Source organism: Anolis sagrei, chromosome 2, assembly GCF_037176765.1.
Source record: "Anolis sagrei isolate rAnoSag1 chromosome 2, rAnoSag1.mat, whole genome shotgun sequence".
NCBI classification, from domain to species: Eukaryota; Metazoa; Chordata; class Lepidosauria; order Squamata; family Dactyloidae; genus Anolis; species Anolis sagrei.
The window spans coordinates 231,553,257-231,697,435 of NC_090022.1; the positions used below are offsets into that span (position 1 = coordinate 231,553,257).

The 144,179-nt window shown below is 39.6% G+C and overlaps 1 protein-coding gene and 1 pseudogene across 3 annotated transcripts; both read left to right on the top strand.

Annotated features, from left to right (window-relative positions):
- Positions 1 to 40,593: 40,593 nt before the first annotated feature.
- On the top strand, positions 40,594 to 107,761 carry LRRC2 (leucine rich repeat containing 2). 3 transcript variants are annotated; one of them, XM_060762049.2, is made up of 9 exons: positions 40,595 to 40,776; positions 50,920 to 51,065; positions 65,419 to 65,626; positions 70,794 to 70,950; positions 78,019 to 78,155; positions 104,540 to 104,685; positions 105,004 to 105,159; positions 106,292 to 106,428; positions 107,339 to 107,761. In XM_060762049.2, exons 2-9 carry the CDS (start codon positions 50,941 to 50,943, stop codon positions 107,386 to 107,388), a joined length of 1,116 nt encoding a protein of 371 aa, XP_060618032.2. In that variant the 5' UTR covers positions 40,595 to 40,776; positions 50,920 to 50,940; the 3' UTR covers positions 107,389 to 107,761. The 3 variants fall into 3 exon arrangements, with proteins under 3 accessions (XP_060618034.2, XP_060618032.2, XP_060618033.2); XM_060762050.2 differs by having other exon boundaries at positions 40,595 to 40,772; XM_060762051.2 differs by lacking the exon at positions 50,920 to 51,065 and having other exon boundaries at positions 40,594 to 40,776.
- LOC132766446 (cholinephosphotransferase 1 pseudogene) lies at positions 82,689 to 84,437 on the top strand (annotated as a pseudogene).
- Positions 107,762 to 144,179: the final 36,418 nt, after the last annotated feature.

Below are 144,179 nucleotides of genomic sequence, written 5' to 3' on the forward strand. Positions count from 1 at the left end.
CATTAGTTCCAAAAAGGTTACAAATCAGTTTTTGGTCAACTTTAGATTTGGCTTGGTTATTTGAGGTGTTGATTCAGAATATTGTATTGGATAGACCACATCACCTCTAGTTTCTAATCCAGAACATATACCATCTAGTAGTCGCCATCTGCTCGCCCAAAGAAAAACATATTTAATAATCTAAAGCTGATGTGATAGTAGTAATCTTTCATGGGTAGTCAGCCTCTCCCCTCCCATGTCCTTGACGCCTTGGCATTATAAGAGGGTTTCATGAGACCAGTGACTCTCGTTGCCGTGTTTTGAGGCAACAGTGTAATAATGGTGAGGCCACAGACTATATTTTCATTCTTGCAGACCACTGGTAATCCATGGGCCACAGGTTGGGAACCACTGGTTTATAACTTTTGCTATCTTCATCTTGACTAGACTATACTCCGATATTGCTTGGCCCCAGGTGTCCTGGTTTTCATCTGTGAAATGTTGAATGAGCAGGAGGAACAGCAAGAGATTCAACTGTGGCTGCATCTACACTACCATATAATTTAGTTTCTTAATCCAGATTATCTGATTTGAACTGGATTATATAAATCTACATTGCCATCTAATCCAATTAGAAGCAGATAATCTGGAGTCAGAAACTGGATTATATGAGTCTACACTGCCATATAATTCAGTTTAAAGCAAAAATGTATTTAGAAACTGGATTATATGGTAGTGAAGATGCGGCTGTAGATTGGTGTTATTTTTATTTTTAATTCTGAGTATAGTCAACCTTCTACTTTCACTAAGGCTAGGGACACAGGCCTGCCATTAAGGTGAAAAATCACAAATAAAGTAATTGCTATTGTTTTTTTTACCTATGGAAAGATAGTGGGGAAAGTGCCAGTGTTGCCTCTCTCCAGAATCAATGAGCAGACACTGAGGCTGGATCTACACTGCCATATAATTCAGTTTCTGAATCCAGATTATCTTCTTTGAACTTGGTCATATGAGTCTACACTGCCTTATAATCCAGTTCAAATCAGATAATCTGGTTTCAGAAACTGAATTATATGTCAGTGTAGATGTGGCCTGGGAATGCTCTCCCCTCATGTTTCAACCAGATACAACTGTGGGACACAGAGAAGGGCCTCTCCGGGAGATCTTAAATCACAAGGAAGTTTTGTAGTCATTCAGAGAACCTGGAAAAGAAATCCCATATAGAACTGCAAAGGTCATAACCATCACTTTGAACTGTGCCAGGACAGGAATTGGCAGTCAGTCAGATTTATTGAGGCTGAGAAAGCGTGACTTGCCCAAGGTCACCCACTGGGTTTCATGGCTGAGGGAGCATTCACACTGCTCTCTAGAGTTGCAGTCTAATGTTCAAACCATTATGTCATGCTAGTGAATTCACAACAGGACAAAAAGCAGCTATGGTATTTACTAATAGGAGAATCTTCATTTTAAAAAAATTGGAATTGTGCTTTTCTTCACAATAAACATTTTCATTTACAACTCCTCTCATTTCCCAAAACATTCCAGAATATTACATTTGAGTGAAAAATAAACAACGAGGGTGGGGTCAATGCACATTTTGTTCCCTCTTGCACAATTCTAACAATTCTAAACTAGCACTTTGTAAAATAACAAGAAAACTTATAAAACAGTTCAAAACAGTTTGAACCGAGGAAAGGGAATGGCTGGAAAAGATTGCCCTTGGCTTTTACAAATATCAATTGGATCGAAGCAGCTGGCACACATTAAATGCCCCTCATGAGGCTGTATCTGCAGGTTGCCTATTGGAAGCATTGCTTTCGCAAAGAAATTACAACCCTCCCAGAATGTTTGTCTTTTACTTTTTAAAAGCAAGTCTGCAGTTCTTTCAGTTCTGGATCTATGAATAAAATCAGGGAAGCAATATTTTTACTCAATATCTCAGTAGGACACAAACTGCATAGTCTGGGAAAAAATTACTTTTTTTCTTTGAATGACAACTCCCATAATTTCCCAGACAGCATGGTTGCTGGTCATGCTAGCTGGAGAAGGACTTGCAGTTCAAAATATATTATTTCCAACCTCTGTTTCTTTTAAAGGTTTGTAAAAATTATATTGAATCTTAGTCATGCTTCATGTAAGAAAATTATTGATCTAGAAAATAAACTTATTTTTCTGCCTTTTTCTTATTGCATTCACCAGAAAATGATTGGATAGATCTTCAGTTTTGGATGTTATATATGGAATGATTTGACTTAACAAATAGGATACATGGAATACATGAAATATATTGATGGGTTCTTTTGCGTAGCCCACTTCTTTTTTCATTGTGATTACTTTCTTTATAGAGGAATCAATCTCAGGTCTGGAAGGAAGAAATGTAACCCATTGACAGATTTATGTGTGCTCTTATAACCTCCAACTGGCCTGATTTGGTAGGAATAGTCTTAGGCCCCATCTACACTGCTATATAAAATTTAGATTATCTTCTTTGAACTGGATTATATGGTAGCGTAGATTTATATAATCCAATTCAAATCAAATAATTTGAATTTTATATGGCAGTGCAGATGGAGCTTTAGTTAATCCTCTGCAATCCTACTTTGAAAATGTCCCAGTTTCTCTCTCCTCCTCACACTTTCTCCTACTTCATTCACAACTTACTTCAATTTATTAAAAATATTGCAAAATAAATGGGAAAATAATTTGCACACCATTATCTGGGGGAAGTGAAAGGAGTCTTACTTTTTCTGTGAAATACTGGTAGATATTCGCTTTGATACCTTGGCATCAGCAGGTGGCATAATAGGGAAAAAACCCTACTTCTTTTAAAGTGTAATTTAAAGCATTTTCTTAGGATGCAGGGTGCATCTACATTGTAGAATTAATGCAGTTTGACACCACTAATGATCATGGCTCAGTGCTATAGAATCATGGAAGTTGTACTTTTACAAGTTTATTTATTTATTTATTTACTTCATTTATATGCCGCTTTTCCCAGCCCTCAGGCGACTCAAAGCGGTTAACAACAACAATACAAAACATCACAAAGTGAATATGGGACAGTTAAAAACAGTAGCATCATCAACAATTAAACATCAATATAACAATCATTAGCATCTCATCAGTAAAATCAGAATCTAATCTCATCATCCATTATTCCGTATTCCTATGTTCAATTACACTCCTTAATTGAATGCTTGTTCGAACAGCCAGGTCTTCACTTTCCTCCGAAACGCCAGAGAAAGTACTTTCTCTGTTAAAGTGTGCTGGTGGCTTACTAAACAAATCCAAGGATTCCATAGCAATGAACTATGGCAGTTAAAGTGATGCCAAAGTGTATTAATTCTACAGTGTAGATACATATGTAGTCATCTGGATAGAAAAGCTGACTGAGGTGATTGCAGCCACTGTCCTGCAAATGTTTCCTGTGTGTCTTTGTGACCTATTGTAGGAACAACCAGGCAATGTGGGACGTGGGGTGATGAGTCCCTCCGCTGGGCTCCATTCAGGCAGTCCATATGATGAGTACAATATGAATGGGTTCCTGAGTTAATACATACAACACAATAGCCCACTTGTACACAGAAAGAAAAATAAATCAATTCAGCCAATAATGTGACTGGTGAAACTTATTATACAGTTCCAAATTATAGCATTCACAAAACAATATTATATGCGTTTGGTTGTTGTTGTTGTTCATTCGTTCAGTCATCTCCGACTCTTCATGACCTCATGGACCAGCCCACGCCAGAGCTCCCTGTCGGCCGTCACCACCCCCAGCTCCTTCAAGGTTGGTCCAGTCACTTCAAGGATGCCATTCATCCATCTTGCCCTTGGTCGGCCCCTCTTCCTTTTACCTTCCACTTTCCCCAGCATAATTGTCTTCTCTAAGCTTTGCTGTCTCCTCATGATGTGGCCAAAGTACTTCAACTTTGTCTCTAGTATCCTTCCCTCCAATGAGCAGCCGGGCTTTATTTCCTGGAGGATGGACTGGTTGGATCTTCTCGCAGTCCAAGGCACTCTCAGAACTTTCCTCCAACACCACAGTTTGGTATAGTTACTCAAAACTGCGTTTGGTACAGTTACTCAAAAAAGTATCAACGCTGTATGTTCTTGCATCGAGTTGAACTTAAATCCGTAGTCCACGACTGGTTTTGGCCTCACTCCAGGCCTTCCTCTGGTGGACTAAAATTATTTACTACAATATTTATTACCAATAAATTCATAAACAATCATGTACATAAACACATATGAAGATACATATAAGCATACTAACAGATTTATGAACTTAATATTTATCATATACATCAATGTTTGTTGTAAATACATCCATTCAGCATCATATATTTCAACATGTTTAAAGATACTCACAAGATTATCAACTTGGTACTTGTTCCCCTTAGAAATTAGACTTTTATGTTTAGTGGGATCTAAATCAAAGGAACAAAATGTGGCTGTAAACATTTAAAAGTTACATATTCAGAAACAAAAATGTAAAATGTAGAAACCAGATGGCGCTGTGAATGCTCTCAATATGCTCAAACAGAGGTACATACTGTAGCACTACCAATTTGGATAAAACTTCAGAATTATATATAACAACTGTACAGATTTGGTTCATTTAAACAATGTGGATATTCCGTGCGTAGTCTGAAAATCCAATATGTTTCTCTTTCTAAGAGTTTGTTATTGAAGTCAATGTGTTTGGCATGTGTAACCACTTCCAGTATATGGTATTTAAATGAATCCGGGCCATATTGCAAATCATCAGCAGATGCTTCTCTCTGTGGGGTGAGGTGGGGGGAAGCCAGGCAATGTGGGACATGGAGTGATGTGTCCCTCCGCTGGGCTCCATTCTGGCGGTCCATATGATGAGGTCATAAGGCAGCCTAGAACTTTTTTTCTAGTCTTTTCTGAAGTTGGTGCTCAATGACTAAACATGGGCTGGAGCACTCTTTCTTAAACTGTGGGTCCTGACCCTAAATGGGGTCCCCTTAGCTCAGTGTTAGGGTCACCAAAATGGCAACAGTAAATCAGTACATTGACTGTTTGGACATTACACGAGTCTGTTAGCAACAACATGCAGTCTTTACAGTGGACTCTGCAGAAAATGCTTCAGTTATATTTCATAAACACAGAAAACCAGCCTGTTTACAAGCCTTGCAAATGCTGATTGAGCATCACTATGCGTTTGGTTTGTATACCTAGTTTATATGTCTATATACCTAGGACTACATAAAATTTCTTTGCTGGAAAGGGACTGTCAGCAGAAAACCCCAAGAAGCCCTTAGCTAAAGCATATTAGCAGTCTGACTTTGTGATAGTGCAGGAAGTAAAAAAATTCTTCTTTTCAGCCACCATTGTATCTTCAAGGAGCTTTCCAGCAAAGCAATTTCAAGTAGTCAGAAGTTTATTACATTCTGGCCCTCGAGTAGAAATTGTAGACCACTTGGCAGCTTGCTGTGAAGAATTTGTACAGTACTTTGCAGATAAAATCACTCAGATCTACACTGACTTGGATGTTGCAATTGATTCAACAAAGAGCTTCGGCCAGAATGTTAACAGTGTGTGCGTGGTTTGCAGGGACCATACAGCTGTCCTTTTATAACAGCATCACTGGCTGCCAATCTGTTTCTGGGCCTAATTCAAAGGGCTCCTTATGACCCATAAAGCTTTATATGGTTAAGATTTGACTATCTGTATTTTCCCATATAAGCCTGGCCAGCTGCAGATGCCCAGAACACACCCCTCTCTCATTCACAGAACATGGTTTGAGGAAGCACAAGACAGAACCTTTTGAGTAGTTGCTACTAGACTCTTGAACTCCTTTCTTTGGGATGATAGAATGATGATTTCCTTGCTTTCCTTCCACTGTCAGGTTTTTAAATGAAGGTGCAGCATTGCTTGCATTGAACTGTTTTAAACTAATTTTTAACACTTGACCCAGGCCTGTAGCCGGGGGGGGGGGGGGGGGGGGGGGCAAAGAAGGCCTTACTGGTACATTATTTAAAATGTTACGTTTATTCATATAATGATCTGATCACCATGCTCAATATATCCCATATGCATGGGGGTATTGGGATAAGGATACAAAAGCTTTGCTAGGGTAGATCCTGAGCACCCTCCCCCCCGACTATGGCCCTGCCTTGACCTGTTCTAAATCTTGTAGGCTTTTAGCTATACAGATATAAAATGCCTCACTTGGTGAAATAAATTAGTTTCAGAACATTATTTTTTAACTGAAAAATTAATACCAGTAGAAAAATCATGGAAAGAACAGAGGTAGGTTTCTGCATAACAAAAAAGATGATCAGTTCAACAAGTTCAGCAAGCTTTTTAATATGAACTAAAAATGTAGGTGAAATGAAACAACCAAGCCTTGGAGTAGTTAATAAAAAACATTTGAACCACTTTTATTATGATTTCAATTTTTGGAAGACAAATTTTTAGATCTATGCTAGGAGTAGCTGGTGGGGCAGGTGTATCTGTTCTCTCCTTCTCTCCCTGTTTTTTGCTCATGCTGAGTAAGGGGTTTTGGAGGCAGCTGCTGTTTGCCTTGCCTGTTGTAAGGAAGCACACATGGCTATAGTACGATGGATTAGAATAGATCCTATTCTTTTCAAAGTTATGTTTTATTGCATTGTTTGATACATAATGCTACTGCAGCTAAACATCAAAAATTTATGGTTCGTTACCATCTTCCTAATGCCAATAGTACAAAAAAAAAATCAAGATAGACAAAGAAAAAAGAGGAAAGTGGATTGGATGAGGATAAACTGAGCTATACCTGCATTGTACTTGTTTTACATCAGTGATTCCCAAACCTAGGTCCTCCAGGTGATTTGGATTCCCAGAATTCCTGGCTGTTGGACAAGCTGGGAGTTGCAGTCCAAAACATCTGGAGGACCAAAGTTTGGGAACTTCTATTTTACATGGTGTCCCAATATTCGAGAAAAGATGGGGTATAAATCCTACTAATACTACTACTAATAATAATAATAAACTTTATTTGTACCCTGCTACCATCTCCCCAAGGGACTCGGTGCGGCTTACATGAGGCCAAGCCCACAGCACATCAATAAAGAAAAGCGATAACAAACAATCAATACAGAACAGTTAAAATAAAACTCAAAAACAAAAAATACACGATAAGCAATAAACAATAACAATAACATCCAGCATTTAAAAACCTATGGCTGGGCCAAAAGTAATAATTAAAATTTTAAATGCTGGACAAGGTAGGGTAAACTAGGATAGGGTTTTTAAGGAAATAATAACTAGAATAAAGACAAAACTGGATGTTGATTACAGAGGGAAAGTGAATAATCAGAACTAGAATCATGATTGATAGCTGTTGTATGTTCAATTTCTTATTTTTAGGAACACGAAAAGTCCTTTTTGGTACCACAAGTTATTCAGAGGGGGATGCTGGGAACTTGACATTTCTGCATAAGTTCTCCATAGAGTTTGATGCCCATAATGACATGCAACATTAATTCTAACATGGCCTAGTAGTTTTGAGCATTGGACTATGACTCTGGAGACCAGTGATCAAATCCCTGCTTGGATGGAAACCCATTGGGTGGCCATGGGCAAGTCACATTCTTTCAGCCTCAGAGGAAGGTAAAAGTAGCCCTCCTCTTAATAAACCTTTTCACAAAACCCCAGTGATAGAATCAGCGTAGGGTTGCCATATGTCAGAAACAACTTGAAGGCACACAACAGTAACAGCAACAAGATTTGCTGAAAACACCTTACAAACTCCCAAAGAACCTAGATTTTAAACACTGGAGATTATTCCTTCCCTCTGCTTCATACTCAAGATGGTAAACACTTGTTCAACAAATACATTAGAAGTAGAAGATTGCTTCCACTAGGAGGCTGGAATTTATATTTGTGTGTCTGCATTCATTTTGCTGCTGCTTTGCCAAATAAAATGATGTTGTACTAAATAGCATTTGGGATTCTGCACCTGGCCACTTTTCCTGCTGAGGTCATAGCTTGCTTGCCTTTCCCCCTTTCTCCCAGCTTTTATAAATGCTATTAACTTTTAACAAGCCAAACACTCTTCTGGTGCATATAGAGAGCCTGCTTAACCCCACATGGCTGTTTGTAAACCTTTTCCTCCACATTACTAACTGCAGGTACCTGATGATGACCCATAAGCTTTCAGAATCAGACCACATTTCTCCATAGTCCAATTACCAGAACAAAGTGAAGAATTATGTTTCCAGTCTAAATGCTGAGATAGAACAAGAGCAGAAACAGAAAGCAAATAATGTGCCTCAGTGAACTGTTCACGTTTGTTGTGATATCTTTGCTGACATCCCATTCTATTTTTTAAAAACCCATTATAACCATTTTAACTTGCTTCAGAAGTTAAAATACAAAACCTCAGAAAAACAATAGAAGTTGAAAGTTGTCAGAAGTGAGGAAAGGGGGACAAGTTTTTGTCTTATAGCATAAGATTTGAAATTGGAATCTGATATTTCTCTCTCAGCAGGTTTACGAGACTGAAATGTAATTGCTATTGTTGTGGTAATATTTTCTTTCTAACATGGTAGATTTATTTGTGTTTTTACTGGTCATTACTTATAATTAATTGTGTTTTAGTCATTTTTTTCCTGCACATGCAGGGAAGATGTCAGAAATTAAATTAAATGTCTCATTTTTTTTTTGTAGAGGTTAGAAGAAAACACGATGAAATGCAGTTTGCATACGTAATATTTAAAAACACTAAATATGTAATTTATGTAACAAAGAATGGCTGTGACATTTTTCAGCACATTAAAAATTCAGAATTAGGATGGTGAATGGGAGAATCTTATAAATGTTTTCTTAGAACTTCACAAGGCATTTTGCCTTGTATAAAAACCCTACTGGATTGTACTTTCTTTTCTTGGAAATTCAATGTAACTAACATTTCTTGTTTGTTGTTTTTGTCTTCAACCTGTGTCAGTCCAGTATTGACCTAATTATATGATTTCTGGGTCTGAGAGTATGTGAATCACCCAAGGTCACAAAATAGGTTTCCATGACTGAGTAGGGATGCAAAAGCTAGTCTCTAGAATTGTAATCCAATGTTCAAACAATTACAATATGTATCCTTAAAAGGGCATTTTCTAGCCTCCACCCATTTGCATGGAAACATTTCACTTCTGTAACTCAAGGGTGGGCAACTTGTGGCCCTCCAGATATTGCGGGTCTGGCTATTTTGGCCAGGTTTGATGGAAATTGTGGGTAACTATTGGAGGGCAACAAGTTGCTGTCCTCTGCTTTATATGTTATAACCAGAGTGGCCACTTATGCGTTGCCAAAAAGAGAGGATATCTGCAGAAATTGGCATATGCTAAACTGTAGTGATGCCACAATGGAAATAATATTTAGTTTTTTAAAAGTGTACTATAGTATACTATAATGTGGCTATGCTATTCTATGGTACATACTGATGGGACATGTCAACGCTTCTTTTCTCTGATATTTAGGTTTTTACCTGGATCAAACAAGACTAATCATCATCATCATCACCACCACCATCATCATCCTTACCTGCCTCTCCTCATGGCTTGATAATATCTTCACTTATAGGACTATGCTATGGTAGACCTTGACTGAGCAAATGTGAAAAACTCAGACTTATCAGATCTACTTAATGTCTCACTGACCAGCCAGAATCAGGTGGAAAATATTTGCAATTAAAAACTGAGAGTCCTCTAGATACATCATGAGCCTACATTTTTTTTCAGTGCTAGACATTGTAAGTTATTTTCTGTATAGCTCAGAACATGGTAACTCTTGTCCTTAAAGATATTTTGTGTGTGTGTCAGGAGTGACCTGAGTAACTGCAAGTTGCCTCTGGTGTGAGAGAGCTGGCCATCTGCAAGGACATTGCCCAGGTGACACCCAGAAGTTTGATGTTTTACCATCCTTGTGGGAGGCTTCTCTCTTTCCCTCTCATGGGGAGCTGGAATTGACAGAGGGAGCTCAACCCACTCTCCTCGGATTTGAACCGCTTACCTGTTAGTCAGCAGTGCTGCTGGCATAAGGGTTTAACCCATTGCACTACTAGGGACTCCTTCTTAAACAATGATAGGAGACTTTTTAAAAAGAAGCAAGATTCTGAATAAACTCACAACTCCACAGAGTTCCTAAACTTGTGACTATCCTTTTGGTTGGAGTTCAGCTATTATTTAACTTTGATGGCCTTGTAAATGCAGATAACGAAAGATGTCCTTGCTATCATGAACATTTTATTTCGGTTTCCCACTATAGCAAGTCTACCTGCCAAAATAAACTTGTCGATTTTGAGCTAATAAAGCTGATTTGACAATTAAAGCTTTCCATGCTGTGCATTTGGTGTATTTTTATCCATAATGATGTTAATCTATTCATGGTTAGAAAAGCATCTATCAGTTTTTGTATATACTTGCCTATACAGTCAGCCTTCCATATCCATGAATTTTGCATCTGTGTATTCAACCATTAATGATTTGAAAATATTCCAATAGACAAATACAGAAATAGTGGAACATAGCAAATTTGGATTTTGCCATTTTATACAAGGGACACTATTTTACTATATGCATACATATTGTATATAATGAGACCTCAATATTCACTGATTTTGGTATCTGTTGGGATGCTGGAACCAAATACCAGTAGATACCAATGACTTAGTATATCTGCAATACATCAAGAATTCAAAGTTTATGTTAATTGACTATTGAATGCACTGGCTCTCTGAAATAAAACTATTCTTGCTTAGGAGAAAGAGGCAAACACCAGAGCATTAAAATAAGACTGTAGCTCCCTGGGGTGTCATCACCTTCTTAAATTTGTGGGAGGAAACAAGGAAAGAAACTGCTTCACACCTATTGTGTTGCCCTCTTGATACATAGAAGTTATTCATTTCCCTGCAACAGCTTGAGTAGATAGCATACCATTCTTAGAACTTTCACAAGCTGATGTATGTGGGTCAAGGTTTTGGCCCTTATTTTATGATTGCCATTTTCCACTCATTCAGAGCCACCAGTTTCCTCTAGCAGCTGAAGTTCCTCGCTAATAATAGAAATGTTTCATGCAAGAGCTCTTTCTGAAGAAGATCCTACCTTGACAGATAATCAATGGTTTCCCTTAGTAGGTCAAGCCATTTACAGTGACATGCCAAAGCCTGCTTAAGGAAGTCATCCTGGGAGTTCTAAAGCCGCATTTTCAACATCTATTTTCTCAGGAAAAGGCAGTATACATAGGTAGAATGAAAAGCTTGAGCTTTGGAGTAATATATTAGAAGTATGACCTTGGAGACCAAAGTCTGAATGTGTGCTTGGCCATGAAACCCATGTGGAAAAGTCACATTCTCTCAGCCTCAGAGGAAAGTGTAGACCAACGTTTCTCAACCTGGGTGTCGGGACCCCTGGGAGGGTTGTGAGGGGGTGTCAGAGGGATCGCCAAAGACCATCAAGAAAACAAAGTGTTTTCTGTTGGTCATGGGGGTTCTGTGTGGGAAGTTTGGCCGAATTCTATCATTGGTGGGGTTCAGATTGCTCTTTGAGTGTAGGTGAACTATAAATCCTGGCAATTACAACTCCCAAATGTCAAAGTCTATTTTCTCCAAACCCCACCAGTGTTCACATTTGAGCATATTGAGTATTTGTGCCAAGTTTGGTCCAGATCCATCATTGTTTGAGTCCACAGTGCTCTCTGGATGTAGATAAACTACAACTCCAAAACACAGCCCTTCCGGAATTTTATGTTGGTCTAGGGAGTTTTGTGTGCCAAGTTTGGTTCAATTCCATCATTGGTGGAGTTCAGAATGTTCTTTGATTGTAGCTGAACTATAAATCCCAGCAACTACCACTCCCATATGACAAAATCAACCCCTCCCAACTCTACCAATATTCAAAATTTTGGTGGATCAGGTATTTGTGCCAAATTTGGTCCAGTAGATGAAAATACATCCTGCATATCAGATATTTACATTATGATTCATGACAGTAACAAAATTACAGTTTTGCATGGTTGAGGGTCACCACAACATGACGAACCGTATTAAGGGGTTGTGGCATTAGGAAGGTTGAGAACAACTGGTGTAGATGGAGCCTCAGACATGTTTGTGCCCTGAACCTTAAAGCAGAAACCTGAGCTTTATCCATGACGCCAGTGGAATAATTTTACCCTTGCTTGCTGCATTACTTTTAAAATGTTACATTTAACTCTTCTAACTTGCAAAAACATAACCCTCACAAAATAACAATGTTACTTGTAACTTGTTGCTTCTGAGCTCTGAATAGCAAATGAATGAAAAACTTTCTGAATGGTCCCTACATTTAAAAAAGGTTTTCCGGTATTACTGTAGTTAAAATCTCCCTCCCCTCATCCACTGGGCAAGGAATCAATGCTGAAGTTTAGTCTATACTTTTAAAGAGCTATTCAAATTGCTCACTCTAACAAGACTCACCACTTTGGATAATCCCAAACAAGGACTGGATCATTCCTCCACCAATATGAAATCCATCAACCACTACTGTTTTCTTTATAGGTTTTAGGAGCAAAACAAAACCATTCCACTATGTATCAAACAATCAAGATGACATGATAAAAATGAAAAGATAAACATTCCTTACTCAAGGGCACTGAAACTGATAGAAGGATAATAAAGGGGTTACTCTGTACAGTCCCAGATAGGATAAACAGGAAACAGTAAAGATAGCTGAATGCTTAAATACTTTTTTGCTTATCCACATTGGACTGGTTGCTATTGGAGAAATGTTTCACAGTTCAAAAAAACAATCAAAACATCAACTCCCCTCCAAAATAACTCAGATGTAAAGAAAGTTATATGTATAAGTGAAGTATGCTGTGCTGTTTCAATTATCTAGGCCCCCAACAAAAGGCAAGCAAATGAAGGGTGACAGTTCTAAGGCTAGTACCTAATGGGCTAGAGAAAAAGAAAAGAAAAAAGTATCCCTATCAGATGTCTATGTTTGATATTTTATTCCACATGATTACATTTCACTTTAAAAAACATTGAGAATGTGCATCCTTTTTTATTTTTCTTAGTCTCAAAAATTCTTGTATAACCAGAAATAGCAGCTGGTAAATCACAGACTTCTCCAGGTAGCTGCTATCACTATGAGCAAATGTGGTTACCACTGATTAAATTATATTAAAAGGTCTTTATCCATTGTAAACACAGTTGCCAATTAATCTCCCAAGCATACTGCTGGCCATCTCCCCAGGAAGTCATTCAGTTACAAGAAAAATGCGACATCACAAAAGCCATGGGGTTTGCAAGCAAAAACCAAAACCAACTAAACATATAGAAGAAACACCCATAGCTTGTCAAACACTCATTCTTCTTCCCAGGGACTGTAAGTTTGGCTCCATTTCCTGCTGTGCACAGCAGGCATTTCCACTCAGAAGAAGAGCGTGGGCACAAGGCTGCAAAAGAGGATGAATGTTTCCCTTGAGCCATCTCTAAGAAGTTCATTTACTACTGGAGGCATTTTCCAAGAGGCTCTAGTATGATCTGAAAATCACATTATGGGATTAAAATTAAAAGTTTCCCAAACCCATAGGAAACAATTAAACAAACAGCAGGTGTTTGATTATGTGGTCCACATCACTATCCCCTGACTTGTTAACACAACAGTAGAGTAGATCAGAAGATTAAAGCAAGCAACCAAATCTCCTCACTCTTGTATCTTTCTTCCTCTTTCAAAAACACACACAGTCCTTTTATTCTGCTGGTTGCCCATATTACCCTGTGAATAACAGCTTACAAACCTAACTGCCATCAGCTTGATGAGTGCTTCTTGGCTTTGAGGAATCAAAGCTGTATCTTTTTCTTTGCTTTCCTTTTTTGCCTGCTTGAAGAAGCTGAAAGGAATCAAAGAAGAAAGAACCTTCTGGGAGCTGTAGTTCAAAAAGGGAACTTTTCCAAACTCTTGCTTGGACGATGTCCAACTGCAAAAGCTTGCAATAGCCTCTCCTTGAGGAAAAGGAAGCAAATGCATGGAATTCTCAATGAAGTAGGCTGCAGTCTGTGATAATTCATGGGAACAAAAAGATACTTCTTTTTAAAAAATGTGCCTGACCTTTATAGTCATTATATGAAATAGAAAGTGGCTGTAAGTAAGCACATGATTCATCTCAAAAGGAAGAATATATTATAGTGAGATCTGAAATGTATTGGAAAGACTGGAGTTGTTGGGAGGACGATGGGAGCAGCAAACTGTTTTTCCTTCAAGATCCAGCTACTATAGCTATCAGTAATTTCCTCAGAATAGTTTTGAAAAAGTGAGACATTTGCAAAATTTCAAAGAAAAGGCACTGAAGACCACATCTTTGTGTTGTCCTACAGAAGTTCTCAGTTCTCAGGTTAACTATGGGAACTTCCAGACAGCAATAAATCATGGGTTTTAAACAGGGGCAAAATATCCCACTTCAGAAGAGGTTCATATACAGACCTGTTGGTCCTGGGATTTCTGCTTCAGTTGTCTAGACTTGATGCTTTGTTGTGAGATTTAGAGGCTCCCAAGATGGCTGCCATAGGACTTCCACCAGAAACTTTTATTTATTTATTATTTATCTTGAGCTTTATTAAAAAAGCTCAAGATGTGGGTATGCGGTTATGTGGAGAATCAGTGCAGTGAATCACTGCAAAAGTTCTGTTCTTTGTCCTGGCCAGAGAAAATGTGCTCTCCATATATTTCATGAAGTTTCTGGCACACAAACAAAGTTTTTGCCTTTTACTCAAGTGTCACCTTCTTTTTAGGAATCAGCCAATCAGGAATACCTAAAACCCGGGAACAAACCCAGATTTTAAAAAATCCAATGATTTCCGATTGCAGGGACATACAGACATGCAAAGATCTGCAAACTCAGCTCAAAACTGCAATATTCGTGCATCTGGAAATCTCATGTTTTTTTGCCTTTTGTAGCGATTACTTCAGTGTTTACAGGGAATGGCATCAGGCCACCCTCTTGTCTGCTGCAGAAACTCCTGGGTTAAAGGTATTGCCTGGATGGGCCCAAAGAGGCTTCATAAAGAATACCTCTTTCCCTTCCAGAATATCTAGCTTTCTTCTCTTTTGACCCACTTTCCCCACTTATCACCTAGCTGAGGAAGAGTGCTTGTGCTTTCACTCTGGCAAAAGTGTATCTTGATATCTCTAATAATAGTCTTTTCTCAATGCTCCAGCATTAGCATTCTAAAGAACAACCATGTTGGGATGTTTTGTGGTTTCCAGCTGTATGACCATGTTCTAACAACATTTTCTCCTGACGTTTCACCTTCATTTGTGGCTGGCACAACCATGTTGGATTAAACAACCAGCTAGCTCAGCATCCAGCCCAGTCCATGGCCAACACATTGGGACCCACTGCCTTTTGAACAGTGGGTCACAACTCCAAATGGGCTCTCCTTAACTTAATGTTAAGGTCACAAAATTGGCAACAGTAAAAGGTTTCTGAATGCCATCCATTTACATGAATATGTGAGCAACAACATGCCATATTTACAGTGGACTCTGTAGAAAATGCTTCAGTTGTACTTCATAAAAAGGAAAATCAGTTTCTTTAGCAAGTCTTACAACTGCTGGTTTCTTAGCAGTAAATGTTTGCTTTGCATACCAATTTTATATGCCTATGTACCTGGGGTCATGTATACTTTTCTTGGGTGGAAAGGGGTTGTGGGAGAAAAAAAAAAGAAACCCCAATAAGGGAAGTCTTCCAGCAGAAGAGATGAGTGCAAAAGCACCCATTCCCTATTTATGTTCACTGGCAACTAGGCATAAAGATGCTGACTGTGGTACTGAACAGGTTATATACAGTATGACCCTCAGATCTATGGGATTGGTAGCTGTGATTTCACTTATCTGCAGGAAAAAATGTTTTAGGCATTTTCTAGGTGCAGCATGATTCTGTGGCATGTCTCTGCTGGAAGTTGTCCACAGAGTTGCATTGGAAGAGTTCTCTAGGTATTTTCTTGGTTCTCCAACATGTCTATGATCAAATTTCACTGGAGGTCATTCATTTCAACAGAATTTACTATTCTCTGCAATTTAACATTTCCGAGGTAGATCCAGGAACTTATCCCCTGTTGATTTCAGGGTCACGCTATGTATCAAGTGTGGCTAGTAGCTCTTCATAGATATCCTCCATAAATCTGTCTAATGTCTTGTCTATAAATAACCATTATATATCAATAGATAATATGTTTTTATTTGCATATGCTTCAACAGTGTTGGGAGAAAGGTACGCTATAAATAAAATCAATAACCCATCATTAGGTTTCAGTGGATCACTCCAGGTTCTAGTGTTATAACTATTCTCTTCTTTCTCCATACTGTGAATAATACCTGTTCTTACTGTAGTTGTCATTAAATGTCATCAGGGGATAGCAGAAGCTTGTCAGAAATGTGTCAGCTCTAAAGCTGACATTTGTTGTGATGTAAGCCATTATTCAGACCCATAAGCCAAACATGTGACAAGAATCAAACCCAGCCTTACTGCTAGGCAGAATGAGACATCTGCTTCAAGTAGCAGATTTGGGGCGACATAAAAAGGTGGACAGTTTTTAGTTATCCCCTTATTGTGTATGTATGTGCCTACTAGTTGCCTGACAACCCATGACAACTTTATGGATTTCATGGAGTTTTCTCAGGCAACAAATACTCAGAGGTTGTTTTGCCAATTTCTCCCTCTGAAATTTAGCATACAGTGCCTGGTATTCATTAGTCATATATTTTCTGCCAAAAATAAGTTGTCAACCTTTGGTATCAGTTTTTCTTGAGGGAGCGATATTGTGCCCCAGGCAGCAGAATATATTGTACCTGAACAAAAATAAAGGTAGTTGTTGCTATCCCTAGCTCTGCTCCCCCAGTTAGGGTGATACAAGGAACCCTACTTTGGATAGAAGGCTGTTGTTGTTGCTGTTTTATGTACAACATCATCTAGCATTAAGGAATAAGAATAATTGAATTTTGAACACATTTGCAAGCAGAACCAAAGCACTGAAGTGATTATGGTTTCTGTCTGTGGGGGAAAAAACCCACATCCAAACACTTGTGTGTTGAGATGCGAATATTATGCAAAATTGCTTGCAACTAACTCAGTATTAAGCAAGCGTGCTTTGAGAGATAAAAATAGTAGTTTGTGCAAACTTTGCTTTGGGCAGAAACATGGATGTCTTTTTGTTCCCTTATCTTGATTAGAGAAAAATACACAAAATTATTTCTTCTAGAATGCAAACAATACCCTTTAGCGAGATGTAAGTTGCTATGTACTGGTTTCGCTTCTATCTTGCATTCGCCTTGCTGCTAAACGGAGCTGACAGCATTAGAGCCCATTTGAAATCGAGGCTCTTAGAACTACAAAAAGTGTGAAGCTATCAGCATGGAGTCACTGAAGAAGTTGTGATAACTCTTCTTAGTTCCGTTGCAGAAATACCCTGAGAATTAGTGCTTTGTTAACCCTTCCAAGGTCAATTGCAAAAGGATGGTCCCAACTGTGTGGGTTAGCAGACCTTTAAAGTTCAGAGAGATTTTGCATTTGAAAAGCTCCATTTTCCCCTGGGGTTGAAACCTTCCTCAAACTGTATTTTCTAGGTTCTTTCTAATGCTTAAGCCATTCTATAGAACTTGTTTTGCTCAAGCCAGGAAGTGGCCTTTAGTTCTGGCGAAACTTTGGAAGTAAGAGTTGCTTTTTGCAAACCAAGAAAGTTTATACCAGGTTAGTCTTTGACAGTATCACTGTGAATAAATTGGAGAGGTCTTGTTTATAATTTTAAAAAAGCTTTGCCCCAGCCAAATGATCAAATCTTTGGAAAACAAGTCTTATGAGGAATGGCTTAGGGAGCTGGGCATGTTTAACTTGGAGAAAAGAAGACAGAGAGAACATTTGATTGATTTGATTGATGTCACATTGAGGAGAGGACAAGCTTCTTTCTGCTGCTCTGAAGACTAGGACATGGAGCAATGGATTCAAATTGCAGGAAAAAAGATTCCACCTAAATATTAGGAAGAACTTGCTGTTCTACAATAGAATATGCTGCCTTGGAGTGTTTTGGAGTCTCCTTCTCTGATGTTAAGCAAAGGCCGAGTGGCCATTTGTCGAGGGTGGTTTATAGTCCTATATGGTAGGGGGTTGGACTACATGGCTTTTGTGGTCTCTTCCAACTCTATAATTCTCTTATTCTTAGAGTTTTTGAAGAACTACCTTCTTTTTCTAACAGGGATTTTCTCTCCTTAACAATACTAGTAGAAAAGGTGTGGTTTCGATAGGATCTCTCCTTGCACAAAGCAGTGTCTTACAATCTCCAGAAGAGCTTTATGATGGAATCTGATTCTTGGCACGGAGCGTTTATATGTATATGAGGTAACGTGTATGTACTTGGGTAGAGTCGCTGCCACCACCTAAATTACTTTAGGATATTACCAGGCATGTAACCGGGGGGGGGGGGGGGGGGACGACGACTTTGGGCGCTTCAGACCCCCCTGAAATTCTCATGGTGGTCTGCGAAAAGTACATTATTTAAACTGTTATGTTTATTCATATCATGATCTGATCACCATACTCAATATATCTCATATGTATGGGGGTATTGGGGTAACGATACAAAAGGTTTGCTAGGGTAGACCCTCTTTCACTCAGACTCAGCCCCCCCGAATCAAACTCAGCTCCCCCCCCCCCGAATCAAAATCCTGGCTATGGGCCTGGATATTACAGATGTTTTCCTGAGGTAATCTTCTTCCTGCCCCACCAGCTCTCCCTGGGCTCCCTGAGATATCTGTGTTGTTACGATGTTAGAAACAGATAGAACTAAACCCACAGGAATGAATCACTGCTGAGGCTTCTTTGAAAATTGAACTAGAGAAAATGTTTCTTTAAAATATTGAACAAACAACTATCTTCTTTAATGAGGCACACAAGCTTGAATGGTTACTGAGGCACAATAATCTTGATGGTTACTTTAAACAGGTTCTTAGACTTAGATATGAGAAAAACTCCTCACTCTACAATAACACAGTAGCAGTGAGTTCCCCAGACTAACCTAAACAGGTTGTCCCTAGAGCAATTAGCTACACTCTAAGCAGAGTCCTCTGTAAGCTAATCTACTCTAACCCAGAGAGTAAACCACTTGTGTAAAAACCCACACAAGCACCCAGGCGACTACTTTGACCTCCCTGGCCAAATAATGCAGCCTTGCCTGTCACAAATGCTCTCTGACAGAAAAATCTAAGCTCCCAAAAATACCTCACCTCTCTTCTGTACCCAAAACCCATCTCCCTCCTCTCTCTCAAGCTGACACTTTTCCCTCTCAGCAATCAACGTCTCCCATTTGTCCTAACCAATCAAAAGAGAGCTTCAGCTCCTCCCCTCTTCTCCTTTTACACTCCCAAGATGTCTGCTTCCTTTGCTGACACTCCCAAAATGGAGTCCTGCCTACTGATACTCCAGGCTTCTCCTTCGGCCTACGAGGTAAGAATCATTACAAGCTTCTTCTTAGAGTTCTTTTATTAGGAGAAAATCAATGATTGAGAACTAGGTAGATTAGGTCTATATTTATATAGACCTTGTGCAGCCAAACTAGTACAGACGGAGCATCCCTTACTTGAAATTCTAAAGTACTCAGAAATCCAAAATTGTCCTCATAGATGGCTGAGATAGTGGCATATTTGGAGCTGCTTATGATCCATGGGCCACTGTTTCCTAACCTGTGGCTTACAGAGTGTCTTTGAATCAATCATGATCCTCACTCAAGCCTATTTTATTGGTTTTTGTGAGGGGAAATGCTGTTGCCAGTGTGGTATAGTGGACTACAACTCCTGAGGCTACAGTTTAATTCACCTCTCAGCCATTGGTGGCCTTAGGCAAATAACACATTCTCAGCCACTGAAAACCCAATGATATTTTGCGACGCTCTCTACGTGGGGCTGCCTCTGAAGGCTGCAGCTAGTCCAACGCTCGGCAGCCAGATTTCTAATGGGGGCTGGGTACAGGGAGCATACAACCCCTCTGTTACGCCAGCTCCACTGGCTGCCGATTAGCTTCCGAGCACAATTCAAAGTGCTGGTTTTGACCTACAAAGCCCTAAACGACTCTGACCCTGTTTACCTGTCCGAACGGATTCTCCCCTATGAGCCATCAAGGCTATTAAGATCTTCCGGGGGGCCCTGCTCTCGGTCCCACCACCCTCACAGTCGCGCTTGGTGGGGACGAGAGACAGGGCCTTCTCAGTGGTGGCTCCCCGGCTCTGGAACTCCCTTCCACTAGAGATCCGATCTGCCCCCTCCCTCCTGACTTTCAGGAAATTACTGGCTCTGGAATGTGGCTTTTGAGGACTGAATCTTTAATGAACTGTGACTACGACTACGACTGCGATTGTATTGACGTTTTGGCCTGGGTAATTGTAATGATGATGTTTTATTGTATTTTATTGTGTTGTTTTTAATTCTTAATGATGTTGCACCCGGTTGTACTTGTATACTTTGTAATTGCATATATGCTGTAAACCGACCTGAGTCCCTCGGTTGAGGTGAGAAGGCCGGTATAGAAATCTTCCAAATAAAATAAATAAATAAATTAGGGTTGCCATAATTCAGAAATGACTTTAAGAATAACAAATGCTGTTGCAGTACAGATAATAATGTCATTTTGACAGACACAGGAATTTCCAATGATAGCATTTTGTATTTTTGCCATCAAGGTGGGGTTTTTTTTGGGGGGAGGGGAGGGGGGAGTTTGTTCAAAACTAATACATATTTTTGACAATATTGAACAGTATTTTTTGAAGACATATTGTCTTTCACTGTAAGGGATACTGTTAACTGTATTGCCTGGTTTCATTTTTCTTTGCACTGAATCACTTGATCAACTAATAATGGGCTAGAAATTTAGAAAAACTACAACATTTTAATGACCACAGTGGAGGCAACGATCAGTAGCTTGTGCTTTTTATAGGTTAATTCCATCCCACCTTAGGGATCTCAGTCTCTTAACATACTTATAAATGATCTGTCAATTGAGACAGCATTGCCTGCACTTGATCAAGTGGTTGGCAGCCCACAAACAGGGCTACCTCTTTCATTGAGCTCTGTAAGACAACAGCCTCAAGAAGCAAGACGCCAGAACTGGGGATCTCTGCCACTAAGTGTGACCCCATGGAGAGGGTCCTGTTGCTATAGCTCTCTTGGGTCAGTTCCTTCACTGAAGTGTTTGTCCACCATTCCTCTATCACTCTCCTTTCTCTGAAATGTTTACACACACTGCCTGATGAGTTTCGCCTTCTCCCTCTCCCCCATGCCATCCGTCATGCTCTGGCTCTCCATCACCTTCCCCAATGGCTTGCACACAGCAACTGTTGCCTTTGCTCTTCTTTGGGCTGTGCCTGCCTACCATTTCTCGTTTTCTCATTTGCATAGCAGTGGCAACATCTTCCCCTTTACACCTGTGGGTTTGTGTGGCAATCACTGCTCCTTCTAGCCAGCAGTATCTGCTCAGAAGCAGAAGGGGCAGAACAATGTTTTTCCCAAGGAAGAGGGATGCAATAGGCAGATGAATGAAAAAATGGGAGCAGTAGTTAGCAAATCTACCTCCAAGGAATGGGAGAGTCTGGGCTCTCCTGTCAATTATGCCACCCACACTACAGAATTATAGCTGTTCAATATCACTGTAATGGCCATGGCTCCTATCCCGGGTAATCCTGGGATTTGTAGTTTGTTGTGGGCCCAGGACTCTCTGACAGAAAATGTCAGATTTCAGAATTCCATAAACATCGAGTCATGACAACATGATGTCAAACTATTACAGTTCTGCACTGTGGATGCCACCAGTCATGCATATTACTGGAAGTAAATTGCATGGCACTCAGTGGGCTTTATTTTTCAGTATATTGTTAATTAATTAATTCATTTCTAATTCAATCCAATTTAAATGAATTCCCATTCAAAACGAAAACTTGCAAAAATGTTTGATTGCATGATTATGTTCTATTTAAGCAATTTGGCTGCTTTATTTAGATTTTATTCATAATTTTATTCATAATTTTATTGTAACATGCTTAGGTTAATTCCACAATTTTGATCCACAGTTAATCTTGCCATATTTTGATATGCCTCCCATATTCACCAATTTCTGGTTCTAAACAACTTTATAAGATGTTTTGAAAAGATAAATGAACTTTGTTTTGTATCAATTAATTATGAAAACAACAGCAACAACCCCCCCCCCCACTGTAATACAATTTACAAACTATGAAGAGATGCAACATAAAACAAAAAGAACACTATATTAAGTGAGCAAAATCTATGAACTCTATTATTTATATTTTATGGATCTCTTAATGTAATCTATTCAAAAGATCTTTAAAGTAACTATGAACTACAATATATCAAAAGTGGTGCTTCTTAAACTTGTTTATAAATGATTTGCAGCCAGGAATTATCTGAGAGAGGGACACCAAGTTAATTGAGATAGTTGCATTAAAGAGATACAGTGAAAATCTTCAAAATTATCTCTCCAAGCTTGGCGAACAGTAACCAAAATGACAAACTCAGTGGAAGCATTGAGGTCAAAGGACCCAGCATGTTTGTTGCTCAGCAAATGTCTTGCATAATAAGGTTTTTTATTGTCAAAGGGTTCTACAGCTGGAATCAATGGAGTATTATGTGGTTTCCGGAATGTGTGGCCATGTTTTAGCAGCATTTTCTCCTGACATTTCACCTGCATCTGTGGCTGGCATGTTCAGAATGCTTGATATTGTTAATAGTACTTTGCAATGCAATTTACAAAAGTAAATTTGTGAACAGAGCCAGTGTGGTGTACTGGTTTGAATGCTGGACTACGATTTGGAGACCAGGCTTCAAATTCCTGCTTAGCCATGGGGGGGGGGGGGGTGAAAGAGGGTCTACCCTAGCAAACCTTTTATATCGTTACCCCAATACCCCCATGCATATGGGATATATTGAGCATGGTGATCAGATCATTATATGAATGAACATAACAGTTTAAATAATGTACCAGTAAGGCCTTCTCACAGACCACCATGAGAATTTTGGAGGGGGGGGGGGCTGAAGCCCCCCAAGCGCCCCCCCCCCCGGCTATATGCCTGGAAGGAAGGAGAAAGAGGGAGAGAGGGAAGGAAGGATGAAAGGTTGGAAGAGAAGGAAGGAGGGAGGGAGAAAGAGAGAGGTAAGGAAGGGAGGGAGGGAGGGAGGGAGGGAAGGAGGAAGGAAAGAGAGAAGGAAGTTAGGATAAGATGGTGTGAGAGGAGGGCCTGAGAAAAGATCCCAAGGGACTGTATCTGGCCCCCCATGTCTGAATTTGCCCATACCTGTCTTAGGATCTTTATAAGGCACACAAGAATAACAAAGCAGAATGAGCAGGCACCCAAAAAATAAGATATACTGCATGGCTATTTAAATTCCAGTAATTATTTTAAAATAACTATTCCTAGTCCAAATTATCACATACACTTTGAATGTAAAGCACAGCCTCTGTTTTGTGTCATACAATTCCTTCCACTTTTTTGGCTATGCATGAATGGCCATCTTGCCCTTTTCTCTTCCTTAATAGCAGATTGAATGACCTTGCCTTCCAGCACTATCTCATACTTCATTTTGGATTGTCTCATCATCTCAGGGGTTTTGAAGTAAAAGGCATTTAGAAGTGATTTACCTGTGCACTCTTCCATGCAATACTAACTAGAGTGAGTGCACCGAAGTGCCACTGTCATTGTTTTGAGATCACTCCTGCCAGTCTCACCTCTCATCTATTGCTGCTGGCCAAGAACTTCCCTTCTTGAACTCTGACATCTTAAGAATGGTCAGTTTTCCGCTGATGTATAAAGTACAAATAGCACTGTGTTTTTGTGACAGGAGTAGACTTAGGCTGAAATGATGTCTATCTACTGATACATTAAGATGTGAAAGTCTCAAGATGTGTAACTCATACTAATAGGAATATGGAATGTGAGAGGTGTGAATCGATGGAGGCTAGAAATTATAAAGTAAGAAATGGAACATATTACTTACTTGGGTGTGTGTGTGAATGAATCAAAGCAGACAGAAGTGGGATGATGTCAACCAGATAATTACATTTGATGGCATTCTGTAAATCAGTTATAAGATTGTAAAGTTTGCGTTAACAATCTCATAACTTTAGGGTATTCAGATTTACAGGTATGAACAATTGAATGGGGTGTTGGTGAATAACATCTGCAGTGCTCTCCTGTACCAGAATGTGTCAGGACAAGCAGTTATGAAAGGATCTTGAGGGGCCATTCCAGACTCCTATTCTCAATCTGTCCTGAAATGGGAAAGTGCTTTGGAGTTGTTTTCTGGCTCCCCATTCCACAGTGCCTCAGAATTGCTTTGGATGAGGTGCTTCCAGGTTGCAATGGCCAAGCATTTTGGGGGATGGCATCATTAGATGTAACAATGACACCAAAGTGCAATCACTGTTATTACTTTGACAATGCAGGTTCTCAGCTATTGCGTTTTAATCTGGAAAATGACAACGGTATTTTCTGATGGAAATAAAAGCAACAAAGTGGCCAAAGTAATGTCATGTATGGATAATTTCATACAGAAGGAAGAGAGATGCACACAGTGTGCCTATGTCATAGAATTCATGAAGTTTGACACCGCTTTAACTAGATTCATAGATTCATAGAATTGGAAAAGACCTTGTGAGCCATCCAGTCCAACTTCCTATCAAGAAGCAGGAAAATTGCATTCAAAGCACCCCTGACAGATGGTCATCCAACCTCTGTTTAAAAGCCTCCAAAGAAGGAGCTTCCACCAAACTCCAGGGCAGAGAGTTCCACTGCTGAACAGCTCTCACAGTCAGGAAGTTCTTCCTCATGTTCAGGTGGAATCTCCTTTCTTGTAGTTGAAGGCATTGTTCTGCATCTTAGTCTCCAGGGCATCAGAAAAATAGCTTGCTCCCTCCTCCCTATGACTTCCTCTCGCATATTTATTTAAGTTCTTTTGTGTGTGTGTGTGTGTGTGTTGCTGGTTAGGATCATAGGAAGGGGGCCCGATCATAGGAAGGGGGCCCGATGATTGGGGAGGGGGAGTATAATTATAGGAAGAGGGACAAGATAAGAGATAGAGGTGAGGTGAGGTGAGGTGAAAGCAAGTACCCATAAGAAATTCCTAAGAGTTCAGATGGTTTGATGGTCAGAGGGTTAAGGAAATGTTGTATGATGGTTGAAGAATGTTATACTGCTGTTTGCGTAGAGTCAGAGATGGCTTTGAGTAGAAAATTGGATGGAAATTTGAGTGAGTTAGAGAAGGAACTTTGAAGGTTGTGAAGCTGCTTGTTGGAATTTTGGGTGGTTACCAGAAGAAGGTTGTGGAACTGGAATTGTAAGAAATGGAGGTGCTGGAATCTCATAGGAATGATGAACTTTCACATTTGTGTGACCTTATGGGGAAATCATTCAACCTCCTTTTGCATCAACTTGAAACATTGAATGAGAAAATGGATCACCTCTTTAAAGGAATTTCCCTCATCATAAAAAACTCTATGCAATATGACCCCCGAGGGATATTAATTCTGCACCTTTTGACTCAGCTGAGGACTTTTGGTCATTGGGAGGGAGAAAGGCCACTGGACTTAAAATTGGAAGAAATGGCAGGACTTGAGTCTGTTGGTGGTGTGGGAGGGTTTCATTCTAATTATTGGAATCAGGAGGGTGCTGAGTCACAGGAGACAGCCTTGGACGGACAGAGGAAAACAACTACTACGGTGGCGCCAGACTTCGTTGTTCGTTCTTCAGAAGCCTCTTTGTATTCCCGACATCTTTTACAAATGAACAATTTGGCGCTTGAAATTGCAGACTTAATGACTAATAGAGGCAGATGGACCTCAAGGAGAGCGATTCAGAGGTTCCTGGCTCAAATTCTATCCAAGAGCCTGTTGGAAGTCAGAGTGAAGACCATTACCTGGCTATGTAGAGACTATCAATCATGTGATCGCTCTACCTGTCTTCTTATCACACTTGAAGACAACTCTTTGCATGGAGAGCTATTAGCACTCCGGCCCCGGTTGAAAGGATGGGGCGTTACCATCAGGAAAGTGCTTGTGGATCCCCAAGTCCGTCCTCTTTTTAATGGTCTGGAGCCTTTTCTCATGATCCATTGCGTTCCAGCAATAAGCCCACAGATAACTCTCCAGTTAGGACTTCTCCACCCTTAGCCTTCCAAATTGAGACTCCAACTGTATTCGTTACCCCTGCCCAATCTGCACCCCTCTCTCACCCAAGGACGCTCCCTCTGTTTAGCCCTCCCAGCATCCTTGATTATTCTCTTTTCTCAGTGTCATTGGAAATATCCCCAAATGTCAGGCAAAATAGATAATAATAATAATAATAATAATAATAATAATACTTTATTTATACCCCGCTCCATCTCCCCCGGGGGACTTGGTGCGGCTTACATGAGGCCACGCCCATCGATACAATACAAGCAATCTAACACAAAACACAATAAAATGAGCAAAATACATAAAATGCAAAATCAAAATAATATACAACACAACAATATAAAATCAAACATTAAAAACACAGGGAATTTCACTAGGCAGGGCCAGATGCATGGATAAAATTATATATTTTTTTTAAAAAACATTGGGAGATAGGGCAGTGTAACTTATAAGGAGGAGGCTCCAAGAATGAGGAAGGATTTCATTGCACAACCCATAAAATAAAGTGCGTCTAAGGACATTTTGTGCAAAGTGTGGTCAGGGAGAATCTTACATTTAATCACTGAAGGTACATTGGAATAACCAGGTTTTCAAATTCCTCCTAAAGATTGCCAGTGTGGGGGCTTGTCTAATGTCTCTGGGGAGTGAGTTCCAGAGCCAGGGGGCCACCACAGAGTAGGCCCTCTCTCTTGTCCCCACAAGTCGCACCTGCGATGCGGGCGGAAGCAAAAGAAGGGCCTCTCTGAAGGATTGAAGGGATCACGTGGGTTTATAGATGGAAATATGGTCATGCATGTAGGAGGGTCCCAAACCGTTCAGGGCTTTGTAGGTGAAGACCTGCACCTTGAATTGGGCCCGGTAGATAAACGGCAGCCAGTGGAGCTCCTTAAACAGGAGAGTTGACTGCTCTCTGTAATTCGCTCCAGTTAATACTCTGGCTGCTGCCCGTTGGACCAGTTGGAGTTTCCAGGCCATTTTCAAGGGCAGCCCCACATTGAGAGCATTGCAATAGTCCAATCTAGAAGTAACTAAGGCGTGGACCACCATGGCCAAATTCAACTTCACAAGGTCGCAGCTGGCACATGAGCTTCAATTGTGCGAATGCCTTCCCAGCCATCGCTGATGCCTGAGCTTCAAGCATCAGTGCTGAATCTAGGAGGACACCCAAGCTGCAGACCTGCAATTTCAGGGGGAGTGCAACCCCGTCAAGCACAGGTTGCCACCCTATACATCAATCAGGCCTACGATTGACCTGGAGGACCTCTGTCTTGTCAGGATTGATCCTCAGCTTATTCGTCCTCATCCAGACCGTCACAGCGGTCAGGCACTCGTCTAGCACTCGAGGGGCTTCCTTGGAATTAGATGGAAAAGAGTAGTAGAGTTGGGTGTCATCTACATAGAGATGGCACCCAACTCCAAAACTCTGGATGACCTCTCCCAGCGGTTTCATGTAGATATTAAAAAGCATGGGGGACAGAAGGGAACCTTGCGGGACCCCACAGGTCAAAGGCCAGGTGTCTGAGCAGGTGTTCCCCAGCTTCACAATCTGGGAACGACCATCCAGGAAGGACTGGAGCCACGACAGAACCGTGCCCCCGAGACCCATCCCAGAGAGCTGGCCCAGAAGGATACCATGGTGGATGGTATTGAAAGCCACTGAGATATCCAAGAGAACCAGCAGGGTGACACTCCCCCTGTCCAGCTCCCTGCGGAGGTCATCCACCATGGCGACCAAAGCCATCTTGGTGCCGTGACCAGGCCTGAGCCCAGATTGCGACTGGTCTAGAAAATCAGTGTCCTCAAGGAATCCCTGAAGCTGCGAGGTGACCACCCACTCCAGCACCTTGCCCTAAAAGGGGAGGTTAGAGATTGGCCTGTAGTTGTTCAAAACTGTAGAGTTAAGGGAGGTCTTCTTCAGGATTGGTCTCACCACAGCCTGCTTCAGAGTAGATGGAAATTTCCCTTGAGCCAATGATGCATTAATAATCGGGACAAACCAATCTAATTAACCCTGGCTGATTTAAATAGCCAAGAAGGGCAAGGATCTAGGGCCAATGTGGTCACCCTCACAGCTCCTAGGACCCCATCCACGTCATCAGGACAAACAAGCTGGAAAGAATCCCACAAGATCTGACTAACAGATGCCTTAGGTTCTTGTGGGTTTTTTCGGGCTCTAGAGCCATGTTCTAGAGGCATTTCTCCTGATGTTTCGCCTGCATCTATGGCAAGCATCCTCAGATGCAGGCGAAACGTCAGGAGAAATGCCTCTAGAACATGGCTCTATAGCCTGAAAAAACCCCACAAGAACCTAGTGATTCCAGCCATGAAAGCCTTCGACAATACATTGAACAGATGCCTTGGTTACCTCTTCTGACATTGCATTTAAACTGGAGTCCAGCTCGAGGCAAATCTGAGTGACTTTATCTGCAAAATGGTGCGCGAACTCGCAGCACCGAATTGCCGAGTCCTCAAGGAGCCCCCCCCCCACCTAAGCAGGGTGGAGGTGCTCTCCGACAACCCGAAACAACTCCTTAGGTCTATTGGATGCAGACGCTATGCAGGCAGTCGAGAGGGTCTTCCTGGCTGCCCGCAAAGCCGCGGCATAGGCCCTAGTGGAGGCTCTAGCCCGCGCTCGGTCAGAGACACCCCGAGATTTCTTTCAGATGCCCTCTAGACTCCTTTTCGTGCACTTCATCTTGTCCAAATCCTCAGTGAACCAAGGAGTTGGCCTGACTCTATGCAACAAGAGGGGACGTTCGGGGGTGATTGTGTCAATTGTCCTAGCCATCTCGCTATTATAGCAGTCGACCAGGGCGTCAACAGGATCGTCAGGCTACATGACAGAAAGAACCCCAAGAGTCCTTAGAAGTCCATCCGGAGCCATCAGTCTCCTGGGACGGACCATCTTAGTGGGTCCACCACCCCCGCGGAGGTTAGAGGTTGCTGTGAGCCTAAAACCGATCAGGTGATGGTCAGCCCATGACAATGGAAGGATATTTTGCTCTTCCACTCTGACCTCATGTAAGCCGCCCCGAGTCCCCTTGGGGAGATGGTGGCAGGATATAAATAAATTATTATTATTATTATTATTATTATTATTATTATTATTATACATGGCCATCATGTCTCCTCTCAGCCTTCTCTTCTGCACGCTAAACATGCCCAGTTCTTTGAACCATTACTCATAGGGCTTGTTCTTCAGGCCCTCCACTCATCAGTTCTTTCCAGGATGAAGAAGAAGCATTGGTGAGCACCCTTTGGGTTCATTCGCTCAACCAATTACAGATCCTCCTAACCGTAGTTATGCCTAACTACTATGACTCAATGCTATGGAATTGTGGGATTTGTAGTTTTACAAGTTCTTTAGTCTTCTCTGCCAAAGAGTGCTCGTGTCTTACCAAACTACAACCCCAGGATTCTATAGCACTGAACCATGGAAGTAAAAGTGGTGCCAAATGGTATTAATGGTGTAGATGCACACAGAGAGAAAAAAAATCTTTCTGGACAGAGGAGGAGAGGATTTATGGGTGAGCACTCCTTACAGGTGGGCACTTCATTTCATTCTCCATCAGCCCAAACTTCCTGCCATCTGTCAGAGATGAAATATACAAATATCAGATTGCATTTAAAACCTTTTTAGGAGAGGCAGCTTCCAATTCAGAACTGCTTGTGTTTTCTAATGCACAGAGTGAGTTCTAACATTTATTCCTGTTAATTTCATTGGACATATCATCCTCCTACATAGTTATTAACACTGGTGAACTGCCCCCTTCTTTGAAGAGAGTTTGGGCAATTCTGAGACCAGCTCTATTCATGCAAGAAACCCTTGGATTGAAACAAATCAAAACAAAATGACAAATAAAAACATCAGACTGTAGTAATTGCATTTCACAACGGGGGAAATGTCAGGTTTCAAAGACAGGGTTGATCTCAGAGAGCTGTTTTGTTCACATTTTACAACTTGAGTTCACAAGCCACCATAGCATCGTAAAGATTATCTTCTTCTGAAGTTCCTAACAGATAATTAATTTTCCAGGGCACTCTGTAAATGCCTTATGACACTGTTAAACTTTTCTAGTTATGGCCGGAAGCATTAAAAACCTCATTTATAGGACCACCATGATTAATATAGGCTGCAGTGGGATAACTCCTTGCAAGAAATTAAGTGCTCAGTGCCATTTGAACTGGCCTTCTTCCCATCATTACCTTCTCGCTTGTTAATTATTTTAAAGTTATTGTTTCATCTCTGTGTAAGTCATGGGCAGAAGTCATTAATTCTTTGTGGAGGGGTTCTTTGCTCTTTCACGTCATTTGTCATTCTCTATGAAGGAATACATTGCTGCCACCTGTAATTACCTTTTGTAATTATCAATACATGTCCTTCCCTTCCCTTTACTGCAATATTTATCTGTCATACAGGAAAAGTAAAAAAAGGGGGAGGAATTTTACATAGGCCTTGTTATTAGTACAGTGTGTGCTCTAGTACAATTGTGGGCATGTCGCTTTTCTCAATCTCCCTTTCTTCCCATTCTTTGCCCCATTTCACTTACCCTTCTATATAGCAGTATATTTCTTATTCATTACTACATGTCTTCTCTTCCCCCCAACTTCTCATTTTTTGAGTTTGAGTTTGCTTTCATCTGATGGTGAAAACTTCTCAAGTTGTAACTGGATTCCATGTAACTGGATTCCATGTTCACTCAAACTTCCAAAAATAGTAGGAAATGTTTAGTTTCGTCCTTACCCTGAAACTGAATGGGTAAGGAGTATTTGGGTGATAGACTTAACAGATTTGGCTGTTCAAAATAATATAAGATAGCTTATGTTCAACTGAAGCTACCATTCCATGCCATCTACTTAAAATTTAGATTTAGAAGGGGTTCTGAAGGAGATTCATGTTGAGAAATGTGAAAAATAGTAAGATCCAGCAGAAGGTGAGCAACAACCAGTCCCACCTCAGAGTATCTAGCAGTAGAAGGAAAAAGGCCAGGGCAGTCTTCTTGGTCAAACATATGAAGTAGCTTTACTCAAAACTATATATGTATAATACTGTATATAATCGAGTATAAGCCAACCTTAATATAAGCTGAGGCACCTAATTTTATCACAAAAAAACCTAGGAAAACATATTGTCTCGAATATGAGCTGAGGGTGGGAAATGCAGCAGTTACTGGTAAATTTCAAAATAAAAATAGATACCAATAAAATTACATTAATTGAGGCTTCAGTAGGTTAAATGTTTTTGAATATTTACATAAAACTATAATTTAAGATAAGACTATCCAACTCTGAATAAGCCATTATTCTAACTTTCTTCAATGTAAATATATCCTTCCAATAATTATAGAGTAAAATACTAAATGTAATAATAACAATAATAGAGAATAATAAATGCATTAACAATAATAAATAAAGTTAAATAATAAATGTAATAAAATAATACTAGTAACAGAGTAAAATAATAAATAAACTTGACTTGAGTATAAGCCAAGGGGAGCTTTTCAGCCTAAAACGGGCTGAAAAACTAGGCTTATACTCAAGTATATACAGTAATGGGTCAAGTTGACGACAGCATCATGAAAGATGAATTATATTTGGCTACACTGCATATGATAATGGTATCATACAGCTTTCTACGTCATCTCCCCCCTCTCCAAAAACTATTTTTCATGTACTGATAAAGGTTTGGCAAAGCTGGAATGGATATGAAAGTGACATGAAGTTGCACCAACCAGCAATAAGTAAGGAGTTTTATTGTGAGATCTCTTGCTTCTCTCTACTAGTCTAGAAGAGCCCATAGTCTCATCAACAGTGCCATTCTTTTGTAGAAATCACTCACCGACAGAAATAAAAAAGAGCTGAGTTTCAAAAAGTGGGGACCTTACAGCAATGCTAATTTTAATTCATTAAATTTTGCTAATGTGGCTTGCCCTCTGAGCAATTCTCCCATCCGCCCCCCCCCCCAATAATTCTTCATTTCACTGTTATTATCACAGACAGCTAAAAGAATTAAAGATCTGGATTGAGCTTTTCCACATTTCACATGACAGAGTATGCCCAGGGTGGAACAATAAAGATTCCGATTTCCTTGATATCCTAAGAGATGAGACTTCAGTTTTGCTGGAAAAAGTTATTTTGCTGTTCTCAATAGATCCCTGAATGGCAGTTTTGCAGTTTGAAAATTTGGGTGGTTCAATGCAAAAACAAACAACAAATCACTACGAGAAACCAAACTTAACTCATAAAAGCTGTGCTCATAAAAAGCACAGCTTTTATATAAAAATGGCTAGGTGTGTGTCCCAGAGGGTCCTAGAATTGAAAAAAAAAAACCAAACCTCCAGACATTCTGTCTCTAATGTAGTTACTGATTTGGGCTGTTCCCAAATATAAAGTGAGGAATGAATGCAATTCAATGTCACTTTAAATGCTATGGTTCAATGCTATGGAATCATAGGAACTGTAGTTTGGTCAGGCACCAGCACTTTTTGGCAGAAAAGGCCAAAGACTCCACACTTCTGGATCTCTAAACTGACATCCTACCTATAAAAGAACCTTACCTTTCCTGATAGGAGCCGTGGTGGCACAATGGGTTAAACCCTTGTGCTGGCAGGACTGGTGACCTGAAGGTCAATGGTTTGAATCTGCAAGACAGGGTGAGTTCCCATATGTCAACTCCAGATTGTTGGCGTGTAGCAGAGTATCGCAGAAGCTCAGAATAATGGACTCTGGAGTCTCCCGGGAAAAGCAGGTTTCAGCTTTACAATCACAATCCTACCACATAAAATTGCATTTAAACATACATCATATATGAATCATACACTGACACAGCTTCCCATGCGGGGACATGAGAAAAGCCTCCCAGAGGATGGTATCTCCTAGGCAACATCCTTGCAGCAGACGACTAATTCTCTCACACCAGAAGCAACTTTCAGTTTCTCAAGTCTCTCCTGATACATACAAAAAAAAAAATTGACTCCACACTTCTGGATCTCTAGTTTGACATCCAATTCAAGAACCTTAACTTTTCTGATTGAGGCAGCAATCTTATGCATATATACTTGGGAATAAATCCCAGTGATTATGGCGAGATTGAGGAGTCAGTGTGTTCAGAACCATTCTTCACACTGTTCTGAAAACAAAATGCATGGAACACATAATACAAAAGAAGGTAAAATTTGTATAAGATTTATTTATGTTGTAGGATATATCATGATTGCAACCTATATAAATGATACCTTCTGCTTTCTGGATAAAAATCCTTTTTTTTCCATGTAGTGCCAATTAGTGTTTCCCAATCTCTGGCCTTCCAGGTGTTTTTCGGATTCATCTCCTGGAATCCCTGGTTTGGCCAAAGCAGCTGAGGATTCTGTGAGTTGAAGTCCAAAAATACCTGGAGGAATAGAGTTTGGGAATCATTCAGGAGGAATGGTCTCAGTGTTTATAGCCTTCCGTCAATAGGTGGTGCTGTTAGTTTCACTGATGATATTTCACTAACATAAGCAACACATTTCTTCATGGGGAAAGGTTCAAAATGTGGATATATTAAACAGTCTTGAGAAGAAAATTCTATGTATTTCCCAAATTCTAAAATGGGTTGTTCAAGGGGGATAAAAATCTCATGATTTTGGGGATCAATAGTAACTAGAAGTCATTTTGGATCCTGTACAAGAAGAAAGATTTGATATAAATGCATAAATAAATAGGTAGATAGATAAATCAATTAAAAACTGTTAGTCAATATTTCAAATGTTTACCAACTACAAAACATTTAAAATAAAGCAAATGAGGCAAAACATTTGCTGGGAAACAAGTTTAATATGTTTGTTGATTTCTGCTTAAAACCCACAAAAGCTAGATGTGTTCTTGTGGCCTTCCAATGCTTTGTACTACAAAACCCATCTTTTCAAGAAGCATGAACAATGGTAGGCAACAATGGAACCAAATGTTTGGGGAAGGCTGTTAGTATTCATCATTTGAACTGTGCTTTACAACAGAATTTAGAAAAGTTAGGGTTTTTTTTTAAGTATAGCTTCCAGGATTTTCATGTTTGTTGGCTTTGTCTTCATCTAAGCTTTGTCTTCAATTAGTTAATTTTGCCCTGAAAAAAAAATCTGCACATGATAAATTCCTGCTTATTGAATTATTATTCAAGGCAATCCTTAGAGATTGACTGAGGCCCCTTCCACATAGCTGAATAAAATCCACCATTTTCTGCTTTGAACTGGAATATATGGCAGTGTGGACTCAGATAACCTAGTTCAAAGCAGATATTGTGAGATTTTCTGCATTGATATTCTGGGTTATATGGCTGTGTGAAAGGGCCCTCTAATGTCATTCACTTCCTCTGTCATTTGACCTAAGTATGTAAAAAGAGTTGAATGTTAAAAAAAAGTTGAACTTGAAAAAGTTATGAGTGAATAAAAGTAATATACTAAAGAATGTATAACTACAATGCAATCTTTAATGAAAACACAGTGGACAGCTTGAAAAGTTATTTTCTTTTTGAATGACAACTCATAGGAACTCCCATCTAGGGTAACTACAGTCCAAAAAAGTAACTGAAGTTCTGAAACAGCAAAGTTTTGTTAGAGCTAAAACTCTCAGGCTGAACATTTGGCTCCCACGTAGTAGAAGGGCCCTCGGAACAGCAGGGCTAATATATATTTTGAATATTGGAATATATTTATATATATTACCCCCTGATTTGAAGCGAGGGACACATGCGTTCATTACCTCACTGCCTCTAACAAAAATAAACATAAATATGACTTTAAATTTATTGATGACAAGAAATAAGTGGCCCTAGGATGCTGCTTGGAATTTCTGGTGTTAGAATTGTGTTAGTTATTTTGGGTATTATCATTAGTCTTAGTTTACAGGGGAAATGTTTGTTCCCAAATACGATGAATGTGGAGAGAAGCTAATTTAAGCCAGTCTGACCTTAGTATTTTTCAGATTGAGCCAAAAGTCACTACAAACCCAGCTTGGTCCCAAAAACGAATGTTCAAAATAATAAATGAAGTTCTAGAAATCAAGAAAGAAACACAAAAATAATGAGGTCTGCAAATAAGCGTTCCCTTCATGCCTCTAGGGTTTCTGAATCCTTTAGATGCACATCCATCAAGCTTTACCTCTGTAACCATGACTCACATTGCTTCTAACTAGCGTTCCAGTAAAAACCGGAGTGCCCTTTTAACCTTGTTTTCGGGTTCCTATCGATTCATCTAACTGTAGTAGAGATGAGTTTACAAATGCCATGATCTTTGGGAAGGAGTTTTAGCTTATTTACAGAGTTGACTTGGGCTTGAATCAGAGGTGAAACTAGAGGTGCCGTAATCAGTTTGGTTCATTGCACAATAAAAATAGCCAAAGGTTAGCGGATGATAACAATCCCATTACGCTTCTCATAGAACAAGATTCAGAGGCAAGATTGGCCAGTCAAAAGCTCAATAAACACTGTCACTCCACAAGGTCTAATTTCTGAATATCTGTTCTTACATGACTGTTATCTTTTTTTCTTCAGTTGCTCCATTCTCAGTGTCTGGATCCTGTCTTCCTCCTACCTAAAAATTAGCAAAAATTCCAGAAAGGAAGAAAAGTACATTTCAGAAAAAACTATCTGAGTGCAGGCTCAAATTGGTCATAATTTGTATTTTTGATTATTTTCTTGTGGCTTAGATTCTACTTTATCAGAAAGAACGAATCTGTTTTTTATTACTTTTTCAGTGAATGAATGCAGAGTTTCTTGAATTGCAGGAGAGATGTGATGTTTGTTTCTGCAGTTCTCTCCCTCTCTTTTAAAAAAAACCAAAACAAAATGTTTCTGTTATCTCAGGGTGTATTTACACTGTAGGATTAATACAGCTTGACACCACTTTAATTTCCATGGCTCCATATTATGGAATCTTGGGAGTTGTAGTTGTGCAAGACCGTTAGCTTTCTCTGCCAAAGAGTGCTGATTCCTCATCAAACTGCAAATTCTCAAACTGCCTTAATTCTAAAGTGAAGGCTCCCCTAGTCCATTTTGTAACAGTCAACAATTTTCTGCAACATTTTACTCCCACGTTCACACATATTTATTTTTAATTTCAAAACAAATTGAACCAAAACGTTTCCATCTGTTTTCCTTTTGCATTCTTTTTATTGAATCAGTGGGATATACTATGTATACTTTTGCACTATAACATTGTAACACTAAGATTTTTTACTTCATAGGATCACTCTAGCAAATTTGTCCTGTGACAATCTACAGAGAGATTTTTTATTAAAAAAACTTTGTAAAGAATCCTATTATAAATGGTGAAGATTTTCCTTTGACATTAAGTCTAGTTGTGTCTGATTCTGAGGGGTGGTTCTCATCTCCCTTTCTAAGCCAAAGAGCTGACACTGTCCATAGACACCACCTAGATCATGTGGCTGCATTACTTCATGGAGCACCATTATCTTCCTGCCAAAGCAGTACCTATTGATCTACTCACATTTGCATGTTTTTGAACTGCTAGGTTGACAGAAATTGGAGCTAATAATGGGAGCTCTCCCTATCTGCAGATTCGAACCACTGACCTTCCAGTCAGCAAGTTCTGCAGCTTAGCGGTTTAACCCGTTGCACCACCGCAGCCCTACACCGTATTATAGATACAAGAAATAGCAACAAAGTCACTCAAAATAATGCAATGAGTGCACATAGAAGCAACATTGATTAGTAAAGCTCAGGGAATGAGCTTGCAAGAAATAATACATTTTTAGACCAAACTGGAAGAGTATTTGCTCTGGAGACCAGCATTTTCTTAGAATCATACAGTTGGAAAAGACTGCAAAGTCCAACCAGTCAAATCCCCTTTGGCCATGCAAAAACATGGGTCAAACCCCCACTCCCCCAACAGATGGCAGTCCAGCCTCTGCTTTAAAACCTTCAAAGATGGAGACTCCACCACACTTTGTTTTTGCATTTTGGATTGCACCTCTGCTCTCATAATGCCTTTCCATTGGCTATATAGGCTGAGGATGATGGAAGTTGTAGGTAAAAAAGATAAGAGATAATATTTGGAGGGCTCAAGTTGCTAACTCCTAAATAGTGGGAATCATGCCCCATCTGTTTTAATTTTTGTGTGTGCTATAGATGGAGTATATGGTGAATCACTATGGCCTGATATGATTAAGGGCCTCATCACAATGGCCAGGCAAAGAATCCTGGTTTGCCTGGCTTTGTGGTGAAAAGAGAGGAGAAGCAGGGTGCACACAGCTCTCTCTTGGTAATTCTTTCCCTATCATATGTGGGAAACGTCACTACATTTCTCTCATGTTGTGGGGGAAGAATCCAATTATGCTTTCACCCTGGATGGGAGTGGGGCCTCAGCTGGAAGTCATACAATGTTGTGTGATGGCCGGCATGGGGCTATGTCCCCAAGACAGGGTGAAAGCATCACAGGATGCTGATTTAGATTAGCATGATTAGTACAGTCTATGGATCTGAGATTCTGATTGCCAGTGTGAATAAATCATTAGCAGTAAAGGTGATAACATGCCATCCATAGAAATGTAGGCAGTGGGCCTGAACCTCAGATATGGATTAGATCTATAGCACCAAGGTAAGCTTTTCAAAACTTGCTTCCCAGCATGGGCCCATCCCTCAGCATTTGCTATTTTCATTGGTGAAAACTTCCAAGGATAAAATTGAGACCTACAAGCTTTTCGCCTCCTCCTGCCAATTTGGACTGTTGTCCATGTGCTTGCTATTTACTTTTTAAAAGCCATTTATGCAATTACTAATTGCATGATGCTGTCTTGCTTGCTTTGCCAGGAGAGACTAGCCCTTAATTAAATCAATATGAAGCAGAAATCATTTTCCTACTTTGAGTGAAGCTTTTCTTGCTTTGAGTTGTCATCCTTATCATTAAGGAGAAGAAGATCTTTGCCTCAAGAAGCAGATTTAGGTCATCCTAAATGAACAGGGATTTTTTAGATAACTGGTTTCCTTTCATTATGCTTATAAAGCTAATATTGCTTGATCTGCAGGTGCTAAAATCATACAAGTGATCCCTTTTAAGGAAATCTTTGTAGTGATTTATTACACTCTTCCAAAGTTTTTTTTTCCAAAACTGCAGCATAGTTTGCCAAAGTAGTCTTAATGTTACATTACTATTGCAAAATGATATTTTATTTAAAAAAACCCTGAATCAAATATGTAATTTAGTTTGGAATTTCTCAACAGACTGTATTTCTCAATGTTTGTGTTATTAAATAAATACATTAGGAAGAAAAAAGAAATGAGAAAAAGATAAATGGGCCTTTCATATCTGCTGGGTTTTGTTCCAGGACCCTCTATGGTTCTAAAACTGGTGGATACTCAAGTATTATATATACTCAAGTACAGTGCAATGGTTTCTCAGATACAAAATGGGAAAACCAAAAATTTCTTTTGGAGGGGAAACATTACCAAGCTATTGTCAGAACCCCCGAACGGACTCCAAAACCCATGGTGCCAAGGGTGTCCAGAAACGGAGTCTGCAATGATCTTTCCCCCCATTTCAAGCAACTTAATGATGAACTCACCAAAGTTGGTACAAGCACCACACCCCCCAGGAAATATCCCACCACTTAGTGCAGGAAAAGACACCCCCTCACAATACCCCAAGAGTCTCAAAATGGGCTTAAGCAGAGCTGATCCCAATTGCCAAATCAGACCCCTTTCCTGTAGACTCCATTGAGGCCGTGCCAACATCCCTGCCACCTATTGTGTGGCCAGCTGAAACCCATTGTTCTGTTCCAGATGGACAGGAACAGAGCTATCAACCTCATTAACACCAACCCAGCCCACATTCATTTCCTCCTGCATCCCTTCCATGGTCAGACCAGGAAAGCCCTCAGACTTCAAATTGTTCAATGATCTTTAACTAAATTTCCTGCCACACCTGCAAGCCATTCAACAGTGACAACAGATGGCATATCTGCACCAATCAACAAGCAGATTGTAGCCAGCTCTGGTTTGGGCCAATCAGTGGTCGGAGTGGCAAAGTCCTTTGTTTTAAATAGCTGTTAAAGTGCTGTAAATAAATCTGTATGTTTGCAGTTGCACTCATGTCAGTTTTTGCAGTGCATCCACGTTTTGCAGTGCTGACATCCACGTTGGCCAAGGGGACTAAACACCTCTGATTTTTCCTTTCAACTGTCCATGGTTTAGTCGGTCCTTTGGGAGCTTGTTATGCTAGACCCCTGAACCTATGGTTCTTGTGGAGCTGAAATCACTTGACAAAGCCATGGATAGCTGACTTTATGAATACAGAACTCATGGAGATAGAATCCATGGATAGCCTGTGGATAACAAAATTGATGGTTGCTCAAGTCCCATTATATATAATGGCACAAGAAAACTGTGCCCCCTTTATGAAAAGGCAAAATCAAAACTTGCTTTTTGGGTGGCATATTTTCAAATCATGGCCTGTTGAATTTGTGAATATAGACTCTGTGGATACAGATGGCCAACTGTGCTTTGTTCGGAGAGGTCGCAGAAATAAAAACGAGCCTGCTTGAGTAAAAATAAAATTTTGCAGATGATGCCAAAATGTATGGCAGGACAATGCAAATCTACATAATCTTGAGAACTACAGCAACAAATGTTACAACTAGCTGACATGTTTTCTTTTGTCTGGAGGAGTCTGTCATCAAAGGTAGAAACCCTCCCCAACTGTGTGCCATGGCAGCTTCCATAAACTGCTTATCTGTAGAGATTTCTTGAGCATGGCAGATTTCTGTCACGGTTACTCTACTGACTTTTCAAAGTGTCTGGTTCAGAGATGGAACCTTGCCAAGAATAAAGGCTGCATCTATTCCTTAGAGAGCCATGTTTGAGACTATATCAGGAAATGCTGGACTTGCCAAGGTCAGAAGGGCAGCAACACCCTTCTCTTCAGACAGGTGTTTGTCTTGCTGGAGTTGTTTGGGGCTGAAGGTTTTGGCACTGCAGTATCTCTCCTGTCACGCTGAAGTCCAGACAGCTGCTGTTATTATTTTTCTCATTTCTTTATACTGCCTCAATTTTCAACTCTGGAAAAAGCTACTTTTGGAGACTACAGTCTCCTGCAAACAATATAGTACTCAGAAAGTTTTCATTAGAAAAGAAATTAATTTCCAATCTCTGCTGATTTTAGGAAATCTCCAAAAATATTATCTTAAACCCCAAACAGGAACAAGACCTCTTGACTTCTCTTTCCTCCTGGGGAAAGTTTTTTGGCATCTCTGTGCACTTTTCGGTTATAGGTCAAAGTAATGTTGTCTTTATCGCTCTTGTGACTTTGAATCAGATGCTTATCTTATTAAAAGTGCTTTTCTTTCCTCCAAGTGGAGCCTTGCAATGTTGACATTCTATCATGCCCGGAGCTGCCTTTAGACCACAGATCATGTTAGCACATTACAAATATAGAACATTAGCAAACCTGGAAGGACGAGCATCCTGGCAAGTCTATACAAACAGAGATATGGGGCTGACCAACAAGCTTTGCTTTTGCTGTAAACAACCTCAGAGTTTTCACTTTTCTTACTGCTCAGGTACACCAAAGAACTCAGAATAGAAGTACTCTTTAGATGTAGGTAAGTAGAAATTTTGCTAACTGTTAAGATTGAAGTTCTTGGGAATCAAATGTGCAAATAGATAATTGTGCATTGATGCTGGTTGGAATGCTTTAGTGCCTGGAAAATTGTATGTGTGTGTATGACTGAGAGAGAAGACTGATGTTGTTTATTTTCTCATGCTTATTTTAAAATACCTGCTGTTTGAAAAATAATGTAAAGACAAGTTCAGTGCATTCATTCTACTGAGCTGAATTGCTTCACTCCACAGAGAAGTTAGTGTAGGAAGTACAGCGAGAGTATTTTCTTTTAATTTATTTATTTAAAGTGTATCTTTTCTGCTGATCTGCATTATGAAACACAAAAGGAAAAAAGCCCAAACATTTTGCAACTCAAGGGAATAGGCTGCAGTGAAAATTATTTACTTTACAGGGAAAACCTGTTTGAGAGGTTGGTTGTTTATTGTCTTAGTTGAATGTCAGGAGCCTAACTGAAGCTTTATCTGTTTACTTTGTATCCTGCATTTATTCCACCATGAGATCCAAGGTGGTGTTCAACCTTTTAAAAACCTTTTAAAAAAGAGTGCAACTCACAAGTTCTTAGTACAAAAGTTTAAACACAAGTAACAGAACCTATATTTTAAAAACTAGTTAAAATCCCAGTTATAAGCAGTTTTAACAACATATATAAATATAACAAAAGAGAAAGATAACACTGTCATTAAAAGTTCTATCTGACATAACATATTAAAAACCAAGTGCTTCCTTAAATAGAAAGGCCTTTACATGCCAACAGAAAGACATCAGAGACATGGACAAGCAGACCTCCTGAGGAAATGAGTTCCACAACTTATTTATTTATTTATTTATTTACTTTGCTTATATACCGCTGTATCTCAAGCCCAAAGGCGACTCACAGCGGTTCACAAACAGTAAAAACAGTAGAAACAGCAGTGGTTCCATGCAACATATAACAATTGACTTAACACATTATCCATAAATTACTAATAAGCAATTACAATGCACAATTATTACGAAAAACAACCGTACTCAATCTTCTCATCATCCAAGCGTAGTCCAGGTTCGTCGTCCATTGTTCCATTCCTATATTCCATTACCAGATTGCACTAAATTACTCAAATGCCTGCACAAACATCCAGGTCTTCACCTTTTTGCGGAATACCATTAGAGATGGTGCTAGTCTAATGTCCGTAGGAAGGGTGTTCCACAGCCGAGGAGCCACCACCGAGAAGGCCCTATCTCTCGTCCCCGCCAGCCGAGCTTGAGAAGCAGGCGGGATCGAGAGCAGGGTCTTCCCAGAAGATCTCAAAGTCCTGGTGGGTTCATAGGCAGAGATGCGGTCAGATAGGTAGCTTGGGCCAGAACCGTTTAGGGCTTTAAAGGCCAATGCCAGCACTTTGAATTCAGCCCGGTAGCAGATCGGTAGCCAGTGGAGTTGGCGCAACAGGGGGGTTGTATGCTCCCTGCGCTCCGCTCCTGTTAAAATCATGGCTGCCAAGCGTTGGACTAGTTGGAGCTTCTGAGCTGTCTTCATAGGCAACCCTACATAGAGAGCGTTGCAGTAGTCTAAACGGGATGTAATCAGAGCGTGGACTACCGTGGCCAAGTCAGACTTCCCAAGGTACGGGCGCAGCTGGCGCACAAGCTTTAGCTGTGCAAATGCTCCCCTGGTCACCGCCGAAACCTGGGGTTCCAGGCTCAGCGATGAGTCCAGGGCCACACCCAAGCTGCGAACCTGCGTCTTCAGGGGGAGTGTGGCCCCATCCAACACAGGCTGTAACCCTATGCCCTGTTCGGCCTTGCGACTGACCAGGAGGACCTCTGTCTTGTCTGGATTCAATTTCAATTTGTTCGCCCTCAACTTGGGATGCATTTACACTGAAGAATTATTTCAATTTGGTGACACTTTAACAGCTCTGTCTCACTGCTGTGGAATCATGGGAGTTGTAGTTTGGTGAAGAAACATCATTCTTTAGCAGAAAAGACTGATGAAGGCTTATAAAAGTACATCTCCCATGACTTTTTAGTATTGAGCTATGACAGTTAAAATGAAATCAAATTGCAGGAATTCTACAGTGGAGATGCCGACCTAGAAATTGCTTCTGAGAAGGCTCTCTGCCATGCCTTCACCAGTTGGAATATATTCAGGTAGGTATGAATGTAAACCAGGAATTACACATTCATGATATCTACATATTAGTTTAGGGAATATGAAAGTATGCCCTATACTCCAAGCCCTCATGTTCCTGGCAGCTGCTGCAGCAATCTATAGTGGTCTGTTCCCTTGTCAATCAGAAAATAGCTCTTCCTCTCATCTTTGGAGTGAGGGAAAATTGCATTGGTACTTATATGGTTGCACCAGAGATTGCTCATGAGAGTGAGTGGGAACACCAATAAACTGCTTCCTGATTGACAAGAAAATAAACCTCTGTCATTTGCAGCAGCAGCTGCCTAGCATATGAGAATTGCAGCGATTGTGCTGAGAGACCATACTTAGCTAAATAATCAAGACAGTTATATAGCAAAGCAAGGACCTTATCACATTGCCTAATGCATTTCCCACGCATTGTGGTGAATCCTTGGCATCCCATCGGGGGCCATAAGGAAACAGTCACCTCATGCCCCACATCACCCAACTTACCCGGGAACCCATCCGATGGGGGGGGGGGGGAGTGTCTGCTGCTCCACTTCCCATCATTGTTGCAAAGGCAACATGGGAAGCCTGCTGTGTTGCCACAGCAGCAATGTATGCCATTTGCTCTCCCCTTTTTCAACACGTGTGTCGTGTAATGGGGTCTATACTGATAAAGTAGAATAAGTAATGTACGTTGGGCAAAGTAGCCCATGTAATGAGGTTGTAAGTAATGCTGAATTGTGGTCATAGGTTTTTTTTGGTTAAATTTAACTGGAATTGCTTTGTAACTATGTATGTATTATTAATGACAATATGTGATTTATAATCTGGTAAATTAATTATAATGTGTTAAAATAAATAATTATGAAATACTGGTCATCAAAATTTTGTCAGTAAAATAAAGATGAAAACCAAGAAAGAAAACCAACAAATATGTTAAGCATCTTTTTAAACCAGGTGAAAAAAGAAGAAGTAGAAACAAGTTATTTATAGAATGGGCTTACTAGCTGATTGAAGAGCTGGGGAATACATCTGCAAGACATTCTGCTGAATGTGATACATCCATCATGCTTGATGGCAAACACATTAGTGCTGTGAGAGCAAGGGTAATACAAGAAATACTCCCCAATGAGCCACTAGTTAATTCATAATTAAAAACTTAATTAATGAACATCCTGATGAGGAGCTTAAATTTGGTGGCAAAAATAACATAAAATGCAGAAATATGAGAGAACCTTGTTGATTAAATTATTTGTTTGGTGACGTCTAGACGACTATTAAAAAGCCGAACAAGAAAACTCAGGGGAGTCTGCAGCAGTTTGGCTTTGGTAAGGGCAAGATTCTGCCCCTTCCTCTCCACCCTGCTGACTTAATTGAGTACAAACTACTTTTCTACTTTGAAAACTGGGGTACATTTGGCCAAGCAACATTAGAGTTGGTCATGATGACAAAAAATACTAACGAGGAACAACACACAATCTAACTTGCTTTTGCATCAGCCTACAAGGAAAAGCAAGATTCTGGCCCTTCTCCTCCCAGTTGAGTTGAGTGCAAACAATTTTTACCACTTTGACTACAGTTTGCAGCAACTGAAGTAAGCTGAAAACAAGGGGAGAGAGTAGGAGAGACATTTTTAAAACAGCTGAAAAAATGGGATGACAGAGGTTTAACTGGAACTGTCCATGACAAATTGGGAGAGCTGGAGGATATGAAATCAGGTTTCCATGGTTTTAGGAAGGAGTTGGCAACTGCAACCATTCACAGGTTTTTGCAATACAGCTTTTTTAAAAGTTTTAGAATACAGAATATAGTAATATATTATTCATATTATGTTTAGTTCACAAATCCTGTTATGATAATCTATTATGGACTTTGTAGGAGCCCCTGGTGGCGCAATAGGTTAAGCCTGTGCCAGGTCAGCGGTTCAAATTTGAGGAGATTGTGTTGAGCTCCCTCTGTCAGATCTAGCTCCCCATGCGGGGACATGAGAGAAGCCTCTCACAAGGATAGTAAAACATCAAATATCCAGGCACCCCCTGAGCAATGTCCTTGCAGACGGCCAATTCTCTCACACCAGAAGCAACTTGCAGTTTCTCAAGTTGTTCCTGACATGAAAAAATGACTATGTAAAACACCAGAAGAAAGCAACGCAGCTTTTTAATAACTTATCATTAACTATGTCAGCTGGGAGTGATGGGAGCTGCAACACTTGAAGGGCCACAGTTGCCTACTCTTGGTTTTGGGGTTCAGTGGGAGGACTTCCATCATGAGTGTCTTACAAGAAGAGCAGAACAACCATAGAAGCATAAACCCAAAAAACCAATATTTTTTATTGTCCAGCATGTAATAAAATGTTTCTTGGAAGGAGAAAAGAATAAGTAGCACTGTGGCCCATTCACTGAGCCAGTGAATATTACATGACGACTAACATTTCAATAGCCCTACATTTAAACCAAGTTTCACCCAGAAGATACATCTTTAAAAAGTTAACAGTGCTCAAAAGTATAATTAGAACTTCATTTAAGCTAACTGTCAACTATCCAGTGACTGAGGTTGTAGAATTAGTACTGTAGCCATGCTTGTTAAAAATGAAATAGACAAAAACGGGTAATCTACCTTTAATTTGTGCAAAATGAGTGCAAAAATAATAAAAATCAGGCTCAATGGTGATGAGATGATAATTCCATTGCTGAAACTATTATCAATATATAATGTTAGGCGCCTAAATATGTTTTTAATGTTGCAGTTAGCAGGTGTTGAGTAAAGCAAAATCAATAGTAAAGAAGATAGTAGTTATTTCAGAGACATGTCTTTACACTGGTATCCATGTGACCTGAAAAGCAGAAACGTTTTTACAGTAGCTATGAATTACTCAGCAGATGCATTGACTCTTTCCTTGTGTAAATCTGATGAAGCCATCAGAGGGACGCTGGGGACAAATCTAGTTCAGTGTGTTAAACATGAGCATATTGATTGAACCCCAGTAAATTCTCCTGCTGTAAATAGAAATGGCTAAAGCTATGATTCCCAGCTAGTAGAGACTTCAGTTCAGAGAGCTTCTTTGTTGCAGATTATAAATAAAAAAACATACCATAATAAATCACTCGACAAATTTCCCTTTTAATGGCCTTGAACCCTTTCTTCTCAATCTGAGATCCTGCTCTTATTATAGTATATTGCTGGAGACCAGCCTTCATGATCTCCCCAACTAATGGATCATAAAGCTGAGTGTTACTATAACAATGTGTCATCCAAGAAAGGTGTACCATGGCCTAAGGAATAATTCAAAAGCACATGTCATCTAGGAAAGATGAAATTTGGGAGCAAATTCTGCAACGCTGTATGAAAACCATAGTTAAACGCTCATCCATCTAAGATTCGTGAGCTGCAGTTGGGAAAAGCCCATCCAAGAGTTGAGGCATCATAAATTACCCATAGCTTACTGACAGCTTACTTCATAATGAAAGAAGCTAGGCAAAGAGGATTTATCCAAATGTGCCATATCCAGATATGAGTAATACAAGCCATGCATTTGCTAATACAGAGCTGGGTATTTATGGGAGATGATGCTGGTGATAAATAGTACATGAGTCAAAGACTGAAAGCAAAGATGGCAGAATATAAAATAAAAGGCTTGTGAGAGGATGGTAGCACACAACTAGATTTGTACCTACCACTCTCCATTCTCATCTAACAAGAACATAAACGCACAAGGGACATGGGGTTTGGTCTATGCTACAGTTTACCTTCATCAGTATTTGAAATTTTTTTTATTACATCTTCTTAAACTCTCATTCTGGCAGGTGGATTCTGGGAGATATCGTCCAAAAATGATAACTCCTAAATTGCAGATCTCATGTTCCTTTGATGGCTGGAAATATATGGCCTTCCAGAATTATGTTGGACTACAACTCCTAACAGTCCTAATAAGGTGATGATTGGCATTATAGTTCATCAAAACCTAGGGGGTCACATACTTCCATCCTTCTTTCAGAATATCCTTACTAGAAACATGCCCTCATTACTTTCTAAAACTTTGTTATAACAAATCTAAAAGAACTAGCAATGCAACACAAAAACAAAAAAGTCAATATTAAAATTCAGGAGTCCTTCTGTGGCACAGTGGTATCTAAGATAATCTATAAAACAGCAATCCCTCTTTGAGGTTCCCATTAAAAGCATAATTCAGTAAGATGAGCTTTATTTATGACACTGGTGATTTGGCTAGCAGGTAATGACACAAATAAAAGGATTGTCCAGTAATTGAACAGGTGTATTGAGCAATAGGACAACTGTTCAAACTCTACTGGAGGCTCCTTCCCATTTAATTGCAATCTATATTAGGACCATTCAGTACCATCTTTAGAAGTGGCTGCTTCTGGAGGCAAATGCTGGTGAATAAACAGCACCAGCAAGGTATTGCTAAGGGCAGTTGTGTGTGCTGCACAATCTGCCATGTACCTTCTGCTGCGTACCTTCAAGTGTGATGGAAACATTCTCCCATACAGCAGTGTCATCTTATCCTTTGTCTCAGGCAGCAAAATTTCTTGGCTTCCTCTAGACTAGGTAGTCAACTAATTGATAATAATGATCTAAAACTATAAAATATTAATTAATACTGTGATTAAGGTCAGCAAAGGAAGACCACTCCCTCCAAATCCAACAGCATGGCTTAATTAATTGAATTATATTTCTATCCTCATTTTCTCCCAAAGGACTCGATGTTGCATGGTTCTTTTCCCACTTGGATCCACATAATAACCATCTGAGGAAGGTTAGGTGGAGGAGTAGGGAAGATTTTAAACTCAGTCTCCTAAGTTCTAATATGCCACAAGCTTGTGGCCCTAAAGGTGTTTTGGACTTCCGCTCCCAGAATTCCTGGCCACTGGGCAAGCTGGCTAGAGCTTTTGGGAGTTGGAGGCCCAAAGATCCGAAGGGCCACAAGTTTGACACCTCTGCTTTAGGGTATCTAATCCCCCCTCCCCAAAGCTTCCAAGTTCTGGAATTAACTATGGCTGAAAGAGAATTTAAGAATCCCTGAAGAGACCTTCCCAGTGAGAGGAAATGCTCATCTTCTCATCCAGTAATTCTATTTCCTAGAATGCACGTTAGCTAGATGGTCCCAGGAACCCTACAATGATGGTACCATGTAAACAGAAACTCTTTCCCTGTTTCATGACCTGCCCCCATGACCTGCAGCAAACAAGAGTTTCATTTCAGCCAAAATAACTAACTGCCAGTGTCCATGAATTTGTCTAACCTTTAAAGAGAACAGAAAAGAAAACAAGAAGGGGTTATTTCTCTTACGTTGAATTGAGAACCCCCAGCTCTCTTTTATTAAGTGTAATAAAATTGGCAGCTAAAGAAATCTCAAGTGAAGTTTAAAAAGAAAAAGAAAAAAAGGGGGACGGGGGAAGGAGAAACAGCCATTTTATCCAGTCAGTAGTAATTATTTTGAAAAGGTTTTCTGATTTCTATTACATAGAATTCCCCTAGTGTGGATCTGTCAACAACGTTATCAACAAGTGAGCATGACAAAAGCCCTGGGTAGATAAGAGTCATTTCACAATTGAAATAAAGTTGAAATGATAATGTCTTCAGGCAGCCATGATTCTGACCAAGTGAGAGACATTTTACTTGTTTTCTAGCTACATTGGTAACAGAATTTATATTTTACTGGCTTATCATTATGTCAGTTTTAAGGCAGTATCCTGAAACACTGGGGTGAGGTCCTGTTAAAGATCTTGTCTGCTAATAAAAGCAGGTCAGCCTGTGGGAACTATTTAGAGCAGTGGTTCTCAACCTGGGGGTCGGGACCCCTGTGGGGGTCACGAGGGGGTGTTAGAGGGGTCACCAAAGCCCATCAGAAAACATAGTATTTTCTCCTTGTCATGGGTGTTCTGCGTGGGAAGTTTGGTCCAATTCTATCATTGGTGGGTTTCAGAATGCTATTTCATTGTGGGTGAACTATGAATCCCAGCAACTACAACTCCCAAATGACAAGGTCTATTTTCTCCAAACTCTACCTGTGTTCACATTTGGGCATATTGATTATCTGTGCCAAGTTTGATCCAGATCCATCACTGTTTGAGTCCACAGTGTTCTATGGATGTAGGTGAACTACAACTCCAAAAACTCAAGTTCAGTGTCCACCAGACTCTCCCAGTATTTCTCTTGGCCATGGGAATTCTGTGTGCCAAGTTTGATTCAATTCCATCATTGGTGGAGTTCAAAAGGCTCTTTGATTTTAGGTGAACTATAAATCCCAGCAACTCCAACATTCCCAAATGACAAAATCAATCCCCTTCAACCCCACCAGTATTCAAATCTGGGTGTATCAGCTATTTGTGCCAAATTTGGTCCAGTGAATGAAAATACATCCTGCATATCAGATATTTATATTACGATTCATAACAGCAGCAAAATTAAAGAAGTAGCAACGAAAATAACATTATGGTTGGGGGTCACCACAACGTGAGAACCTGTACTAAGGGGTCACGGCATTAGGAAGGTTGAGAACCACCGATTTAGAGCTACAATGAAGAGTAGTTTTAGTTAAACAATTGTAAAAAAATGTTTTCTTTCTTCATAGAAGTAGATTGTTTTTGCCACTCATAGCACAATCTGTGGGTTTCCAATGAATATAATGATATACACAATGTCATATAACATTACCCTCATAACAAAAGAACCCATATCTGTGGTTATACTTCTCCACACCTGGAGTAGTGTGCCTCTAGGCATCTGCTTAATCCTCCAATTGTGATTCTATTGAATACTTCCCCCAGAAGTTACCATAGAGCCATGCTGGAGGAAAAGCAAATGCCTAGAGAGGATAACTCTCAAGGAATCTCTAGATCTTCCAACACAACTCTGTGGCATGCTGGGACTGGTAGTCATTTATTTTAAATTGTGCATTGTTTTGATGATATGTAATTCTGTTTTATGTGTGACACCTTGAGTGTTTTGTTAACTGCCCCGGGTCCCTTCAGAGAGATGGTGGAGGGATACAAATAAAGATGATGGTGGTGGTGATGATTAAATGTGTTCCAAATCTGGAACAAATGTATCCCCCATGGATATGGAGTTCTTACTATATTAACAATTTTTAGCCAGTCTGCCTTGTTGCAGGAGAGATCAGGGTCAGGATCCAAGATAGGGAAAAAAAACTATGGGCAAGCAGTGAGAAACAGTAGTGCAGTCGTGGGAGGAAGGGAATGAGAGGAGAGGGTGGAAAGGTGGCATCAGAAGAACCCATGAGTAAAACAAAAGTTTTCTAGTAGTGGTGGCATTAGTAATTTTAATTTTTGCCATTAGTATGTTGTAAATCGCCTTGAGTCTCCCCAGGGGTGAGAAAGGTGGTATATAAATACAACCAACAAAACAACAATGTATGTGTGTGACTCGCAAACTCTGTCTCAGAGTACATTACTTCATGCTGTAATACTAAATAAATAAAAAATAAAAGACCCTGTTGTTTAAATGAGAATAGATGGTTAACACATGCATGTTCTTTGCCTGTATTTTCAGATCTTACATGGGAATGGTCTTCACAATCACCAGTCTGATATAAACTCCTTTTCATATTATAACTAAGACTAGCAAAGTTATTTTGACAACTAAGAAATGATTCAAGATACAATTTAAAATAATTACATACATAATAACGCTCATGATGTCCAAAATCAGCTGCTTAAGTTGGCCATCTCGCCATGTAATGGTAGGGCTTGCATGAAATATAATCTGTTCCTAAATTCAGCTTTCTGTCCTCAAGTAGAAATTAATTATGGTGCATGTATGCTTGTGGGAGTTTAGTCTAATTCAAGTGCTGCAGGAAATGTGAGAATGGAAGAAGTTATAGTGATGCATTTAAAAATGTGACACAAACTGGATTATCTTTCCAACAACATGGGGCAAAACGTCATTATTTTTTAAAGCTAGTTGCTTATAACTGCATAAGTATATATTTTGAAAAACATGAATATTATCATGACAAAATTGTTCTTACAGGAGAATCTTAATGTCGGCAATATGGGGCATCAGGTGATAATATTCGACTTTTCTACTGTAAGAGGTTTGTGGGAGATTCGTGTTAAGAAACACAAGGAACGGCAAAAGAAGGAAAAGGAAAGAATAGCCAAAAGTGCATTGGAGAAGTAAGGAAATGTTTTATTTATTTTGAGGTTATTTTGATTAATTGTCTGATGACTGAATTATAAAATCAAACTGTGGGTCAGTTGTAATCAACAGCAGTTGGTTGGCATTAAATTATTAGATAATCTTTGCAGGATGGATTTATATTATTTCCCTATGCATTTGACAGATTGTTGATTTTCTCTTGTAGTGCAAGTTAAAAAGTGGTTCCCTTAACCATATTTAAGCTGAGATACTTCAAAATCTAGTCTAAACCCACTTCCTATTATTAAATTTACTTTGCACAGGGACAACCCAAGACTTTCTATTGCTTGAGACAGCATAGCCAATGGTGACCATAATGCATGTACACAGTACACAAATCCCACTACTATTTTGGAACAAGATATAGGAAAACCTTCAAGTACCTTGTTTCAATTTAAAAAGCAATGTGATGGCTCAAACTAGGGTTTAATTAAGATAGTTTCATAACAACATCCATATTTTTGTTTTAAAAAGTGTTAACCACGCTAGATATCAGAAAAGGAAAGGTTAACTATTAAATAAGAAAAAAAGCAAACTTGCTTCACACTAGAATATGAAGACAACAGACTTCTCCAACTGTTCCCCAGTAATTGCTGCTGAGAAGCAGACCGCCTCTGGATCCATTTAGCTGCTAGTATTTCTATTGATTATTATTATTTCTTTATTATTACTTATTTATACCTCACTTTTTCTCTCCACAAGGAGACTCAAAGCAGTTGATGGAGGCAGCACCTTCATCACAGGTAAAAGGGCAAAAATATGATACCTGGGACCCTACATTGGTTGTGCACCGTGTGTCAGAATTCATGAAGGGAACATGTGTGGGAGACAGCTCTGCGAGTGAGAGATGCAACTGTGAGGGAGGAGGAGGGGGTCTACGCTCACACTACCTGCCCTCCCAGAGCCCCGGCCCCTCCACTGTCAGAAAGCGGGCAGGGGAAAGCACAAGAAGAGGGGAAGGGGGAGGAATCCAGTTCCTGTCACTCTGTTCACACTAGGGCCTTGTAAAAACCTTCCCCGGCCACCAGCACATTTTCCACTTTTTGAAGAAAGCAGCCCCAGCAGCTGGGGGAGCTGTCCAAGCGGACTTCCTTTCATTCATTCTGATGTGTGTTGCACAACCAGCGTACGGGTTTCAGCTATGTGTAGGGTCCCAACTATCATACTTTTGCCGGTAAAAGTTCCTTGTATATCTAAAAAAAAACAAAGCCTAATTGGGCGTGTAAAGGTAAACAACACTACCACTTCTTGCAGAAATAAAATCTATAGGAACTTGGAGTCAGACCTTTGATCAGTCTAGCTTAATACTGTCACAATTCATGACAGTGACTATGTGGGTTTCCAGGCATGATTGTTTCCTTGCCCAACCTGGAGGTGACAGGGATTGCCTTATCATTGCACTATGACATATTGCTTCCTTCGTGGGATTAGGTATAGGTACTAGCTTCAGTGACATGGCTAGTGGCCATGATGGCTTGGATTCTAGGGAAAAACGACTTTTTCAGGGTAGCTTACTATCAGCCAAAATCATAGTATCATCATAAACTCTAGTGTAATGAACAAAAGGTGGATAAGAGTTGTTTTGGTCCACTTTCTTTCCCCAAAGCATGCATGCATTTGGTAAACCTTTAAAATGTCCACCTTTTGATAAATAAACAGCCTGAATTGCTTTATTGTTTCCGCACAAAGTGTTCCATTCACTTTATCATGTTAGATACTGTTTTTCTGTAGCTTTTCCAGCTCTGTGATGCAAGAAATTTGGAGACCCAAAGGCTTTCCATGCTATTTTCATTTTTCTCTAGAATTGTAAACAGATTTTCAGATGGGCTTAGGTCACAGGACAGTGTTTTTGATGTGAAAGAAGCAAGCTCAGTAAAGATCATTTGTAAATGTTGAAGTCATAAAATGCTTTTACAGTGCTATTGTAGTTATGTCTTCTCAGAAGTAGATGGCACTAAATTCAATGAAACTTTGCAGTATCAGTGCAATTTAATGCCACTTTAACTGTCATGACACAGTACTATGGAATCATGAGAGTTGTCATTTTTCAAGATCTTTATCCTTCTCTGTCAAAGAGTGCCAATGCATCTCCAAACTACAAATCTCATGATTCCATAGCATTGGGTCATTGCAGATAAAGTGGAATCAAATTGCATTCATTTTACAGCGTTGGCAGAATCCCATATATGTTAACATGAGCTTGCAGCTTATGGCTGAATAAAAAACTATAGTTGTGTTCAATCTATTCCTATTTAATTGAATGTGTCATGGCTGATAGCAACTAAAAAGAAACGATTAGGAAGTAAGTTGAGATGAATTGAGAATTCTGTAAATGGTTATAAGTATGTTTTGTCATATTTTTTAATCATCTGATTGTAAGTACATAATAACTCTATTCCTTCTCAAGTATAGGGAAACGTTGGTTCTCCTAAGATTTTGGATTTCAACTACAGATTGATTATCCCTTATTTGAAATGCTAGAAATCTTTCAGATTTTAGATTTTGTTTGGTATTTTGGAATATCTATATTTGAATATATATATTACATACATAAATCTTGGAGATGGAAACTAAGTCTAAACACAAAATTCATTTATGTTTCTTATGGATTTTATACACAGAGCTTGAACATAATTTCAAACAATACTTACAATAATTTTGTGTGTGTAACAAAGTTTGTGTGCATCAAACCATCAGAAAATAAATATGTCACTGTCTCATGTGTCATTCATGTGAACGCTTCTGGAGTCTATTGGGCTTCCAGATAACTGATGCTCATAATGTACCAGAAATCTCAGCAAAATATAGACATTGGTAAAAGGTTGTGAGAATTTTGTCTCTAAACATTTGAGGGACAAAAGATTCATGGTTCCTGTGATAATAGTTTCATAGCATACAAGGTTTTTGAGTTCTCTGAACAGAAATTGTTAAGCTATGTCAAGTGATTTTGTTGATGAAGACATTAAATGGTAAAACTGTCTCCAGCTAAACTAGAAGTTTATGGGATGGTAGTCCTCATATAAAGGACATCAGGCCAGGAGGCTTTTAAAAGACTCACCTGAATAAACTTAGTTTGTTAAAATCATGTAATTGTTTTTAAAATTGATGAAATATGTTGAAAAGTACTGCCTGGTTAGCAAGAATCCAGTTAACTTATTAATAAATGATCGATCTCATCCACTCATTTCTGGTTCATTTTATGTTATATATTGTAGAGATCCGATGGGACTTGAGAACATATAAACTTGTAATGGGATTGTTCAGTGAAAGCAAGTTCATCACTAGTATTTAATGGCCCTGGAAGAGCAAATTTATCTTCTGATATTCAGAGAAAAGGTTTTGTGTTTGAAATTTTGGCCAGTAACCTTTATTTGTCCATCAAAGATTACTACTGCTTAGGGACATTTTTTTTCTTTCCAAAAGCTTGCTTCTCTTCTGAGCCATGCCATTTCAATAGTGATCTGGATTCAACTGTGGTAGTAAAGGACACAAGCCAGGAAGTATGAGAGACATCAGTGGCAGCATTTAATAACTTTTATATCCACTGTCTGTACTTCCTTAGCAGTTTTCTGTACCACAGGAATGATGAAAAATTGGATGTTTTTTATATTAGTAGAATGTGAATCATAAAGTGTAACCTACATTTCAAACTTTGTTAAGAGAAAATTTTCAATTGACAGAATCAATCTCCTTGCTCTCCCAAAAACTCTCCTATTCCTTACAAATGATCAGCAGGGGAAGGGTTGCCAATTAGCTGTTAGCTTTCTGCTTTATAATTTTCGAAAGAGCTATCCCCTAATTTTGCTATTTGCATTACAAACAAATCTCACTCTTCAAAGTAAAGCAGTGATTATTTTTATTTAAAAATATATTTAAATCATGGGCCTGTGCATTTCAAATGAACCTTGATCTGCTTCTTCTGGCCAAATTCCGGTAGACCCCTGTATCTGTTTTTGCGTGCCTCCCGAAAATGGGCAGGTAGCCAGATAGCTGTTTTTGGTCCACAGCTGGAATATGAGGCTAAATCCAGCCCATTGGCGGCAATGGGGAACTTATGAGACCCCCTTTCACATTCTTGGGATTCTTTCCTTTTTTCTCTTTAGGGGAGCTTGGGTTTCAGCAACAGTGTTAAGAAAGCACATTTCCTGGGATCCTTTCCTTTCTTCCCTTCAAGGGAGCCTGTGTTTCAGCAACAGGGTTAAGGAAGCAGACACAGCTTGTGTAAGACATGTTGTGGCATTCTTCCCTTCTGATTGGGTCAACAGCCAGGGCTCAAAGGGAAACCCTCTGTGAGCAGGCCATTGTATGATACTGAATAGGGGAGGAGGAGCTGTGATCAGCTGCCCATGGTCCCATAATGGATGAAAAAATGTGATGGCCGAACCCTTGCTGTTATGGCCATCCAGCCAAGCCAAACAAGCTGGATTGGCTGAAAGGAACTGACCACTCCGAATCCATGCACAAGCCTAAAAGTGGGCCCTTAGTACCAAGACAACCCCTTTGCCCCCATGGATACCAACCCACATGCTCAAGCCTCATTATACACAAGGGTGTGATAAAATGGTGTACCTTATATAAAATAACAAAATCAGAATTTGCCTTTAGGATTTTTTTAAAAAAACTGTTCAAGCCATAAATAGTTGAATCTATGTATGCAGAATCTGTAGGTACAGAGTACCAATTTTGGGCCCATCATACTATTTTGGCCTCTGAGGAAAGCAAGTACAAACTTTCTCTGACTAAAACTTGCCAAGAAAGCCATGAGTAAAATAGTCTTGAAAGCACATGATAGCAACAAATTTTGAGAGTTTGATTCATCAGTTTGAATACCCTGAGGTCAACCTTCAAGTCAAAATACAGTGGACTGTTTAGATCTGCAGGCACTGGATTCATGATTTCCACTGACCATGAATTGTTGCATCCTATACAGTGAGTTCTGATAATCCAAAACTGAACAGTCTAAATTTTTTTAAAAGGAAATAGTCTTTCTGGGTCTATGCTGCTGAGTTTTCCTCCATTTAAAGATTCAGCTAATGAAAAAACCTCAAAAAAAGGGTGCCTCTTGCCTTAATATGTTCTGTTCTTAACAAATTGCTTCAAAGTTTTGATTAACTATCTGTTATTCTTAACAATTTAGCTCCAACCTCAGATTATCAGTAACTAGTTACTTTTGAGAAATGGAAAAGTACAGTTATTATAATAGTAACTACTTTGGGGGATCTTGAAACTTTAATGTCGACTAGAAATGTTTGAGAAAATAATTTCTGAGCTTTAAATAAAAATAGGACAATAATAAATATTAATTGGAATTGGCCATCTTTCTATAAACCAAATCATGCTTGCTGAGGGCATTGCCTTACTTTATCTAATGATAGAGCTGACTATGCATTTGATTATACACACAGTTTCACTTCAGGCATCTAGAGATATAAAAGAAATATCATGAGCTAGATCACAATAACCATGGATTGCCACTTACCCTCAGCTGTAAACTTAACATTCACTGCCTTTGTTTAAGTATTCATGAAGAGTGACAACAGTATTTCCATTCATTTAACACAGACTAACTAGAGTTGTAGCAATAAACTCTGGCTTCCACAGAAAGCTTTTATGTGCTGACTGGTCACACTTGTGGCATACCAATTTCTGAGCCATCTCTTGGGTTAATCAGACACATCAATATTCTAATCACAGCACTTGAGCTTTCCCTGGTTGGCTATGGATTAGAAGAACATTGTAAGTGAAATGTCCAGGAATTGATTTGGATACTAGTTTTCTGGGTCAAGAGAGGCAATTTATTTGGCTAGTGATGCTACTGCAATGGTTACTAATGATTAGTTTATCTGAACTTGAAGTCCATATCAACTTATTCAGGAGGAAAAGTGTCTATGTGATTTTCTGGACAATCCAAATCTTCCAGTCCCCCTCCCATTCACCCACAATGGTTTGCTGACCCCATCTCAGCAAAGCATTGTGAGGCATAGAAAGTACCCTGGCCAAATAGGGAGTATTTTGCTGGCCACCTTATTTTTTAATTCATGGAGTTGACTAATGTCCAAGTCTGGGCACATTTTCAACCTGAAAACTTAAACTGGAGGAATACCTCCACTTTTACAGGAGCATAACTTACATACATGTTATGTTAAATGGGACTAGGGTGCACTGATAGGGACATGAACAGAAAAAGCCTTAAATATAGTATGTTGGTGCTTGTGAAACCATTTCTATGTCCTGCTGAGAGATAAACTCACCCAGGTAAAGAGAGTAAGCAGGAAAGACCTTATTTAGAAACACATAGAAGATCAGATTCCTGAGCCTATCCAGGTGGTGAGAGATGTCACACCCAAACAGTGCCTTGATGAAATCTGTATTGTTCTATATGTTTTTAAATTGAATTGTTTGCATAAGCCTCCTTATTGTCTCAGAGGCTTACAATTTTTGTGTAGAGACCTCACTTATATTCCCATCACAAACTCTTTACATTGCCTTAACCATATTTAGACCAACCTGGACAGAGTCTCTGAATGGCTCTAACTTCAAATGGATGAATGACAGCTCTCAATTCTTCCTGCCATGAGGGAAAACTTTGTTCATCTCTGATGTCAACAAGAATCCTCAACTAACAAAAGCCCAGATCCCAACTTGACTGATTTTCAGCCATTCAGGGGAGGGAACAGGTATTTTGAATGGCTGTCAAAGGAGATAAAATGTATTGCACTGCATTGCAAGAGTATGTCCGGTTGTTTCAAAGTGGAGACTCTATCTGTATCAGATATGCTTTCAGGCCTGAAAGCTAATAAACCTCTGTTTGTTGCCTTCAAATCTGGTCTGTTTATTCATTCTTAGCTGCCATAGTAGCAAGGCGTTGGGTGATAGACCCACACCACTCCTTCGTGGTTAACTGAATTTCGGCTTCAGATTCTATCATTGTAGTGAAAGTGCTCCTTGTGGATACTTGTTGAGAAATTACCAAGAACTATAACTTTTAACTTTTTGTCCTATATGTTTTTATTGCAGATAATCTGCCCAAAATAATTTTGAAAATTTGTTAGATATATCTGTTAAGGCAACTCAGTCATCTATGTATATAAAATGCATCAAAATATATTAAACTGGCTAAACAAGAATACTACTGATAACTATGACACCAAATAATAAAACGACAAGATCAAAAAATAAGCTAAAATTAGTTCTTGAGAAGTACTAATATTTCGTTAGAGGAGAGAAGAGGAACATAAAATATCCTCAAAGCACACTTTTAAAGGCATTTGACCTGACCAAAATGCTCAAGCTTATTTAACAGCACCATAAGATCATGTGTGCTAAAATTAATTTTGACAAACTGTTTCACCAAGACCATTAAGAATAAAATATCTCTAATCCCCTGTCTTCTTTAACCATTTTCAACTCTACGTATATAAAGGTTGTGGTAATAATGTCATATATGGCGGTTTATGAAGATTAACAACCATGATATTCCTTTTCAATGTCAGGAAACCATAGTGCTAAAACTATGAACATGTGAAAACATCTGAGCTACAGTTTGGAGTGCAATTTGTGGATAATAAGGTGTTATCATATTCTATGTGTGTAAGACCCTCCACTTGGTCCTTAAATGTATGGTTGAGAGGGGACTTGGCTGGTGCATAAGGTTACAGGATGAACCTATAGCATCATAAATCTCTCACTTATTGTTCCTTTACATGAAATGGTTTGAATAAACTTTTCTTACTGTCACATATGGATGTGTCTAAAGGCTTGTCCTACTTTTCTGCCTTGTTGCCCAACTGAAAAATCCAAGCACTTGTATTGGATTTGTTGTATTTCACATCCTCCTCGAGCAGTTCATCACTCAATTGTGTTTAGTAAAGGCATACACTGAAGACTTGCATTTGCTTCTGAACTGGATAAATCAGACTCTGCCAGAAGGCATTGCAGCATAAAACTTGCTAACTTCAGTATTTTCAGTGTTAAATATGGTAGAGTGGAAACTGTATGTTATAAGACAAGGCATAACTCACAGAGGCAGCTTCTAGTTGGCAGAATCTTTGCATTAAGCTACAAAAACCAATTTTATGAGGAATTATTGTACAATCAAGCACATATTAATGCAAAATTGGAAATGAAGAGAACTGCAGACAAACCATGAGAAAAATGTATAAGGACAGCTGTACTGTGTTGGGACAGCAGCACATTAAGTAATAGATAATGATGATGATCATCATTATCTTTTTTTATAGAAAGGATGGGTGGCTTTTTCTGTGTCAAATTCAGGGGAACAATAAGATAGGAAGATGTATGGAAAAGGATTAGGAATGAAGGTCATGCATAACATGGCTCTGTTTGTAGGCAGGCCAATCCAGCAGTAGAACTACTTGAAGCAATTAAAGAGCCTGGATTGAGAAGCAATTCAAGAAGAATGGAATGGGATGGAGAAAAAGCAAATGCTGCTCTGGAGAAGGTTGGGATTTTATTTTTGCTTAACCCAGAAGCTTCCACAGCCCTTTGGGAAGGCAATCTCCTTAGACCTGATAAGTTAGCACCCCCTACCTGGGTATCTTTTTCGTAGAAAATGCATTACAATTCTCTTTAACTTTCATCCTCTATTGATTTTATTCTGGTTTCTATTATATTTGAGGTGAGCCGCAATACATCCCTTTGTAATTCTTTAGTGTATTTATTGTTGCTTGCCCAGCACTAGGAACATAGATAATTGAATTAATCATTTTTCTCAGTTCTACACAACCATATCTCTTTTTTCCCTTTCTCCATGTTGTTTTCTACCTCCCCAGTACTTGACTTTATCTTTAGGCCCCATCTACATTTCCATGTAATGCGTTTAACTGCATTGGACTGCATTTTATGAGTATACACAAGAGGTGTGCAATTTCGTTAGTCATCCTAAGTTGGATCAATACCTGATGTATGGGCATGACCTGCACCAAAAACTTAAGAATTGAAATTTACCCAAAACATTTTTGTTTGAAATCTCTGAAGCCTCCCAAAAGTCAGTTTCATTTTCAGTGCAATGAAGCCAAGCCAAGCCAAAAAAGCTACCTTTTCTCTTTAAATTCCTGGACTATCATCATTAGGAGAGGGAAGCAGCAGGGAGAAAGCAGTTTTCACTGGGAAAGAGACTGAGGAAGCATGGAATTCTGGGAAGTGTAGTTTGGGAAGATGAGGAGTCCTATGCCAGAGAATTCAAAAGGCCCTACATTTCCCAGAATTCTGCTCAGCATCAGAATACCCCAATCAGGATAAGGGAGAGATTTGTCCCTCTGTGGCAGCAGCCAGCCAGAGTTCCAATAAATTGTTGAATCTTCAAAGAGGAGGACTGACTGATACTTCTAGTAAGTAAATCTCTGTGTTGGGCTGGGAAGACATCCCTAAATGGAAGTTCTATTGGTTAATATGAGAGACATTCAATGAGATAGCTTTTGTGCCTATATATATGTCAGCTCACGTCAGTTGGGCTCAATGATGGCACGAGACTTCCATCGTACTCAAACAAAGAACTTTACTATCAGATACTCAGACACAGAAAAGCCGGGATTGCCTGGTCGCAGCAGGCAATCCCTTATATACACTCCCACCAGTTCAAAACGTGAACTCCCGCCAAACCCAAAACCCCGCGCAAAAGCTTCCCGCCACCAGACAACTGCTTCCCTCCAAGGCCACCAGCTGCAGATTCCTTATCGGGGTGAAACGTCAGGAGTCTAGTTTTCGGCGCCAAAGTCTGGGCTCCGGAAACTGGATTCTGACATATATATGTGTGTGTGTTTTGTCAAAACTTGAAAACAATCCTAAAATCATTAGATGTATGCATATTTTTGAAAGTTGGGGGGAATTATCCCCTATTATCTTATGTCATTGTATAGAAAATCCAAGGAAATTGCTCTTGTAGTTTGTTTTAAAAGAAATGTTCTTTATAAAAACATTTTTTCATAGGTTAGTGGAACATTTGGAAACTTGTTGGGATAATAGTGGTAAATGTGTTCTACCATTGTAGGAAGTTTCACCCCAATAGCTGTTGAGGGAGAAAAGAGCCCCTGAAGATTCCCCACTTGCACAATTACTATTATGAAAAAGGAATGAAATTTCGTTACTCATGTTATAGTAACAAAAAAATTCACTAAGGGCACTTTAGAAGCACTTCAGAAACAAAATGTCAATGTCCACTAATTTTGTAATGAGTTTTGAAACATTTGTTTCATTGATCACACAGTGCTAGCGTACACTGTCCATATAATGAAGTTTGAAATTCCATTATATGGCAGTTTAGATAAGGCCTTGGTGAGGTTGCAGCTTCATTTAGCTAAACTCATGCTACCTCTATGCTTACTCAGATCCTATTGGACATCTTTGTAGTCCTTTGGTATGTTTATTGCTCACATAGTGCTGACTATCTGCATAATTCAGACGGAAGTTTTTTTACTATTTCTTTTTCTTGTGGTTTTATCTCTCCCCTCACCCCCTCTTTTCTATTCCATCTTATTTTGTTTTTCCCTTACCCCTTGTTCATTGGGTCACACAGTTACTGGGCAATGTACAAAGTATTGGTTGTTACCTTTAAAGCCCTACATGGTTTGGACACAGGTTGCCTATGGGTTAGGGTTAGGGTTCTTCTGTATTTTCCACCCCATACACTCAGGTCTTGTGGAGTGGAGGAGGGGAAAGCATCAGCCTATTCTGATGGTTTTTGAATTACAAGCTGCATATCCCTTATGCAGAATTCTGGAATCCAATGCACTCTAAAATCTGGAATTATATACATGTGTGGATGAGATAGTATTTATTTATTTATCATGTCAGGAGCGAACCAAGACAGTTGTATTGCAGTTGAGATAGTGACACCTTTGCTTTCTGATACAAGTACACAAACTTTGTTTCATGCTCAAAATAATGGACAAAATTATCACCAAGTTCTCTGTATGATTTTTTAAAACAAATGTTAATGCTTTTTCTTGAAGAGGCAACTTCAAAAAACAAAAACAAAAAAAAAACAACTAAAGAAAAGATAACAATAACAAAATGAGCCACTAAAGTCAATGATGACAACTTCACCTTTATTCCCCATAAAATTCACAGTCTACCTTGAAAATTAAAAAAAAACCATGAAACTAATGTTTTAATAGCAATTTGATAATGACAACTCATTCAATTAAATGATTTTAAATAGTAGAAGTAGTAGTAGCTGTTGTTATTTCTTATCTACCTCTCCCCATGAATTGAGTGGGGGAACAATAATATTTTACATAATACCACATATTCAATCAGTTAAACACACCTAACATATATTCTGTCTAGTTTTTTTATCATGTCAGAAGCGAATTGAGAATATACTGCTGGTGTGAGAGAATTTGTCATCTGCAAGGATGTTGTCCAGGGGATACCAGTGGGAGGGTTTTCTCATGTCTGCGATTGGGAAGCTGGGGTTGACAGACGGGAGCTCATTCCGTCTTACAGATTTGAACCACTGACCTTCAAGTCTTCAGGTCAGCAGTTCAGCTGGCACAAGGGTAATTACACCACCACGGCTTCTATCTACCTAGTTGAAATAGCAATTTAAAAGAACTTATACAATCAACACATATTAAAACAAACAGTACATAATTTAAAATACATGATTGAAAAATCATAATCTAAAAATAACTTGAATAGACTTGCTAAAAAAGACTGGTCCTTAATACTACTTTAAATTCAAACAACATTCTCAGCTGTCAAATCTCTTCCAGGAGGTCATTCAATAATCTAGGAGCAATGGAAGAAAGAGTCTTCTAGGTGACCATTCCTAATGTTATTAGTATTAGTGGCAGTTAATTATTTTTCCATTTTAATGCTTATCATTTTTCAAATTAATTTTTAAACCTAATGTTTTGGGCTTGATTTTGTATGGAGTTCTTTCTGGTTTTAGTTCTTTCTCTATCAGTCTCACCATATGTTTAAAGTTTCTGTGTGTATTTCACCTCCTAGCTACTTTCCCTCTTTTGTATCTCTTCAAAAGTGTTTGCATCTCATTAGCAGCTCTGGCTTACTGAAGGCTTATAGAGAACTTGCAGTGCACGATTCTCTTGGGCCTATTTGTATTTGGTGATATTAGGGTGACATTTTGTTGCTTTTCACAGTAATGCCTGCATGACCTCTCCAAATAGCCATTGTCTTGCTCATATGAATTCCCTGCTGTGCTGGTGATCTTTTCCTGTTTACATTAGAAACTCCACCAGCAAAGTCACTCTCAACAAGAGGCATTGAGTAGATGACCTTTGGCTTATGTCTATTTAAAACTGTATTACTACTATGCAACATTTCTTTAGTGCCAAAACGGTGTGTCAAAAAACAGAAGATCCCTGGTTGCTATACTAGTGGCTCAGCTGTATGACCTGTTAATGGCACAGAGGCTTGTAGCTATTAAATCTGCATTCTATGCAAGGAAATGGAAGTACTTTTTAATATATGTCTATATTGTTTTTAAAATTTATTTTAGAAATATTCCATACCATTTGTGATATACAACATATCCATGTAGCAGACAAGGGTAAAAAATTACAACAGAAATATACAGCATAGCTAAATCAAAGTACAGTTATACCACACAATCACATATACTCCTTTATATCACAGATAAAAGAACAAACAAGACAGATGTAGATAAACAACATCCATATGTTGTCGAATAGGACCACCCCCACCCCTAATAAAAGAAAGACACTGGTCTATCCCAAGGAAGACATAGTTTTCCAAGGATGGAGGGCCCAAATGAACTACAATGGCCACCAACCCTGCAGCTTCCTTTGAGCCTCCCAGGACCAACAGCAACCTCAACTCCACAGTCCACAACTTCCCACACATACACACATCCTGGCTCAGCTATTCAGCATGAGCTGGTCCGCAGCAGTGAACCTCCAGAGCTTTGATGGAGATTGCCCTCATGATCCCACCCCAAACTGCTACAACTGCTCTTCATATACTTCCATTTCCAGACCCTCTACTTCACAAAGTATCTTTCTATATTTATTTTTCTTTTTCTCCTTACGTGAATGTGTGTATGAGTGCAGAGGAATGAATTAAAACAAATAAGGTAAATAACCTTTCATGCCCTGCATGCAGCCCCAGTGGGCCCCCTCTTCTTTCACCCCCTTTTCTATCTGGAAAGCTATATTAAGACATCACATGAACTCTTTTATATTTCTATATTTTTATAGCAAATTGCTCCTGGCCCCCTTTGATTACACTCTCATTGGCTGTAGAAGAGATCCCAAACTGCATAATCACCACCTCCACCAATCAGGGCATGCACTGCCTCTAAACCAATTAGAGGCCTGGAAAAGTGCCGGCTAGCTTTTCAGCAGTGGCTCATTGGGGGAAGGGAGGGAGGTTCAAAATGTATCAGTGTTAACGTATGAGATCTCTAGTGTATAAAGATGTCTGTTTTACTATTATACTTTGCGCTTGTGCCCTTTGAGCACCCATTCATGTACAAGTGCCCCTTCTGAATAAACAACCCTGTCTTTTGCCTTCAACCTGGTAAGATTCCTGATTTCCATCCTGAAACATCCACAGTTAGCGAGGCTTGCAAGGAGTCCCTTGGTACCTACGGGACTTTGAAAAACCTCAAATTTCTGGCATCACATGTGTGAACAGAAGACCAAAGGTTATTAATGTGGAAGAGTCTAGGAGAGGCTGCAGCGATTTACTTATGCCTGAGTCTGCTGAGTTGAGTGCAAACTTTTTTTTCACTTTGAAATATGTTTGAACCAACTGAAGTAAGGTAAGGATGAAGGAGGAAAATGGAAAAAGGAGAGAGAAAACGGGGTATTTTAAAAGTAACTGAAAAGGTGAGGTATGATGCTTCCACTCCAGTTGTGGGCGGGACCTCTGTTGGCAGTGTGCCCACCCATAGCTGGGGTGGCAGCAAAGCATCCTTGGATGCTTAAAAAGTTCCATGTGATAAGGTAATGAAAGACAGTAACAGGACTATCTCTTGTAAACACTTTGAGGGAATAGTCCATGCATTTTGACCTTTATCTTGGTTTCTATGCAGGACCTCCTAATGTTTTCATTGACTTTACCTTGGCTATGGAACTCATGGCATGGAGGTGTTCTGGTGTTTCGAATACATCAGATACTGATCCAGGACAATGGCCAAAACCCAAATGTTCCATACATTACTATGATTTTTTTTACTTCTGACTATTGCATAGATAGCCACAACTTCTTGTTGTGTTATTAAAAGTACTGCCTATAAAGGCGAAAGCAATGAGTGATGTAACTACATGTATTTTTTGTTGAGGAGAGGTAGAAAGAAACATGTTTTCATTTGTCCTGTTTCAGGATAAGGCAAGAATGGGACGTTATGCTAGAATGCAGAAGAAAAGGCATTCCACAAGCTGCATATCTGAATAACGGTTTTGTAGATGCTAACAGAATTTTGGATAAGCTTGAAAAGAACTCACCACTTGCAACAAAGATTGCCTTGTTGAATGAGACAGAGAAAAAAAGAAACAAGTTTGTTTTTCAACTGTCAGGGGAGCAGTGGACAGTAAGTACAGTGATTGAATGGGTACAACATTTGGGCAGTTATGAAACTTTTTCACATTATGACACATTCATCACATTGGCCAGAGTATTTCAGTATTAGATGTTCAATTGAAAGCAGGCTTAGTACACCTAAATTCTTTTGGCTAGTTGTTTTATTTCATAGTACAGAGGTGGGCAACTTGTGGCTCTAGGGATGATGTTGGACTTCAACCTCAGCTGTACATAGCAGGCATTGTCAATAGTGAAGGATGATGATAGCTCTAGTCCAGTAGCATAGGGAGAGAGACGCATTGCCCACCTTTTCCCTAACAGCTCATAACTGCATTGGATATGACACTATTTTTGTTGTTGTTGCTGTAAATAGCAAGTTTGTGTCTGAAAGCTTCCAGAAACCAAAACAGAAAGAATAAACTTCAGACAATTTCATGTTCATGTTTTTCTGTCCACGTTGCTGCTGATGTGGAATGGCCTGAACTAATGCAATCCAAATTCTCTTGGGCTTATGAATGTATTTTTATTGTCTGTTCAGGACAATAGAAGATGATAGAAGATGATACACAGACTTTCTCATTTTACCTTTAGCAACATTGTGGCTGTTGTCTATGGTTTCTTCCAATATTGCTAAGTTCATGCCATGGCTTCTTTTCACAATGTGGCACTCATATCAGTAATACAGCTAAGAAGCATGGGAAGGAATCATATTACAGTAGCATCCATGCTGCAAATTAATAGGCATTAGCATCTGGTGCCCACTGATTTATTTATTTTTATTTATTTAAAATATTTGTATCCCACCTTTCTCTGCAAGTGAACCAAAGGTGGCTTACAATGCTAATGCTTGCCCAGGCTCCTCAGTCTTCTTGGTTGTTGTGCTTTTCTTAAGGGAATGTTCTCCCCAGCAAGACCCATCTGTCCCCAGTATTATTCTTTGATAACAAGTTAAGATGGCCCTTCCACAGCCATCTTAACTTGACGGGATGGAATTAGCCAATGCTTAAATATTGGCATGATGCTAGTTCATTGTATCTGACAATTTGTTCTTCTTGGGAGAATATGTTGTTTTATATTGTTTGTATTGTTTTACTATGTGCATCACCATATGCATCACAGTTATAGTAGTTTAATACTGTGTTTAACACTGAGCTCCAGGTGGTGCAGTGGGTTAAACTGCCACCTCAACCTGGCAGTTTGAAAACATGCAAATGTGAGTAGGTCAATAGATACCGCTCCGGTGGGAAGGTAACGGTGCTCAATGTAGTCATGCCGGCCACATGACCTTGGAGGTGTCTACAGACAACGCTGGCTCTTCGGCTTAGAAATGGAGATGAGCACCACCCCCAGAGTCAGACACAACTGAATTTAATGTCAGGGGAAAACCTTTTGCTTTACCTTAATACCCTGTTAGGTATCATAACTCTTTCCTAGGGAGTCCTGGGATTTGTAGGCTGGTGAAGCATTTAGAATTCTCTGCTATAGCTGGAACAGCGCACTAGAACTCTCTAGTAGAGAAGTCTAATTTATAAACAACACATTCCAGGACACTGTAGGATAGAATCATGACAGTTATTGTAGAAAGATACTGTTATAACTGTATCTGGTGTATTCAGTACTCTTTGATTGGCATTCTGTGAGGGAATTACGATATCATGAGCTGGACTTGTGATACCTGGTGAATCAAATTTATGTTCATGAACTGCAGGACTCTGCAAAATGTGGCAGTTCCATAACCGATTTCTTTCCAGGATTCTGTAAACCAGGGAACTGGGAAACGACATCCGCAGCACACTTCCAATCATGGGGTGCCTTGGAACAAGCAGTTCTGATAGGACCCCAAGTGTTCTCTCCATCTGCTTGTTCTCAAGGCATGTCACAGTGGGAGCATCCTGCCAACATCATTTCCTAGCTCAGTGGTCTCCAGAGTCTTGGAAAGCTTCAGCAGGGCAGTGCCGGGCTTTGAAGGTAGATAAGTGTGGAACGCTTGTCTGATATAGCTATGATGACCATATCTCAGATACTGGAGTTACAATAATGACACAGGATTTTGGGGTTAAGCATTAACATTTGTATAGGATAACTGTTGTGACTACTTTAAATCACTTCTCACAAAGACTATCAAAGAAATCAAATAAGTCTATACATATGTCTTGTCTATATCCTTCTTTTGGAGATAGGCAAACTTAACTTTGGATGCTGCTTATATCAGGAAAGAGCCAGTGTGGTGTATTGGAGCATTAGACTATGACTGGAGATTTGAATCCCTGCTTAGCTATGGAAACCCATTGGGTGACCTTGGGCAAGTCACACCCCAGCTTCCAAGAAAGATAAAGGCAAATTCCCTCTGAACAAATTTTGCCCCATGATATGTTCTCTTTAGGATTGCCATGATTCAGAAATGACTTGAAGACACACAACAGCAACAAAAATTGCATTAGGGAATTGTTTCCCCTCTGACAATAGAGACCGCACATAATATATTTACTGCTAGAAGAACTACCCAGTATAGCTTGTTTCCAAATGCTACTGTAAATATAGTGGGTTTCCACATTGTCCTTTCATTAAAGATGAAGACTGGACTTTTTAGGGGTTCTCTTTGAGGAGTAATTTATCAGCTTCCTGCTGGCTTCTATGTAGTGATTGAAGATTATTGAAGAACACGAGGGAACTGGAGAGCAGAGCCAAAAGGAAGTCTGTGTAAATTTCAGTTCCTTTCATTTGTAAACCAAATACTAAAATGCCATATAAGCTTGGGCTCAGGGAAAGCAAAGGCATATATGTGACAGTAAGCATCATTCTGAAAAGCCATTTATAATAGGTTTTCCAGTGTCCTTTACATATTGGTATTTTTCTGCTTTTTTCTATTTTCCATTTATTGTTTTTTACACTATAAAACTTATTTTAGTTCCTTCTAGGAAGGATATGTTAACTTTAATATAAAGTTATTTCAGTTAATCTTTTAAAGACAACAGTACAGCCATCACACCAGCTTCCTAGAATGTACCACAAACTGCATTCTGTTTACCTTCCTTTCTTCATTTAATTCTTTAAAATTATTTCATTATTGTTTATACTCAAATATAAGCCAAGGACAGGTTGCAGGACCAAAATTATGGATTTTTAATGTGACCCATGGATAAGTCAAGGATTATTCTTTGTATAGGGAAAAATATCCATATCACCACACAATCATTTTAACAGGTCAGAAGTAGAGACATTTCAGAGAGAATAGAGCAGTGGTTCTCAACCTGTGGGTCCCCAGGTGTTTTGGCCTACAACTCCCAGAAATCTCAGCCAGTTTACCAGCTGTTAGGATTTCTGGGAGTTGAAGGCCAAAACATCTGGGGACCCACAGGTTGAGAACCACTGGAATAGAGGGAGGTCAGTACTTCTTTTATGTTCTCCCGTATAGATTAAGCTCTTGCCTTGTGCCACTCTACTTATGATCTTATTATACAGATTGCTGGAATTGCTATGGATCATGGTGAATCTAGCAGTGTTTGTTGGGGGCATGGGGAACCCATTGCCCCAGTCCCCACATCACCTGACTCACCAATAACCCCATCCCATGGAGGCAAGTGTTGGCCACCTGGCTTCTCCTGATTGTGCTAATGCACCATAGGAGGCCTCCTGTGTTACTGAGGTGGCGACAGATGCTGGTTCCATGATAATTAAGCCATGGAGTCACCCTGGAAGTAGTACCATGTCATGGGATGGGAGCTGGTGAGCTCTGTGGTTAAACTATCATAGCACTGGTGCATGCTGCCAAGAAAAGCCTCAACTGATGAGGTTGTTGGAAAAGGAGATTATTTCTTTTTAAAGAAGAGATAAGCTACAGAACTCACATTGATCCATAGATAAGTTGACTTAGGTTTTGTCTCCATTGCTCCGGGGAGTTGATTGTTTGACCAAAATTTCTAGACTTATACATGAGTATGTTGAGCATTTCTAGAATTCTCACAGAGGGTGTTTCAGGGTTTTTAGAAAACATTATCTTACAGAGTCTCCTCTTGTCTCCATTGCTCCGGTGAAAAACCTCTGCCAGAGGTTTTCACTGCCCCCCTCCCCCCTGCACATACATACAGCTGCAGAGATGCCCAAGGCTTTAAATGCAGTTATGCACTGGTGTCATTCATACCAGTGCACCGCATGGAAAACTGGTAAAGTCTCATATCTTTTTAAACATGGGTTTCCCCTATTTAGAGCAGTTCTACACAGATTATTGGCACGTGTTATTTGGCCACCTTCTCATTTATAATCCCATAAATATGGATTATAGGGTCTATGTAGATGAGGCTTGAGTTAACCTACAATTATTATTGGAATAGGAAGGGATACAGTCATTCTGTTGCATTATTCTGATAGCAAGAAACAGGAACTCATTTAAAAAGGCTGGCTATTATATTTCTTTACACTTTACAGTTTCCATATTTCCCAGGAATATTATTATTTGAAATACGTACATACATGTTGAAGTGAGCTTTTTCCTGTGAAAAATACTAGAATCTTATGGCATTTAGACCATGGCTCTCATCTGTGACTAGATCGCTTCTTTCTGTAAATTTCACTTAAGAGCAATTTGAGGGGTCCAAAATTGGATTGGAATGAAGATAGGTAACATTTTGCTGGGTTCTGTCTTTGCGATGTGTATCAATTTCATCAACAGCTATTTGGCCCATGCGTAAAATCTCACTGGCTCTTTCAGATAGGACAAATGTGTCACGAAGTTGTATTTGTTGTTGATGGTTCTATTTTTTGTTAGCAAAGAAACCAAATAACATTTCTACAGTGCATTTGTGAATGTACTTTTGAACTATCACTCCACAACTCTAAAAAAAAAAGTTTAAAGATTGTTTAAATTTATTCACCAGACCATAGGACCATCTCAGCAAACCACCTTTTTTTCTATTAAAAAGAAAACCTTAGGAAAAATTAGAGTGCATTTTGTCCAGGAACAGTGAATGTTGTAAAAAATATGGGCGAAACCTTTATGACAAACTTTCTGCAACCTTTGGACAGGTGTGAATCAGATAATGAAACATAGTTTAGATATAGGCCAACATTTTGGATAATGTTGGCCTATATCTAAACATCCCAACAAATTTCTAAATAAAGACCATTGATTTTTTTTCCAAAAAAGGAAGACTTTACCATCTGAAATCTTTTCTGTCTAGGAATTCCCAGATTCACTGAAAGAACAAACACATCTACAAGAATGGCATATAAACAATACCATGATCTCAATCATTCCAGCCTACATCGCCTTATTTCAGGAACTGAAAATACTAGAGTTATCCAGTAATCAGATCACAGATCTTCCAACTGAAATTGGTAAGTTGTCCACCCAGATATCTCTATTGTTTTTCTCATGTAGTGTTAAACGGAACTTGCCTAAGAAGCAAAGCTTATGGGATCAAGCTTTAATGCTCCTTTTCAACTCACTTTTCAACTCATTTTTCACATATCTCTGTGAGGAGATACAAAAGTATTAATAAGATTGAAAAATAATGGATACATTGTGGATCTGGGTCCTTTCGAATGTACACTTACATGTGTATGCCATTGCAAGTGGCAGAAATAATTACTGTATTCATATATGTTTTTGGATGTATTGTCCACTTTCAACAAGATGTTTATCCAAATGTCAGACATCCCATTGAAAATAACATAGAGCAGATGAACAGCTAGTTCCGTAAATAGTATACATAAATTACACATGATCAAGTGAGTGCATCAGTTGAGTGTCTAGCTTCATTGCATCATATTTCAATGGGTTGGCTGTCTGGTAGGCCTATGCAATCAATTAAAAAATGTTTCAATACTCATTACAAAATTGGGGAAAAATCATTTCTAAAATGTTTAAGAAATTGGATGGGGTCCATATCGTAACTATAATAAGTTAACTACTTTTCTGTTACTTTTTGTTAAGTAATTGTACCCATGGGGAAACTTCAGGGGCTCCTTCCTCATTGTTAGAGCTATTGTCATGAAACTTGCTACGATTATAGAACAAAATAATCACTGTTAGCCCATCAAGTTTCAGAACATGTCACTCATCCACTGATTTTTGGGAAATTTTCAAAGTGTTTACAAACAACTTTTAAAAAACCTACAAGATAATTTGTAGTTGAGAATTTGAATTTTCTATACAATGACACAAGATAACGGGGGATCATTACTCCCAAGTTTCAGAAATATTCATACATCTACTAATTTTTGGATTTTAAAAAACGTTTTGACAAAACCTTTTTTTTAAAAAAGCCATAACAGCTGTATCATTGAATGTCTTTAATCACTAGAGCATCAATTTAGGGATTTCTTCCCAGCCCAGCATAGCTTTACTTACTAGTACTGAAGTATCAGTCAGTCCTCTTTGTAGAATTGTAAATTGCATGGCTGGCTGGCTGTTGCTATGGAGGGAAAATAGCTCTCCCCTATCCTCATTGGGGCTTTCTGATGTTGAGCAGAATTTTGGGAAATGTAGCTTACGAAAGTGCCTTTTGAATTCTCTGACATAGGGCTCCTTGCCTTCCCAAACTATATTTCCCACAATTCTCTCTCGGTTTCTTTCCCAGCTCACTCAGCCAATCCCGCCCTGCTGCTATCCTCTCTTCATGGTGAGAGGCAGCCTATCTCTTCTTAATTTCAAGAGGAATGGCCAACTTTTTGGCTTCGCCTCACTTTCACTGAAAATGAAACTGACTTCCGAGCATTATAGAATTCAAATGAAAAAGTACTGGGTGAGTTCTGATTCTTAAGTTTTTGTGTGGGTCCCCCCGCCCCTTTCTTAACATCTGTTCATATATACAAAACTTACTGTCTGGTCCTGTTTGAGAATAAATTTTCCTGAAAGTTTTACTTGAGCTTTTGAACCTTTGAACCCCCTTTGAACCTTTTTATAAGACAGCTAGCTCCCATTTCAGTACAGGAAGTCTGTGAAATATTGCCTGCATCTCAATATAAAGTTCAAAGCACATTACAACAAATATTGAAGTATTCATCTCACTGAGATTCTGCTCAAAACAATCAATGTTTGAATGCATATGTGGTTGCCAATATGCTTTTAAAATAATTAGTGGTAGGCTTTCCTTTTTCTAGACTAAATGGTACAGGAGAGGAAGAGTGGTGTAATGATTTGAGTGGTGGTGGGCTAGGACTCAGTGAGACCAGGGCTCAAATCCCCACTCAGCAATGGAAATCCACTGGATGAGTTTGAACAAATCACACATTTTCAACCTCAGAAGAAGAAAACTCTAAGATAGGTTTCCTCTGTGTGGTTGTGTGTGCGCCACACACACCTCCAAGTCAGTAATCACCTTATGGTGATCCTATGAATTGCATGGTGTTTTCTTAGCAAGGACTACTCACAGGTGATTTTGCCAGTTCCTTCCTCTGAATTATAACCTACATGGCATATTCATTAGCAGTTTCCCATCCAAGTTCCGGGGAGCCATAAGTCAGAAACAACTTGAAAGCACAAAACAACAACAACAACAACAACAACAACAACAACAACAAATGGCACAATGTGACTAAAATTGTGTGTTTTTCAAGTCTTTCAGATGACTTTTAACAACCAATAGTTTCAAAGTTACAGACATCAAGCATTCTCTAAAAACTTTCCAAAGGGGTATCCAAATCAACATACATAAGACACTAGATGATAGTCACACTGATTTTTCAAAAAGCTCATAAATGATGGTATTTTACTAAGGTGCAAATGCAAAAGATTCTAATATAGTTACAAAGGATTTTTTCTTTGTTTGAAGGAAGACAGTTATGCATTTATTTCCATTTAAGAAGCTTGTTTTTATTATAGAATCCTTTCAGAAACAAGAGAAGTTAATTCACTTAAGTCAGGAATGAAATACAATCAAAGTATGCTTTTCTTTGCACATCTAAAACATTTGCACTTAGCTTCCAGATTTTTTAATAGCCCAGATCATGGGGGAGATTTACTCTTCATTTTCTCAGCTAATTATTTTTTTAGAATGTACTGCCAGGTTAGATTTCCCATTTATTTATTTATGAACACTATATTTTGTAAATATAATTGCCAGCTGAAAGCAAGATGTGTTTTATGAGTAATCTGGAAGCTAAATGCAGTCAAAACTATAAACAAGGGAGAAGAATTAATTTATGGAGATGAAACAAAACAAAAATCAAGCTTTTTTCACAGTATTTTGATCTTTAGGATGAAACCAACCAACAGGCTTAATGGGTCTAAGTGTTCCACAAGGTGGCAGTGGAGAATTGAATAAAAATCAAATCCTTTTCCCAAATTAGATGCTATCTGAAGTTCTCTCTTTTTTAAAGGTAGCCTTGTTTCCTGAGGTGATACATACACAATTTCTTGAGATATTTGTTATATAAAAATGGGGAGGGAAGTTATCAGCATAAAAAGTATTTCAGTCTTGTGTTCTTCATACTCTTCAAGAAAGACCTCTTGAAAAATAGGTAGCTTACATACTCTAACTAGCACAATATACCATGATGAACTGCTTATTTCTAATCAAGTGGGTGTATTTTTCAGAAATGAATGAGTGGTATGGTTCTAAAAGCCACAAGTACTTTAAGCACATCTGGTCTTTTCAACATCTTTATGCTATTAGAACAGCCAGAATTCAGATCGCATAGGAGATATTTTGCATGGTAGATCGACAGACAGCTCGAAAAGACATAACTATATAGTATTAAACTGCAGAGTCAGAGAACATGTAAAACCATTAATTGGGATATATTTTGCACCCATGTTGGCAGAAATCCTAGACTGCTGTAATGTAAGTGGAAGAATAATATCTGGGTAGGAAAGGATCTTTCCTCTCCCTACATAGTTAGATAACTTCCCCCTGTCTACACCTCTGAAATCAATAGTCTTATTTCTAAGCTTAAGGTGGGTAAAGCACTAGGGAGTGACAATATCCCTCCTGAGATGTTTATAGTAAATAAGAGTTGGTGGGCCACAGTCCTAGTAGCATTATTCATGTGCATAGATCAGTTTTCATGTATATCAGAAGACTGGGGGCTCACTATCATTATTCCAGTAGATAAGAGAGGGAAAAGATCAGCTTCTGAAAACTAAAGACCAATTAGCTTGCTAAGTGTAATCAGCAAGCTGTATGCTCATCACCCTTTTGAAAACTATCAGTCTGGTTGGAAGAGATGAGCAGGTAGGTTTTAGACTGGCATGCTCTACTGGAGATCATGTTATAGTTTTACACCATCTTATGGATAAATATTCATTTAGGAATAAGAGAGCCCTTTATACAGCCTTCATTGACCTGAAGTCTGCATTTGATATGATTCTCTGAGACAGGTTGTGCCAGATGTGGTAGATAACTAATATTGACAGGCACCTATTGATTTTGATTTGTAGCGTTTATGCAAAAACATGTTTGAAAGTGAGATGTAACAGGGTAGGCCACTTGATCAAGGCCATCCCAACACATGCAAGTGTAAGAAAGGTTGTGTGCTGGTGCCTCCTTTGTTTTATATTTGCATTAACTCTTTGGCTAGGAATCTCTCTTTTTCAAATTTCCATCCTTTTAGCTTAGCAAGTAGACCTTTCTCAACTCTCCTTTATGCAGATGATATGGAACTTCTCTATTTAAATTGCATTGGCTTGTGGCAGTTATTAAATGCTTTGGGTAGTTATTGCAAAATAGAAAATCTAGTAATTAACTACAATAAGCACAAAGTCCTAGTGTTTACTAGGAAATTGAGTATACATAAGTGGCAAATAAGTGAGCAATTGAGCAGGTCAAATCTTATAAATATTTGGGAGTGACTTTTCAAGCCTCAGGTTCTCGGATAGCTCAATCTACTAATGCCATTGCAAATGCTCAGAGAAGTATCAAGTCACTTACATCCTTCTTTTTTTGTTAAAGGAGGACAACAAGCCTTCAATGCTAAGGTATTGCCACAGATGCTATATGGTGCACAGTGGTGTGCATATAGTAATTTTGCTGCCATGGAATCCACACACAAAATATTTGAGATCTATCCTTGGCCTTTCTAGTTGTGTGCAAAATGCACTTAGAAACAGGGTAAATTTCACTTGAGTCCCAGGCATTGATCCTTAAATTAAATTTCTGGCTAATTTTTTTTTATCCCAGTGGGATTGGCTCCCTTAGTATTAACTGACACGCACCATTCTAGATGGGAAAAGACACTGGATGAGAAACTAGGTAAACTGGGTTTCTCATGAACCACTATTTTGGCAATGGGATACATGAAAACAAAACAGGAAATATATCAGCAAATTATAGATAATGAGCTGCAGTACCATGCCAGTGCAGCTACTATATATTTTGAATTCAGAGACAGTGGTTAGTATTTTATGTTAGCAAGTCATTTTAACATTTCAACCCTACCAAAATACAGAATAGCATTCATCCTAGCAGAATTTAATGTATTACCTTCAGCCTTATTAGAGGGGAGGTATAATAATGTCCCCAACGATGCATGCTCATGTCCTTGTGGTGTTGGCTTGATTCCTCCCACACTTTGGCTAAACATCATTTAGGCACCCTCTTCCCTTTAACCCACTTCCCCTTGGGTTTTAATGCACGTCTAGAAGGGCCCAGATTCTCTTTCATCTCATTCACCTTATGGATAACAGTCAAGCAACAGCCACTTAGTAGCATAAATGACAAGAATGTTTCTTTTTCAAAAAGGCTTTAGGTTACAAAACTGGCTTTATAATTATCTCTACTTACAGTTTTCTTAACAGCCACTTAGGAGCTCTAATGCAGCTTTTCTATATTATGAAGCTGCTTTTCTACAAAGATAACAACCATTGCCTATTAAAAATTAAAAGCTGTAGTTTAATTACTGGTTTTAATGTGTTTAATAATCTTTTTTCTTAAAAAACGAAGAAGTAAAAGTGAGAATAAATCATGCCTTCGGATTGACTGGGATGGCATTGTAGCTACTAATTAAAAGTAAAATATTCTCAGGCATGAAATTACCACGGAAACTGGATTTCATTACTGCTTTAACTGCTTCTGCTTTTGTCTCTGAAGGTACAAAGAGATGCTAGTTGTTTAATTCTTTAATTTATGTCCTTTTGTATACATAGAGATACTCATAGCCACTAACCACTTAAAGTTGGAATGTTTCAGTTCAGTCTAATTGTGTCCTATTGGCTTTAATGGGAGCAAACTATCTTAAATCAAGAGACATGCCTTGAAGAGCAGCTTCCTTGCAAGCTATATCAATCAGGACTCAGATCTTACGACAATCTCTCTTCTCTCCCATATAGACTTGTATCATTTAAAGGTGAATATTTCTAGCAACAGTCTCTCTCACCATTAAATTCAGGTTTTAGGACTAAGGGATTCTGGAAGTTGTAGTCCAATAATTTTCAATTATCAAACTCTGCCCAATTAGAGCATGAATAGAATGCAAAAATGCAAGAGATCTTCTTTGTCACATGTGTGGCTTAGTTTACTCTGTTGTCTGATGTTGACCTTTGCTTTCGGATAATAATCATATTTAAAATTTTGACAGTTAGATGTAAGAATATCTCATTTTGCATCTTTTATATTTATCTTCATCTAAGACACAGTATACATCAAATTAAACCTTTTGGTAAAGTTCTGTGATATACTGTTTACCTACTGAATCTAGGGAATGTTTTACCAATGTATACTTGTCCACTATTTTTTCAAGTACTCTGGGCTATATAAGTTCTAAATATTAGCATTGTGAAATAGTTTAACTGAAATATCTTGGACTGTGTATACAACTGTGTGTGTAGGGTGAAAATTATTTGAACCCAGCATATTTCTGAGTATGTTTTGAACAACATATATTTAAATTTAGTGTTTCTTATGCTCTGGTTTGTAATGCATTTTGATATAGCAATAACAGAAAAACATTTCGACAACCATTTTTTTTAAAGTAGTGTCTTGAAAGCTTGTTGATTGGTTGTCCAGGAAGGAAAAGGGGGCATGAGACCATTTCCTTATTCTTTTCCCCTAAAAAATCACTGAACTGCCAGATTTCCATTTGATTTTGTCTTCTTCCCATCAAAAATTTGACAGATGCAAAGTTTTCTTCAACCTTCTTGAAAATGTTCCCCTTTTGTTCTTGCTATCCATGGAGCACCACCAGCAAAGTGAAACTTCAAGGGAGAAAATCTACAGTTTGTCTATGTTTCTGTGGTCAGATTTCCCTTTCTACTCATGAAGGGCAGAAAGATCACAGTGTCCCATGACCCCTGTGATGTCCTTCCATTTCTAAAATGGCTTTAACTGGGCAATTGTCTTAATTATTACTACTCTTTTAATGGATGCATTCATGTCAAGTCTATTTCCTTCTCTTTACTAGAATGACTGTGTCTCTTTTATTGACTAACTGATAGTTCAGCTGATTTTTGATCATTTATTTTGGCAGGTTGTTTAAAAAAACTGAAAGAGCTGAATGTGAGTTTCAATCGCTTGAAGAGTATTCCCCCAGAACTAGGAGACTGTGAGAATATGGAAAAACTGGATTTGTCTGGAAATCTAGAACTAATGGAGCTCCCATTTGAAGTAAGACCTTGACATCTCTTTCGGTATGGTAGATTTGGTTTGTTGAGGTTTTAAAAAATTATTTTTAAAATAACAATAATATACATTTAAAAAGTAAACATACCCCATGATAGAAAAAAAACATTTTAATGAAAGAATTTTAGAATCCATGCTAACTGAAAAGATTCATTGTTGGAAAAAGAGGATATAACATAACGTGTCTGTTTATATATTGTCTGCATTACAGTTCTGCATGTACTTGTATATAGACAAGTAAATTTATCCCATGAGGTAAATTGTACAAGAGTAATTGTGCAAGTGGCTTCTAGCCATAGAAAGCAAAATTATACAGTTGGCTGGATCCATTTAATGCCATGCTACAAAGGTGTGGCATATTGAAAGCATTTGGCTCGATTCCTAGGCTCTATCAGCAGCAGAAGCCCATTTTGCAGAGATTAATGACCTCATCACAAGGGCAGGATTTTAGCAGCATTCGCTAGGTCTGCCCTACATCACCCATGGAGCCCACCAGCTCCCATCAAATGACACTAGTGGGTATCCGTGGTTGAAGTAGGGTGGAGTTTGTGCATGCTGCTGCCACAGCAACACGGAAACCATGGGAAGAAGCTGCACAATTGACTCTTCCCCTCATGGTATCAGCTGATTTGGGAGCCAGGCAATGCATGGCATGGGGTACTGGGTTCCCCACACCCCCAGCGATGTGAGATGATGCAGGACAATTCCTGCAGCTGTGTGACAAGGTCATTATTGATACACTGATGTTGGTGGCACAGTTAGTCTTTCTGAAGATTACTGAGTTGCTTTAGCCAGGAACATTCAGTCCTTTAATATGATTAGGTGTGCATACTTAACTGAGTGTGTTATATCTCTACCTAGGTATGTGCATGAGAAGGTTAGATTTGTTGTTGCTGTGTGCCTTGAAGTTGTTTCAGACTTGGGGAGACCCATGGCAAGCCTGCCAGAATTTTTCAGAGTGGTTTTCCTCTGCTTTCACTTGAAGCTGAGATAGCTTGACTTGTCAAAGTCCAAAGTCACCCAGTGGGCGTCCATGAGTGAATGGATATTTAAGCCCTAGCCTCCTGAATCATAGAATCATAGAATCATAGAATCAAAGAGTTGGAAGAGACCTCATGGGCCATCCAGTCCAACCCCCTGCCAAGAAGCAGGAATATTGCATTCAAATCACCCCAGACAAATGGCCATCCAGCCTCTGCTTAAAAGCTTCCAAAGAAGGAGCCTCCACCACACTCCGGGGCAGAGAGTTCCACTGCTGAACGGCTCTCACAGTCAGGAAGTTCTTCCTAATGTTCAGATGGAATCTCCTCTCTTGTAGTTTGAAGCCATTGTTCCGCGTCCTAGTCTCCAAGGAAGCAGAAAACAAGCTTGCTCCCTCCTCCCTGAGTCATAGTGCAATGCTCAAATCACCATACCATGCTGGCTGTCAAGGGTAAAGTACCCAGGATTAAAGAGAGATGTATTGCATCTCAAGCTCGGCTGGTGGGAACAAGAGAGAGGGCCTTCTTGTTGGCTGCCGCTTGACTCTGGGCAGGGAGCCCAGGGAAGTCAGAATGGCCCCCTCTTTGCTGTCCTTTCGGAGGCAGGCTAAAACCTTTTTATTCAGGCAGGCTTTTAAAGAAGAACGTTTTAAAGATCAAGTCAGAGGTGCTGTGGTTTTTAGTTTTGAAGATGTTTTTATGGATTTTAGTTGAATTTTAAAATGCCAATTGTATTTCGTAGAATCATGGAATCACAGAGTTGGAAGAGACCTCATGGGCCATCCAGTCCAACCCCTTGCCAAGAAGCAGGAAAATCACATTCAAAACCACCCCAATAGATGGTTGTCTAGTCTCTGTTTAAAATTTAATTCTGTTTTAATGTTTCTATATTTGCAAAATTTAAATTGTACTGATATGCTGTTAATGTAAGCAGCTTTGGATAATAATAATAATGTTGAAAATATTTATAATCCAAAATAGAATAATCGAAAAGAAATCATCATGCTTCAAATGCAGCAAGAAAGAGGGAGAAGATACTGTTTAGACCCCAAAATTCCAGAAGTAGCAAGAAATACCAATTTGCAGAGAATGGCTTTGAAGAAAGCAAATATGGATGATATGTTTAACATGATCTGTCATGGAGTAGGATTTGGAAGCAAATGAAAGCTTCATTCAGTTCTTCTCCTTAATCATAAAAACTACTACTTCCACCATACCAGGTGTCATTTGGCTTCAATAATAATAACAGTCATATAGGAATAGTGGTGACAGAGAGAAGCTGATTTTTTCCTTTCCATATAAGGTGTGACTTCACAGGCCATGTTGCTGTTTTCATATAGGCGGTCTGCTTGTGCTTGAGTGTCATACCTCTAGCAAATGTTGGTGTCTACTTGGTGGAGGACTGTTTATATACCCAGAAATTTGTGTAAATTCTGCTGGGGGAAACATTACTGTACCTACTGTGTCTCTGATAATAGGTGCATTTTTGAGAGTGTCTTTTCCCTGCTCAAAGGGTATTGGAACAGCTTGGACAAGTCAAGATGAAAGTTGAGTTGGAACAGGGCTCAGCACATAGGATAAAAAATCTTATATAGCTTCTTACCAAGTATGATTCAAAACTTTGAAAAAAATGTGAAGCGGTGGGTTTTTTGTTTTTGGAATAAAACCTAGAGTTCTTGATCATGCTGGACCATGAGTTTCCAGGACCTAGGAAACATGTAAACTGTACATCTAATGCAGTCAGACACCACTTTAACTATCATTGCTCAATGACATGGAACCCTGGGATTTGTAATTTGGGGTCCTTCCACACAGCTCCATATCCCAGAATATCCCACAATATCTGCTTTGAACTGGGTTATCTGTCTCTACACTCAGATAATGTGGGATTTTCCGCCTTGATATTCTGGGATATAGAGCTGTGTGGAAGGGCCTTCAGTGAGGCATCAATACTCTAAGGCAGAGAGGCTAAAGGCTTCTATAAGGCTCCTTCCACACCACTGTCTAAAATACCACATTGTCTACTTTGAACTGGGTTATATGGCAATGTGGACTCAGATAACCCAGTTCAAAGCAGATTTTTTGGATTATTTGCCTTGATATTCTGGGTTATATGACTGTGTGGAAGGGCCCATAGTCTTCTGTTTGAAGTTAACATAGAAATCTCAGCTGCTCCCAGATCAAGGATTATTCCTTTCATCTAGGGAGAACGAACATTTAATGTAGCCTACATACTGCTAGCCAGAAGGTGGATGCAGAGATCAATGAGCCCTGGTGCTACAACAACTGTCAGGGAAAGAGAAAGCTACCTAAATAAATACAGAGATCCTCGGGAGAGTCTTTGCAAGTTGCAGCAATAAATCAATTACATTTTGCAAATTGTAGCAAGCTGCTGCTGTTTTAGTAATTGAGCTGGAGATTTGAATGTAGTCCATTTCTTTTGCCTGGAGCTGGGCATACCTGGAGATGGCTCTAGAAAACTGGAGACTGAGCAGCAGGTCTTGAGATCTAACCCCCTCCCCAAATGGGCAAAGCTCCCTCTAGATTCCTGGCAGCATATCCATTCTTGTAACAATATAACATCTCTGGCTAGACATAGCTGGGACCACAAGGTTCAAGAGTAATAAACTGTGTTAATCTAAAAATAAACATTAATCAAAACTTTTAGCATATTCATTAAACTTAACAGTAACATGAATTAAAAGTACTATTATAATATAAAAATAACATTTTAAATAGAAAATTAAATTGGTCTTGCATCAATGTGATTTTTGAGCTTGCCTTGTCTTTACAAGTTGGATAATACTGGAGCTAATATTGTTATTCAAGGAAGCAGGAAGGAGGGATAAAAGGAAGGGGAGAGGGAAGGGAAGGGCAAGAAGCAAGAAGGGATGGAGAGCTGGAGGGAGAGAGGGAGATGTGGAAGCAAGGGAGAAAGGAGAGAATAAAGGAAGGAGGGAAGCAACGAGGGTGTCAAGGAAGAAAAGGAGGAAGAGGTGGGACTGAGGGAGGGGGGAAGGAAGGGGGAGAGAAAGGAAGGGAAGGAAGAAAAGAAGGAAGGGGGCAAGGAAGGAAGTAGGGAGAGGAGGAAGAAAAGAAGGAAAGAGGGAAGCAAGGAGGGAGGGAGGAAGAGATGGGATTGAGGGAGGGAGAGAGAGAGAAGGAGGAAGGTGACGAGAAAGGAAGGAAAGAGGAAAAAGAGGAGGGAGGGAAGCAAGGAGGGAGCAAGGAAGGAAGGAAGGAAGGAAGGAAGGAAGGAAGGAAGAGGAAGGAAGTAGGGAGAGGAGGAAGAAAAGAAGGAAAGAGGGAAGCAAGGAGGGAGGGAGGAAGAGATGGGATTGAGGGAGGGAGAGAGAGAGAAGGAGGAAGGTGACGAGAAAGGAAGGAAAGAGGAAAAAGAGGAGGGAGGGAAGCAAGGAGGGAGCAAGGAAGGAAGGAAGGAAGGAAGGAAGGAAGGAAGAGGAAGGAAGTAGGGAGAGGAGGAAGAAAAGAAGGAAAGAGGGAAGCAAGGAGGGAGGGAGGAAGAGATGGGATTGAGGGAGGGAGAGAGAGAAGGAGGAAGGTGACGAGAAAGGAAGGAAAGAGGAAAAAGAGGAGGGAGGGAAGCAAGGAGGGAGCAAGGAAGGAAGGAAGGAAAGAAGGAAGGAAGGAAGGAAGGAAGAGGAAGGATGGGATGGTAACAGGGAGATTGAGAGAGGAAGGGAGGCAGGAAAGGAAAGGAGCAAAGAAGGAAGGAAGTAAAGAAGGAAAGAGGAAAGCTGCTCCAGCCTATCAGGCTCTACAAAGGCAAGGCTCAGAGCCTCTGCTGCTATGGAGCCACTAAGCACTCCGCAGCTGAAGCACCTGGAGCAGTACCACTATGGTGCCTTGGAGTGCTCACTGCTGGAGGCCCCTTTGCAAAGCTACAGGGCCTTGCTGGTAGAGTGCAACCCCACCCTGGCTGCCCCCCAATGCCATCATCCTTGGGGGCCTGGCCCTCAACCTCCTCCCCATGCTGGACCTCCTTGCCACCTACCCCAGCATCACTGAGCAGGCTTCTTCTTGATTGTTTCTTCTATGTGCATTAGGGCACTTTATTTACCAGTCATTGGATTCTATTGAGGGAAGCAAGCCAGAAGAACAAACAGAAGCTTTCCTTTGGGGGGACTATTTGACCATGGCTGTGACCCAATTTCCACAGTTTTGTTGGAACCTGCATAACAGTTCGCCTTGGAACAAATCCAGATTGGCTGTTTTCTATTTCTTTGTTGGGATGTTCCTGTTTTATTGCGCTCATTGGCAAACATATGTATCAGGCATGCTGAAATTTGGCAAAGTTGATGTCACTGAAGTACATATAGCTATATTGATTCTCTTTTTGTTATCTGCATTTGGTGGAACAACAATGTGGAATGGAAATATTCCAATGTTAGACCTAGGCTGAAAATGTTCCCGGTCGCTAGGATAGTGTGTGGAAAAAGGGAATCAAGGAGGGAGGGAGTGGAAGGGAGGATGGGGCCAAAGAAGGAAGGAGGGAAAGAAGCAAGCAAGTAAGAAGGGCTGGTGGGAGAGAGGGAGGGAAGAAAGGAAGGAAGGAATGGAGAGAGCGAGGATGGAGAGAAAAGTAGGAGGAAGGGTAGGTAGGAAAGAAAGTAAGAAGGAGGGAGGGAGGGAGGGAAGCAGGCTGCACCTCACCCAGCCTGCCAGGGCTCTGACTCCAGCGTTTTGCAGAGGAGGCATACTGTGAGTTCAGGTAGGAAAAGGCAGACTCTGTGCAAAGGGCTCCTCCTCCTCTTCCTCCTTTTTTCTCTGCTCCTCCTTCTTGCTCATTCCCCTTCCAGTGTTGCATCTTCACTCTAAAGTCAGCCATGGTAAACCAGGATACTTTTTGCTTTGAAAACATAGGTTGCATCGACACTATGAAATTGAACTGCCCTGGCTCAGTCTTTGCTTTGCAGACCACTAGTCTAGTTCTCAGGGACCACTAGTGGTCCACGGACCACAGGTTGGAAACCACTGCTCTACAGGATGAATAATCCTTTCTGTGAAGAAATGCCTGGTCAAATCTCTAGCGACTTTTGATTGAAAAGTGTATTGTTAGCCATGCAGGAAAAGTACATTGCTCAGGAATTTGACTGTAGAGGGGTCAAAAATGGGACCACTGGGCCCCAAATAAGAATTCTGCCCCCTAAATGAAATTTCCTTCATCCCACAAATGTTTAGCATGTAAGTAATTTAAAACTCCTGTGTAAGCATCCAAGGGGAAAGGAGCAAAGTTACCAATGGACAGAGAAAATAGGTGTGACTAGGTTTCTAATTCTCTGCCATGCTAGGAAGTTAGGGAATTAAGGAAAAACATGGGGGGGGGGGGGAGTCTATGGGAGGCCAATGCCCTCATTTTGTACTCTTCCATAGCTATACCTCTTCCCTTGCCCAAGCTGATATGCAACCAGTGCCTAAAGGGATAGAACAATGACTGCAAGAAAGATGCAAGTGTTTATAGACAAAGCTGATATGATTTTGGAGACACTGGGTTCCATGAAACCTACCACCTATTTTGGGGGAATTTTGTTTTATAAAAAGCCCTAAAAAATTGCAGGGGAATGCTTTTTCATGTTTGGGGGCTCTTTTAGTTGTTTTGGGCCAAGAGAGACCCTTTTAAAACCATGGGGGTAAACTGGAAACGCTTGGGCTTTTAATAGTCCTATAGTATATGTGAACAACTTTACCAATTTCTTCCATTTTGAGAACATGCTGGAGGTTTTCTAGGGGCAAAAAAATAACCTTGAGGGCCACTTGAAGCCTGCAGTTTCCTCACCACCACTATCCCTGGCAGCAACGCTTCAGGACCTCAAACAGGATTTCCCCTCTCACCTATTGTCTGATCCATCTAGCTGGAAAGTGAAGGAGCAAGCTCTATAATATTGTTACCTCTAATAGTCTGCTTAAAGTTGTGCATTCATAACATTTTCAGTAGGATAATTGGTTCATTAGGCTCCAGTTGACATGAAGCTATATTATGGCATTCTCCTTTGTCTAAAGCTTCTTGATTTAATGCTAACAGTTTTTAGTTGTCAGACATGGGTTTCAGTCAAATAAAATGTTATAGAATATGTTCGTAGTCTTTGCAATAATTTCTGAAACAGTGCCAGATCAGCCTAACAAATGTAGTGGGGTGGGTGGGTGGTGAAACAGAACTGCTGTTCTGTTTCCTATTTCCTAAGGGAAGGCAACACAAATGTTATAAAAATGCTGATGTATTCTGTTTCTTTTTTTAAAAGAGCAAAACTGGAGGACAAGTTTATGAATCAGGCTTTTGGAGTCAATGCATCAAATGCTTTAATTCTCAGAATAATTGCATCTTGTCATACAAGGGCTGTTTGAAAATTCAGCCTAGCTACAGTTCTAAGCCTCTTTCATTTGGTAGCACACATTTTTTCAGCAAATATATTTGTGTTGCGATGAGGCTTTATGTATAATCTGCGTACCTCGGGACCTTTTAGTCTGGGAAGCATCCCTTATGTAATACAAACCAGGGATGAGAGACATACTGAAAGAACCTCTAACAAATGAGATTCAGAACATTCAAAGGCTGGTTTTAGAGTAATTTGTGAAAATAACATTTGAGTTTTTCTGAGTTGTCATTTTTCTGTTTTTTTAATATAGTAAATGAAAAGTTGTCAGGCACTTTTGAGGAAAGTTCCCTTTTTTCCTAGAACAATCATTTATATCGCAAGGAATATTTTCCCAGGATATTATCAAAACATTTTATGATTGTCAAAAAAGTTTTACAACATTGCCTTGGGCCATTATGACTGTTTTCATCAATCTCATGATCATTTAGCAACATAGCTTGAGATAATTACTTTTTTAAACTACAGAAAACCCACATGATACAGCCATCAGCATCATTGACCACAAGATACAGCCACTAGGGCCATTGGCTCCTAGTAGCAATAACTGAAAAAGTAGGTTTCTGAAACTTTATTCATGGGACAACTGTGAGTGGGTGATGAGTGATAAAATTCAGTGTTGTACAACAACACTTTATGACATGTCTGTGGTTCTAGTTGTATGTGACTTGCAGCTAAATTTGTTCTTTTCTTTACTTGCTGAAAAGTCAGAACAAATGAGACTTTCCCTGCAAGTTAGATTACATGTATATGGTCCAACCTGAATCATGGCCACAAAGGGAACCAATGCTTAAATTCCCCCTAATTCTTGCTAAGAGGTCCTAGCCTCTTTTGAACAAATAAAATAGCCTCATGCTTCTTTTCACATGTGACAGGTAGTTCAATCTGTGTCTTTTAGATCAAGGGTGAGAACTATGGTCCTTTAGATGTTTTTGACATATAGCTCATGCCAGTCTTTGCCAGCATAGTTAACACTGTGGCATTATAATTGCAGACCAAACATCTAGAGAACCACTGCTGCACATATTTGTTTTATAGCACAGGTGGAGAACTTCTAGCCAGTCAGCAAAATGAGGTTCACAGGGTTCCTAAGTTAGTCTATAAACTTTACCTACTGATTTCATAGAAAATGGTGGTGAAGTTATTTAATTTTTTGCACTGCCCATAGAAATGAATTGTGGCTTACAGACAAGAAAACTGAGCTGTGCTTGTGGGGGGGAAAGCTGTTGCATTGCAGCTGATATCCAAGTAGTCATACATTGAGGAGTATTTTGTACATTGGTGAAAACACTGTCAGGGTAGTGGTTGTTCAGTTTGCTTTGGGCACATTCCATCCCATGCCCTTAGACTCAGCCTGCCTCTGGAATGTGGTCTCCAAGACCATTTCCAAGTTAGATATCAAACTCTGGGGTGAAACTTTTAAAGACTTATCACCACCCCAGTGTGTCATAGAACTGTGGGAATGCTCATAAAAACCTTTAAAAAGAAAATGTACATAAATAAAACAAGGTACAAACTCAGTAAAATTGAGCAAGTAAAAATAAATAATGTTATTTTCAGTGAAAGTCAGTTTGATATGTATACCTAATCCAACTATTTTTGAGGGTTGACCAAGGGGATCACAGGCAAAAGCTGGCAAATTCTATATGTTTATGTCATATTTTGCTACCATGGGCTGCCTAAACACCCTGGAGACACCAGATCCTGTCAGGTCTTGGAAACTAAGCAACGTCAACTCTGGCTGGTATTGGGATAGGAGGCTGTCCATGAATACCAGGTGCTGCTGGCTATATTTTAGAGGAACAAATTGACAAAAGCACATCTGAGTATTCTTTGCTTAATGATATTCAATTCAGCTCATAAGGTTGATAGGTGACTTGAGGGCACATACATACAAAAATGTGCATGGGAGAAGCTCATTGTGAACAACAGCAATTTTGGCTTGGTAGCATGTTTTATTTGTGTATTTCCCTTTAGCAATTCCTCAAGAGAGAGTTTAATTCCAGCTTTGTTCAACCCACCCTCACATTCTTCCCCTTCAAGGAGAAAGGTACAGACATCTAAAGCTTCTGCCAAATACCTCCCCCTATAGTGTTTGCCAAAGGTCTGTCAATCTATGGAAAGGAGCAGCTGAGGTTGGGCATTGATATTGACACTATATAATTCCCAATATTAGCAAGAGGGCGTGAAAAGGAAAAGGGCAGGCGGTGAGGTATCAGGTGTCCAAGGAGATTCACAGAAGTATTAGCACAGCACAAGCTCCTCTAACTGTTTGGAGGAGTTAAAAGGTGATGTGCAAATTGGTGAATTCTTGAGGAGGCAATGACTGGGAGAAAGTCAATATCTACTCCACAGTTCTTTGTGAAACAATGTATGTATAATTCATAGAGGAGAATTCTGAATATTAGTTTCTACTTGTGTGACTCAGCAAGGTTTGTTAGCCCTTGACACCACCAGCACCCAGATATATGACAGATGTACTGGATACTCTAAAACAATTGATCCTTGCCATAAACTCCTTGTGAACTGTGAACATAAACAGATTTTTTATTCCAAGGACAAGCATTTGAAGTGGCATTAGCAGACAGCCCGGAACTGTCACTCTACCATGCAAATAAAGACTAAACAGAAATTATGATAAAAAAGGAACAATGACAGCCATTTTTTCCATTCTAGAACATATTTAATGATTTGAAATTGAAGGATTGCATTTTTGTAACTGAATTAGCTTGTGCAAAAGATGTTTACCATCTCATTTAGATTACCAGCTCATGGAAATGTCTACTTTCTCAAAAGTATTTCAGGGACAAGTTTGGAATACCACTAAATTGCAACAAAAATGCCTTCTTCTCCCAATTCCTATGATATAAAAATGCCCATCACGGTTATGAAACCATGTGCGTTTCCTCCTGTTCTTTTCTAGCATCTTTCTTCCTTGCTTCCATATTGGAGAGGTGTGAGGGATACTCTGGTCTGCTTTCACAGGGCTTATTCGGGAAGGCTGTCTGACACACTCCTCAACATAGAGCTGTAATTACAACATCATTTTGATGATGTTAATGCAGAAACATTTTTGTTCATGAAAATGATCTTTAGCAGTATCACTGTAGCAGGGAGTTGTTTTGGGGAGGGAAAGGAAGAGCTAGGCTGTAACCTCTGCTTATCCCAGAAATCTATTCAGTATCACTGGGGTGGCAAGAAGCTGAAGGATGGCCCCTAGCAATGTGCAATAGGATCTGGTGTGTGTAATATTTGTGTGCATTTGTATGCATATGTGTGCATACATGTATGTAACTCTCAGCTGTCCATCCAACAACCTATATTGACTGTGACCAAAGGAAAATTGCCACACCTGGTTAAGAGCAACTGGTGTGAGTAACTAATTGGATTCCTGAAATATGATTATCACCCTATATGTACCTGCCTGAGTTTTCAGATCTTTGGGAAAGGGATTCTTTCCATGAGTTTGCTAAGGACATAGGAAAGATCTTTCTTGAATACTATGGAATTCCCTTTCATGGGAGGCCCAATTTTCTCTTGTCTATTTCTGCTGGCAAGCAAAAACCTGCTCATTTAGATGGACCTTTGGCTGTTAATTGCTTGTAGAAGACGGTTCTTACAATGGGGATGTGGTGTAATATTATCTGTTGTTTCTATTTTTCTTGATATTGTTATGTGCCTTCAAGTTATTTCCAACTTGAGTCAGATAATTTCTGTGATCCAACTTGAGGCAGAGTTTCTATGTATACTCGCTTTATCCCCTTCCCCTGTAGGCAAAATTAGCATGTAGCAAATTTCACTCATATGGTATGGAAAAGAACATGCAGTATATGAAATATATAAAGAGATTCTGTCAAAGCTTCAAGTTCATGTTTCCATTCCAGTGAACAACCACAAAACTAAATGGGAAATTCAAATGTAAGATACAGACATGAGAAAAAGTATAAACCATGACCAACAAACATCTTTCACTCTTACCGATTTGGGTTTCCTTGTAGAGAGAAAAAGTAGGGTGCAAATAAACATAATAATAATGGAGCAATTTGATCCTAGGTTGACTGGAGAACTTTGTCAAATATAATTGGGCCTATATAGTTCTTTTGCTTTCAAAGTCTGGGATTTTTGTGTTATCAAAGGCTTTCATGACTGGAATCACTGGGTTGCTGTAAGTTTTTTGGGCTGTATGGCCATGTTCCAGAAACATTCTCTCTTGCTGTTTCACCTGCATCTATGGCAGGCATCCTCAGAGGTTGTGAGGTCTGTTGGAAACTAGGAAAATGGTGATCTTCTCATGTCTGCAGGAGTATACCGTATACCATGCAGCTGTGGACAAGTCTAAATAAGGACCACCAAACGCAGTGCCCAAACAAGAATCAAGGAACATGAAAAGCACTGCAGATTACTTCAACCAGAGAAGTCAGCCGTAGCAGAGCAGCTGATGAACCAACCTGGTCACAACATATTATTTGAGAACACAGAAATGCTGGACCACTCTAACAATTACCATGTCAGACTACACAGAGAAGCCATTGAAATCCACAAGCATGTGGACAATTTCAACAGAAAGGAAGAAACCATGAAAATGAACAAAATCTGGCTACCAGTATTAAAAAAATGCTAAAATCATAACAGTAAATAAATGCAGGTGAAACGTCCAGGGAGAATGCTTCTGGAACATGGCCATACAGGCTAAAAAACTTACAGCAACCTCTGGGATTTTTCTCCAAGTCAGTGATATGACAGTTATCCAAAATCTAAAAACCAAATATTGGAGAGTTTTGCATGCTGAGTTCGAGAACATGTTTAATTTCAAGGCTGAGTTAGCAGCACACCAACTTTTCAATGATAACATGGCTCAGTTCTGCTATAAAAGTTCACCATTCCTTATTTCAAAATCTGAAACACTCAAAAATCCAAAACTGCCCACACGGATGACTGAGATAGTGATACCTTTGAATTCTGATGGTTCAATGTATACAACCATTGTTTTGTGTGCTAAATTTGTAAAAATATTGTGTATAACGTTACCTTCAGCATATGCGTATAAGATGTATATGAAACATAAATGCATTGTGTATTTTAGAAACTCATCACATGAGGGTCAAGAAGCTGGGGGACAGCAGGGGAAACAGTGGAGCAGCATAATGGTTTGTTGCCTTACCATGATTAGTTGTGGACTCCCATCCTGCAACATTTCTCTACTGTCCTTGACTTCCTCCTGTGCTGTCCCTGGCTTCTTCTATGGGCTCAGTCTCTGCACTGCCTGCATGCTTCTTGTACAGAGCACAAAGAAGCCCCCTCAGAAGTAGCTCTGTGTCATTTGATCTGCTTCAGCAGAATCTGTGCCAGCAGCAGTCCACCAGTTCAGAAAGACAGAGAAAAACACTCATGTGATGAGGTCCTCAGTATATGTAATTATGTACAGATATGCAAATACAGACATTCTAAAATCGGGAAAAATGGAAATTCAAAACATTTCTGGTCCTAAACATTTTAGATAAGGAATATTCAAACCTGTAAATGTATTAGATTGGTTACCTTCTTGGCAATGTTATATGTCTGACAGTAAGATGCCATCATTACATTGACATTGACATTCACTGTCACTGTATGGCTAATGTTTGTTGCTGCAATGTGAATGATTGTCACAGATATAGTGTATGCATAGCAGAAATAGAGCTCATGACATATTTAATGGCATGTTTGCCTTCATAATCCAAATCAATTATATACAGAATGCACTCAAAATCTGCCAATTTAACCCACAATGAGATCTTCTCTTTTTGCCAATAGGTGTCAGACTTTGGCTAGCCTTCTTGACTTGAGTTTTTGTCCAACATTCATACAAATATGAGCATTATATCAAAAGTTCATCATCCAATTTAATCCTCAAAGGCACAATGCTACTTCATACAAAAGCCAGTCTGCTATTAGCTGAAGGATAAGAAAAGTAGGCTTTCCAGTCATTGTGAATATATGAATGAGTAATGCTAGATGTAAGCAATTGCCATTCTGCTACAGCAGCATCCATCAAACAAGCTGATAACATCTTCAAAGTATCAGTCATTGAAATGTTGTTGCTATAATAACACGTTGCTAAAGATCAGTGTCTTTTGGCTTTGCTTTAACATTTACCTCCCATCTTTCCCCTTGACATTTATTTAGCATCTGCCATTGCTATCCTATTCCAGAGTTCTATTTCACTGATATTATCTTTTAAAATGTTCTTAGTATTTTTCATAGGGAACAGTCTCTCTGTCTGTTCACGGGGTAGAAGAAACCTGCCAACTATTCATTTAGAGTGCTCGATGCAATGATTTTGTTTTAGGCTGGGGGCTGAGTGTAAAGATTCTATTACTCTATTTGGATATTTGCAAATGAAATCACTTACTGTTTTAGTTTCCCTTTAGGAAGTAATGGCTGATTTGCTTTATGTTGCAGATTTCCCCCCTCAAAAAGACAAGTCTATTGGAAACAGAATAGCAGGAGTTACTAGTTACATCAAAATACTGTTGTTTAGAAATTTCAAAAGTCTGTTTTGCTGCAATGACATTTTTGTCTTTCCTGGTTTTATACCCCACAGAATGGACATTAAGATCAAATGTAATTAAAGGGTGAAAAAAAAAGACTGTAGTAGGTTTAGGTTTAAAGTATGTTGATCAGCCTGCAGCAATCTTTGCTTGCATGACCCACAGTTCTAAACTTTTGTTGTTGTTGTTAAAATCCTTGTTCTCTGCGTTACATTTATTCAAAGTAAGTATGCACTCCTACTTAAGTATATGAGACATGCCTTATTGAATGAGAACATGATCTACCTGATCCAGCATCCTTGATTAGGATCCCAACATGCACAATTTCTCATGTGAAAATTTTTAGTCTACCTCCTTACCTCCTCTTAATCTCTGGTTTCAAATTTTGTGTCCATTATTAGTGGCTTTGTGTCTAGGCTACATCTGACATTGTTGGAGAAGGCAGTAGTTTGCTTATATAAAAATCTGTCCGGGACAGCATTTGGAATTATCTCAAATATTACAGATGCAAGTGGAAGGTGCCAAAAATTGTTCCCATGAATGGATGCTCCACATAATGGTTTCATTTTCCAAACTGCTTTAAACCTAGTTTGACTTAATTGCACAGAGTCACTCCATGCCACCACTGCACAGGATTGGCAGCCATAGCTACTGGCATGGATACTCTTTATGTAGTTAGGTCCAAACAGTGAAGAATGAGGATTATAGCTAGACAGAATGTTGAGCATAACTATGCTGCTTTGAAGATGGTGTTGTCTTAATATGTCATTCCACCAGCAGTTGCAGAGATTTTGCTCTCTTCTTTTGATTTCTCTATAAACATATTCAATGAGACATGCTTTGGAGTCATTCCTCCCTCACTGAAATGCAGATGCAGTGCTAGCCACTTTTATAAAGGCTTTCTAGTGGCATTGAGCATTTGTTAAAAAGTTTATCCATTATATTTGTTCATTCGTTCAGTCGTTTCCGACGCTTCGTGACCTCATGGACCAGCCCACGCCAGAGCTCCCTGTCAGCCATCACCACACCCAGCTCCTTCAAGGTCAATCCAGTCACTTCAAGAATGCCATCCATCCATCTGGCCCTTGGTTGGCCCCTCTTCCTCTTTCCTTCCATTTTCCCCAGCATAATTGTCTTCTCTAAGCTTTCCTTTCTTATCATGATGTGGCCAAAGTACTTCATCTTTGCCTCTACTATCTTTCCCTCCACTAAGCAGTCGTGAAGTTTGGTCTGGTTAGATCTTCTGGTGGTCCAAGGCACTCTCAGAACTTTCCTCCAGTACCACAGTTCAAAAGCACCTATTTTCCTTCACTCTGCCTTCCCTATTGTCCAGCTCTCACATTTGTAGGTGATTATGGGGAATACCATTGCTTTAACTATGCAGATCTTTGTTGCCAGTGTGATGTCTCTACACTTCACTATTTTATTGAGATTGGACATTGCTCTCCTCCCAAGAAGTAAGCATCTCCTGATTTCCTGGCTGCAGTATGCGTCTGCAGTGATCTTCGCACCTAGAAATACAAAGTCTGTCACGGCATCCACATTTTCTCCCTCTATTTCCCAGTTGTCAATCATTCCTGTTGCCATAATCTCCATGATATATTTGTAGCCAATAGTTACCTGTTCTTTGCAACATAGCACCAAGTGGTGACTTTCCTCTTAATTAGTGGGTTCCTATTCTACAGAGAGAATACTGAAATGATTGGCTTTCTCCTCCTTACTTTTTTTTACTAAAGATCCTGTAGAACTGTTCAGATTTGCAATTATTAGAAACACCTCTTTCTTTCCCTATTGATATTTTTCCTTGTGCTCTTTCTGTTCTCTCTTTCCTAGTCTACTCTTTTTCTTTTTTGCAGTTTCTTCTCTCTCTCAGCCTTGGTGTTTGTTTACACTTTTCTCTACCCTTACAAGACAGCAGATCTTCTCTGAGAGTTTGCCTTGTTCAGCTGTTTAAAGATAATGGGAACTAATCAGAGGAAAACAACATGATGAACAATTTAAATCCCTCTGAAGAAATGACTATCCCAGGCCTATTTGTGGTTCCCCTGAGTCTTGTCTACACAGCCAAAATAGAGGATTTACTGCTCTGCTGCTGTAGAGAATACATAAAGAGTTGGATTTGGAGTACAACCATTGCATTCAGCCATTAATTTGTGTCTAAGAAACATGGAAGCTTGAGAGTGGTCGTGCAGTTTTGGAACTGTGGACAACTGCATCTCCCGCTATGTCACTGCAACAAGCAGCTCTCTCACAGAAGCTTGCTGACAGTGTTGCTTTTCTGGTGATATGATTTCTGGTACCAAGCCATGTGTTTAGAAATACAAAATTGCCAGCAGGTCTCAAGGAGAGACCCGCTTATTAGTGACCTCCGACCAGCTGCAGATATGGATAGCTAAAGGATGCTCTTGGAGCTGCATTGGAGCAGCTCTAGATTTCTCTGATAGGTGTAGTTGGAACCCTGATTGTAGAAGATTAAGGAAGCCTACTGGTGATTGAAGGTGGCAATATATATGCAGATTTTAATGAAGTAAATCTAATTAATCCTTAAAAAGACCCAAATCAAAACAATGCCCCCACAATGGTAAAGGATCCAAGCGTGAAGTAACTCTGCACTCCCACAGGAGATAAGAAAGTGCAGCCTATTATTTGATAACCTTGTTGCAGTCATAAACCAACCGCTACAGGTGGAAAATAACTTGATTTGGTACAAATTTCAAGGCTAGGAAAATTCCATCACGGATGCAAATGATAAAAACATCACTCTTCTGCATGCAACTTTGTGAGGTCTGATACTTCTGTTGTGCAGCCTACAAACATATCATAAAAGTAATAAAAGGGACTGAAAACTACAAACTTCATTTTTATCTACTGCAGATTCTGGCACATTGATTAATCTGGATCAAAATATACAAATTTCTGTTTATTTCTTCTGACTTTTCAGTGATGTGACTGTGAATTGTGATAGCCTAAATACATATTCATTTTTTTAAAAAAGATGTAGAAATGCCTAGAGTAAATCCATTGAAATCATTGTGATATATCTTAGTCACAACTAATTTATTACCTTTATTTTCAGTGGATCTGCACTAAACATGTCTAAGTCTAGGTATAAACCAATGTATCTGATTGCTAACATTATTTTTAGAGAGGTGAAGTGAGGGTGGAGTTAATAATTCCAATGATGCTAACCTTTGCCTTTTGATATACCATGTAATGTACGAAAACCACAAACAAACAACCTTATCAATGAATCCCCTTTCAATGACAAAAAGGTAGGGGGGGAAAGCAGATCTGAAAGCACACCCATTAATCAAATTGATCTTTCCATTCAGGGACATGGTGTCCTTTTCTCTGTATTGAAACTTTCACTGCCAGAGAACTGGGAAGCAGTAGGTTCTTTGGAATGTTACACAGGCAATATTTTAAAGTAAAATTATTAAGATAAGGAAAATGGTCATTTGTCAAATAAAGATGACAACTGATTAAAAAATCAGAACAACAGTAATGGTGGCCAGGTAGTTTGACTGTCAAACACAGTGAGGGTGTAAAATGAAGTTTGCACAAAGCTTGCATTGTAAGTGATTCAGAGCTGGATAACAAAGTGCTTAAGATGTGGAGCAAGGGAAGGGAGAGGTGGCAAAATAAATTACCGAGGTAAAAATGATAAGGTCGGTGTACTTGTTGAAAAATAAAATGTTACCTGAGATGCAAAAACTCATCTGTCTTCCACAGCAAATAAAATGTGCAGGGCTTTATTTATTAAATATACCACTGAGCTGTTATAATTTCCTCTGTGCCCTGCACATCAGGGATTGTTGTTAGCATTTCAAAAGAAAACAAAAAGATTAACTAAAAACTCCATTTGGTTTTAGTGTCATATTGGAACCAGTCAGAATTTGATAACTATAGCCTGGAAAAAAAAAGAACTCGGGGGAACTCTTCTTTATGTGTTATAATAAGAATACCATATATTCTGAGGTATAACAAACCCAGGTTTTTCTCTCTCTCATACATTAGTTCATTCCTTCATATGTCTTTGTCAAATCCTATTTCCAAGGGATTATAAAATACAAGAGGTATTTTTATGCCATACAATTAAGAAAATTGGAAAGAAATGAATGGTCCACTAGTCGCACTGTAGCTCTTTCTAACTAATAGCACATCTTCAAGGCAGCTTCTTATGTATCACTTGGGTGTACTGGCAGTTTGGGGAGCGTGGGTAGTACACTAAGCACTTGATAGTTGGGACAGCAGGACAGTATTTGTCCCATACTGGAATCCAGTCATCCAAGTCACATTGCCTTTTTTGTTACATCTATAGTATCATCTGTTTTTGGTGTAAAGTATTAGGATGGAAGTCCAGCATGAGTTGAAACTCCTAGTACATGTACATTGAATGTACAGTGGACTTCTCTCAAATTGACCACACATCTTTCAGACAGGTGGTTGTATTTCACATTTCCTTATTTTGTCAGGCCTGGAGACACTGCAGAGATCTATATAATGTACATGTCTATATAATGTCTAGCACGATGCATGTGTTACCTCTTCTGACAGGTCAATTTCTTGCTTAGAGCAGAAGTAAAAAGAGAGCAAGGAGAGTATCAGCATCTAAAATTTGGTCTGCATGTGACCTTCCTGAGGCATGCATGTCTAAAGGCAACTTCCTGTAGTGGCAAGAAAAGAAAATTGAAACAAAGATTGTGTCTTTGGTTAATTTGGACTTAAGCGCTGTGGAGTTGCTCCAATGCAGCCCAGGAGCATCCCTGGCTGGCTAGGCTCAGGGCGCAATGGGACCACCACATCAACCACTGCATCAGAAAACAAGTAGTTCCTTCTAAGAGGCTTCCTGGCAGTGTCACATTTCTGATTTTGTTGCTAGGTGTTCTGGTGTGACAACATCAGAAAGAGTATTGCTGGTACGCTGGGAGGTAGCTGCTTTTTAACAGTAACTCATTAGTGTGTCAATTGGAAGTGTGAACAGCCCAATCCAGCTTTCAATGCCTCCAAAGTACCAAGTTCTTCTGCTGTAAACCCAGCTATGCATCACCAGGACATCCTACAGCAGCTGAGTGTTGAGTCTACTTTATTTTGACTGCATTTAAATGGCCCAAGATAGAAGAGAGCTCCTGGCAGATGCAGGCTGCATTGCTTTTGGAACATACACAATTATATCAGTCTCCTCCCACTTCTCATAATAATTTGCAAGAAATCTGCAACATTGGCAATCTGGTCTTGGAAAGCATTCTGGGCTGCTCAATAATAACGGAACTATTTAACCAGGCAGATCAAAGGACACAATAATTCTACTCTGTTCTGTTTTGGTTATACCTCACCTGGAATCTTGTGTTCAGTGTGAAGCACTGGAGTTTAAGGACATCAATAATGTGAAATATTTCCAGAGAGGGGAAACAGAGATGGTAAAGGATGTGGAAATCAAACCTCATGAAGAATAATTGAGGGAGTTGGACATGTTTACCCTAGAGAAAAGAAGAGTGATCGGCGATATAAGTATCTGAAGGGCTATCATGTAGAAGATTGAGTGAGTTTGTTTTTGGCTGCTCTAGAGGATAGAGACCCAAGGCACTGAACTCAAATTACAAAAAATGAAATCTGACTATACTTTAGGAAGAACTTCCTGATGATAAGAATCATTTGACAGGAAAATAGATGAACTCGGAAGGTGGTGAGATCAGTCTTGGAGCTTTTAAAGTGGGAATTGAATCCTGCAGTGAAAAGGGTATTTGTATTAGATGGCCCTTACAGTCTTCTCCAGTTTTATAATTGTGCAACCGCCCTCTGAATACAAACATTACCCACATGTTCTATCTTTTAATGAACTTGATGTCCAACATCCATTGGGCTTAAAAGAAGTATTAAAACCATGCATAAGCTTGCCCTGACTTTATGACTTTTCCATATTGTTTATATAATGGAAAAGTGAACAATAAGCAGCAGAGATGCAACCTGGATATACATTGGATTTACAATGCAATTACTGGAATTTGGGTGGGGGCGGGTCTCTTTCTATGCAGAAACTTGTTATACAACTTCAGCTGTCATGATTCCATAGTACTGAGCCATGGCAGATGAAGTGGTGTCAAACTTCATTCATTCTACAGCGTAAATGTAAAAACTGTGTTTTTTTTTAACTTTGAATGTGTTTCAATGATTTTTAACTGGGAATTTTTAAATACTGGTTACATTTAATCCAGTTTTAATGTTCATATAGTTGTATATTTTAAAATTGTTATGTGGATGCTTTTATGTTAAGCTGCCTTGAGTCCCCTTTGGGGGAGATAATGCGGGGTATAAATATGAATATAATAATAATAATAATAATAATAATAATAATAATAATAAATGCACCACTAGATTCAGTTCCCCTCAGCTATGAAGCTTAATGTGTGACTGGCCCTGTCTCAGTGTCACCTGTCTCTCTTAGTTGTAAAATTGAAATATGCGAGAGTGCACCATGTACCTGCCCTGACCTCCTTGAAGTTAAAAAAAGCTATAAAATAAGTTGTCCATTGTGTTTCAATATGCAGCCTGCCAGTCAGTGAGCTCCATATTAGTTATGAAATATTATTCACTTTCATGTTAACGTTATATAATTTTGTACTCCAGCAGTTGGCTTGAGAAGTTTAAATACTTGTTGACAGTGTCTGAAGGGATGTCATGTCTGACCAGGTCTTTTGGTAGATAGGAAACCATGGATCATGTTACAGAAGAGGAGCTGGCAACTAGTTCACTGCCATCTGTTTAATGGGAGGAGAGTTTTAATGTGTTGTTGAGCCTTATACACATTTGCTGCTGATAAAAGAGAAACAGAGAGGAAGAGAGAGGGAAAGATTATTTTTCCCTTGGGCCCATTCACACCACACTAATTTAGCGCTGTCATTCCAGTTTAACTACCATATTCCATCCTATGGAATTTAGAGGTTTGTAGCTTGATGCCAGACTGGAATTCTTTGGGTTTTAAATGCCCTTCCCTAAATTCCACAGGATGGGAAGTATGGCAGTTAAAGTGGAATAATAGTTATATTACATAGTGTGAACAAACTCCCAATGTGTGACATCTAGAACTGAGAGAGTCATAATGCTGGGTAATGAGTATTATAATTTTAGCATAGCCTAATCTTTCAACACAGACTAAAATCCAGCAAATATTGGCAACTTCTGTTTTTCCCCCTCAAAGGAACCTTTTGCAGGAATTTAATGGAAGTCATATGACAGCTATGCTGGGTGGAATAAGGCAATGGGGCACAATAAAGCACATTTTGACTATGTTCAAATACCATTCCATGGAAATTAATGGGGCTTATGGATTGAACACCCATGATCAAAAGAAAACATTTTAAAGCATTCCTCCCTCCTTATAATTTCCCAGCTTGTTTTCTTTTTTTGGTGCCTTTTCTAGGAAAAAGGATTAATCTGATTTCTTGGCTTTCAGGTATCTTGTGTGTTCCAGGAAAACTGTTAGATTAAAGGAAGAATATTATTATCCAGCAGACTCTTAAAAGAACTGGGGACATTAGCATTCTGATCCTTAATCTGTTTCTTGATAGTAAGCTCAATTGATTTTAATATAATGAGTGTGATCTAGACAAAGTTAGATTCTTTTATGTCCCATTGATTTCCATGGGGAAGACTGCACATTTAATTAACTCATGCAAGTAAGCAGTGATCATTTTCTACCCTCTGGGCCATGGAAGACTTAAATGTGTTTGCCTGCATGAAAATTGTCCTCAAATACATCCATTTCAAGGCTATGCTCACTTATTTGTGTAATCTAGTAAGCTACATCCAAATAAAGGTGTATAAACGTGCTGCTGCATGGTACAGTCCTATGTGGCCTACGTTTAATACATTCAAGTAAGATTTCATAAGAATATAGTCTGAGGATGCAATGTTTTACAGACTTACTTTAAAATGGTTACTGTTATTTGCTTCTGACATTTTAAGGTGGCCCATTCTGCTTTTTACATTTTTAAGGCAGTCTTTTTTGAAGATTTCTTGAGGCAGTTCACATAACTGGAGTTAGAACCATTCCCTTCATATATGCAAAGTGTTAAACCTATGTCCTTGTCAATTGGTTAACATTTGTGAACATATTCTAATTTATGTTTAAGATGCCTTACTTCCATACCAGTCACTTTGAAATCAGGCCTGGGAAGCCTCTGCCCATGGGTCTTGTGTCTGGCAAATATGATGGGTATCGGTTAACCAAATTAAAATAGATACCTTTTGACACTTAAAAAGACCACAATGTCATTGGTTACATGTGAAGAGGTTAGTCTAGAATGGGATGGAGTCCATTTGTTAGCTGATCTGCCTGCTGACACCTCTTTGTATAAATTTCCTTGATAGATAGACTTGGAATGACATATATGGGAATCCAAATAGGTGGAAGCTAATGTGTGGATACCCTGCCATCTGGGAGTGAGTCAGAGGCAAGAATCATAAACTGGGTAACACTGGGTAACCTTGGTTGTGTTTACCCAAGGTCCCATAAATGGATCAGGTAACATTCCAGCAGTACAGATGCACACCGCACATATCTTTTTTGTAGTGCAAAAAACACTTAAAAACAATACAATAATTAAAATGAAGAACAATTTCAACAAATATAAAATTATTAGTATTTCAATGGGAAGTGTGGGCCTACTTTTGGCTGATGAGATAGGATTGTTGTTGTGTTCTTTCAAGTCGTTTCAGACTTAGGTTGACCCTGAGCGAAGGCTGGGTAAATGACCTTGGAGGGCTGCATCCGGCCCCTGGGTCATAGTTTGAGGACCCCTGGTTTAAAAGATAGGCAGAAATCGACTCCACTTCTTTCCCTGCACATAGAAACATTTAAAAACTAGAATTTTTCTTTGGGATGGGAAGGGGTGGATTTGTCTGATTACTTTGTGATGTTTCAGTGTGGGTGTCCATGTGGTCAGTTTGCTAATGTTCCTTCTGTTTCCATTAATGATTTAAAGATGGTGTGGGTCCCACTGAAAGAGATGTTTTAAAAGTGTGTCTGTGTTCTTTAATGTTGGGGCTCTGGTGAAACGAGCTCATGGAAAGTAGTGTTTCAAAAAGGATACCTGTTTTCAAAAATGTGCTGGTATCCTTGAAAAGGTCGAGCTGGAAAGGGGAGGAAGTGATCCTGTGTGATGGGGGTGAGCAAATTTTCCGTCTTCTTTAAAGATGGACCCCCATGAGACACCACAGATGATTCCAACCCCCCCCCCCTTTGTGGGATGAAGTCCTTTGATTGTTATGTATGTAGACTGGAGAGTTTGTGAGAAGTACTTATAACACAGCAGTAATTTTTCTTTCTTATTTGACTCTCTTCCCATCTCCACCACTATGCTTGACACCACAAATGCTTGACACGTGTATTCCCTCTTGCATTTGAGAAATTAATTTGTAGTCCACAAACGCTCTTGCTAAAATGAAACTGAGGGAGTTCTAGCATATGTGTTTCTAGTTTTGCTCTGAAGAAAGGAGTTTTGATTCTGAGTTTTTTTAAAAAAGAATATGGATCCCTCGAAATCCAGCTTTTTTTCTTCTGCGGCAGGCTAGACGGCTGGCCCCCTACCTGTCCAGGGACGACCTAGCTACGGTGATCCAGGCTACGGTCATCTCAAGACTGGACTACTGTAATGCCCTCTACATTGGCCTTCCTCTGTTGGTGATCCGGAAGCTCAAGTTGGTACAAAATGCAGCTGCTCGGCTTCTTGCGGGAATTCCGATGAGATGCCACATAATACCAATCTTACTACAGCTGCATTGGTTACCAATTGAGCACCGGATCACTTTCAAAGTGATGGTACTCACCTTTAAGGCCTTGCATGGTCTGGGGCCGATGTACCTGAGGGACAGCCTCACTCCCTACCAACCGCAGAGATCCCTCCATTCTGAGGACCAAGATCTATTGGAAATTCCCAGTGTCAAGACCTTGCGTCTAACAGCAACCAGATGCAGAGCCTTTACAGCAGTGGCACCATCACTCTGGAATACTCTGCCACCTGAAGTCCGTGCCTTGCGGGACTTATCAGCTTTCCGCAGGGCATGTAAGACATACCTGTTTTGACAGGCCTTTGATTTTTGATATTGCTGTTTTTAAATTGTTTTAAATTGTTTTTAAATTGTGTTAGATTTTAGCCATTCTTATAAGCCGCTCCAAGCCCAAGGGGAGTGGAGGCATAGAAGTTCGAATAATAAATAAATAAATAAATAAAAATAACAAAAAGGGTACAATAATTTCAGTCTTTAATACTATCTGTTTGGAAGACAATTGTTAAAAAATAGGTGTTATAGTTCAAAACCATCCTGAAAACACTTTGAAGTTAATAGTTCTTCTATCATTTTAACAGCCATTAAAAAGTCTTTTCTTTGTATCCACTCTGGTAATACAAAACATTGATTTTTAAATAAGAAAAACAAAACAAAACCAGCCAACCTAATTCTTTTCCTCATGTTTCTCCTGTGTTTGGATAGTTAACGATGAGTACACACATATTTTGTAATTTAAGGGGAAAAAATCCCTTGATTTTCCAATAAAAGTATACAGTGCAGTAAAATGAATAATGTAGGTCATGAGAATGAAATAGTATTCAAATTTTCTTGTTTCTACACAAAATTCTCAGTAATGTGTCATAATCATAGCTAATGATTTGGGATGGCTCAAATGTTATTGTCTGCTGTACGTGGATAATTCCTTATTTATAATTGTCAAGGATCAGTAATCATCGCAAGCACTGTGGGAAAACAACACCTTTGATGGGGTGAATTGTCATGTACCTCAAAGGAAGAGATTTTCCATTCAAATGAATATACGTATGTCATGGATAAGCCACAATTTATTTGGAGGTGGAAGGCATTTACACCTCATCTTCTTATAAAGTTTACTCCTTCAGGTCTGTTTCACACTTCCATGCAAATCAAGAACTGGTGACTGAAAAGTAATAACCAACCTCTGGCTTGTCTTGAATGTGGTATGACCTTCAAGGCCTCACACATGCACACAGACACACATTCCTATCTCTGTCAGACAGTTTGGCATGTTTTTAAAGAGCTAAGCAAAACCCTGTTACACCAATTTGACAGAGATGACAGTGGGACAAAAGAAAATGCTCTGAACACCATAGTAAAAAATGCCTCTCATATTACCGCCAACTGTTTGGAAATGTCTGTGGCCTGACTAATCTTAGGATCCATAGAGGATTATAAGGGAATAGGCACAGTGATACTTCTATTGTAATATTGTTGCAATTACAGATGCACAAATAAGGTGTGTGCCCAATTTCAACCAATATTCTGAAGTAGCAGTTGAGCTGGCAGGTTTTGAGCTGGTCTCTGAATAGCCTCTGGAAATAATTTGATTTGCGCTAATTAACAAGTGGCTATAGCCCTCTTCACAAAGTTGTCCAAAGAGTTAGAAAAAAATGACTGCACATATTGCTTTACCTTTTAATAGTTCACTATATAAAGGCCAGCTGGTCAAGCTTTCTATAATCTGGAACCACTACTAGTTTAATAACAGGAAGACTAGTGAGAAAGAGAAGTAGGCACCATTGCTCCCTCCATGTCCAGTCAGCCTGAATCCTGTTTGACCCTTACCAGGAGTATTGTACTTGTTACTGTAGCATGTAGCCAAAAACTCCGGAGGGCTCCTGGTCACTGCCAGGCACCTTTGCTGGCATCAACAAAGGTGTCTGTGCAACCAGGAAGAAGTATGAGGGATAGTGGAGTACAGGAAAAGGGGATGGTGATGCCCAGCCATGTGCAGTGTACCTATTCAAATTTTGGGATTGCAAACTTGCTGCATCAGGGACCCACTGAAACAGCACACTTAAGCAAAATTAAGGGATGTAAGGAGTTTGGGGGCATAAAATGCGACATGCGTATGTGTCCGGGACAGGGATGGTAATATATTGAACCTTTTCAAGGATTCTGTGTGGTCCCAGGACTTCACAGTAATCACTTCTGAGTTTCCTGTTTTACATAATGGTAGCTAATGACTTGGGATCTATGATGGAAATGTAGTGCATGCTCACCAAGAAAATAAAATTGTTTCAGAAGCTTGGAAATAATCACAGATTGGCACAGTTGTAGCTTGTATTCTTTGCCTTTTCCACCAGGACTTCTAACTGGTTGGGAAGACTATCAGCATTTCTCCAAGTGGCACACAGTATTGCTGTTTCTGCTCTGATAAAACAGTACATTCCCCAAACAGAAGAAAAGTCCCGAGGGAAAATGTACATCCCATGTGAAAAATGAGAAACTGAAAGGCATTTGTTGTGAGATACACAAGAGAGAGAGTTGTGATAAATGCTTCTCTGTTTCTAGTGGCATGAAGCCATATATGAGGGAGTAACATTCACTTTCTGGCAGAGAAACTTCAAGTACCATAATTAAATGCATGCTTTCCTCACTGAATATTTTCTAAAATAATGCAATGTTTTTTTTTACAGCTAAGTAACTTGAAACAAGTGACATTTGTAGATATATCAGCAAACAAATTTGTCTCAATTCCAGTATGTGTGCTCCGGATGTCAAGTTTGCAATGGCTGGATTTGAGCAGCAATAACCTCAGTGATCTCCCACAAGACATAGACAGGTCATTGTCTTTATTGTCTTTTCAGTGGCATTTTTTTTGCAACAATAGCTCAATGTAATATCTACATTTAAAAGTAGGAATGTAAAATTACTTTGTTTTCTATATTGAGAAAAAAGTGGAATAAAAAACCAAACAGCAGAGGAGGAGGAGGAGGAGGAGGAGGAGGAGGAGGAGGAGGAGGAGGAGGAGGAGGAGGAAGCAAGTCTCTTAATGCCAGCCAGTTGAAATATTGAACAGGCTGTTTGCTAGTACATAACAAAGATACATCAGGTAGTATATATTGTGCATTTACCTATTCCAATCTGCTAATCTCTTTAGGCTAGAAGAATTACAAACTCTTCTCCTGCAGAAAAACAAGCTGACTTATCTTCCACATGCTTTACTCAACCTGTCAAAACTCAGTTTACTTGTTGTGAGTGGTGATAGTTTGACTCAGATGCCCACAGCTCTCTGTGACTCAAGCAGAGGTATAAAGTAAGTAAACATCTTTTAACACCTCTCCCCTAAAAGCTTTCTAATTACCCTTTGTATGGGATCTACTGAAAGAAATAGAATTGATTCTTGCACACGTTTCACATACAATCAATGTTATGCATATATAATAGATATTTTTGAGGGTGGGAGGTGGAAAGGATAATAAATTACATTGAAAAGATCTCTTCCAAGTTGTTGACTGGATGTTAAAATAGCAAGTGTAGCTCAATATTTACAGTTGTTTGCCTTCAACTTCTGATGATTCTAGGGTGAAGCTATCATAGAGATTTCTTGGCAAGATTTAATCATATAAAATTTGCCACTGGCTACCTATTAGTTTGTCTAAGGTCCTCTGGTTAGTCACCATGACACTGAAGTGGAGATTCAAATCTTGATCTTCCAGAAATACAATACTAATCCACAGTGACATTTTTATACAAGGTTGATGCACAATGTGATGAAAAAACAGATATTTTGTGTATTTGCTGGTGGATTCTGGGCTGATAATGACTGATCTGGAAATTGACCTTGAGTTAATGTCAGTTATGACCCAGTGCATTGCAAATATAGGCAAGGAAAATTCCATGTGGACTAGAAGTGACAGACCTAGATTCCTGGGCACTTAAACAATATGTATCTGATCTTTCCAAGAACAAAACCACTTAGAACAAATTAAGCAGCATTAAACTGAACAGGCAAATCATATCTAGACTGAGTTTCAGCTTATCGACCCAAACAGTGCCTCCAACTCCTTGCTCAGGCAGCCTCCCCATAACATTGTTTTTCAAAGTAATGTTCATTGACTGGGCAGGCAGTATATGAACTGTTTACATGCGCCATAGCAGATGGAAAATGAGCCTACAATGAACCATATGTACCCAGGGTTCTACATGTCTGCTGCCACAAAACTACTTCTGAATTAGCATTTATTGTTGCTAAAGTCCTTTGGGCTACATGCCTTTGAAGAGAGAAGCTAGCTCATGCCCCCAGATAACCTGATTTAGCTCCATAACCAAATAGAAAGAACAAAAAAAATTATGGGGCAGTAAATCACTTGTCACAAAGCAAGGAACAGTCTGCTCATGATAAGTATTGTATAACACCTTCATGCTAATATTTCATCTTCTTGCAGATTTATAAGCCTCAAGGATAACCCTCTTGAAACAACCTCATTTCAAGAGATTGAAGAAATAACAGAAAGTGACCGTGATCGTGAGCTGTTTGAAAAGGAATTTATGAAAGCCTACATTACAGACCTAAAAGAAAGAGGTGCAGACACATATATAAAGGGGATACAAACTAATTTCCTTTCCATTCTAATGTAGCAGAAACTAATTTCCAGCTGATTTTCAGAACACATCAGGAAAACACTAGTCAATTATAGTACATGAGTTCATATGGGCATTTCATAAAGAATCCAGAGTTCAGCACAGAATAAGGATTTATGGAATTAGAGAACAATAAAATTTCTTAAAGTGTCTACATCTATACAAAGACAGATAGGGAAAGGAATATAAATGAGGAAAAAGAATGAGAATAAGACCTCTATTCCCTCCTCATTAAATTTTCTTTCGGTCCTCAAATTTGTAGCATCGGAGTAACTTAAATATCTGTTGAGCCTTTGGAAATACAGTTTGATCACCCAAAGAAAAGGGGCATGCACATGTATCCCAAGGGAATGTGAATGCAGCAAATGCAAAAGCAATAATTTTGAAGAAATTTCAGGGCCCCAATCTCTGCTGTACGAACTGTAGGACATTGAATGGTAGATAAAATTATTGCATTTCATTTCAATTTTTTATATAGCAAAAAAAGATGCAAAAAGAAGAGGCAGAGTGTGAAGAAGTCAGTGTATAAATGAACATAATAAGGACAAGAGTAAGAATTGATTGCATGACCCATTATAGGCTCCAAAAATGTCATGCCTCTTTACACTACGAAGACAACAGGACTTTCAAGATATGTTTTATTTTAAGATTCATGCTATAAAATAGTGCTTAGATATTGGTGAAATAATTCATTAAAAATTGGTTACAGACTTTGGTCATAAGGTGAAGAGTGTGTTAGAAAGATGGTCTCAACACTTACATAACCATTATCAGCAATCTCTTAGCATTCACTGATTTGAAAACTGCTAAAATATGTCATATTTTTTTTAAAAAAACCTTTCTTTTCACAGAGACGGTTCCTTGCTATACAACAAAAGTATCACTTTCTGTCCAGATATAAGACTGGAATTCATACATTGCTGGAGATTCTAAGGAATTAATTTTGACAAAACAAACAGAAAAACAGCATCACAGTGTGCAAAAAGCACTTGAAGAAGAAATGAAGAAAAGCTCTCTATCACTATGGCATGCATAATGCATAACGGTAGTTTCCAATAACCAAACTCTCATGTGGTGTATGCAATCTTCATGTGAACCATGGCTGCTTTTATCTTAACAAATGGTTTCTTGGATGAAAGAAGTAGAAGAGTTTAGACATGTGATTTGCTCCAATTTCTTTAGACCAAACAGTAGGGATTATTGAAATTCTTAATGGCCTTGTTATTGTGATATTGTAATAAAGATATGGTTGTTTATCTTCAGGATTAATGTAACAGTGGCATCCAGGGCAGTTTTTATTACACAAAAAGGTTGCATAAAAAAGACTGTACAAGTGGTTTACACAATGTCTTGCACAACCATTTTCAGAATAGCTTAATGCAGGCACAATTTCATCAATAGATTTTTACTCTGCTAGTCCGACATGAATGTGGGATAAAGGCTCACTTTCTGCATGAGCTATTGGTGTACATGGCCAGGATTCTTTTAGAGACATAGGTACAGTAGACAATGACAAGTGTCTCATTTTTTGAACAGGATATCTGTGGGGCTACTGTTGGAAGGAGATGGAAGGAGGGAAGTGACTTGGTTCTGGGGATGGTGACCCTTATCCTTTGGTGATTTGAGAGCGAGAGAGAGCGAGAGAGAGATTCAGAGACACCTCATCATCATAATATCTCTCAAACTGAGAGGTATTTGCAGTATCTACCCGGCTGACCCTGACTCGTGTGCTTCTACTTAATGACTGGAGCAACAATCCTCAGGCTGCTGCCTAGTGTGGGTGGGTCGATTGGCAGGCATGCCACTATGCTCTGTGCATGCCTCCTAGTATCTCAGCCTTGCTAGAACCCAGATATAATCAATCATATTGGACCCATATAATAAATGAGGTACAGATTCCCTTGAGGACTCTCCCACTTTGCTTTTAGTACCTCTTTAGTGGTAGAGTCACCACGAGGACGCCCAGTCTGGAAGCAGTCTTAGCTAATAACACGTTTACTGTAACTGTATCCTAGAAAAATCCCTTACGGTACACTTGTTCACATTTGCTGATTTGTTGAATTTGTATCTCACCTTTCTCCCCAAATGGGTTTCAAGGCAGGTTATAATTCTTTTAAAAGGTTCTACTAAAACATTAATTTATAGAACTTAAAAGGAATTGAATATCATTATTCTTAAAACTCTCTTAAAGACAATTAAAAAACACTTTAAAACATAGTTTCAACAAAACATTAAAACAACAGCACATTATTTACACAAGCACACACTACTGCTCCATAATTAAAACCCCCAAATCCTGCCTAAATAAAGTTCTGCACTTTCAACATTTCTTTTCCCCATGCGCTCATACAGTGGAGATATTTGCCAGAAATAAAGGCTTAGATGAAGAAACAAGTGCATGGTTTGGGTTTCTCTGTTTTCCTCACCTCCACCTCGACCCTTGCCACAGCATCTTCAGTCCTTTTCCAGATATCAGACTATAATATAATTAGAGATATATCGAGGCAGGGTGGACACCACGATCACACCTCCGCCCTTCTGTATATAGCGTGGAACAAAAGGCTGACCCTAAGTGACCGAAGCACTTGGTAGAAATAGCTGCCACCACCTCAGTAATATGCTGGCCTGAGGAACCAAAAAGGGTGTGATTGAATTTAAATAAAAGGGTATTTGAGCTTTTAGACTTCTATGGCTGACTGGAGAGTAAAAGATGTGTTGAGAGATTGATTTTGAGGGAAACGAATGGATTGAGGCGAACAACAGTTAAGAGTAAACTAATAAAGAGTTTATTTTAACTTGAGAATAACAACAACTCGTTGGAATGAGTGGTACAAAATCTTGATGCAGTTGCAGTAACTTGGTTTCTTAAATCAAACAGTTCTCTCTGGCAGAACAGCTTTCTCAGCTTGAGTCTCTTTAACCAACCGTTCTATTATTAGACACAGTTTTACACAGAGCACAGACCTCAGTCTGCCTCTCACACAGGGTTATAAGGTATCTTTGAGACCTCTCTTAGGCTCAGTAAGACACAGCTTTCCTTTACTAGCCTCTCTAATCTAGTAAAGCTCTAGCCTAATGTCTTCTCCTTATTCCCTAACCTAGAGACTAGCTAAAGCTTCTTATCCTTCTGTCAGTTCCCTGCTCTAATAATCCAACTCTCTCTGTCTAACTCCCAGACTCTTCTCTCCCTGTCAGATAAGACAGCTCCTTTCCCTCCATTCAGCTGACTCCACCCCTGATTGTTACACCCAATCAGGAGTCAGCCTGACTCCTCCTCCTTCTTTGCTCAACAACCAGGAGGCCAGCCACTGCCAAGCAGGCTTCGGCCTAGCCAGCTAAAAAGGTAGTTTTATTACATACCTCCCCACCTTAAGTTCTTTCTGGAAGATTTTCAATTTCTAATTGAAATCTGTAAGAAAGGGTTTCTCATAAAGAGAGCTCTTTCTTACCTAACTTTCCCTTCCTGAATCTAACTATCTATTCTAACCCAATCTAACTTAAGGCAAAGGCATTCTACCTATCCTCCTAATCCTGCATGCTATCTAAACTATCTAAACATTCTATCTAACATATCTAACATTCCTACCTAACAGGTTCACTATCTTAACTAACATTACATATCCTAAACAGCAATTGCAAACAATACAATTATACTATGCATGTTATACAAGCAATCCTGTAATGCAAAACAATACAGTCAATATAATATACAAACCTGCAAAGGAAAAGCATGTTAAATATACAATACATTACATCATACAATACCTTATATCATATACTCTGTCATGCAATTATCTATACCATTACCTGTACAATTATATTAACCTGGACAATGCGTCTGCGACCACATTTTGGGTTCCCTTGATGTGTCTAACCTCAACATCATAGTCCTGTAGGGCTAAGCTCCACCGAATCAGCTTACTGTTGGTACCTTTTACCTGGTGCAACCATTTCAGGGGAGAATGATCAGTACACAAAATAAATTTCTTCCCCCACAAATAAGGCTTAAGCTTAGCGGTCGCCCAAATAATAGCCAAGCACTCTTTCTCAATTACAGAAAGATGTTGCTCTCTCTCTATGAGCTTACGGCTCAAGTATAGCACCGGTTGGGAATTTCCTTGGTCATCTTCTTGGCTAAGGACCGCTCCTAGCCCTACATTCGACGCATCGGTAGTAAGGACGAAGATCTCTCAAAGTCTGGAGCTCTCAGCACAGGGGCTGTTGTTAGGGCTCCCTTTAACTTCTCAAAAGCTACCTCACACCCCTGAGACCACTCCAACTTATCAGGTCGACCCTTCTTGGTTTCATCCGTCAACACAGCTGCTACAGTGCTGAACTCCGGGATGAACCTACGGTAAAATCCTACCACTCCCAAGAACGACCTAAGCTGTTTCTTGGTGTGGGGTCTGGGCCACTCCCTGATGGCTTGGACCTTGTCTAGGTCAGGTATGATGGTACCTCCTCCCACCATGTGACCTAGGTATTTCACCTGAGGTCTGGCCAACTGGCATTTCGATGCCTTGACAGTGAGACCAGCCTCCTGTACCTTCTCCAATACCATCGCCAGGTGTTGCAGGTGTCCCTCCCAGGTCGAACTAAATATTGCCAGGTCATCGATGTAGGCCTGGACAAACCCTCGCATGCCTACCAGCATTCGGTCAATCAGCCGTTGGAATGTGGCTGCTGCGTTTTTTAGTCCAAAAGCAAGCCGGGTGAACTGGAATAACCCATCCCTGGTTATAAAAGCAGTCTTTTCTACATCCCCGGGATGCATTTCCACCTGCCAGTACCCTTTGGTTAAATCTAGGGTGGAGATATATCTGGCAGCACCTATGGTTTCTATCAGCTCGTCGATCCTGGGCATGGGGTACACATCTGATGTTGTGACCTGGTTCAATTTTCTATAATCCACGCAGAACCTGATGGAGTTGTCAGGTTTGGGCACCAAGACCACTGGGGATGCCCAAGGACTAATAGAAGGTTCTATTAACCCCAACCTAAGCATCTCCTGGATCTCTTTGGTTATCACCTGCGCCTGTTCACCGGTCACTCTATATGGGGATGATGACACGGGTTTGGCGTCCCCAGTGTCAATCCTATGACAAGTTAAGTTTGTTCTCCCTGGAACATTGGAGAACACACCCTTAAACCTATGTAACAGCTCCCCTAGCTGTACCTTCTGCGCAGCTGTTAAGTGTTCGTTTCCCTCCACAGCTGGCAAAGAGTCTTCTACACATATTTTCCCCCATCCCGCCAGAGTCAGATCTCCTTCTTTCTCTGCGGAACGCTTTAACACAAAGTTCGTTCTGAGAAAATATGGTTTAAGTCTATTGATGTGCAGCTTCTTGCACCTCTGGTCTCCTCCATCTTCTTGGACTACATAAGTCACCTCAGAGTCTTTGGAAACAACAGAAAATGGTCCTTCCCAAGCCACGTCCAGCTTCTTCTTGGCTCTGGGCTTTAAGACCAACACTTTGTCTCCGACGGCAAAGCTTCTGTGCCTAGCCTTGGAATCAGCATAGTCCTTCTGTCGGCTTTGAGCTGCTGACAAGCTCTCAGCGGCACAGTCCCGGATCAAAGTCAAATGTCTTTGAAGGTCCTCAATGTACTCGACCACGTCCTTCTCAGGAATCTCCTCACGTCCGATCCACGCCTCTCTCACGATGTCCAGAGGTCCACGTGGGGTTCGGCCATACAGCAGTTGGAACGGGCTGTATCCGGTACTCTCTTGTGGTACCTCACGATAGGCAAACAGGAAATGCTGGATCCTTCTGTCCCAATCGTTGGGGTTGCGATGTACGTAGGTTCTCAGCATGTGGTTCAACGTCGCATTGAACCTCTCCGTCAGGCCATTCGACTGTGGATGGTATGGAGTCGTCGTCACGTGTTGAATCCCACAGGAACGCAGCATCTCTTTCATGAGGACAGACATGAAAGATGTTCCCAAATCAGTTACGATAGATTTAGGGAACCCCACACGCGCAAACAACGTCAGGAGTGCGTGTGTTACTGTCTTGGTGTCAATCTCCTTCAGGGGAATCGCCTCAGGGTATCTGGTCGCGAAGTCCACCGCTGTGAGGATGTATCGATGTCCATCCTTGGTCACAGGCGACATCGGGCCAAGAATATCTATTCCCACTTTTTCAAAAGGAATCGACACAACAGGAATGGGTTGCAGCAGTCTTTTGGTTTTGTCTTTTGCTTTGCCCACAAACTGACAGGACTGACAAGATCTGCAGTAGGCGGCAATGTCTTGTGCCATTCTGGGCCAAAAGAACCGGCTCTGCACCCTATCCTTAGTCTTCTTGATCCCTAGATGACCACTAAACGAAGTGTCATGGGCCATTTTCAGGATCTTTTCCCTGTACTTTGGAGGTATTACTAGCTGTGTAACTACCTCATACAGCCCTGGGCCCTTTTGATGTCTCACTAATCTGAACAGCTTGTTATCTATATTTCTAAAGATAACTGGTTCTATTTCATTGGGTTCAGTTCTTTCGGTTTGAACTGATTCCCACAGGCCCTTTAAATCTTCAGCCTGTCGCTGTTCCCTCAGGAACTCAGCTGGCTGACTAGATGGCAACATCACAGGGAATTCTTCAGCGTTGTTACATTGAGAGCTATGAGCCATTTCTGAGGTGATTTCTCCCTCCTCAGAAATTCCCGCTCTTTCTGCCTGGCTTCTAGTCACAGCATTGATCTTCAGTGTATGTTCTGACAGATCATTTCCTATTAACACAGGGACCTCCAGGTCCGATAGAATTCCTACACTCCATTTACCACAAAAATCTTTGTATTTGACAGGGATTTCTGCCACATCCACTTCAAAGCTGGGACCAGTTATTCCCTTCAGTGTCCATTTCTTTCCAGGCACTACCTGGTCCTTCTCAACTATATGAGGGCGCACCAGAGACACGTCAGCGCCTGTGTCCCTCAGTCCCATTAGCGTTTGGCCATTAACTTTGACCTCTTCTAAGTATTCTTTATTTACCCCACGCTCTATACTCCAAACTCTCATTATTTTGATGGGCTCTCCCTCAGGAGTAGGCTCTTCATCTTGTGGTTCAGTCTTCTTGACCACTTTAACAAATTTTGGCGGGCTTCCAGCTCTCTCCTTAGTTAGCTTTGGGCATGATGCTTTAACATGTCCTTCTTGGTTGCAGAAGTAACATACAATCCTACGTGGCACAACCTTAGAGATGGCATCCCCTTGCTTGGCTCCCTGACTCTCCTTGTCAGTTCTACCCTTCGGGACCCACTCTTTCTGCTTTTTGAACATGGGGGGGGGGGGGGACCAACTCAAAATCTCCCTCCATCCTGTCCAAAATCGTCGCACACTCGGCCACCGTCCAGATCTTTTTGTCTTTAATGAACCAACGCCACTGTACTGGAATCAATTTATAAAACTGCTCCAGACAGATCAGGTCTCTTAAAGCCTCAAAGGTGTTCACCTTACTACCCTCCAGCCATCGTACTAGAGCTTTTTCAATCCTAGCCCCCACTTGGGAAAAGGTCTCCCCAGGCTTTCTCTTAATTTCTCTGAAGGTCTTTCGGCTTTGCTCTGGGGTTAGCCCAAACCGAACCTTCACTCTTTCTTTGAAGACAGAGTAGTTAGACCATTCTGTAGTTGTCATGTTGGCATAAACTTCACTCAGTTCACCACAGATTAATGGTCTCAAGTGTGCCATCCTTTTTTCCTCTGGCACCCCAAAATCCGCACACGCACGTTCAAAACTAGAGAGGAAACTCTCGGCACAATCCCCCTTTGTGTATTTGGGAAAGTGTTTTAGATAGGGAGCTATGGGTTCAGCATGGATGGCACTTGGGTTGGATGTGGGTTGACTATCTCTGACTTGTAACTCCATCATCCTCTCCTCATGTTTCATCCTCTCAGCCTCGTGTCTCATTCTCTCTCTCTCCCTTTCAGCCTCAAACTGCATTCTCTCTTTTTCTTTCTCAAGCTCTCTTTCTTTCTCTCTTTCCTCAGCTTCACGTTGTCTTTCCCTAGCCTCAAACTCCATTCTTTCTCTTTCAGCCTCACGTTGTCTTTCACTCTCTCTGGCTTGAAACTCCATCTTTCTCAACTCCATCTCAAGCCTTAACTTCTCGATTTCTAAAGAGGTTGCCACTGTCTCTGGGCTTTCTCCTCTTTCCACAATCTCAGGCTCCATTTCGGCTCCCTCCTGTCCCTCTGATTGTGTGTGAACCTCAGGAGCTTTTTTCTGCTTTGGAGGTGCCATACTGCTGTACAATGGTGTATTTAGGCAGTTTCTGAGGTAAAACTTCCTCAGAAACGCTTTGGCTCAAACTTTTACCTCACAAAATCACACCACCCCACTGGATTTAGGCTTTAAGTCACGTATCCCGCCGCTGGTCACCAATATAACGGAGATAAAGGATATTCGGGCAGGGTGGACACCACGATCACACCTCCGCCCTTCTGTATATAGCGTGGAACAAAAGGCTGACCCTAAGTGACCGAAGCACTTGGTAGAAATAGCTGCCACCACCTCAGTAATATGCTGGCCTGAGGAACCAAAAAGGGTGTGATTGAATTTAAATAAAAGGGTATTTGAGCTTTTAGACTTCTATGGCTGACTGGAGAGTAAAAGATGTGTTGAGAGATTGATTTTGAGGGAAACGAATGGATTGAGGCGAACAACAGTTAAGAGTAAACTAATAAAGAGTTTATTTTAACTTGAGAATAACAACAACTCGTTGGAATGAGTGGTACAAAATCTTGATGCAGTTGCAGTAACTTGGTTTCTTAAATCAAACAGTTCTCTCTGGCAGAATAGCTTTCTCAGCTTGAGTCTCTTTAACCAACCGTTCTATTATTAGACACAGTTTTACACAGAGCACAGACCTCAGTCTGCCTCTCACACAGGGTTATAAGGTATCTTTGAGACCTCTCTTAGGCTCAGCAAGACACAGCTTTCCTTTACTAGCCTCTCTAATCTAGTAAAGCTCTAGCCTAATGTCTTCTCCTTATTCCTTAACCTAGAGACTAGCTAAAGCTTCTTATCCTTCTGTCAGTTCCCTGCTCTAATAATCCAACTCTCTCTGTCTAACTCCCAGACTCTTCTCTCCCTGTCAGGTAAGACAGCTCCTTTCCCTCCATTCAGCTGACTCCACCCCTGATTGTTACACCCAATCAGGAGTCAGCCTGACTCCTCCTCCTTTTTTGCTCAACAACCAGGAGGCCAGCCACTGCCAAGCAGGCTTCGGCCTAGCCAGCTAAAAAGGTAGTTTTATTACACAGACAACCTTTGAAATTCAGGATAATTAAAACTAATTGTTTAGAATGGCAGAACCATGAGAGAGATGAATTAAAACAGGACCATCCAGCCAAGATTGTACATAATTGAAGTTTCAAATTTCCTTTCTGAAGAGTAATTGAATGGTTTTTGAACCTACTGGACTGGTTTGGGATTCAGCTGAAGGATGCCTGCTAGCAGAGAATGTACTGCTGAAAATTTTCTTAAGAACAATAGCTAAGACTGCTAACAAACTAAAGAAACTGGCTTAAAGATTGCTGACTGAACAAAACTTGCATTTCACAGCAACTTGAATGACAAAATGCAACTGATACAGTTATTTTTAAAGCAAAGAGATAGGTATTGTCCTAAAGTGTGCATATGAAAAAGAGCCCAGAAGACTAATTTTAAGAGGAATAATTATAATGAAATGTAAACCCACCCATAACTGAGCAACATTAGGTTGCTGCTCTGGCTCCTAGGGGAGATAAAGTGGCAACTAAAAAGTCAACAATCCTAAATCCAACTGTGAGGTGGGAGCTCTCCTGAAAAACAGACTTTTCTACTTCATCAAACTTGAGAATGAATCCACTTTAAATCCGGTTTCTGCCTCCTGCAGAATTCTGGGGCTTGTAGTTTACTGAGGCTATTAAAGGCACATCCCTAAACTACAAACCCCAGGTTTCTGCAGGAAGCAGCAACCAGATTTAAATCAGTTTGGAGAAATGCAACTGAAAAGAGCTCAGGAAACACTTCAGGTTTCAGAAGTTATAGCAATATTTTAAACGAAGCACTTTCATTTGTCTTGATAAAAGACCACTTCTATTTGTGTTGATAAAAGAAACACAATGGGGTTTTGTTAAAATATTTTTTTATTTTGTAGCAAATGTTGTAGCCATAAATTCATTTTTATTTTTGAAATTTTATTTGTATTTAGCCTATTTGTTTCGTATATGTTTGACTTCAAAAATTATTCTATTCTGCACAGTATTTTTTTGTCATTCAATAAATAACTTACGTTGATGCATTGTGAAGTTCATTCATACATTTTCCATGTTAGGAATGTAGGCAAATAAAAAGTTTTATTGCTCATACATTTTATCCCTCCTTCCCACGTTGACACACACACAAAATCCACTTGAGGTGGCTAACACACACACACACACACATCGTACATAAAAATAAAATCATCACAATGATTAAGACATTAAAAGACAATATTGCAAATATGCATCTTTGCCTCCTTCTTACAAACAGAAACCATGAAGAGTGATCATAACATTTAGGGAAGTTTATTTCTCTACAGTATTCAGGAGCAAGACAGAAGAAAGCTGTGTTCTGCATCAAGAAAGTTTCCACAAGTGATAGTAGTCAGAGAGTCCCACATGAAGATAGTAGGGTATAGGTATGTGTTCCTAACAAGACAGGAAATCCCTTGGGAGCCATGGCATTGAGGTCTGCAAAACCAACTTGTTTAACCTAGAAAATTCTGAACCAGCCCAACTGAGCTTGTATTTTCTTCCTCATTAACAACATTGATGATCTTGGACCACATTCTGATGTTGCTTGGCCACACTTTTTGGCTGGTTGGAGGATATGCCATTCTTTTATTAATCTCCTAATAATCTGACAGATTTTGAATGGCATCCTCTATTTGTACATTTATTTTGAATTTTATCTTGGGGTACATAGACATGTTTTCTATCACAAGGAATTGGCTTCTGATACTCTGGGTATTTTTTAGTTAACAATAGCTATTTTGGTCACATCTGAGCAACATTAAAATGTATATTTTAAAGGATTGCAAGTGGAACAGTAACTGACTAGTTGAGAATTCAAAAAATGGTGAGAACTTCATTATTTCTAAAATGCCATTTCCCAGAATTTGCTTAGGAGAAAGTAACAGTGGGAGCTCTATGCATAATTGTTTTGTTGAACACCACAGTGTTATTGAGCAAAACCAAAGCACTTGTTGATATACCATAGGAGACAATGAAGAATCGGTATAACTCCAGCAGTGAAAGATATTTGTTCTATGAAGCTATCATTTAAACAAAAATATGCAGATGCACATAGTTTTGCCAATAAAACCTTGTTGTTCCAAACAGTCAAAAGTAAAGATAGCAAAGACTTTGTTATCTTTAAGATAAAGATTTCATTGTGCATGCTTGTTCAAATGCATGGAGAGTTAGCAAAATCAATAACTCCAGGACTGGTATTTAAATGTTACCACCTTACTCATCAGTACTATGTGGGAAAGGATTTGCAAGTATGACATAGGGCCCATCAAGATAGGCCCAAAAGCAGGGACCTGTCTTGGTTTTACTGGAGGTGTCCAAACAACTCCTCCGGTAAAACTGAATTAATTCGGAACAAACCAGGGGTCTCTGGTGGAAGTGGGGACACAAATCTGCACCAAAGCAGGTTTTAAAAATCCACTTGGGAACAGATTTTGGTGCTGGCTGGAAGCACTCATAGAGTGCATCTTCACTGTAGAATTAATGCAGTTTGACACTATTTTAATTACCATGGTGCAATGCTATGGAATCAAGGGAGTTGCAGGTTTTTTTTTTAAAGTTTTAGGCACTCTCTGTCAACAAGTACTTGTGCCTCAACAAACTACAAATAGTAGAATTCCATAACATTGAGCCTTGGCACTTAAAATGGTTTCAAACTGCATTTATTATAATACAGTGTAGATGCACCCATGGAGATTCAGTATAGTGTAGTGGTTTGAACACTGGAGACTAGGGTATGAATTCCTTGGTGACATTGTGGAAGTCATATTCTCTCAGATTCAGAAGTAAAGGAAAGTAAACCCTTTCTGAATAAATATTGCTTAAGAAGCATCACAATAGAGTGGCCCACAACAGCAAGAAATATGCAAAAGGATTCTGTAGCACTTTAGACACTAAAGTGAGAGAATGAAGTCAGTAGCATAAGCTTTTGCAGATTAAGTCTACTTCCTCAGATGCAAGTAGCAAATTGGGTTATTGCTCATAAAATAGCATTTTGAGTGATCAGTAATACAGTTAGTTGGTTACTCCTATATCGAGAGGGTGAGAAAATATAATTATATTTTCTTTCCTCTTGACCAGTGACACTTAAACACAATCTAGAACTTGGTATCTTTTAACTTTAGTGGGAAAAAAGAAGGAAAAGGCAAAGCATCGATTTATCATACGTGCTGACAGAATTTCATATGATGCGATTTGTTATAAATGGGCCTCTGGTACAGCTAGAACACATCAAGAGGGCAGGAAAATGTGAAAATAGTTTAAGCTTCAGGACTGAATGCTTATAGAAAGCTCCCAAAAGGAATTAGGGCAGGTAAGGGAATTGCTTTACTTTCATTAGGTGAAACATCATAGTTTGGATCGGCATCTGTTCCATAAGCTCCAGCTGTTTTTCTTTTACCTTTATTTCCTTAGACTTATTTAATTTATATCCACTTTCCCAACTTGCATGAGGACTAGACAGCTGCTCACAAACCAGAGTAAACAACACTAACTGAAACACTAAATTCTTTCAACATAATTCTTCAAGATGAGTGCTAAAACAGTAAAATAAAGGCAACAATAACAAACAAACTTGTGCTAAATCAGCTTAATTGTATATTCCTATGCTAGACTTCTAAGGCTAAACCTTGGAATGTACTATTGCAATTGTTGGAGTTTATTATGAGTTGTTACTTTTTTAAGTACTGTGACTTACCACTTCTTATTGGAAGAGTAACATATTACATTAGTGTTAGCAAATTGCCTTTCAATTTCTTTAACATTATTTTTCTAAAAATACATCTGACAAATATCTGAGCCAAAGTTTTCACTAGGCAAAGAAGGGTAGTGCTGTTATGATTTGTTATACTACTTTTTAGGAGCAATGTCATTGCCCCAAAATGCAAAAGGTAATATTAGCTGACATTCAGGTAATCAGTTAATGATGTTGCAAGTTAGACTTCTTGTTGCCATTTTTGTGTGCCCATCAAGTCATTTCCACCTTATGGCGACTACAAGGTGAATCTATCACGAGGCTTTCTCGAACTGAGATTGTGTGACTTTCTCAAAATCATCCAGTGATTCAGTTAGTTTCTGGGAATTGAAACTTGGTCTCAAGACCAGTAGTTCAGTGCTCAAACAACCACACCATATTGCAATGTGTGTTCTCATTGGCAACTATGACCCCATAGCTGTGACTCCAGATGACCCTGAAACCTACCTTAAAGGTCAGTTAGCCACCTGGAACAATGGAGGTTTTTTCTGCTGGGAATCAGGTGCTGCAGAAGTATACATTCTACTGTTGACAGTGAGCAGATGAAGGGACCTCTATGAAAAACTGGCCAAACTCATCATCACAGCCTTTCTCATTGGCAGGGAAACTAGTGACTTCATCACACAGTGCATTATTTGCCAGTAATATTTATCTGTTGCTACAGATAGTGGACAGGGTTTTAAGGTGAAGTTCACATGGGAAGTTAAAACACAGCTACAGTATTTTGGCTACATCTTTCATGAAGAATTACTTATAAATTTTGACTCAGAAAGCTATTGAGTTTGTTGCGGGTGACAACACAATAGTCTTATAAAATGGAAATACTAGTTTCCCTACTTGCTGGTTTGCGTCTGCAGAATTCTTTAGAACCAGGAGATATAAGGTATAATATTAACTAAAATACTTATATTTATTTATTAGGAGCATTTATATCCCGTCCTTCTCACCTCCAAAGAGGGACTCAGGATGGCTACCAACAGGCACCATTCGGTGCCAAAGAATAAAACAAGCACAATATACAATTAACCTACATTAAAAACAACTATAGGTACATTAAAACAGTTGGCTGTTTCACATCGCTTCCAAATCAATCAATTGCCAGCAGCTAAAAAGTCCATTAAAACCATCTATTTTGTGAATGCTTGATCCATAATCAGGGTTTGAGCTTCTTCCGGAAGGTCATGAGGGAGGGGGCAGATCTGATCTCATTAGGGAGGGAGTTCCATAGCCAAGGGGGCACCACCAAGAAGGTCCAATCTCTCATTCCCACCAAGCGCAACTGCGATGGCGATGGGACCGAGAGCAGGGCCACTCCAGATGATCTTAAGGTCCTTGGGGATTCATAGAGGGAGATACATTCGGACAGGTAAGCTGGGCCGGAACCGTTTAGGGTTTTATAGGTCAAGACCAGCATTTTGAATTGTGCTTGGAAATTAATAGGCAGCCAGTAGAGCTGGTGCAACAAGGGGGTTTTACACTCCCTGTAACCCGCTCCAGTGAGCAACCTGACTGCTGAGCGTTGGACTAGCTGGAGCTTCTGAATAGACTTCAGAGGCAACCCCACATAGAGTGCATTGCAGTAATCTATGCAGGATGTAACCAGAGCATGGACCACCGTGGCCAGTCATTTGAATAGATATGAGGACTTTGGAAGGGCATATTTGTTTCAAATATCAACCCCTTACATCATGCAAGAAATTATGTTAAAGATAGGAGTTTATGTTCTAGTGAGATATTAAACTATATTTGTTTTTGCAAATCTCTACTGACTAATGCAAGCCTCTTGTATGAGTAAAAGCTGCCCTTAAGCTCTTTGCCATTTAGGCTATTTGTTGTCATTTTAGTACGCAGAGTTGATTGTCTGTTGTTCTCCTCCATCTTAGGGTTCTGCACTGAGCTTATTTTCTCTTTGAGAGTGAGTGAAATTAACTGCTCTTGGAAGCTCTTTGCCTGTCCTTGCCATTTGGCGGTCATATTACAGCTAGACTGTGTTGTGTCTGGATGCTTAAAAGCCTCCTTGTTATTTAGTTTCAATTTTATTTCTCCCATTTTATGGATTATTCTGAGGGCTTTTAGAAATCCATGCAAGGGGCAGGCTGATCATTTCTAATTTAACTGCTGTAGTTACAGCTGACTACGCTCAAAGGAAGTAACCATCTTTATCATGCTGCTGAAAATCTGTGTAATTGAGTTCTGCAACTACCTCTTGGCTTTCTTGTTTTTGGTGTCTTGTAATTAATTTGTCTATTGAAGCACTAATTGCCTTAAGGCAATTATCATATATCTATGTTCTTTGCACTCCTTGGTGTACTGTTATTGTCAAAGAATGTTAATATATATCTACTCCTACGCTGACAAGACCTACTTCGTGCATGATACAGATGTTAAAGATCCATTGTTCTTGTATTTCCTTGTAGCAGAGGAAGACTTTAAGCATGTCTTTGCTTTCTCTTCTAAAAATAAAGTAACACAGAAATAATCTATTTTAACCTGCAAGTACATTGCTTAATGTCTTAATGAAAGTATACATTTATATGCCAGATTGTACATTTATATGCCAAATTGTTTGTCTGAAAATGCCATTTTTAGTTTGGAATATTCAAATGTGCTCATTGAAACCAACTTCTTTTGCCTTGCATTAGAACAGCTTTTTGTGAATGGCAGTATACTGACTTCCTTGGTAAGGTTCCATGTAAGTAATGGCTTATGGCCTGCTGCACGTCTTTACAAACATACTTGACTGTAAGCCTCAATTGCACTTAATTCCAACTGTTAAAATATTTGCATCCTGACTGGATTACTAAAATAATCTTGGCTTTGAAAAGTAGAAGATATTATTCACTATGTAACAGCAACAACAATTAAAATATTATATCTCAGAATACTTGTCTACACAAGAAAATGGCATACTGCATTTGGAAATATGATTTATATGTATCTTCTTTTTGATTTTCATTAAAAGGATAATCCAGATGTGGAGGAGAGAGTACTGCAGTTATGTGTAATCTTGAGACAACAGAAGTGACTAACAGTCAAAAACAGCTGTAGAGCAAACAAGCATATTATACATGACTGCTTTAGTAGCTGGCTTGGACTGCCATTTAACTCCTTAGGGTTAGCGACAGCACATTTTTAAGTTATTTTGACATTGTTAATGTACAATACCTTTGACCACCAGTAGTCAACTTTCTTTTAAAAACTACTCCATGGCTCCAATCTTAAGTCTATATACTACTAGGGAGTTGGCCCTATTAAACCCAGTTGACTTATTTCTGTGTAGTGTAGATGACAGTGCTGGATAATTTCTAAATTCAGATATTATTACTGGCAGCTTTCCTCCACATTCTCAAGATTTTGTTTGCTTGTAAATGTGAATGAGGAGCTTGCAAACATGAGGTGCAATAATTCAAGCAAACCTATACAGCTTAGAGCTTTGCAAATCTTGGAAGTTACTGTTACCGAGACATTTTACCTTCTGGCTCACACAGTCTACTGCTCACATGAGAGGATGGTTTCCATCAGTGAAGATGACTGCAGTTGTTTTCTGCATCAGATCCAGGGATGCAATCTATCAAACACTGTTCCTTGCAACTGCCTTTCATCCCTGTGGGATTTTCACATGAGTACCCTTCAGTGTATTATGTCACATCACAGTGCTTTTCTTTGTTTTATACTTTGAAAAGGATTGCTTGAAGAACATTCAGCTTTTCTGTAGAAATTCAGTGTTTTTAGAGCAATGCTTTTTAGGCCACAGACCCGGAGTTTTCTGAAAAACCTGAAAGTTTTCAGCTTTGGGGAAAAGGTAGGTTAAAAGTGAATTGCTGTCCTGTCGTAGGAATAACAGGACTAGACACAACATATGGGGTGAAATAAGGGCAACCTGATTATTTTTTCTTATCAAATTGTTTTTTAGTGGGTTGTTGTAGGTTTTTCGGGCTGTATGTTCTAGAAGCATTCTCTCCTGATTTTTTGCCTGCATCTATGGCAGCCATCCTCAGAGGTGTTGACCTCACAACCTCTGAGGATGCCTGCCATAGATGCAGGTGAAATGTCAGGCGAGAATGCTTCTAGAACATGGCCATACAGACCAAAAAACCTACAACAATCCACTGATTCCGGCCATGAAAGCCTTCAACAATACATTGTTTTTGATGAGCAAAACTAAATGAGGGAGCAACCTACTGTGGGAATGACTGAAACAGTAGGTGCCACCCAGGCCACACTCTCCAGACTCCCTAAGATGAAAGCACCATAGCCCCCAGAAGAATTCCTAAAAATCAGGGTTTCTCCCAGGACAGGCAAAAACTGGAAAGCTGACCAGAAGATGTAAACCATCAAGCTGCATAGCTCCTGGAGAGGACAAAGACCTAGAGACCAGTCCAAGGACAGTAATTTTTCCCCAAACCCTAGATAGTTTGATCTACAGCAGTGGTTCTCAACCTGAAGGTCCCCAGGTGCTTTGGCCTTCAATTCCCAGAAATCCTAACAGCTGGAAAATTGGCTGGGATTTCTGGAAGTTGTAGGTCAAAACACCTGGGGACCCACAAGTTGAGAATCACTGATCTACAGGGTCAGTTCCAAATTCCAATCATTCACCAAAAGTGTGTCAGATGTTGCTCATCAACACTTTCCATGATGTCCTATTTGCAACCACACACAATGCCAATTGCCAGGACTCCAATAAAAACATACATAAGAGAGGAAAATTCTTCCTTTGACCCAAAACAACCAGAAGATTTATACGGAGAAAGGAGATGGGAGGTTGGGTAAGTAATCTCTAAAGCAGAGCAGAAAGAGGATGGAGCTGCCTTACTTAGGCTAGCTAAGACCTGTCTCATTTCCCCATGTACATTTCCTTATGTACTGTCCTAGTACATGGTGCTAGGATGAATTAATACTGACCTCTCCCTTATGGAAGTCAGCAAACCGATCTCCCCCACCATTATACTAAAGTGTGTGTGTGTGTGGGGGGGGGGGGGGAGGATTTCATAATCCAATTATTACAGACTTGTATATAAGTGTTGACTTACTAGGTTCCCATTAATTAAATGGGCCTACTCTAACTGGGACTATAAAGTGAAGTTAGATCTCTATAGTTTTCATTTAAGAACCAAAAATTTATATATTTTTACAAAAATTAATGAAGCTCTCTCTTGCCCAATATTGCAGTGGTAGTGATAAAAAAAACTTCTGAGTTTAAAAAACTGTTTTGGGACTAGAACATGGGCATGACTATAGCTTTGTAAAATAAATCAGAAGCTGGGAAAGCTTTGGTCTCCTGGTAAATCAGCTTTCTTCCTTGTAAGTATTGCTTCCCTGCCTTAATGTAAGATCTCTGTACCTGTGATTCAAAAAATAATGACAGAATATCAATTTAAGAAGAAAAGAAGAGGAAGAAAGGGATTGGAGGTGGAGATGAAATGAAAGAAGGAAATAATTTAGGGTCAGCTTGAGTCAAGAAATGTTTTCCACAATCATTTAAAGGACAAAAAGAAATTAGCTCCATTGGAGATGAGCACCACACCCCAGTCAGACATGACAGGACTTAATGTCAGGGGACAACCTTTACCTACCTGAAGATTTTACATGTCTAGAAAAAAGCTTTAAAACTTTTGTTGCTATCTTTAAAGCAAATCTCAATGTTTCTTTGACAATGTTACTGTAGTTGAAGAAGAGTCTTTTAGAAGAAAAGTTGCACATATCAGATGAGCAGTGAGACTAATTGCAACATGGCTAAGTAAGAAAGTAAGAAATAAAGTAACCTTTTGGATAAAAGCTTGAAAGACTGTTTGTCATGCTCTATTTTAACAAATAGTTGGAAACTCGCCACACCTCAAAGGTTATGATAGTTCTTGCTCTGGTACTATTGCTTGTTCTGATAGGATATCGGAATAGGAATATTCCTTCTCGATATTTTTATGATAACCCTTTTTGGGTGTGAAGTTCAACTGGAATTTCAAAAACTAGAGGAAAATATAATCACACAAGAAGAATGATGCAGAATTGGAACATACTGGATCTAGTTCAGGATTCTATTCACCTGGTTGCCATCCAGCAGCCTGCAGGAAACTCCCACACAGGACAAGAAAACCATAGGATCTTTCCACTTGTGATTCTGAGCACCTGGTAAACAGAGGCACACTGCTTCTGGAACTACAAAAAGAATTACAGAGTTATAGATGCAGCAATAGGTGAGTCATGCAACCTATAAAGAGTACATACATAGAGGGGCTTACTTATACATGTACAATATTTTAATGCATTCATAAATCAGCCATATATTTCTCTTTGGATGCCTATGCTGTATTTCTAAATACTTGACTGTAGAGCTAGAAATTTGGGGTGGAAGTTGCCAGGAAGGATTTTACTGAGTGGAAGTACAAATCTGCATCTTGCCCCAGGGAGCTGAAAGCTAAATTTACTGGAACAGAAAAGGTCCTCTTTTTGGGTTGTTGTAGGTTTTTTCGGGCTATATGGCCATGTTCTAGAGGCATTCTCTCCTGATGTTTCGCCTGCATCTATGGCAAGGATCCTCAGACCTCACTACCTCTGAGGATGCTTGCCATAGATGCAGGCGAAACGTCAGGAGAGAATGCCTCTAGAACATGGCCATATAGCCCGAAAAAACCTACAACAACCCAGTGATTCCGGCCATGAAAGCCTTCGACAATACAGTCCTCTTTTTATTATGATTATAAAACTTCCTTGTGTTTTTGGCCCTTGTTCTCTTTGGGTTTGAAGTCTGCCAAGTGCCATTATATGATGCAGGTCTGGCCCCACCCGATACATGGCTGGAGTGACAAGGAAGCATTGTAAGTCACTTCCTCACCAACAATTAAAAGTAAGTTGTCTTTTGAGTAGCTCTGATGGAGCTACCTGTAGTTTTGGCTCTTTACCCCATCTGATGGGAGCACGGACAGGGTGCCAATATGCCTTGTCCTGATGCCCCCATGTGATGGGGAAGGAGGGATGGCATGCTGGGTTGCTCCAAGGTGCCATGTGCCCCTTTCATTATTGCCTGTGATCGCCAGCAAAATGGAGCTGAGCATGACGACGTCCCTTGTGTTATGGATCAGAAGTGCCTGGACATTGTTTGGACATCCAGGTTTAACTTTAGGTCTAACGCAGGGTTTGGGGCTAATCAAAACAAGCCAAAATCCTACCTTCATTGAGAGGAAGTTTTACAACATGAGAACAACAATGGAGAAGAATGCAATAATAGCTTAGAAGACTAGTTCATCCATGAAGAAAAGTACCTGTTTGCAGGATACAGTACAGGAAAGTACCCCCTAAATTCACAGTACTGCAACAGTTTTGTATTAGAGGACTTTGATGGCATACCAAATGCTTTTACATTCTTGGAGATGGCTGCCTAGCAAGCTGTTTTTGATGTGTAATGGATGTGCACACTTTTTTATTTTTTTTCATAAATATTTCACTATATGCCATATCTCAGTGTCCTCATTTAATCCAAAATTTGAAATTGTTCCAAATTATGTCAAATTCCAATCTGGACTTGGTTGATGGGACAGTTCCCAAGACCAGATGCAGATGAGCAGTTTCAGCAGGGAAATGGTCCACGTGTAAACAGTCATATGTACATAGAATTAAAATTAATTTTAGTTGAAATGAATTTACTACTTAGAGGAAAAGTGTTAATTGAAGAGTAAGGGCATGGAGTTGGGGAAAGAGGCCAAAATCTGTTTTTCTGACAAAAAACACCCATTTTCACTACTGTATATATAAACATACTCAATGTTTCACCAAGGCATCAAAGGTCTTTAATCTGGTTATTCATCTCCTTTTGAAAATATTATTAAGCAGCTTTACACTTCCCTGTAGCTTTCTGCAATATGCCCTGAATAGTTATGAGATAAAAAAAAGTTCAGCTATTCCAATTAATTTAATTTTTGTTGACCTAAGAGAGAACCTTATTTGCAATTAGTAAGAAGATTTTATTCATGGCAACATAAGCCGTTTCTTCTTCTGAGCAGCACTTTAACCCAAAAGCCCATGACACACACAAAAAAGAAGTAATGGTTAGAAAACCCGCTGAATTTTCCACCTCACCCCCCACTCACCGCCCCTTAGGTTATTTTTTCCTTAATGTTTGCATAGCAGAACATATTCTGAAGTGAGCTCATTAACTCTGTAGGTGGCCCTCATCTGAAAAGAAAAATTGCATACTTTCTAACACGGTTAAAGAAAAGAACAATGAGAGACTTGCTGTGCTAGTGTAAATCATACTTGATGCAATTTGTTATGTTGGTTTTTCCCTACTGCCTTGGAAACTGCTGCATGTAATTTTCTCTAACCTCTAGCCTGCTCTTGGCGTCTCCATTAGTGCTGCTGTTCTGTTGGCATATTGCCATGACTAGGCATTGCTCCTCCTTGTCACCTCACTTTCAACAATGGGCACAACAGACACAGCAACCATTGCTATGATTCAGGCAAGGCCAAGTGGCTTTAGAATTGCCATTTGCCTCTTTCCTTGTCTGTTTACAGAGGTGCTGCCATTTTTCAGAAGATAACTGACTTGTGAATTCAGTTTTGCTAAGCTTTTTGTTGGATATGATGACCAACCAAGGACACAATGGTTTTGGAAATGTTATTGTTAACAAACATTTTGAACATTCTGATAATACTCAAGTCAGAGAAATCTGATAATGGGGAGAAGTCAGAAATTGGTACCTGTTGTTCAGGAAAATTTCCATTAGATCTTTTTATTTTCAGAATTATTGCCACATAAAAAGAAATCTATCCCACTGGTGGTGGTGATAGTGGTGAAATGGCAACTCCAGCATAGACATCAATTCTGGGCTGTTAGAATGGGGACTGAAATGGCTTAGGTTCCTGAAGGTCCAAGGCATATTTCAGGTATGTCCTTTCTGTCTCCTATCACAAAAGTGAGCAACCATAGATATTTGGATACTATAACTCCCATAATTCCTCATTTTTGGCTATGCTGGTTAATGATGACTGTAGGCTGAAAACATCTGGAGGCTACCACTGTCCACTTTTGCAACAAGGGAGTCTCTATCAATGGATGTTTTCCACACACTGATTTACCTATCCATCATAAAGAAGGTAGTCTACATGGTGGGAGCCTTCTCGGAATTGGGTCTTAGACATTTTAGACCCCAGTGCCAAGCTTTGTTGCTGAATTAACACAGATAAGACTTATAGTGCAGGCGTGCTATGTTTTGTTGTTGTTCATTCGTTCAGTCGTCTCCGACTCTTCGTGACCTCATGGACCAGCCCACGCCAGAGCTCCCGGTCAGCCGTCACCACCCCCAGCTCCTTCAAGGTCAGTCCAGTCACTTCAAGGATGCCATCCATCCATCTTGCCCTTGGTCGGCCCCTCTTCCTTTTACCTTCCACCTTCCTAGCATAATTGTCTTCTCCAGGCTTTGCTGTCTCCTCATGATGTGGCCAAACTACTTCAACTTTGTCTCTAGTATCCTTCCCTCCAATGAGCAGTCGGGCTTTATTTCCTGGAGGATGGACTGGTTGGATCTTCTCGCAGTCCAAGGCACTCCCAGAACTTTCCTCCAACACCACATCTCAAAAGCATCTATCTTCCTTCGCTCAGCCTTCCCTAAGGTCCAGCTCTCACATCCATAGAGGGAGAAAATGTGGAGGCCGTGACAGACTTTGTATTTCTAGGTGCAAAGATTACTGCAGATGCAGACTGTGGCCAGGAAATCAGAAGACGTTTACTTCTTGGGAGGAGAGCAATGTCCAGTCTCGATAAAATCGTAAAGAGTAGAGACATCATCACACTGGCAACAAAGATCCGCCTAGTCAAAGCCATGGTATTCCCTGTAGTAACCTATGGATGTGTGCTATGTTATTGTCATCTAAACAATTGTAAACAGCCTGTGTAGATTTCAGCCAATTTTGTACATATATTTTTGAACAGAAAGAAACAGCCAAAACAAAGAAAAAAGATTCTAAATGAATTTATCAGAATTGGGCAAAATGTAACATTTTGTAGTGGTAACACATAAGGCAAGATGTTATTTCTATATTTTGATCAGCAAGAACGATAGTGCTGCCAGGAGAGCAACCAGCAATGCAGCACATCCCCCCCCCCCCTGCACTCGTGCTATTTTGAGTTCTGGGCAAAGCCATGGATGTGTGTAAAAACATGGAAGAATAATTTTCAATTTATAAGGAAGTTTTAGTTTTCACATTTCAATTCTCTCTTCACAGTTTTGTATCTTCATTATTTCTCTCTCTCTTCACCTCCTTTTCCAAAACTAATTAAAATTGATAGGAATGCCAGTGTGCAAAATAAGAAATGCTATTTTTATTATAGGGAGAGGTATGCTCATGATATGATATGTCATGAAAAAAAGGTTCAAGTAGAACAGGGGCAAAAGGCTAAGGAATAAGTAGGACTAAGCATTGCTGAGGTCTCTGGAAATGTATAAAGACTGTGCATGAGCAGTTGGCACCACCATCGTCATCAAAATATTTATACTCCACCCTATATTCAAAGATCTCAGGTAAGCTTACAAAGAGCATTACAACAAGCCAAACAGTTTGAAACAATAAAACAATTTAAGTAAGCTAAAAACACATTAAAATTTATAATTACTTATTTACTTACTTAGGCGATCCCTCATTGTTTGAGGATGATGGTCCTCCAAGATCGGTGTCCTGGCAGTGCGTCTCTAGGTGACTGTGGAGCCCTATTCTTGATCTGCATCTTCTCCCACAGTGAGGGCATTGGTTTCCAGGTGGATGGCAGTCTCAGTCGGGGTTGGCTTGATGTGCCTTCCTTTTGGCAAGTTTCTCTCTTTTGCCCTCCATTCATGCCTCTTCAAATTCTACAGCACTGCTGGTCACAGCTGGAGCGTTCAAGGGCCAGGGCTTCCCAGTTCTCATTGTCTATGCCAGAGTTTTTAAGCTTGACTTTAAGCCCATCTTTAAATCTCTTCTCCTGTCCTCCAGCATTCTGTTTTCCATTCTTGAGTTCAGAGTAGAGCAGCTGCTTTGGGAGACGGTGGTCAGGCATCTGGACAACATGGCCAGTCCAGCGGAGTTGATGGCGGAGGACCATTGCTTCAATGCTGGTGGTCTTTGCTTCTTCCATATGTCTTCCCAAGAAATTTGCAGGATTTTTCAGAGGCAGCCCTGATGGAAATTACTTAAAGACAGAGCTAAAATATTTAAAAGTTTTAAAAATGATGCACTATATAACAGTAATGATCATGAGTTAATGAGGCTCATAGGATTGATGAACAACTATGTTTAACTTGACATCTAAATAAGATGAATGTTGACCCCAACTCCACTTTGGGGTACCATGGCTGTAAAGGCCCTCTCCCCAGTTTTAATACAATGTACTGATCTCACTGGCAGGACACAGAAATGTGCCCTCAGCTGACCTCAAGTATCAAAGTCCATTTAAACTCAAGGACTTTGAATTAAGACTTTTAAGGCTGGCATTATGTACAGTCTATATGGTGTTTCCGCCATAAGTTGAGTTGTTGCAGTTTGTAGTATCTGCAGCTTTTGAGTCTATTCAAGGGTAATCTCATGAAGAGTACATTTTTTAATCAGGAAATTATCACTGTATGGACTGCTGCAGCTAAGTCATCTCTGTCCTGAGCTCAGAAACTGTTTACCACTCAGGCCATTGCTGTTTTGCTCAATGGTTATTTTATATTGTGTTATGTGTGGTTTGTTTTATATGGTTTATGAAGTTGTTTTTATGAATTCTGTTGCGTTATATTTTAACCATGTTGATCGGGCTGCCCCGAATCCCTTTGGGGAGATGGAGGTGGGGTACAAAAAAAAAGTTATTATTAAGGCCGTAGCTTGTCACAAAGGCACAGACACATTCGGCCTTTGATGACAAGAATAGATCTCATTATCTCATAGAATCATAGAATCAAAGAGTTGGAAGAGACCTCATGGGCCATCCAGTCCAACCCCCTGCCAAGAAGCAGGAATATTGCATTTAAATAACCCCTGACAGATGTCCATCCAGCCTCTGTTTAAAAGCCTCCAAAGAAGGAGCCTCCACCACACTCCGGGGCAGAGAGTTCCACTGCTGAATGGCTCTCACAATCAGGAAGTTCTTCCTAATGTTCAGATGGAATCTCCTTTCTTGTAGTTTGAAGCCATTGTTCCACATCCTAGTCCTCAGGGAAGCAGAAAACAAGCTTGCTCCCTCCTCCCTGTGGCTTCCTCTCACATATTTATACATGGCTATCATATCTCCTCTTAGCCTTCTCTTCTTCAGGCTAAACATGCCCAGGTCCTTAAGCCGCTCCTCATAGAGCTTGTTCTCCAGACCCTTGATCATTTTCGTCGCCCTCCTCTGGACACATTCCAGCTTGTCAATATCTCTCTTGAATTGTGGTGCCCAGAATTGGACACAATATTCCAGGTGTGGTCTAACAAAGACATCACATTGAGAGGGGAAAGCATGGGTGACCACCCCTTTAAGAGTAGAGAATTACCCCTCTTATATAGTCAGCAGTACCATTTTGTATACTGGCTCCCCATCACACTCACACGTGGAAACTTAAGAGCTGGCAATACATTGATCTTGTATTTACCACAAGGTCAGTGCTACTCATTTGTTTTTCATTAGAATAAACAATAATATCCAAAAACCAAGAGATCCCTTTCCCTGCCCAACACCCCTTACATTAAAAGAGACTAAAGGTAAAGGTAGTCCCCTGACATTAAGTCCAGTCATGTCTGACTCTGGGGTGTGGTGCTCATCTCCATTTCTAAGCTGAAGAGCCAGCGTTGTCCGTTTACACCTCCAAGGTCATGTGGCCGGCATGACTGCATGGAGAGCCGTTACCTTCCCACTGGACCAGTACCTATTGATCTACTCACATTTGCATGTTTTCGAACTGCTAGGTTGACAGAAGCTAGGGCTCACAGCGGAAGCTCACGCCGCTCCCCAGAATCGAACCTGCGACCTTTCGATCAACAAGCTCAGCAGCTCAGTGCTTTAACCCACTGCACCACCGGGGGCTCCAAAAGAGACTAACACCTGTTTAAAACCATTTTGTTTCATGGGATCCTTTGGTTCTGCATCAAAGTCCATAGGATACAAGAGACAGTGCACCACACACCTCATCACACTAGAGAATGAATCCACTTTAAATCTGGTTTCTGTCTCCTGAAGAATTCTGGGGTTTGTAGTTTATTGAAGCCGATAAAGGGTCCTCCCTAAATGACAGACCCCAGAATTCTTCAGGAGGCAGAAACCAGATATAAAGTGGATTCTAGTGTGATGAAATAATGTGTCTCTGATTTTTCTGATCTCATTTGAAAACTCACACCATAGGTTAAACCATTTCCCACCATGCTTTGGTTTAAAGAGAAGGAGAAATAGCATTGTTGTGAGCACTAATGACAGTGCTTTTCAATTTGATTTCCAACATCACTCAGCAGTTTGAAATAGGTAGTGAACAGTATGTGCTACCAGTTGAAATTCTGTAGGATTCTGAAGCAGTGAAGCTATGTCTCTATCCCATGGCATTTACACAATCACAGATCTCTGCAATTTACTGGGATTATCTTCTTTTGCATTGCGTATTTACTGGCCAGACAAGAACAATGCCTCTCAATTTCATGGTCCCATGGCTATATATCCTGTTCATTTCATCCTCCCACAGTTCCATCTTCTCACTGTTCTACTCCTTTGCATGTTTTTAAACATTATTTTAAAAAAATTGAAACATCATAATTTATTTCAGGTGTGATATTTGTTTTACTCTTTAATGGTAGGGAGCGGGTGGAGGAGAGCATCACTTCTGAACCAGCATGATGGCAAAGAAGCAACTGGTGATTATTACGTTGGGCCACTCTGGCACAATGAGGGGCTTTTGATGGGTTTGTCATAAAGAAGTGGCAGATCAGCAGTTTTAGGTCAAATGCAATCAGTCACAAGGAAAGACAACTTATAAAGAACCATGTAGTCAGCTGAATCCCTGCATGAACCTTATCTGCACCTTCAGGATTCACAAGCTTGGCCTGATGGTTTTCTGAACACCCTCTTACATTGTCTTGTGGATTCTGTGCCACAACAGATACATGCAATATTCTCAAAATGACTTGCAAACATGCAACATTAATCATTGAGAAACAATGATTATCAAAGGCCATGTTTCAGAAATCCTTGAGTCACCCAAAAAGGCTTTACCAGATACAAAGTGGAAAGAAAGATGATGGAGGAAGATTACATTGGCACACTTGTTCTAGACATACGGTGCATCTATACTGTAGAATTGATGCAGTTTGGCACCATTTTAACTGCCATGGCTCAATACTATGAATCATGGCAATTGTAGTTTTACAAGGTTTTCAACTTGTAGTGCCGATGCCATAGCATTGAGCCATGGCACTTAATTCTCTAGTGTAGGTGCACCTTTAGTTGTACTCAGGTAGTAAGATGGAGGAGAGCTACCTTTTAATTTACTGGTAAAATATACAAATAGTGAAGATTCTCTAGCCAAACTAATACTTAAATGCTGTATTTTAAAACACATGTGCAAATGATGCCTAGATGGATATATGCACAAAGGTTTGTGATCTCCAAATGTATTTTTCCTCTTATAACTTTCTAATATTTTGATTACTTTTTTCTTCTTTTTTCTTTCTCTTAATGTTAAAAACAAGTAAGGAAACTGACGATATTAAAACTTTTAAACAGATTTTAATATTAAAGCTCTGTTTAATCAATGCTCTGAAATTGAAGGTGCATTTAGACAGATTAATAAATGCAAAAAGTCTTAGATGTTGTGTCTGCTTTTTGTGATTTCATTTTGGTGATTAACACATGTTTTGTTTATCCCAGGATATTTTCTGTTAGCACCGGATATGGTCAAAGACTTTTAAAACTAGACCCCAAATGTATTTGTTTTAACCTAGTTTTAAAATGGAAACAACAGGAACAAAATTTGGGACTTTTCAATCAAACATCGGACACAGAGAGATTGAAAACAGAAACAGTTAAATAGTACTTATCAGTTTGGGGAGAAGATCTGGAAAGGATTTTTAAGCATGTCCAGTTATGCAGATTTAGATAGCTATTTCAGGTTTTTGGATCTGTAGAGGTACTAGCATATCTGAGGATCCTTAAGGTGGGATAAAGGTATTTCCTTGACTCGCACTCTCAGTCAAGCCATGTTCAAATGAACACCTAGAGTGAGTTATAATGAACTTTATGATTGGGCAGAGAGTTAAACTTGAGTTTTCCATTTTGATGCTATCTGAATTAGAAAGCTACACAAATATGGCAATTCTCAGTCTGAGAATGAGATCATTTTCTCTCTAGTTGAAAATACTGGTCTGAAGAAAGTTTTTCTACAGATTGCAGCTTGAGTTTGTCATAATTTCTTTCTATAGAGGAATATAAGTTTAAAAGCTATCAAACTTCACTGCTGGCCTTTCTTATAGTGAATTTCAGTTTGTGATTCAAGTACTAAGATGTCTTGTTTTGTTTTCTGAATCCCCCAAGCATGCCATATGCTATCAACAGTAATTTTCAAGTGTAATTTTCTCAGTCATGAACTCAGAGGTATCTTTGAGAAAAAGCTGGAAGAACCTTTGGAGAGAGAAAAATACAGCTGCAAATTGGAAAACTTGAAATAACCACGAAGTTTGTTCCTGAGGAAATTCCGAAAGGCACTTTAAATGCATCATGTTTCACCTCCCATTGCACATTTGTGGAACATACTTGTGACAATTTATATGCATTAATTCAAAGAAGGCTAATTAAATTTTCAAAACGCTGCATGACATATAAAGAAACATGGGGATGATAAAATGTAAACCATGAAGTGCCAATGCAACAACAACAACAAAAAATCTAGGAGTCAAAGAAGAAGGCTTTCAAAAGAAAAACTCTGGAACGAAGAATCTATGAATAGTTCAGATTAGCTTTTTTCCTATGTCTAAACTCTTCTATTGGCAATCAATTTCTTTCAATTTCTAAAATTTGAAGACAGTTGTCATGGGGTGGGATGGTAATGAAAAACACATGAACCCCTGATTCCATTTCTTGCCTTTGACAGATGATGCTGATGATCTTGGTGTCCTACCTTTCTTTATAGAAGAAGCTTTATCATCTCCGCACAGTGGAGATGATGAAGGAGTTTGCCTCTTCCCACGAGGAGAGACAATGTAGTTCCGGTTGGGACTACTTTACAGGGGGCGGAGCCAGGCTCTCATACAGGTATCTTCCAACTCTAGGAGTTTATGATTATGTATCACTCCATACATAAAAATTATTACAATACAGTTAACCTTACTTAACCAATACGGTAATGATAATAGGATGGGGCCCAACCCCTAGGTTAAAGGGCCTGTCCCTATCCTAACCACTGTATGGCCTCAGACAATAATTGTTGCTCTTCATTAAAAATCTTAGGGTTCACCTAGATAGTGACGGGTTTGTTATAACTAAACATTGTTATCTTGTCAAAGGTTCCTCGCTCCAACAGAGGATGAAACTGGACGGTAAATGTGTGTCACGAGGCTGACTACAACGGCGGTCGTGAGTTATACAATTCATGTCACTAGGTGACTATGATGTGAACATTTAACATGCCTATCCTTGTTGTTTTATTTCTTCAGGATTTGCCCAAGAAAAAGGTCCGGGGTCCAAAGACCAGGAGCCCACCCTAAAAACCGCCGAACATCATCAAAATGAGTTTGAGGCATATCCTTAAAAGAGCTCAGGACCCAGTTGACTGAAGCCCATTGACTGTTAAGTACAAGGGGCTCCCAATGGTTGGTTAAATGTCCATATTTTAGGCTTAACTTATTATTATTATTAATTATATGGATAGTCTTTGGGTGGTCCCACAACCTGGGTCAGCCCGAACCATTGAGTGAGCTTAGTCAAATCAATAGATATGGTGTTGGTTTTGTTGTGATGTGTTCCGTTGTTTACATTCAAAGCATTAAGGGTGGCCCTGGAGCCTTAGTGGCCATCACTAACAGGTTTTGTCTCTGGCCCGTCTCCAAGATGAGACGCTATGGAGTTGTAAATTTAGTTAGCCAGTCAGAGGTCAGCTCTGGTCCAACGTGTCACGCTGTCCAAATAGGACAATTTTAACCTTATGTCCTAAAAATGGAAAATATTAATTTAGATTTGACAGACCAATCTTTATCTGAAATGAAAACCATAAAAAAACAAACAAACAAACAAACAAAAACATTAACAATTAGTGAGCTGTGGCCATTTGTTTAGCCTTAAACCAATTTTCGGCTGGGGCCCTTCATGAAGGAAAAGGTGGTAAGGCTCTCTCTTACTAATACAGTGTCTCCTGGGTGGGGAATAAGCCCCGGAACAAAGGCTAATGATTGACAAATCATGATTTCTACTAGCGAAGTCTCGCTGAGCCAAGTTGTTCCAATCTGTTGGTTTTGGCCCTAGGGCTGTGTTGCAAAAGCAATTATCACATAGAGCGTCATCGCAACAATAGTTTTGTAGAGTGCTTATCATATGTCTTCTACATTTGGTTGATCATTCAGTTGGTGTTATACCACCCAAGCTGTTTAAACGACCTCTGAACATGAGTGGGGCCACCTGCTGAACAGACTAACATTGTTAGAGATAGCCTCCATTTTGATTAAGTTATCAAACCACAATATATGATGGTTTAAACCAAAACGCACTGGCCATGTCCCCTAAGGGAGTGGCCTGTCTGATATTCTCTAAAAGTTATCTGTTAAACTTTCAGTGTTATTGTTCGATTTATGTAGGGTGGCTATCTGTTATCATTGACCTAGCTATTAGAGATTGTCTGACCACGCCTCGCTGGTTTGAGATTGGTTCTTGAAGCTTTGTGTCTTAGGAAGATGTACCTGCAATGTGGTTGCTTCACTGGATGACGGTGTCTAGTAGACAGACCGTGAGCTCTGGGAGCTGGGATCATATCAGTGGGGGCTGAATGTTCCTTCTGCTCGAGTATGTGATGACTTAGTGCACGCAGGTGCCTGGGCTCATCCTCCCCAGAAGTTGTTAGTCATTGGTCAGCTTACAAAGCAGATATACAGGATAAGAGCATCAAACCTTGGTGCCTTTCATGCCTAGCCAGCTAGGCTGGAAAGTAGCTGTGGATGGTATCCCCCTTTTGGGGTTATACCTTAAAATTCTCCAATGGGGGGGCTCTACCAAAGACCAATTTCTCACTGTGATCTGGGTCAGGGTCACATTAGGTTGAAAGCTCTTAACATTACTGTTTCTGGTCAAAATCCATAAAACATACAAAGGGCTGCACCATCATTGACGGATGCAACGTGAACACCTACTCACTTCGGGCCATTGCCCAATCTATTCAAATAGTTTTTTCTTTTGTGACAGCTGTTTTTTCTTACCATGATATTTGCTAGCTGACAATTATTAATGTTTTGACAAAGGCCCTTCTTTTGGGCCTGAGATACACGTCTTGAGTGATATTTATCCATCGGGGCCGCCCCAAATCTTAACCGATTAGGCGGTGAATACGATTCAGCCCCGAGAGAGTCTCAAGTGATACCCATTCATTTTATTTTCCTATAACGACCAACTTGTTTCATTAACAGTGGCTTTGGTTACGTATGGCGGTCCCCTCACTTTTTGGTATAGTGCTATGGCTATGCCCACAGGGACAAGCATTAAGCTCACTGGAGTCCCTTTGATAATAGAGATACAAGAGGCCCAGAATGCTGGCTAAATCATGAAGGGAGCCAGGTGGTTTTTTGGTGCGCACCCGAGATAAGGGGGGTCCGCTTGCTACACAATGTTTTTGACCCGTTACAAGACCCAAGTTTTGAGACAGATGATATCCATCTTTCTGATTTTACCAACACGTTTGGTGATTGGCTGCTGGTTTTGAAAATGATCTGGTCATCAGCGATTCCTTGCCGTGGGTGGCATGATGGTGGTGATGTCCGGAAGCTGGCTAAATCAAAATGGGAGCCAGGTTTTTTGTGCGCACCCTGGATAAAGGTGTCGCTGGCTACACAATGTTTTCGACCCGTTACAAGACCCAAGTTTTGAGACAGATGAAATCCATCTTTCTGATTGTACCAACACGTTTGGTGATTCGATGCTGGTTTTGAAATGTCCCGGTCATCAATTATTCCTGGCTGCAGGCAGCATGATGGTGGTGATGTCCGGAAGCTGGCTAAATCAAAATGGGAGCCAGGTTTTTTGTGCGCACCCTAGATAAAGGGGTCGCTGGGTTACACAATGTCTTCGACCCGTTACAATACCCCAGTTTTGAGACAGATGGTATCCATCTTTCTAATGTACCAGCACATTTGGTGATTGGATGCTGGTTTTGAAATGCCCCGGTCATCAATGATTCCTTGCCGTGGGTGGCATGATGGTAGTGATGTCCGGAAGTTGGCTAAATCAAAAATGGGAGCCAGGTTTTTTGTGTGCTCCCTAGATAAAAGGGGATTCGCTGGCTATACAGTGTTTTTGACCTGTTACAAGACCCAATTTTTGGGACAGATGAGATACATCTTTCTGATTTTACCAACACGTTTGATTATTGGGTGCTGGTTTCAGAATGTCCCGGTCACCAATGATTCCTTGCCATGGGTGGCATGATGGTGGTGATATCCAGAAGCTGGCTAAATCAAAATGGGAGCCATGTGTTTTTGTGCGCACCCTAGACAAAGGGGGTTTGCCGACTCTACAGTGTTTTGACCCGTTACAAGACCCAATTTTTGAGACAGAGGTTATCCATCTTTTTGATTTACCAACACGTTGGGTGCTTAGAGGCTAGTTTTTAGAGCTGTGGTGAGGACTTGGTGGGAGATGGGGGCAAAATAGACATCTGCCCCCAGTCTGTGGCGGTAAATAATTCGGAAAATCTAAAATTTGGTGTACGCCCAAGACACACCCTTCAGGGGTCAAGGCCATTAACTAAAACACTCACCTAAGGTTCAATTTGATTAGGTGAGGGGAATTATAATGGCCTAAAAATAGAGAGATTATGGTCTCTGATACTCTGAGAGGGACTTCTCCGTCACATTTCCTTCAGAGGTTACATAGATTGGGTGTCCAGGGGGCCCGGGTGGTTCACCCTAACTAGCCGAGATGTAGGCCAGACAGAGACGCTACCTTGGCTTTGCCACCAAGTTCAAGATCCATAGAATTGAGATCCAGTCAAAGTTAAACAGGTAACAATTAATAAAAGTTGCCCATATTTCAAATCCAATATTGGTGTGTGGTCTCGTTATTTCAGAGGTTAGCAGGCAAACTATGTAAACTGAAGAAGTTTATCATGAGCTGAAAAAGTCAGGATTCCTATTTATTTTTATTTTTTATAAAAAATCATTATTATTTGTAGGCTTTAAAATTGCTAGACCCACAGAACCCCATTGTGCAGAAGCTAAAGGAAAGCAAAATAACAGCTGAAAACTAATGAGAATAGTAGGGAAGAATTGGAGGAAGGGAGTAGAGAGAGAAAGAGAGAGAGACCTTTCAAACTTGTGATGTACATGGTCTAATGAGGGCAGCTTTTCAACTGGAAGCACTTTGTGGAAGATTTTAGTCTTGTTGCTCGTTTTCTGTGCTAGGAATGACTCATAAAAATGGATACTGAATTTAAACATGTGCCTGACTGGGAGACTTGAATCTCCATTATGGGATTGTCAGTATGAAGCTCTGCATGCATAGATCAATAGAAAAACAGAACTTTCTATCCTAAGCATATGTAACTAGGAAATGACTTTAATTCAGCTTTGTAGGGTTTTTATATTTAAGGCAGACTGCAAAATCAAAGCTTGGCAATAATGTCTTAGTAATGGTAAACCCTACAAGTATCTTTAAAAAACAATGCTCCAAGATATATATGAGGAAGACTTGGCTACATAGCTATCAGTAGACTCTGGCGGGTTCTCTGATGTATGTTTTTGTTAGTGTATAATGAAAAAAACCAACAACTCGGAATTAAATGAGTAATACTTAAATCATCCAATGTGCCACATTTTGTATCAATGAAACCAATGATGGCTGATAGCTCCAACATCAGTGGGATGATTCTCCAGCTTTGGGTTCATGCTGTAAACATGATGCACCTCTACAATGCATGTCTTCAGTGGTCAAAATTGAAGATATTTTCTCTTTTGGGGGACTATTTTATTGCATTAAAAGTATTAAAATTGAAAATAGAAAGATCTTTTATTAAGGTTCTTCCCCTGCAGGTCATCAGGAAGAGCCCCTAATAAAAATAGCAATTCAAGGAATGTGACTGTCTCAGTGAAAGGCATGCTTAGTTCATACAGAAACACAACATTGTAGTTTTCTAAAGTTTAAACAAGAAAGAAGGAAATGTTTTCTTTCTGTTTTGTTTTTTTTGGTGAGATTATCCATACAGGCAGTCTCTGAGTTACAAACATCTGATTTACAAATGCTCATAATTAAGAATGGAGGTGAGAGAAAACTGCCTCTCAGAAGGTAAATTGATTCCTGGAAGAGTTATCAAGGGAGAAAAGGTGTCTCCACTGAAGTTTTATCAGTCACCAATCCTTGTTTCCACGGCAAACATTTTTTTTTTCAAAATCCAATTGTCAGAGGGACAAATAATGAGGTTTAATCTTCTGAACAAGGGCACAGACAGCAAAACAAACACCACAGGGGTGTTTACCCTTCCCTAAGCTATCCAATGCATACACGCACACACACACACATTTGGCTGGAGCTACACTTAAAAATGTATCTGTTCCGACTTACATACAAATTCAGTGCTAAGAGTAAACCTACACAATCTATCTTCGTAACTTGGGGACTCCCTGTATATATGTTATTATAATGTAGAGTGCATCTACACTATAGACTTAATGCAAGTATTTTCTAGTTTTATAAGGTCTTAGTTTTATCAGCCTTCTCTGCCAATGTACTGTTGCCTATCCAAACTACAATTCCACAATGTTGATTCATGGCAGTTAAAGTGGGAATAAACTGCAAAAATTCTACAATGTAGACACACCTGTAGAAAATAATTAGCTACAGCTTTTCTCTTTTTTTTTTTCAAGTGATTACTTGGGATCATCAATAGAGGTGATAATTTTGAAGATATGCCATGCAATTAAATGGACAACATTTTTCCCCTAGGCAGATACAAAATGTGGTCATATTTGCAGAAATAAAGCTCGTCCACTTAATTACATTGTGTCTCATCTCAGTGTTTTATTATGTTAGCATTATGAGTCTGTGGGAACAGCTACATTGACTTTATCCAGTTGGCTTTGTCTTTATAATGCAAACAAGAAAGGATTAAGAAATGTAAGTAAAACAGTAGAGAAAAACCTTTTAATGAGCTTTCCAATTGTGTAGTGCTTTCCAAATTATGCATACCCAGTAGGGAATTTATCTATATCTAAATTATCTTCCTACAGATAATGGAGTGGTTTCAGGAGTCCTGAGGTGTGTAACAGATGGTGCTAAACTGAAATTGTGGATGATAGTAAAAGCAAAGGGAAAAAACTCTTAAGAAGGTATTGACAGGTGGTGCAGAGGTGAAAATGCATCCCTGTGGCTCAGTAAGAAATGCAGCAGTGTCGTAATAGGCATCTACAGCATGAAAAAAGAGACCAAGAGGAAATGTTTAAAAGGAGCTATAACTGGCTTCTGAAGTGTGTGCTTTCCGCTTGATGTAAAAAAGGGCAAATCAATACGCTTGTTATCTTGAAGACATGACTACTCCTACCCATTTCCTACATTCTCCTGTGAAATCATTAACGAGTGCTATATTTCTTGAAATTTTAGCGATACTGTGTGTTTGTTAACCTGAATGATCTTGGCTATAGCTTGAAAGCGCTGTAGAACCAAGGTTTAAATACAAGAGCTAGTTGTTCCAGGAGCTCAACTTGGACATGAAGCTTCAAAATCCATTTAAGAGATATTAAGCAATCTGGATATCGGTGTTTGATTTTAGGGAAAATGTTCAAATCCTCAGTCAGGCAACATCATTAATCAGAATAAGTGCACTTATACAAAATGGTGACCAAATTTTTGAGGTCTCCAGATCATTTCATGAAGGATGATATTAGAAAAAGCAGAGCTGGAGTGGAAAATAAGTGTGACTGTGGAATTCATAAAGTTTTAAAAGACAGAGAGGAAAGAGACAGACCAGAATGTTTTCAGCTCTCCTAGCAGTTAGAGCTTATCAGGGCTTGATTAAACAGGATTACAGGATTAAAAAATTGTAAAAAGAAAATGATAATTCTAAATAGATGAAAAGAAATTTTTAAACAGCACACAATATAACAATAAAACTCAATTAAAAAGGAAATTCAATCTCTTTTAGCTAGGATAGGAGAAATTAGGATGTATTTGTTAGAACTGCAACTCCAATCATTCCTCACCAGTAGTAATGGTTCCAAGGAGTTTATATTCTTTATGCTCATTCTTATCACATGAAGGACACTAACTTATTAGTGACAAATGGCGACCCAAGGTTTGAATACACTGGCCCAAAACCTCAAATCAGAAGAGAAGTTAGTCCTGGATATCTAAACAATGTCCAGAGATGTGTGGTCTGTAATACAGGGTAAACCTGGGTTAACCCTGATTTACCTCACATTCTAGAAAATTAGAGAATGCTTTGTACTTTGAGGTGAGTGTGGAAAGATGCACTGACTCAAATCTGAATGGGTCAGTGTCATGAATCTAACCTTTTGCCAGGAAGGCCGAAGCCTGGAAAGACAGTAGCTGACATGTTCAGAGATAGGCAGGAGAGCTAAGAGGCAAGAGGGAGGAGTCAGCCGACTCCTGATTGGCTAGAGCAGTCAGGGGAGGAGTTAGGTTTGAGAGGGGAAAAAGGCTGTCTTATTTGACAAGCTGGAGAGTTGAGTTTTAAACATTGGAGAGTGAAGAAGTATTTTAGGGAGAGGGAGCTGAGAGGAATTTAGACAGGGAGAACTTTTGAAGCGAGCCTTGTAGTTAGAGCTTAGGAAAGGCAAAGGTTCCTGAGTCACTGTGCTTAGTAGGGTCAGTGAAGGAAAGCCTAATTTTGCTCTGTGAGACAGTCAATGGGGCTGTTCTCAGTGACACACTGTGTCAGAGTTAGTGAGCAGTGTGAAGCAAGGAACTCACAGGAAACAAAAGTTAAAGTCTTATGATAAGACTGCTTGTCTAAACCAGCTAAGCCTCTGAAACGCATTACGCTTTTGTACCACTCTTATTAAGAGTTGATTTGTTTACCCAGTTTAAATAAACCTGTTTGTATTTCATCTTTAAACTGGTGTCTGCCTTGGTCTGTCGCTCTCAATTGTTCACAGCTAGCCTAAAGAAAACTACTTTCAGTCCAGTCAGCGAAAGAAGCAGTCTCTAAAGAAGATCCAAAAGGCTTGAACAAACTTTACCCATTTCACATTCACACTTATGTTTTCCTCAGACATATATTGAGGTGGTGGCGGCGAATTTACCTAATTACATCGGTCAATAACTACATCACAGTTGGTCACTTAATAAATATATTACTGAGGTGGGATAAGAGAGTCTTTCCCCCTCATCTTAGGCAATTATCTTTGTTAAAGTAGTGTCCAGCTGAACATTAACACCTTCACCCTGTTGGGCAGCAGTGGGATTAGTTTATCCCCCCTGCCTAAGATAGCGCTTATCATCTTTACACTGGTGGCAGCGGTGGGATTGTTTGTCCCCCCTGCCCAAGCTATCGTT

Coding starts and splice junctions, on each gene's coding strand:
- LRRC2 (XM_060762049.2), top strand. CDS start 50,941: ATGGGGCATCAGGTGATAATATTCGACTTTTCTACTGTAAGAGGTTTG. Junction 70,951..78,018: donor AGATCTTCCAACTGAAATTG/GTAAGTTGTCCA, acceptor TTATTTTGGCAG/GTTGTTTAAAAAAACTGAAA. Junction 78,156..104,539: donor TAATGGAGCTCCCATTTGAA/GTAAGACCTTGA, acceptor TTTTTTTTACAG/CTAAGTAACTTGAAACAAGT.